A 140568-nucleotide genomic window follows, 5' to 3' on the forward strand; every position below is an offset into this window, starting at 1 on the left:
ACATGGTGGTATAATGTTTTTGTGTTCCTAAGGGTCACTGCGTTCTTTCAGCTTTGCTGACATGAAATTATATGTATAACGTAGAAATGTGAATATTAAAATAGCTAGCTTAGTGTGTTTTTGAAAAATGACTTAGACCACTTTCAAAATAAACGGCTCATGTACATTCAACTTGATTCTCATCGATATTAGCGTACGATTATTGTATTCAGTCAGATGCGTGCGGACAGCCGCACAGTGGGCCGGATCGAAGATTTTAGTGACTTTTTCACAAAAACCTAATTTTCTCATATTGATGTCCAGTCAATTCTTATCGCTTGTTAAATGTCCATTACCCTAGAAAGTGGAAATATTAATAAAAATGATCATAATGATCAGGATTTCATTGTTTAATTTTCTTCTTGTAATATTTTATTCGTATCGTTGAAATATGTGGATCCGCTGCAGATTTATTGAAACAATAACAAAATGGTAAGATTAATTAACGTACTCTACATTTTATCAAAAGTTCGAACTATTGAAACTTACCGACTACATACGATGCATCCAGAGACCTTCCTCTGGGACGCGTATTTTATTGCACTCACACTGGTTACGAGAACCCACTAGTAATTCCAGGTACGTTAGTACCGTAATGTTACAAATAGTTTGTAACATTATATGTAAACAATTTTTTTCACAAAAAACGTCAATGAAAATTAATTAAAAGCTATTGTTTAACCCATTGACTGCCACGCAAATTTAGCGCGTCTTGCCCTGGGTGCCACGGTTTTATTTCAAAGAAAAAAAAAAAAAAAACATGAAGTTTTATAAAATATAATAATATTAAGTTACCGATATAATATTGCAATGGCAATTACAGTATCTTTTTTTATTGATAATCAATATGTTCTCTACACTATATACATTTTTCATTCATCCTTTCTAATAGTTCCTAACTCAAATAGCCATTTATAACCAATCTAAACCCACTACGAGATATCTCGTAGCTGGCAGTTTTGGTACAGACGCTTACTACGAGATATCTCGTAGTTGGCAGTCAATGGGTTAACAAATGCAAAAAAGATTTAATTATCTATAGTTGAAAATGCATATTTTTTAAATATTTTTGGTGAAAATTTCATTGCAATATCTTCGATGGTTCAAAAGTTATAACAGAGAATGTCACTGAATTTCTCGATCCAGCCCACTGTGAGCAGTTAACACATCGTCTCCACAATACGGAAACAATGGAAAGAGCAGGTAGAGTCGAACCGTTGACGCGGTGACAACCAAGCGACGTAATAAAGTCTCCGGTGCGAAACGATTACGTAACAGTGCGAGCCTGGATTCCAGTTAATTGAATTGAATTTGCCTATCCCTTCTGGAGCCTCCTTAAGCCAACATTAGCAAAGACGCTTGCTCTCTTGGTTCTCCGGGACGCACAAGCGCGAGAGATCCTCGCGATAGATCTTAGGCGGCCGCGAGCAGGCCAGATAAGATCTCTGTTTCGCCGCAGCGGGAGCAGAGAACAATGATCCGCGGGGAAAGAATGGCGAGCAAGAACGCGGCGCAATGAAATCAATCGAGCCGTTTAGCCTGTGTGCGGTCGCTCTATAATTTCCGTCTATCTGGGCTCGCATCTGACAAAGAGGTCATCCAATTACGCGGACGCCTGTAAATCAGCCGGTTGTCGACGCCATGAGAGCTCGCCGGCTGCTCAGGCAAGCAGAATTAAAAATTATCTACGAATTAATTAGCGCGCGAGCGAGAAAGCGAGCGAGAAAGCGAGCGAGCGAGCGCGGCGCGGCGCAGCGCCGCGGAGCCACGTTAACGAAGCGTGTCAGCGTTTGTCTATCGGCGCGGCTGCGTGCATCGCGCATCCGTGCATCGCGCATCCTTGCATCGTGCATCGTGCACCGAGCATCGGAGCATCGTGGTTCTACACGCGCGTCGCATCGCGCGAACCAGCGTGCGTGCGTGCACGAGCCGGTCACCGAGATGGAAGATACAAGCTGCGTGGAAGAGGGGCGAACGGCCAGAGGGGTCAAGGAGGGGAGGCACATCGCTTTCGGAATTCCAGCGTAACGTGAAATTAAGAATTACACAAGCAATTACCCTGCTCGGTTAAAAGCCTAACGCGGTGTATCATCTTCCAATTACTGCTCGCACGATAGCCCTCGCGGTAGTGCTGCGCCGCACGGGTAATACCGTTATAGTTTTCGCGACGAGACGCGATCTACGGACTGTCGATTTTCCAGAAAACGATCCGTGGATTGATTATGCCGAGATTCGTTTCTCTCGCGGCGCGGCGCAGCGCCTGGCGGCCAGCGTGTTCGTTATCGACGCGCGAAGAATAGTCCCATTTGGATCGCGCTTTGATTATCAAGATAATTGGCGGTGAAGTCAAGCGAGTGGGCGTGACAAGTCAGTTTTTATCCCCCGCCGGCTAGAAAGCATCCGAGCATTTCAGCAATTCCGGGAGCTATTAGGGACCGAGATTAAGCCATCCGAATGGAGCGATTCGAAAGGCAGGAAATAATTTCGCGAGGGATCGCGAGATTTTTGATGGGACGAGCGTCAGTTGGCTGTCGTGGAACGGTGCCGGAGCGACTTCCGGTGCCGGTCGAGCCGGCCGCGAGAGGATCCGCGGGAGAAGAGGATCCGCGAGAGCCCGGTAATTAAAACGATCGAGAGTAGAGGAGAGATAAAGCGGGGAGTCCGCGGCAATTCCGGCGTTGATGCACAGACGATCCGAGGTAATCAACGAAATACCGTAACGTCTCGCGCCGCCTTTTCTCCGCTTCGGCTTGTTCCCTCGGCGCGTTCTCTCTCCATTAGCGTGTCCTCGGCAGCCCTCATGTAAATTGTCCGCAGCGCGCGGTGCGGCGCGGCGGGTATAATATCATTTTAATGACGAAAAAGCCAGCGTCGGTGGCAATTAATCCCCGGAAAAAATCGGATGCGCCGGGGCTGCTGCGTTGTGTGTGCTCGAGCCCCGTCGATTATTATCCCCGCTGCCTTTCGCCTTCTGCCTTCTGCCTTCTGTCTTCTGCCTTCTGCCTACTGCTTTCTGCTTTCTGCCTTCTGTCTTCTGCCTCCTGCCTTCTGTCTTCGTCCCGCGATCCAATCCGCTCGTCCCCCGATTGCCGGAGCGTGGGTGGACGCGGGGATGCAATCGAGATTAGAAAATGTCATTAGAGGCTCGCGCGAGGTTTCCGGCGCGCGGCGGCGCGGCGCGAAGCGGCCGCGAGCCGTACGGTTTCGTCTCTCGTCCTAGAACCGGGCTAAATTGTTGGAAATGTTCCGTGTACGAGGGCAGCCCGGTCTGATGGACAAGAGACGAGCAACGCTGTGGCGAGAACACGGGACGGCAGACCGCGAGTTATTATCCGCTGGAAACTTTTCGTGCCGGAATAATTATCGCGGCCCGTGTTTCGTCGGGCACGGACGGAGAAATTTCGCACGGCAGGACCGCGACTGTTAGGCTTCCGAGGAATCGGTGTCCACGGAATGCCGCGGAATTATATCCAGCTTTTTCAGAACTGCGAACGTCTTTTCCAAGCGACGACGCACGATTTCTATGCGAGAGAATCGTTGCTACTACAACGCCGTATACACGGTTACGTTCTTTCGAAGCTTTTACTTGTCCACTTCTGCTATAATTGCATAAAATCCGTAGTCCAATAATTTAACAATGTACACTACGACAAAAGACCATGATACATCGTGTATTTCCCCGAATATTCAAGCCTTTGATACGCGATATTATTCTCCGGGGAAGAAGTTCCTGGTACTTTCGCAAATCTTTGTCCGCGAAGGGCTAATTTATAGCGAAATAAGAAGAACAATGAAGTCCGCATCAACATCTTTCTCATACCGTCCGAACGATGCTAATGGCCGTGTGCCTCGGTACGAATAAATGGGTCTATCAAACATTTCTGCCGCACGGAAAGTTTACGGCACCGGCGGATAATGGTATTCGAAACGCGACTAAAACGGAGCAAGTAATAGTTTGAAAGCTGTAATAAAGCTGTCATCGGGCGGCCTATTCCACAAATCCACGTAGAAAGAACGCCGTCGGTTCCAGAATAAGAAACAAGATCCCCTTTCGAGATCGCGATGATTTACCATCCATCGAGCGCGCCGCGGCGCGGCGTGGGTGTTCACGTTGCCTCGAGGAACTCACCAACTCTCGAAATAAAACGTCCAAGTTGGCTCGCCCGCGCGCGATCATTGAATCGGGTTCGATCATTCTGTCTCGTATCTTTGCATTACCATAATTTCACTTGCAGCAATTGCTGAAACGATTTTATGCTCTACTCCCACTGCTAAATCACACTTAACCCGAGCTTTTGTCGCAAGTTTTTAGCGATTCAGCGACATTTGTTTCGGCGAACCGAAAAATTCCGCGCTGCTTGCGAGGTAAAAGCTAAATAAAATGGGAGATCCAGATCCAATATTATGCTCTACTCCCACTGCTAAATCACACTTAACCCGAGCTTTTGTCGCAAGTTTTTAGCGATTCTGCGACATTTGTTTCGGCGAACTGAAAATTTCGCGCTGCTTGCGAGGTAAAAGCTAAATAAAATGGGAGATCCAGAGATGTCGGAACGCAAATTCTTTTCGTGTCATTTCGAATTTTCTTGCGTTTTTATCTGTCTCATTCAGGCGTGACATAATGAAACACTTTTAACCCTTTGCACTCAAGTGGTGACCATAAAAATTTGTTATATCACGTTCTAAAATAATTCTTGTATCAACAAAGTTCAGACTGAAAAAATTGTGTAAAAAGTGTAACTGTCGTGACTCTCAATTTAATCTGCACAAAATGCACTCTGTTGTGTAACATGAAAATGCTATAAGCCAGAACAATTATTTTTTATTTACAGTTAAAGTAGTTTCGAGCGTAAAGGGTTAATGATACATTTTCCACGTTACTGCCGTAGAATGATAAATAAATAAATAAATGATTCAGCCGGTAGAATGCGAAATTCGAAAGCGAAACGCATTTGTAAAGAACGATCGGTGTTCTTCGAAAGTTAATCCTGGAAAATGGCGGAACGAACGAGGATTCCTCGTCGATTCGAGGGAAGGGTGAAACGGAGGAAGCTCGGGTTCGTGTCAGAAGCGAATTCCGTCGATGCAGATGAGTTCCAGCAGCAATCAGCCGTCTAGCATAGACCTCTTTTCGATTCGTCTCGACAACGGTAATCTAGCCGCAACCAATCTCCACCACCTACGAGCCACTATTTGCGCTTCAGATTTTACTGGATCCCGTCACGAGACACCGACGCGACGCCTTCTCATTTCCATCGTTTCCATCGTTTCCACGGCGTTCGTGGAAGAATGCCTAAAACCATGGTTCTTGGCGAAATAAGACGTTCTTAATGTTCAGAGTCTCGCGAGAGACCGAGAAACTCTTCGAAAACTTGAATTCCAAAGTCTGAATTAAGTCGTCGACGCTTACAGAAATGCGTTCGCGCGTTCGGATATTTTCCTGGAGACCAAAGATTATTTATTTACACCGTCGGGAATCGCGCAATTCCAAAGAGCATTCGTCGCGTGATAAAAATCGACCGTTCGCAAGGCTATACGTTTTTTTCCGCGGGCGTTCTCGGTGCCGGAACGTTGGGCTAACGAAAGAGAAAGCGGGAAGAACCGATAGCTCGAGGATACTATCGACGACATGCACGGTGCACTTCCTACGAGCGACGAATCGGTATAGCTGTAATCTCGGCGCGAGCTGAAAACCGTAATCTCATCGTAACGTGGGTGTAGCCAGGTAAATACGTTCGGGAAGTCATCGACGAGGCTCGCAGCCGTGCACAAGCCGCACGGTGGAACAGCACGGCGCGGCGTTTTGCATTATGCGAGCCGGCTTGGTAATGCATCGTTTGTCGCAGTCACGAAAAACGCGGAGGACCGTCGCACGGTCGCGACGCGACGCGCCGGCTGTGTAAGACTGTAAGGCTGCACACAGATAAAGACGCTATCAACCCTTGTTGTTCAATGGTTTGCGGCACGCGAATCGAGACGACTGTCGTCGCAGACTCATCAAATATTCAGGCACCCCTTCCGCCGCCGACCCGTGAGCGAACCGGCAGCCATGGCCGCTGCCATCCTCCAGCGTTTTTAATAAAATGGTTGACGCTCTCGATTAACGATGAAAACCGTATGCATTAACAATCAGCCGCTCAATCGTACCTCGCGTACGTTCTTTGCTTAAGTCGTCCCATCGTCGTATCGAATCGACGAGCAAACGGTGTCCCTCGTTTTTCGTAATTCGCAAATTCAGAAGCTTCTAAAAATCGTTACACCTGTCAACTCTTTTATTTAAAGCGAAGAGTATTGCAACGGAAGAAGATCGCCTTTGTTTTTAGCAACGGATATATTCGCACGGGAAGAATTACGGAATCGAGACATCGGTTAACACTAGATTGCCCAAGAAAGTCATTTTTTGTGACTGTTTCTTAATTTCAATTAGAAAAAAAATTATGTATATAATGATACAATTTCTTAGAATTTTGTGACTTTTTGTACGTTTATTAATAATTGTAGTTACCTCCCCCCTCTTTCATTTCCGATATATATATATATATATATATATATATATATATATATATATATATATATATATATATATATATATATATATGTGTGTGTGTTGTACCTATATTGCCCAAAAGCAGTCGTTTTGACTGCTTGGGAAATTTAAAATAATCAAATGACTCTTATTATTGAATTGAGTAAATTTCTTATGTGACCAGTTCGGCTCTGTATTGAAATAACATTTTTCATTTTTTTCGATTACCGTTACATGATAACATACAAGTACATGATAAATTGTCGATTTGCGCACATACTAGATAAGTTGCAGTAAATTGCAATAAGCTAAAGTAGTACTTGTTATTCGTATCTTTATGTTATTCGTATCTTAAATTCTTTTTATTGTTAATATTTACTAGTAACCTGTTATATAACTGTAAATAATATAAAAAAATATTAAAAATTAAATTGAAACAAATTTCTTTACACATTAGTTATTCTTTCACAATGCAGTCATTTTGACTGCTTTTGGGCAATATAGGTACATACTAAGTTTCAGTCTTTCTAGTGTTAACGAAACAAGAATCATAATTGTTCGCAGACCGAATGCAAACCTTGCATAATCACTCGATACAAACACGTACGACATTTCCTGGCAGATGTCACGATTAGCGTGGTTCTGACATAAAGCTCCAAGAATAGCTTCCTCCGTGAACTAGATTACACATCATCAAAGACTTAAATAATAGGAAAAAAAAACGTACGGTGTACGCTCCAAGCTTTTTACAAATTACATGCTTCCAACGTCTGTAATGTGACGCGATGGTTGTCGATGCGTCGACGTTCGTTTTCAAACGGCAGACACGTAGAATGAAACGTTCGATTTCCGTCGGTTCGAAGACTGAAAAGCGCTCGTTGCGCAATCGTGCGCTAACGCGAAAACGTGTTGCGGAGGAATCGGGAAGGCCCCGGTCCGTTTGCCAGTAGTCCTTTCGCGCGAAGATAGAGAATTCCAGATGTTGGCTGTTCGCTCGCTAGCTAACAGAGGTCCGTTACGAAACCGGAAATTAAGCAGCGTTGGAAACAATAAGCACGCGGCCGGTGGGGGTGCAACGTCTGTCCGCCATCTCGGTGCCGCGCGGCGTCGCTCGCAATGCTGTTATTTCCATCATAATTGGCTTCCTGTTTCGTTTGTGTTCGAATCGACACTTCGTCGCTGCGGACTGACGCTGGTTGGACTGACAGGGCCGAACTTCGTTCGTGTAAAAATGTAAACAAAACGAACGATCGCTAAATGGTGGGCTAGCACGGGGTGTCTTTGAAGCCATTGTGTCGCCGCGCGTAGGGTCCGCGGAACGATAATAAATAGTGTTCCGTTACAATGACCGTTCTTCCGTGCAGCCGCGAACGCGATATCTACATTGTGCACAGCCTCGCATGTTCGCCGCGGATCAAATGACCGGTTGAACGAGCCTGTACGCGAAAATTGCGTGTTCCCGATCTTGATGCGAGCCCCTCCCCGCCGTTCCCGAGAGGAAGACGAGTTATGCTCGCGGAGTGCTTATCGATGGATCGTGATTTCAGCGAACTCCCCGTTTCCACGAAAAGTGAATTAAGATTTCCGCGCGACACCGGGAGGATTTTCCTTATCTCTGCCGCCGCGCGAATTCCGAATTCACAACGCCGGAGAATTCTAACGTCGTCACCGCCGCCGACGACGAATGCCGAAGTATAAACTACGGCGACCGTAAACTACGTCGGCCGTAGAAAAAATTGGGAATTTCAGCGGCGGGGGCTGGCTCGAGACATCAGTCTCGCCGCGATTTTCTTGCGCAATCGGTGGACAAAGCCGCGTTTTTTCCTCGAGGGGGCAGGCCCCTCGTTAAATCCGTGGCTGCCGCGAAACACTTTACCCGGTTCACCGCGCGTAGAATGTTTATGAGCTTACGAGTATTTCGCGTGTGCCCCGGTAATCGCTTCTAGTATCATTAACACCGGACCGTATAAGTCACGTAGATTTCTAGGGCGTCGAACGTGCGCCACTTTCTATATGCACAATGATCGTCGGTGTTGCGAGTAGGTACGCCGGGGTTAACCGAGCAATTTTAGGTTAATCCGCGGCTCGGACGAGCACCGAGATAAACGGCCCGCCGATTTTTCTGGGAAGCCGAAACTTCGTCGGGGAAAATCCGGCGACCGGGAATCGACGAACGATAACAGCCCCGGATCGCGGGAACGATGTCTCGGAAGCGACGCAAACGATAGCAATAGCCTAGCCTGCGGCGATAGCACGGCGGACTATAGATACATCGTGGAAAAATTAATAAGGGAACCCCCGTCGTGTCGCGTCGCGTCGGTGCAATCACGCACCCGGCACTCGCGTACACTTTCGACAAATCGATTTCGTAGGAAATCTTCGACGGTCTCGACCGAGGACGCACGTCGAACAATTGGAAACTCGTAGTTTCGCTAACGGCGGAAACTTTTCGAATTAACGGAGACATTATTGATCGGGGAAACTGTCCCCCTCCGGTGATGGACATACTGTCGCACGAACTAAGCCTGAACCGATTTTATTATGCACGCTGCGCACAGCCGCGGAACGTCGCGATTGACATTTAAAAAGCAGTTGCCGGTACATTGTACCGTGCAACGTTTCTGCGATCCTCGGCGGTGCTCGGCGAGAAGGAAGTTTCCGTGTGCGGCTTTTTAATAAGTAAACGGGGGCCGATTATCGGTCGCCGGTCTGCGCAGGGCCGAGATTACAGGGTGCCGGGGATCATTTGAGTGGAATGGAGGTTCCTAATGACGTTCCCGCGCCGATTCCACGGTCTAGAATTCATAAAACCACCCCCAGAGGATTTCCCGCCATCAGTCAACCGGTGGAACGCCGTGCCGCGCGCCGCTGCGTTAAAGATGGCGCCTAATGTCCCTAAAGAGCCGTACCCGCGAGCCCTTTTGTGGCCCCGGCCACGGCCCCGGCCCCGGCCCCGGCCCCGGGACGTCTTAATACGGTCCAATTTGTCCGGCAGAAACGGCACCAGGACGCTCTCTCGGTTTCGTGACGAGCACGACATTCCACCTCGGAGCCCGTTCAAAGAGACGAAAACAGGCGACGGAAGACGAACGCGGCCGGCCACCGGAAAACTCTCACGGCTCGCAGGTTCGAGCTCCATTTTGCCACTGCTGCGTAATCATACATGCTGTAACATTGAACGACTCGGCTCGCGTTTGTGAGCCACGCGTGCATTCACACGCACGCGAATATATTTCTGTGTCAACGAGACCTCTCGCGACATCGGACCCTCTCCTTCTCCAACGAGCGCTCGTGCACACTCGTTATCTTCGAGGAAGTACGCTCGGTACCCTCCTCTGCAATTTTAATAACCACATCCTTCGGTTCCAGACAAGATGGCGGTCTCGGAGGCGTGTGTACTGGCCGTTCCAGCGAGCTCGATATTTGCGGACGGAGACGATCCTTCGCAGCGTCGGAATAACTTTCGCTCGGACAGCTTTTCAATACGGTGCGGCGTGCTCGCGGCAAAAGTTACGAGCTCCGGAACCATATTGTTCTACTTTCTATGAAAAGGTTCTTCGTTTAGGCCGCGTTGTATGTGTCTACGACACCGCGTGCGGTGTGTCGCTCTGACAGGTGACTTTCTATGTCGGGTATACTTTCAAGACTCTGCGAGAAACTAAGGGAAACAAAGTATCGTAACCTAATAAAAGTTTCTCCGTCGCTGGAATCATTAACTCGGAGGTGTACCGTCGGCTTATCGCAAATCGCGGCGCTACAGAACACATCGTTTGGAGCGTGCATATCGGTTCGTTGAAACATCCTGTGTCCAGCACGTTTCTCTTAACCGAAGCCTAGTATAGCGACGCTGTTACGTCAGCGGGGTGCCGCAGAGTGAATCGACGGAAGTTGTCGTCGGCTGCGAGACGATCACGAACCGGCGAGCCGGTCGTCGCACGAAATCCGGTCCCATCGCCGATGGACGCACACCTTCCAAATACATAATGAACTCGTCGACACTCCATTTGCCACCGAAATGAAAATTACCTACCGTCCTTATGTCCCCACGAATTTCGAACGACGTTGCTTTCCTTATTATCCCTTTGATACTTTCGTATCGATTCGCACGTCCCGTTCACTTTCTACAGCGTTTCCGAAACGATTTCAAATTGGCGACGTCTATGGCATTCCCGAGAGTAGCAAGCATAAATTGCTGCTGCCTTATTTGCACTTTCCCGCTGTGATTCTACGATAGTCTCTCGTCTTTCTATAAACTCGAAGCCAATTTTTCTGCATTCCTTGCAAGGCGCATACTTTACCGTTTCAAGTTGTTGTTGTTGTCTTATTTCTCATCGCGCGCCTAGAGCCCGCAGATTCTGCAATAAGTCTTTCATTTTTCCCAGAGAACCAAAGCCGCAAGTGGACGACAACACTATCCTTCGAGCAACGAGCAGGAGCAGTGCAGGACTCGTTTTGTAGGCAGAGGCCTCGAGATCGCGCACCGCGATCAGTCGCATGGCCCGTGTTAGCAGCCATGTTGGGAGAACCCGACATTAGGTCGTGGTAACTATTATAAAACAATTATTCGCAGGCTAAACGGAACCAGGCATCGAAGAAACGCGGGAAAACCTCGAATCGGCGGGCGCGCTTTATTACACGTTCCCCCGTCGATATCGTTCATTGCTAAGGTAATTGTCCAGCGACGCCGGAATCGATTACCGAGCGTGTTCCACGTTTCCCGAGCAAAGGGTCTGTATCGCGTGTCGACCATTACAGACCGATACCACCAGTTTTTCGAACTTTCCATTCCGCTCGATATTTGTCGGGCGAGCCACGTCTCGCGATCGTCATCGTTAGCGCCTTATCCTTATAGAGAACTAATTACGATTGTTAATGTAATTCAACGTCAATTCCACGTCACGGTGGACAGCGCTACTAATTAATCGCTGCGACGGTATTTCCAGATCGATTGACGCAATTCTTTTCGAAGGTGCACCGGCGTTCGTGACAGACGACGGGAAAAACCGCAAAAGACTGGACGCTCTAGATTCGGAATCGGAGCGTTCGATTCGATCGTAATTGGCGTTTCGAATCGGAGGCGACCGTTCGATTTATGTATCGGCGAATTAACACACCCGTGTCCTGTTTTTCGAGAAAAAGAAGAAGTCTTAGCGACTACCGTCTGTCAGCTTAATAAATGAAGCTGCCCGAACGGCGCGGCGTCGCGTTTTCTGTTTCGCATCCCCTCCTCGGGGCAGCTTCCAATTAAGACATCATTTCTGGCCAGAGTAATTCGCCGCGAAAGCGGACGTCAATAACCGGTAGAAAGACAGCAACAATTGCGTGCCGGCCGGGGCCCGCAGTGCTACAAAGCCGTTCGAGGCGAAACGAGGAAGAAAAAGAGGAGTGGGAGAGAATTAGTTCGGCAGTCCAGTCACCTTGTCTCACCTACGACACCGAGGCCGCGTCGGTGGTGGTAGTGGCCGAGTGCCAGCACCAGCACCAGCAACAACACCGGGCCCTCCAGCCCTGCTGGGACCACCGTGATTCGTCAGAAATTTGAATAGCCCGCCAAGTGGCCCGACTCTGCGTGGCCTCGACCGTGAAATGGATTACCAGGCTCCGGGGAGCTTGTGTTTCAAACGGGTCAGAGAATGAGTGCGCGGGAGACAATTAGTCGCAGTCGCCGCTACGACCAATCGATTCCCCCGTCGTCCCCTGAACTCCCGGTCATCGACGACTCGTCAGCGACGGAATCGATTGAGACACCTGCGCCAGGTTCTGCAACGTCTCTCTGACAAGGAGTGCTCGGGAAAACGCGCCACCCCCATTCCGGTGATCGCTGCCGCGTCCCTAACCAAGGAATGGTCTGAAGAAAGCAGAATGGGTGCCGATCAGTCACAGTGTCTTCGACGAGTGGGTGATAAAAGGGAAAATTGAAAAGGCAGGCTGACGTGCGCAAACACGAGGCGTTTGGTCCAGAGTTGGCATCGGATGGATTGTTGTCCCGTTGAAGGCGCGATAATCGCACACGCGTGTGCGAAGGGAACCACGGTGACTGAAGTTGAGCGAGTCGGATATCGACGGCGTATCGGGGCGAGCAGGTTTTGCGGAGGATGAGCGTGATGGGATAGGAAGTTCCTCGTTCATCAGCGGGGTTTGTCGGATGATCAATTGGATATTGCCGGTGACCGGGCGTCCCACTCTCCTCCTCGTTGGCTCTCGGTCTCTCCGGCTCGGCCCATTAGCCCCGAGACGCGGGGATCGGATAATTAGCGAAGCATTCGCCCGATTCTTGCCTCCTTCTCCCGTCTCTTGGCTCTCTTCTCTCTGCTCTCTTCTCTCGGCTCTGGGCTCTGGACTCAAGCCGGAGAAGAGTCCTTAATAATTGTAACTGGACACGAAGCCAGCAGCCTCACCTCCAGCGTAGCGTGCTCCTCTTTCTCTTTTTCTCGCCGTTTCTCGTCTCTATCTCCTCCACGTGAGCTTCTTCTTCCCCGTTCGTCTCTCCTTTTCCATCTTTCCCTAGATCAACCTTTCCATCTTCTCCTCTCTTTCGTCCTTCTTCTTCTTCTGCTACTTCTCCTCATCCCGAAGCTTATCCTCCTCCTCCTCCTCCTCCTCCTCTTCTTCTTCTACTTCTTCTTCTTCTTCTTCTTCTTCTCCTTCGCTGACTGTCTTCTCGGGCGCGCTGCCCACTTTACAATACACTTTGTCCATCTGCCTTTTAAGGAGTGAAAAAATGAAAAATGGGGGCGTGGCCAGGGAGATCAAAGGGTGCCGCCGCTGGTACCTCCGCCAACGATAGAGCGAGACCGCCGGCTGCGGGGGAGAGAGAGCAAAGCGACCAGACGAGACATACAACCACGGTGGTATGCACGCCACACGCTACGCGTTACTAAACCGCACACTGCGCGCGCTCCTCTAAACTGCAATATCCTATTCTCTATATATCCTCGCTGCATCCTCTTTGACGTCTTCTTCTCTTTTTCCGGCGCGGCGGCCTGGCCAGCGAGCAACAATACCGGCGCGGCGCGGCGAGCTCGTTTCTCGTGGAACCGCGACGAGCGGGCCGAGAAACCTCGAAACAACGCGTCCAGACGCTGGTCCGCGCGACAGATATGGATTCCGCTTCCTGTTCCAACCGTTCCCGAGGGATTCGCTCTTTTACTCGTCGGCGAAAATACTCGACCATCGACTACCGATGCCACCGTGTCCCGCGAGAAGATCTATCGTTCGATCGATCGCGACTTGTAAGCTTGCGGTAAAGACACCTGCAATTCGATGCAAGTTCATGAACTGATCGTAATGCAACGTGACGCGGCACTAAGTAGCTCCGGCACGACTAATCCCTAATCTAGACCCACAAATCATCGGGCCGTAATGAGAGCAATAATTAAGGCGCTGCAACGAAGATCGAAGATCCATTAGACCAGCAACAGGATTTCCATAGGTCTCGCTGTCCAGTGCTCGCGTCCGATTCGAATGTTCCACGGTTTAAGTACCAAGAAGGAATGATTAAGTTGGCACCGGTGGCCCAATGATCCGCTAATGAATTCCCGTCGCTGTTTGCCGGCTATTTATTCGGAGCATCAAATACGCCGCGGCCCGGGTAATTGGTTAATAAAACCCCGGAAGGCAGCCTCTCTTTCCGGCGTGATTAATTGCACCCTCGAGCGGATCTGCTCTTATTTTCGAACTTGGACAACCGACCCACCTACCCTGGCTCCCACTCCCTCGATCGTTCTTGCTCTATCTTACCCTGTTACCCGCTCCCCCGCAATTAGTCCTTGTTTATCGGGTTGCGTCATTCGGCCGCGTCCAAGGGAAAGATACGGTCTGGAAACGCTTATCCTCTAATAGCATCGCCCGGGGAAATTCGTAAAAAATGGCATTGGACGCGAGGCGACCGCATTTAAGTCGTGTATCGAACCCGCGTCGCCATTTTCGAATCGTATCCGGCTCGAATGAAACTGTTTCGCGAAGGTCGAAACGCGGCGTCTAGCGCGTCGTCCGTAGAACGAAGCGTGTAAATCGACTTGATCCGTTTGAGTCCCAGGGATTGTTCAGAAAACACGGTCGAAAAGTGGCGAACAGCGTAATAGCGCTTGTCTTAATTGATCGCGAAGAGAGCCAAGCGGCGCGATAGCGCTCGTCAAGATTGACGAACAAAAGAAAAAGAAAAAAAAATGAAAAAAAGCAGCTATGCGATGTACGTGCGTCACTAAAGTTTGACCGCGATACAAGATCCGAACAGCGCGGTCGCGCTGCTTGGGACTCGAACGGTTAAAGAAACAAACGTTAAAACGCGAAGAGTGTTCGATCCGATCGAATACGTCGATGACGCAGAGCTTCCAGCTGAGAACAGAGAGCGGGGTTTTAATCGAGGCACCAACTAATTCGCCGATGTTCTAAACAAATCTCCGACACCGAAACCGCATCCCAGGTTATTCTAATTGCAGCCGGGGCAGAGGCGAAAGGAAAAAACGACGGTCGCCGCGATGAAATCGTTCGATCGGAACGACTTCGTTAAACGTTTTTGTCTCTCGGCTGCCGAAGACAGCGCGGAAGGACTCCGAGCGAGACAGGATCGATGGTAAAAAGGCAGCCCCCACGAACGCAGGAAATAATTGGCGCTGTGCTGCCTACACGACACTGTGTCTAATAAATAATGATGCAGCACTTCGGCAACAAGTTCGTGTGCAGTCTCGGTCCCGGTCGCCATCTTGGTGTCGTTTAAACGCTGCCCGGCGGGAATTATTGATGGGGACGAAAAGAGAAACGAAAGTCCCGCTCCCCTTTCGACCGATTGCCCGTCGAGTTTCCTCCGGCGAATCTGATTACGCCGACTTTATGGTTCGATGAGATTTTCACGTGGTACAAACGACTTTCAAACTGGACCACCTTAACAATATGCCGCGCTTTATTGGAAAATACGATTTGGAAGTCTCGTATCGTTGACAACATTTTCAACAATTGAGGTATATAGAAACGGAGCAGAGAATGCTTTGAAGCAAGCATTACAGCGTCATTTGCAAATTATACAGTTCAAAGCAGTTGCCGTTTCAAACGATTAAACGTGGACAAAATGACAAACGCTTCGCAATAAGTATTCGCACCGATGAAGACGCGATTTATACAATTCTGTTCGCCATGGTTTTCTCGTCGAACCGAACTTAAGCAAAACTTGAACGAAGCCAGTAATTCCGAAGAGACAATGAAGCCATTAAGCACGTTGCGAGCAACGATAATGCCAAAAAATTAAGGTCACGTCGTGACGTCCAAAGTGTAATCACATATACATGTATTATCCTCGAGATGTTACTGAAATGTATGGAAAGGCGATTGGTGGCAGGAATGAACAGGGACATTCAAATCCGCGAAATCGATTCTGCGCAAGCTGGCCGCGGTACATCAGCGGGACGATGAAGAAGAAAAGGAATAAAAAAAGAAATGCAAGGGAGTGTAGACGATGGTGAGATCCGTTGGTACAGCACCTGAACACTCGGTGGGCGTACGCCAAGGGCGAGGGTTGAGGTGTTATAAGCGTTCAAATTGCAAAATTGCGGCGCCATTGTGCGGCGATCGTACGGCTCCGAACTGTCTCGAAGCGTTTCGACGTTTATGACGTCGGCTTGATTTACGATTTATTTATGCCACTCGGACGCCTCTTTGTAATAATAATAATAATAATAACAATAATAATAATAATAGTAGCAGCTACCCTCCGACACGGCACAGAAAGAACGAGGGAGGTTGCCAGAGAGAGAGAAAGAGAGAGAGAGAGAGAAAGAGAGAGGGGGAGAGGGAGAGGGAGAGGCTGATGCTGCCTCTCTTACGGACAAACGACAGTCATTTTAAGAGGCCCTTAACTCTTTAGTGTTCCCGGGAACAACGGCAATCTCCATATAAAATTCGATTCCTGCCGTTTAGTGGCTCGACGAAGAAAGAGAGAGAGAGAGAGAGAGAGAGAGAGAGAGAGAGAGGAGAAGGAGTAGAGAGAGAAGAGAGTGGTGTGTGCCGATGTATGCGCACCAGGAAGCGGGGGCGTGTCCCCCACTGCGAGCCGGATGCATAAAAGTTACACTAAGTAGAGTTTTAACAATGTGTTTAAACCCTTCGTCGAGGAGACTTTTTGTTCCCGCATGTTTCACCGTTCGCCTAGAAAAACCGAATTCTAATCCGCCGGTTTTTTTCTCCGTCGTAAATGGCGCGCGGCGTCACGGTACGCGTATCTCCTTCGAAGCATGATTTCGCAATGCAGCCCCAAGGTGAACAATTATTCCATTTCATTATCGGCGATGTAAAGGCTCTATCGTTTCACGGTAGCTATTTTACTATCCCGGTTTCCCTACGATTATCGGACAACTATACGCCGGGCCCCGGTATAAACGGGAGAGCGTGTGCGAGATAGACCAAGTATCGAGCTAATAAAACGGATAATAAACTAGCGTTTAGTTTCCGAACTCGATAAATATAATATGCACAATGTTTGTTCCACGATCGGCGTGCAAGCGAATTTTTTTTTTCAAGGGGAACGATATTCGAAGAAAGAGCGGAGGACAGAGAATAGTGTTCCACGAGGTATAGTTTGCTCGGCAACTTCCGAAAGAGCGTCAGTGGCGCGACGCATCAATCTTTTTACTGGCCAATAAACATGCGCATACGAATGGACGAGAAAAATAATGGACGCGTCTCGGGCCGCGTTAAACCCGCACCGCAGGACGACTCAACAAACTATAAAATGAACTGCCGTTTGTATACGATTATTACTGTTCAGGTGTCACTACCGTTCGCGGGTAATGCGCCATTCACGTACCCGCCTCGCCTCTCCACGCCATTCCGCGCCGAAGAATGACGGTGCCAGCGTGTGTCGTAGGTTTCTACGAAACCGTGGATAAACGCTAAACAATTGCAAATGAACACGTCGCCGTTGAACGCTCCGCGCTGCGCCGCGCCGCGCTGTGCCGTGCCGTGTCGGTTCAATTGATTTTTACCGCAAGCAATTTCTCCCGGGACACCGGTTAATGGGAAAATTGAAATTTAGCAGACCGAACGACACAGAGCTTCAACGTCATAAGTCACGGATAAACATTAGAGTCTCCCCCCTCCCCGCCCCCCCCCCCGTTTCGAATGAAAATACGATCTCTAATGTTGAACGTTTATACTTATGGATCGTAACTCTTTGCGTCTAATTTCATTTCACGGCGGCTGAATCGAGACGTTAGAAGATCGAGAGATTCGTATCCGCCAAATACGTGTTTCAAATTGTCCGGTTAATGGTACGAGGTATGTACTTACTTGCTAGCATAAAGAAATCAGTCGGTGGCCATAGGTATAATGGCGGCAGTCATGCGATCTCTTTGTGCAGAAGCATTCGAAAAGAAACGGGAGAGCAACAAGTTAGAACCGATGTTTAGCTGAGTTTCGGGCTGGCCTCCATTAGTTACGACACCAGCGCAGCCAAACCAAATTGAAAACCTCCGGAATTATAAGGGAGGAATTGTGCTAGCGATCCATTGGAGGAAATAAGGACCGGTAATTGATATCCGCTCCTTTGCCGGAACACCTGACAGACGCAGCTGATCACTCTTTAATAAAAAGAAAACCGAAAATGGGAGGAGACGAGTGACCGCAACATTCGGAATTTTCCTCTCGCGATAATGGCGGCTGGCCAGCATGCGAGCACCGAACTCGAAAATAACTCGTAAAGAGGCAAAATTCGAAAATCCAGTGAAATCGAATCACGATTATCTCTCTCGATTATCTAACGATTCCGAAATATCCGAACGAGATCAAATAATTCCAAAACGGCACAAATTCAACAACATTCAAGATTTATCTTTATTGTTTCGTTATCAATTTAATCTTGACTTTTTCTGTGAACATTATTCGGCACAATATTTTCGCATTGTTTCAAATCGTGCTAGATGAACCTGACCAAGCAGGAAACAGTGGGCAACTCGTGCAGTGTTAAGAAAGGCGAACTTGGTATGCTATTCTGGAATTCATGGCTTGAATTCGTGCGATAAATTTCGGCCAAATTTGGATATTCCCATCGGATCTCCCGATACCACCATCTTAGATCCATCAACGCCCCTAGATTCGAACTTGAACCGAGCGCAGCGGCCAATTAAACACGTTCGCAACTCGCGTTCTGGGATCTCGTTGCGAAACGCGAGCCGCCCGATGTCTGGGGTAGATAGCACGAACACGCTCGCGTTTCCCCAGAATGAAGCATTTCGCATAAATTAACGAGCCTCGGACAGTCGTCGTGTGCGGCCGGTAATTTCGATCCGTTTCAAGTTTTGCGGCGTGTTGCCGGTGAGACGATTAATCCCGTTCGGCCAACAATGGCGCAGGCGATTCGCGTAATGGGACGAGGAGCCCTCGGAAAGGTTCCCATAATTTTCGCGCATTCAACGGAGCCCACGGAACGGCAATTACTGGTTCCTTTAAGAACTTATCGGGACACAAAGTGCGCCGGCCATTATGTCCCCGGCAAGAATGAACGCGCCACGAGTTCCTCAAGGAGCTACGCTTCGCTGAGCCCCTTAACAGTACGCTAAATACACTCCGCGACGATACGTAATTTTTATTTTTGTAATTCTTGGGACTGCATCTCGCGAACTACGATCTTCGTGCACTTCGTTCTTCAACTGTACGGATAGCGTCTGAGAAAATTCGTCGCTCGATCTCCGTTTTAAACGGACCGTCCTCTATTTTGGAAAGTCCAAAGCTTTCGCTAATTGCAAAATCGATCCGCGTCGGTCGCCACGAGGAGAGCCGTGCCATTGCACCGATGCGCACACTACATTACTGCAAAGTAGACGCGGGTCTCTTTTATTCATGAAACCTGTCTCGCGCTTCGTTTCAACGAAGGAAGTTCCGCAAGAACTCGACGAAACACAGCCCCCATCGGCCATTCCCCCTTATTTCTTTCCGCCGTTGTTTCTCGGCTCGATACCACATATTATTACAAATGCTGCTGTCAGCTAAACCGTAAACTTGTGGGCATTTACATACTAATTTTCTTTTACGTTCCTCATCGACGGCTCCCGCGACCCCCTATCACAGTGCATCTTCCCTCCGCCGGGAAGCAGCTTGTAATAGTTAACGAGTCTCGTTTAAGCCCGGTGAAAATTTTGCGGTTCGTTCCGCGTTCGTTTCGCGACAGCTTTCGTGGCAATTTGCTTGAAGAAGCGTAACGCGAGACAGTTGGCGCTGCGTCAAACGCTTATTATTAACACATTATACGCGGGTTTATTTCTGATGAAAAATCTCTCGATCTTTTGCAACAGCTCGACGTCTTACCGCACAAAAAAAAAAGTGCATTGTTTTATTCAATTAGGGAGCCGACAATATGCGGGTACGTTCTAGCACGCGTTAAAGACGGTAGCAGTCGGCTGCCAGTGTTTTTCCCTCGCAGGGTCGATGGAAAACGAGCGAGGGTACCCCGCGCCATGGATGCTATCGGGGCACCTGTCGCCTCTAAATCTTGCTACTTAAGACCGCTAAGTGTCACGGTCATTTCTCACCCTTTCGTCTTCAGCATCGCACTTAATTGGCTAGCGCGTGCTCGCGTGTTTCCACTTTGGATGCGCCGCGCGTGTCTACTTCGAATTATTCTTGGCTTAAATCCGCGTCCGCGCGCGCGCACGCTCGCTCGCACTCCGATCTCGTCGAATTTAATTGAATTAAATAGAAGAAGGAATGATTCTGCGGGCCTGGAGAATCGACTCGTTCGCGGTATCCAAAGGTTAGAGACTAGGAAATCGGCGTTGATGGCGCCGGTCTCGCGGGAACGCTGCAAAAAGCTCGTGACCGATAAGGACGCGGCTGTCGCGCGTTCGAATCGCGCCATTTAATGGCTCGATAGGTCGCCATCGCGACTGACGGATGCGGAGGCTCTCGTGATTTGTTCATCGGCACTTAATTGGTTGGCTTGCGCTGACAACCCGCTGTTTCTCGCTTGACGGCCATTACCTCCTGCCCAGTTGCCATAGTCACGTTGATATAAACTCCGATTTTTACTGGGATAAACTTTCTCGATCACGTGGACATATTTCAGTCTGTCAAGCGAGCGCGAACAAACGACAGGAGGATCCATACGGCTAGGCTGTCCAAATAGATCTCCCCGAGCCCGCGACGTTCTTCATGCTGTAATTATCCCGGCGCGGCGGAACAACGGAGCCGTCGTTCACGTTTAATCATCTACCGATCCTAATCCGAAATCCTGGCGGATCGCTGTCAGACGCGATTCCACGGATAAGATAACTAAGCCGAGCAAGTAAGGAGATGTACAATCTAGTGGACGGAGACTTTGTTGGATACAAAGTAGAAAGATCAGCTTGCAAAGGATGCATACGCTCGCTCTCCAAGCAGACTGCTCCGTTATGGGCGTGGTCCGATTGTTCGCAGGTCAATGGCCCTAAGTGGTAATCCAAGCCATGCCTGGATTAGGGAATCTCATGATCACAACGGTATCTGTATTCCGCAATGCGAGAAGTAGCAACAGAAGGCCATCATCCATCTTGCCCCCTCTTTATGCAAATTGCGCCGAGGGGGCGTGGTTTAGTTGCCCCAGCTCCCAACGGAGCAGTGCTCTATGCGCGGAGCAATTCGTTCTCATGCTTAGAGCAGTAGATTCTAGAATTAGGAATTGTAGGTATTTCGAGAGACGGAGTTGCACCTGCCTGCCCAGGATAGATCATAGAGGATCGCTCGAAATTAGCAGGTCCGGCTATTCCGAGCTTGCCGATCGGTGGCCGAGGGCAAACGGTCAGGCCCAAGACTGGGGAGGGCAAGCAACGCTCGGGCAAGAACGGACGTCCAAACGCACATAATTTAATAAGGAACGTAGTTTATGAGGCGGCGCGGGAGCCGCGCAACCGGCAACAGTTACAGCCGAGATTTAACAGCTCTACGACGCAGCATCTCGCCGCGTCTCGTCTTGTGTGCGTCCCGAGCGCGTCGCGTTTCGGTTCCTCCTACCACCGTCGCGCCGCGTCGTCGTCTTCTCTCTGGTGTTTCGCGGTTCGTCTGTTCGCTGCACGCTCGATGAAGAGCGGCGTAAGCCGGTCGGCTTAATGTTGTTTTAATTAAGTAGGCGGTTAGCCGAAAAAGAACTCTGCACTTTCGGTTCTCCCTCTATTTCGAGAGGTGCGGCAGAGGCTAGACCGCATGTGTTCCTCGTATGTTCAGACGTGATGGACGATTTCGCTTGACTAATCGCCGTCTTTTTAACCATCCTCCATTACTCCCCCGTCGCTGCACCGACGCTGCGCCGCCGCCGCCGCTGCTGCACCGTCGCGCTACGTTCTCGTCGGGGAGGATGTCGTGATCCCCTATCTCGGCGAGAATTAACGAAGACGCATCGCGATCTCGTCATCTTTGAATTTAGATTGCGAGCGATCGCCCAGGTGACCTGGCATCAAGATCCGAAGACGGTGGAACCGGTATCGCGTTTTAGGCGGTCTTTCGCTATAGGCCAAGCCGATCGTATGCTCTGACCGAGTTGCATGCCCCGAATAAATTCAGCCGCCTTCGATCTCTCCGCGAACGATAATGGCGACGCCGCCGACACCGCGGAAAGCTAATTTCGCGTGCGCGAGTCGAAATGTCGAAATTGCGGCCGCTAACTTTGTCTGGCATCTCGTAGCATAAACGCTGTCGCTTCTTCTCGTCGATGTACTATGCGAGCGAGATTGCGATTTTGTGATGAGCGATTAAAAGAGATCGGGGCTCCGATTGACGGCTGTTAGCGGCCGGTTTCATGCCGAAACGAGTCAATCAGCGACGGTCCCGAGCAATTATTCGAACCGGAGAGAAATTCACGACTGGCATTTATCGGTGCCATCGGAGTTGCATGTGGCCCAGCCTGATCTGCCTCGGGTCTTCATTACTCCTGTTCGATGTTTCGATAACGATGCTACCTAATTTTACGGTTCGTCGGAGCGACTCCGTTTAATGCGCTCGCGGATATCTACGGTTCCCTTTCTTGAACTCCGCGTTTCCGTGAATTTGTAAGAAACAAGAAGACCAGGCGCTAAGAACGACCGCGTTCCGCGACCGGAACTACGCGTTTTTTCTTCTCGGTTGACGATGGAAAAGCGACGAAGTGTCTGGGAAAGTCAGTGATCACGATGAATCTCGAGAAACGACCGATGTCGTACGTAAACGGTTCGATGAGCGACGAATCGATCTCGGATGGAAGCCTAACGAAGGATAATGTTTCATTCGCGTTGTGTACCGAATTACAGTGCCGAATGACGTTCAACTTCTTCGGTACGTGATTCGCCGTGTAGACGAAGAGACACGCAATCATCAGAAATTACAAATTAGCGAGTAATGAAGCGAGAAATAACGCAGTTGCTATCCTGTCGCGGCCGACACATTCTATTTACGTATCCACCGTAAAAAAAACTTGCGTGATTAATGTTATAGGGAAAACTACAGTTAGGACTTTGCCGCGGCCCGTGAAGCGATAGCCAGCAAAAACGAGATTGCAGCTGGATAGCGTGCTGAAATATTGGTATTTTCTGTAATTAGGATATTAAGTGCGTTATATCGTCGTTATAACGAGCAGGAAAATTGTTTGCGAAGCCGGGATGAGTTCGATTACTTGTCTAATTGAAAAATGGTGATTACGCAGTTCGATCGGGCTGAACAACCATGCGATGGCGCCATCTGGCGATGAAAGATAGTAAATTTGTTACCTCCGTGGAAACGTACAGTGAGAAAGTGAATTTACATGAATTTGCTGAACAATAACCGAGATTAGCAACAATTCTATTGATTTTAACGTTAGTTTTTATATAAATGTCGAACTTTTAATTAAAATTGATATCATGGTAAGAAATCGAGACTGTGAATATTTATAGTGTTCAAGGAGTTTAATGATCTATGATTTAAGTAGTAAAATCGTGTTTAATCGAAAATGAACATAAACGAAAAGCTTAGAGTCGCCTGAGGATTATTCTGTAAGTTCCTTTTCTGTTTTATCTGTGGTACATCATATTGTAATCTACATTATCGACAGTTGCACAGTTTGAACGCTATAAAACTACACTCTAATGCACACATGAAATGATCAAAATAATTTTCTCTCAGAAATTTATCCTAAAATTCTTTAAAATAATTTTCTTTTTAGACAGAAATTTCTATCTTACAATTAATCTAGTACTATGTGAAACAAAAGATTCTTTCAGAATATTTGACGTTTCACTTTTATTGAATAAGTGAAACAGATTTGCAGTACCCAGGCACTTTACTAACTTAATAAACATTCTAAAATATCGTAAAGCAGGAACTGTATCGCTTAAATTGTTCGCGTGCAACTTTCCTGCATATGTTCCTGCGCAACTTACCCGCGCACGGTTGCACGTCAATTCTAAGCTGCAATTAAACTACAGCTTCTACCGTAAATAACAAACGCTAAAAAATATCCTAACGATAACGATTGTACCTTAACATTGTAACGGACTGCTAATAACCTAGAAAGTGAAGCAACAAAGACGTTTGTGACAAGAGAATATTCTGTTCGAATGCTTGTACGTGACATTTCGGAATTGCCGCCATTTTTTAATCTTGTAACCCTCGACATTAATCAGCATTCAAAAATTTCCAACATTCTTACATTATACTCTAATAAATTCAAATGACAACGAGTCGATGAATTCAACGCGACACTTTACATACTACAATATATAATATTAGCAAATTAACTTTATAATGCATACTTACCATTTCAGATCCGCGCCGCAATAGATAACCAGTTTCGTCAACATCGACTTATCGTTTCAACTTCCCACGAATTGTTGCTTCCATTCACGCTGCTTCTCACATTCAAGACTGAGTAATTTACATAAAATCATAATTACACTGCCTGAGACTCGGAAGTAATTAATTCACAAATCCAAAGAAACTCGAAGCAGTCAAAGCTCCCCGCTTCACACTTGGCACGGCTAATGGCGGGGGCCAGGGCCGTCCCGTTGGTGTCTCGCTTGCAACGCCACCGTCGGCGATCGCAGCAATTAATCGATCTGAAAACCTTTTAAAATAAGCAAAGTAAGCCATGCAAATTCTCACGAATACACAGTGTAACCAAAGCGTACAATGTGCACCGATAAAAATCACGAATACGATCGTTGTCACGAAATTCTTTGGTAAGTGGGCTCGGGGCAATTCGAAGAGTTGGCGCGTCAGTGGGCGGACGGTCGCGCATGCGCGTGTGAGCGCTCGCTCGCCACTACAATGTCGGACGTCGAGCGTTCGGTGGTGAGGAGGTCTCTTGCGTTCCCCGTGATTTCCTAAGTGAAACCCTGCGCGCGTGCCGATTTAACTCGTGGCCAGTGCTGTAATATGATCGTGTAACTCATCGTCTGCGACGAACCGTGATCGGGAAGCAGCGTAGCTGGCACACGGCCGTAAAGATGGGTGAGTAAAAGGCGGAAACCAAGTGGCGAATGCCGGCTAGGTTCCCTATCTCTCTCTTCCCATCGGTGGCTTCGTTCTTCATCGCTGCGAGCGTACCGACGTGTACGTGTGCGCGCGTGTGCGTGCGGAGTACGTGTCCGTGCGGACGCGCGCGCGCGCGTGCCCCGTGTGCTTTCTCATTCTCATTCTCATCATCCTCTCGTCAAAGAATCGAAAAGTACGAGAGAGCGTGTCCGTGCGACCGCTGCCGTCGTGTGGGTGTGCGTGGGGTACGCCCCTGTATCGTGCGCGGTTTCCGCCCGATTTTCACGGGATGCCGTTCCCTCTTCCCTCGTGCACGCCGAATGTTTTCCGCGAAGATCGTAACCCGCTAAACCGACTCTGGGGCCTCTATAAATAGATGGATCCATCGGTTTGACGTTTCCTAGCCCCGAGAGAGCCGGACACGTTTAGTATACCTCGGCGCCGGCTGTTTTTCCTCTCGATTTTGTTTTCCGCGCTGCTCGAGCCTGACCTGCATTCTACCGAGCGCTCTGCGTCAACTTCGATCTCCTCCTCGCCCTAGGCTCGCCACCTTTGACAAACCAACGCCGAGGAAAAACCCCTCTGTTGTGCTCCGTGTGCTCGCACCTCTGCTCTACAACCTGTCCCCGCTTCCTTTCTCTCGCCTATACCTCCGCGCCGGGTTACATCGATTCGAAACGCGAAAACGGAAGCAAGTGCATCCTCCTCTCGGCTTTTCAGCGTGTCATACTCGGTTGCGTAACGTTCTACCCGCGTGGCTAGAACGCGAACGTCGATTCCACCTTTTTAGAGACGTTCCACCGGCGTGGAAGTGTTGCTTGGTCACGAGATCTCAGCCCCTCCCCCATAGTCCTATGCATATAGGCCTCCTTGCCTCACTTTTCATTTCTGTCAAATGACCGTTATTGTTTTTTTTTTCTAACCATTTAGCGCTCGTTGAAACGTTCGGAATTCTGTACCAAACAGTTGGGTCACGGGAGTTCGTCTCTTTAGGTCAGAAGGTGAGGGATTTTTCTATGCAGTAAGGTTGGCGAGCATGCCCCCCTGCAGCAACCCCACTGGAATTTTATTTATAATAAATCTGGACCCTTTTTACTCATTTTCAACTTTCATTCCGTTAAATGTCCCGCTATTGGTCGGCCTTCGATCCGAGGTATTGACTCGCAGGACTATTCTGACGCGCTTTGATCCCCCCCCCCCCTCTAGCATACGACTGACCATCGAGACGATTTATTTACATTAAAATATAATGGAACAATCGTGACCGATCGAAAGATTCAGTAAACACAATTTACCGAATTGATGTCCGCCTAATGAAAATCCGCGCAAAGCCGCATAAATAATCACCGGTTCCCAATGAGGCGACACAATATTCTAATCGCCTGAAATATCGGCAATGGCCGAACGCGTCTGCTGCGTGCACCAGCAGTTACAGGACGGTATCTGCGTACGGCACGCTCGTAAATTTGTCCGTGCAATTATGCGTTCTACCCACGCAACCACCGTGCCTTGCACGATGCGTCGAGTGCGCGCTTCAATACGCACGCAGCGTTGCGAGGAGCGGCGACGTAAGCGCTGCTGCATCCTGCCACGAAGATAATCCTACCGAACCGCGCAGGATTTTCTCTCTTCCATAGGGAGAGACAACTGCGCCCGGATTGTGCACCAAGGGCCAGCGAGACAGACCCGTGCTCCGATAGCAATAGATACACGATTGATTCATCCGCAAATACGATTAACATCGTTCGGTGAAAGCGTGCGCAAATACGGCGACACGTTTAATGAACTGTCCTTAATTTCCTGTTGCCGGCAGATGCGTCCATTAGACTCGAGATATTGACTTTGCTCGAGTACGATCAGCGGCTCTCCGTTATCTGTGCCGCGGGAAATTGTGTCGATCCACTCGAGTTTTTTGCCTAATCGTCCGATCGACCTAGCCGGAATTTTCGTAAACTGTGTTTCGAACGGTAGAACGGGGCGCAGCTGTTGCCGCGCGCACAGTCCAATATGAAAGTAGAACGCGAGTGGTTTGGCCACGGTGTGCCACTGTGCGCTTCCCGGAATCGCGGCGTGTTATTTCAGCGGAGCGAGGGTGCATTTCGGCTGCGCTCTAAATAATTCACCGATCGACAAATGCTATTGATTTTCTGTTTCGCGTCCCTTGTATATTGACATACATTTGGCACAAGGGTCTCGCCCTCGGAGTGTCGTCTACTCCATCGCCGGCTTTCAGCGAAACTGCAACCGCTGCAGATCGATATACCACCCTCCCCCGCTCGCGTTCGATTCACGCTGCGCTGCTAACCGGAAGGGAAAATATCTCGTGCGGCGAAATGCACCGGGACTCTCTGTTGCGGCCTTTCTGCGACGCTCGTTAACGAGAGAAGACGAGCCCCGACTGGAAATCTTGCGGCAATTAGCTCGCCCGAGGACGCACGCGTCGCTCGCGCAACCGATGGGGCGTCTGCATCCCCGAAACCGACAAAAGCTTCTGCGAATGCATCCGACAATAATCTGTTCGCGGATATATGCTTTCGCGTCGAGAAACGTTCTTCGCTTCTGGGACGCGATAAAACTTTCACAATTTCCCGCAGACATTGCGGAAAGGCTAGGCGATTAAAAGCGTAACGACCGAAAGATCGCACGCTTTGGGGGAGCTTCGAAAGGACAAAGCGTTATAAAAGGCCACCATTTTCCAGGAGCGGAGGACGCCGAGACCAGTGTCCTTTCGCCAGACTATCCGCGAATCGATATTTCACCTACCTACCTACCTACTGTATTCGGGTTACTGGTCGGCGAAGGTCCTGCCAGGAAGTTTCCGCAGCGGAGGACGTAATGTGACTCCTTGGTTACGTAACTCGCGAAATGCTAGGGAAGCGCTGCTCATTATCTGATAAGCAGATACAATTACCTTGGAATATTCATTTGTCTCGGCGTCGTAGAGCGTTGCCGCGCGCCCGACGGAAAGCAGTTCGAAATTGAATAAAAACCCAAGCACCGAGATTACTGTTCCGAGCGGGGAAAGTACAGGATCAAAGAAAAAGAGAAATCTCGGGCGAACACAAAAACCGGAAGAGACGAGGGTGCTCCAGTCCCGGGAAGCAACCGGCTACGTGTCCAATTAGCTTCCATCAATTACGCTCGCCGCGCTTGTAACAAAATCCGGAAAACGAGCCCACGCGGATTTTCTGCGAGCGGACTAACAAACGTGCTTATCAGCGGGACAAGTTGAAAGCGACAAAATGAGAACGCCGCGCCGGAAGGATTACGGCCATCGGACACCGTAGCAGCTAAACGGATTGATGTCTTATGCAATCATCGCATCCTCTGCCCGGCAAAGCGTCGAATAAGACTGGCGGCAGCGGGGCGAGGTTCGCGAAACCCTCGAATCGAGTATGGTTTTTCATGGTCGGTGATAAGATATCGGCTAATGACGAACTGGAATAATCATTCGATAAAGAACCCGAACGAGGACTGCGGAATATTCGAGGATCGCCGCGTCGATCGACCAGCGATCGATGAAACAAGCATACGACGACATTATACAATGGCGTCCCAAAAATGTCTCGCAATCTCCCGAAATTGGCGGTTTTCTCAGGTCATTTGAAGCAACTTTTTCCTTTACAAAAATGTTCTCCGAGGCACCGTTAACGAGTTATTAACGAAAAACAGCGACCAATGAGAGGCGAGCTCAGCTGGCGCGAGGCGACCGTACCTCGCGTCAGCCGTACTCGATTCTAATTGGTCACTGTTTTTGGATAATATGGTGGCTCGGAGAACATTTTTGTAAAGGAAGAAGTTGCTTCAAATGATCTGAGGAACCTACCATTCCCGGATTACGAGACATTTCTGGGATGTATGTAGATTATGTAGACTAGACTAAACTAGATTATGAAGAGATCGGAGGACGTGTTCCGTTAAATAAAAGCCTGACGAATTAAGAGAGTGTTATGGCTGCGTTCGTGCGCCGATGGAAAGCACAAGCCGGCCGTGGTAGAAACGCAAGCTGTTTCTAATCAGGTATATATTTAGTTGGACGATATCCCTCCAGGCTATTTTCGTGCGGCCGTAGATCTTGCATCGGGTTCACCCGATCCATTCTTCTCCTCCTCCTCCGCGAAACACCCTTGATAACAGCTCGCACGTAAGACTAATTATCTCTTTAGCAACGGCGGCGTTACTTAAGATCCAGGAAAAAACGAGGCAATTGAGCGAGATAACCGGGAACACGAAAACACTCTTCCCGATTCCCGAGACCTCCGCGGATCGGCGGTGTAAGCCGTCGCGGGAACGGCCGCTCCGTGCGACCCGTTATCGGCTAATTAATGCATAACGAGACGAGACCGTGGATGGGCTCGTCCGCGACGGGTCACGTTCGCGAAAGCAGTCGAGATATGTGTATTCCGCGCAGCCGGGGCGATGTCGTCGGGTCGGGAACCAATACGCGACGTCTCCGGGCTCGGGGGGTCGTATAAATTTCATGTCACCAGCAGACGTTTGCCTTGAGGTGCGGATGCCGATACCGGACAGGGTGGCGGATCGCAAACCGTTAGCTCGTTATCGTCGATGGAATTCCGGAGCCGATTCGGAAAGTTCGACTTTGGTCGTAACTTTCTCGGTGCTCGGTTTCTTGCGCAATGCTGCCCGGATCACAGCTCGGCGAGCCCGCGTTCAACAATGAGAGGAACGAATTTTGTCGCGAACTCGATTACAGAGTCGCTAATTACGTTGTGCGGCCGAAAGGAATTGAAAAGTCGGCGGGGGCAGCGATCCCGGGGGGGATCTCGAAGCGGGTCTAACTTCTAAAGGAGTAGTTTCACCCCGACGAACCAAAGGGAGCCCCAAGCTGCTAAACTTCTCGCCGCGAAACGTTGAATTTACAATCGATTCCCTCGTAGACCGAAACTCGGTCTCGTGTGACGTAAACATAATCACAACATATGACCATAGCCGCGGTCCGCTGCATGCAGTTACGAGATCAACATGCATCGAGAAGGGAATCCAACACCATGCAGGCCTTATCTTCTTTCAGATAGCGCTGGTATGCGTTACAGGAGCTTATAGACGCCGCCGAGAAATACCTAGGAATCAAAGACTTTATTTACGCAACCGAAAAGTTCTCGCGTGCTGCCGCTGCGCTGGCCCGAAGGCAATCCAGGCGAAACTTTATCTTGCCGATTTTTCCAGCGCCGATCTTCCACTACGGTGTTCGTACTCCGTAGCGTCGAGTTTCGTGACCCCTTTACCGCCTCGTTTCTGCCCCCGCCAGGAAGGCAACGGCGAGTCGTCGGCCAATCGACGCGCACCCGAATAGCCTCCGCCGCTCCCGAAGGACTCGGCGTCTTCGAAACCGCGCGACCTTATCGAACAGAATTCTACGAGCGGCCATCAAATCTGTAACGGCTTAGCAAATTGCAGAACGCATTGCCGATTTATTTGCAGACCCCTCGGCGATTTGGGACAAAGACTAACCTGACTCGGACCGTTCGTCGGCACGATAAAATGAAATTTATTGGGCTGTTGCAAACGAGGGTGGGAGGGCTCTGATCTTCAAATCTATCTTAGGATCAGTCGCGAAACAATGCAATGTGTTCGCAGACGTTTCGATACGTAACATTTTCAAGGAAGATCGTGCCTCCGTGCCTGCTAGAATACGTGAAAACGTGCGACAAAAGAAGAAGTTTCGAGCTTCGGAAATGAGTTCAGGTTTATTGTATCGCGACTCGTTTTTGCGAAGTCGAACAATTCGAGGAATCGGAGCGGAGAGAAGCAGGTATTTTACCGAGTTTTTTGCGCGGAGAGATAAACAATTGGCCGCCGATCCCGATCGACAGCAGCTGTCACGAAGCTGTCGCTCGCAGGATCTCGACCGCGCGCAATCACATCGACGACGGCCGTGAAAAGTAAACGTCAGAGAAGCCGCGCGGCTTGACAATCGGAACCCGTGCCGTGGCATGGATCCCCGCGCCGCGCCGCGCCGGGCCGGGCCGGGCCGGGCCGCGCCGGTCTCGATTGGCCGGCGCTCCGTCAGTCTGCGATCGGCAGTCGAGCCGATGATATCGCGCGTGCTCGATAGCCGATAGAATCGCGACTAAGTGCTCCAAATCGAACCGAACGAGAATCGCGCGACCATTGGATTTTAAACATCTACGTGGCTCTTTACCCCGATAATTTCTGTTTATCTTATCGGCGGAGAGAAAGGGAAGAGAGGTGTACCCGATTTTACGACGCTGGAGTGTTACGCAACGACGCAACAGCGACCAGCAGGGACAATGAAGTCGAAGACGAGCGAGAGTTTTATAGCGAGTGAAAGTAACGGGGTCAAGAGGGACCAGGAACTCAAGCAGAAAGTGCTGAAGAAGGGTAAGAGTTCGGTCGAGAGCCGACTTCGCTCTTGATTGACATGCATCTAATCGGGATGCATTCGATCGGCCGAGACTTCTCTCGCGGTGTATCGCCGGTCGAATAAGAAGGCTGGCTCGAGTTTCACGCGGCTCGTTTGCTAATGGGCTCGTCAGGCGTGTCGTAACCGATCGTTGACTGTAATTAATGCAGGAATTAATTGTTGCATGTTTGTTTCGAGTAAGAGTTGTCCGGGCGGTAGCAGCGGTGAGTCATTTGTAATCAAGCATCAAGGTCGATTTACGGTGTTCCTCGTTAAGGTGTGCATTAGAAACGTCTTCCAGAAGACGGCGCTCCGAGCATCTGAAATTAAAACAGGCCAGCCTGGATCGTTTTTTCTAATTCGACGAATTCGTCACGGACTCGTTGGGTCCTCGGCCGAACGGCTGAACCACTCTCGATCCGAATAACGAAAACATCGTCTCGACAGCATTCGGCGCCTCGATCGCGAAATTTTTGCATCGGGATCGCAGATTACAGTTACGCGGAACTATCGCCGCGCGAAAGTGGAGCTAGAGTCCATCGTTCGCGGGAACGAGTTGTATCGATAACGTGAAAATGCATGTAACGCGGCGTGACATCATCCGCTCGATGATAGAATGCGTGTTTTTTTTTTTTCAAAGCGATAGGTACCGTATCGCGTTTGAAATCGACGGATCAGATGGCGGGGATCCGATTGGATTGAGTCATTCGCAGAAGGCCAGGTAGTCCGATCGAAGAAGAAGATTACGGCGAGTCCGGATTAGAAGAAGAGAGGCGAATTTCGCGCGGACAGAAAATTGTTGACGATCGGCCCGGCCCCGCTCGAATGCAGCCTCGCGATTCAGCCGGTCGACGAAGCGAGTCAATTAACGGGCCATTAGAGCGATAATGAACGCTTGTTCGCAGGTTTTTCTGCATCGCGGCCTTTGCAATCGTTGCGATATTGTTTCGCTAATCGACAACGCCTTGGCCGGGACGCACGGGTACGCCGTGTACAGAGAAGCTACTTTGTAATTCAATTCTTCGTTCATTTCCCGTGGGCTACCGTTCGCGACGCCCGATACATTATTAAATAGTTGTAACACTATTGTAACGCGGTTAATTACAGACAAAAGCCCCGTTGCATCCTGTCGCATACGCAACAACGCTCGATTATGCGGCGGCCGGGCTTGCGCAAAAACAAATTGCACGGGATACTACGATTCGTCGTCCTCCGCGCAGCTCAGCTATTCTTCGGGTTTCTCGTTTTTCTCGCGCGGAAACTCTTCCTGGACGCGCGACGTCGATCCTCGTGCCGTGTAACGAGCAAGGTGGCGCGCGGAACGGTTCTTATCGCCACGTAATAGCCCATTTATTACACTTTTCTCATGGCATACCGTTGATACTCTCAGATACAGCCTGCAAAAATACTGATAAGCTCGGAATGAGCTATTAGCAGACCGGAGCGCAGATAACGCCGGGCAGCCAGAAACTCGGTCAATTCTTTCGAGAACTCCGTTCGGCGCGGATTTCGCGACAAATATTTTGTTCGGCCCATCGCGAGACGTCTCCGCCGTCGCGATAATTGAATTTACTGCGGCCGAAAAGATTACCGTGAATATCGTGTGTTTTCGGAGGATCGGCTTGCCGAACGGTGTGTACGGGCGGTGTGTTCGAGCGAAATCGTTCATTATCGCGTCGACAACGCGTGCCCCGCGTCCAGACATTTTGGTAAGCAACCAGCGTTTCGCGATAGCTTATCGTCGTCCGGTTGATAAATAGATTTATTTGCACGACGTAATCGAACCGCGCGCGGCATGTGTTCGCGCCGGCCGACTCGCGTCCCGGTGTTAATTCTGTGAATGCTCTTCGCCGAATATTTACTCCGAGGCATTTCGCGGTGGCACGAAACGGAAGACCAAAGAAAAAACTTGACTTGTCAACCGTCCGCGTCGGACACATTCAATCGGGCCTCGATATATCTATGACCCAGAGTGCATCGGGAGAAAGAGCCCGGCCGCTTGGGGGTCGTCGCGTTTGACCCCACTTTGCGACATCCTATTTAGACCACTTATGAATCATATTAACATACCGAGGCGGAGAGGAACGTTATGTGGAGCGAGCGGTTCGATGATGGATCGCTGTTACGGAGACTCGCGCGCGACACCCTCTCAAACCGGTTCACTTTTACGGAACGGAGGAATGCGGACGGTTTTCAGCGGTTTTCCTCTTTAAGCTTCCGCCCTGAACCGCAGCCCAGGAATTACATCCCGTCGCCGCCTCGAAACTTATTTCTGCCCACGTATTCTCGATGCACCGTAACGCGGTCTGCGCTTAATCGTCAACTACTGCTGTCCCAAAACGATACAATTGCGGATTCTAAATGCAGTGGCTCTTGGAAATCTTCGCATACGAAATTTCCGAGTTTCCACGAATCGTCGTCGTTTGAACCGTTGCAGTTTCGTATAAACGAGTCGCTCGACGATGTGCACGTACTCATTTTGAAGCTCGAATCTTCTACTTTTACTGTGGACCGTTAATTTTCGCGCGACACAATGGCGCATGATACAGCTGGCGGTAAACTGGTGTCGATTCTATCGGAATCTGCGCATCCTGACGCAGACATTCGTAAAAGTACACAGGTGTCGAGTCAATTTTTCTTCACCGGGAACCGTTTTCTGCGAACGTAAAGTTACGTCGAGCTTCAAAGACAGTTCTAGTTCTGAGAATTAGGTGAAGATTAGATTAGGCCGCTCGAAACGAGTGCAACGAGGCAAACTGTTAATAAACGATGCAAACGGCGGGTCGCGCGTCCGCTGAACCGGGGAATTAATAACGAGGAATTTCAGCGGGAATTTTAGGTAACCTGGAAACACGGTTTCGCGACATCCCATTTAGACGGACTTACGAATCGTGTTAACGCGCGGCGAGGGTACACGTAGGATGTAGGACAAACTGCGTGTGGGTGAACAAGCCAGTGACGCAACAGTCGCCTTTCTTTTTTTCTCTCCGCGAACGCTACGTACGATTTCCTGGCAAATAAATCGTTCGATAGTTTGGACGGTTGAATCACGTTAGCCGCGGTTCGCGCGGAGGTTGTCAGGAACAAATCAAGACTCGAGGCGTAAGTGGCATCGTAGGTGTTGCGGGTTACCAGATTGTCGACGTTCCCGCCATATCATCGGTCATTAAAAATTCTGAGCGCCTCCTACGATGCCCCGTACCGGTTTACACGCGATTACCGCGTGGTGAATTCTGGGCCAGGAATTTCACGGAGTTTGTTCACCCCGCCCGGCCCCCATTTTGCATCCATCCATGATCTTCGATCTTCGACAAAAGAGACAGCTAATTACAAAGTATCCAATTAACGCTAGATTTACGGAGCACAAAAAACAGCTGTTCTATATTAGTTTATAAAAGTAACGATAAAACATTTATTCTGATTTTTAACAAGTGTTATTGTAACATTTGCCGTAAGTAACATATAAATTGAACAAATAACTCATAAATGTATCTTTACGATATGAATAATCGTAAATTAGAAAATTAGTGGAATCTAGCATTAATTCGCATTAGCAACTAGTTTTTCATTTCTAACTCTTACATATGAGAGTTAGAACATGGCGTTTGCGTGCTCTCGGACGCAACTGTAATCGTCTCTTGGTCAGAATTTGCTGCTCAGAAATTTCCTCGACCTCTTGTCTCACTCTGACGTTAACCGTTTGGTCGAAGACCGCGAGAAAGTATGGAAAACGCACGCTTAAAGCAACAGCTCGCAGACACGATAAAGACGTCTGGAAATTGAACAGACGGTGTCCGCGCGAAGAGATAACTAGTGCAAGTGTTGAAAAATAGAAGTTCCACTTCGCGTGGGGACACAGGCACAAGCGCCGCTTTGTGAGAGGATCGCGGTGGTAATTGAGAAAATGTGTGCACTAAACAACTGCACAGGAACTGTTCGCGCATGGTGCTCGCTCTGAAAATCCGCGGGCCAGTTATGAGCATTGAAAGACTGTTCGCCACGTACGCCGCCGATGTTCGGCTCGATTGTGTACGCGTGTAATGTATACAATAGCAAGCCATTCAGGAGAACGCGTTCGCCATAATACGCCAGAAGAATAACAAACACCGTTCGCGAAATCTGCAACCTCTGATAGCAATGCGGACGCGTACTACAATCGTCATTCATCATAGTCGTGTCAGAAGCGACAGGCGGCGGTTGTACGCGAGCAAATCGCGATGCAAAGCGATTTGGTTAACGACACCGAAGCCGGAAGTTAAAAAGCGATCGCCTGTGCATCCTACTACAACCTTTTATATTCTCATTCTACATCCCAGCTGACACGATCGGAAACTATTGTAAGCATTACCGTGTACGACCGACGTGGCATTCGACGCGTTAAATAAAGACTTCTGGGTACGGTCTGCCAGAATTCGATGCTGTCATCGTTCCGGTCAGTGTTTTAATTGCTCATTTAGCAAACAATTCGTTGACACTGTCCAGCTGTGCAGCGTCTTTTCTTTTTGTCAAGATTAAATGTTGTTCGCGTGATCGATGGGTTCGGCATATCGGTTTAATTTCGAGACCTCGGTGACGCACATTCGATCGAAAGCTGCTATAAATCGAGGGTGTGACGGACAGACGAGGGTGTGTCTCTTCCCGGTTCAATTCAAATAGAACTCGTCCGTCGATACCTCGTCCCTTCTCGATTCCATCTGAAAACGCGAAGAAAAATCCCAACAATTTCGAGCGCGACTAATTCCACGCCTCTTGCAACCCTGTTTCCGGACGATCGGAGAAGTTTCGCCGATTTCCCGCCGTCGATTCGACTAATCGAGAACGCTGGAAACAGTCCTTGTAGACGTGTTTCAGCTCGCGCGACAGCAGAGATGACGTCAAAACACACGAGCCGCTCTCGGCCGAGTGATGTCACCGTATATTTTTAAAGTTCCGCGACGAATCGCGAAACTCCGTTGCCCTCCATTGAACCGCCGTCGTTTCTTCGCATAATCAGCGTGGATCCGTCGCCCTCGAGTGTTCGCACGGGGAGTAGTCGTCTCGAGTGTGTCGGCGATAATCATCGAACCTTGTCCGACGGCTTAGGTTTGGAGAAATCACTGGCCACGGTCTTCTCCTCGAGCGTGGCGTTTAAACGAATTAACGAGGCAGCTCGTGAAAGCTTTCCGAGAAAGTAACGAACGCCTTTTCCGCCCAACTTCCTCCATTCTCAAGACCGCGATTATTTTGCGATCATCGCAGTCATCGACCAGAAGAATGGTCGAACTATGCCCGGCTCGTGCCAAATTTTATTTCGGAATAGCAAATCCTCGAACAAAGGGTGCAAAACCGATTCGGAACAATTCCCGCGCAGTCACGTACTCGGACTAAATTCGGATTAGGGCGTGTCTCTTTCCATCGAGTCGTTTCAATAACCTTCTTAGAAGGGGAGGGAGAGAGGAAGAGAGAGTTTAATCCGCTGACTTTCCCGCGGGTCTTTTTTGAGTCACCGACCATATTTTCGTCCCGATGATGGCATCGCCCCGAGTGTCAGTGGCAGCGCTACCGTGCGTGCCAAAACAGCTCTAATTACTCATCGTCCATTAGAATGCGGATTGCACGATACTAATCGTGTTTTCTTCGGTCGCGAACCGTTTCGAAGATACGCCGGGAATATAACGTTGTTTTGCGTAATGGGGAATCGATCGTCTCGCTCGGGAGATAACCGGCTCTCTTTCTCTTGGCTCGTTTCAATAATGAATAGCCTCTCCCAGCGGCAGCCGGACATCCCCTTTCTTGCGCGGCTAACACCATTGTGACCGGCAGACGGGCTAGAGCAATTTATAGACCGGGAGAGGGACTCCGCGTTCAAAACAACAGATAACTTCATGAAACGGACGCGCTTATCTTCGGCTACCCCACCGACTTCGGGCTGAATCGTTGACTCCGGAGACAGAGGTTGCTCCAAGTTCCAACGCTCTCCGGGGATCTTTGCGTTGGACAGTATTCTTTCTGGTAAAACTTGGTCCAATTGCTGCTCCACCGACTTCGGGCTGAATCGTTGAGCTTTGTCGCCTTAGAGGCTGACATCCTTGTAAATTGCAAACGCTGTTTAACTCTGCCGAAACCTTCGCTTCGACGTGTTTTCAAATGTTTATTTATAACGCTTGGAATACGTCCAAGCGAAGGAACTGCCGTTCGATCGCGGATCAATTGTTCAGCTCGCCAGGAAAAATCGCATTCTTGCTCGCGGCGTGCGAGGAATGTCCATTTCGCAGCGAGGGGACTGGGAATGACTTGAGGAAAAAGTTAGTAGCGTGAATCAGCCGCGACTGGTCAAGCAACGTTGACGGTCATTCCCCGTTTCCTTTAACACTTTGTCCGTCCCGCGGAATGAAGGAAAGACAAATGCTCCCAGCTAATCCCATTTGTCGGCGCGTTACCGAGAATCGGTTGCTAAAAAGAGCGTTTCACAGAAGAGAATCAATAGTTGCGTAGACGAGGATATTTGCATGACGGTGTCGTCCCCCGAACTAACCTTTCGAGCGAGACACGTGTTCATGTGCCTCCGTGTTTATCGATCGGAATTTATTCGGACCGGATGCCGTGGATTCGCAATCCTCGTTCGTGGAAAAAATTGTTTGTGCCGTTGATTTCGACTTCGTAATATCGGAGATGCGAATCTCGTGTGGTAACGCAGTCGCGAGTGTTGACGCAAAATTACTCTTTTTCGCCAAGGCAAAACCGGTTGCCAGCGTCGTAAAACAATAATGTTCCTTCTTTTCTAAGTTCGCATGATTTGCATGTGAAACGATATTTTTACAACTTGCTTCTTTCTCTAGACTCGCTCGCGTTGAAGCTACATTTGCGTTTCAGAGAAGCAAATAGATTGACGCATTCGTTGCTATACTAAATCGTAGCGATAAATCTTCGTTACATACATTAACCTTCGGACGGCGAACCATTTTCGCGATTGTGTAGTACAATTGTCGCCGTTTACGAGCATTCTCGGCTTTGTTCGCCACTTTTTCAAAACATTTTTTAACGTTTTTCGTAGACCTGTTAGTCTTTCCGTTGTTCCTAGAATAACAGCAATTTATTTTGTTCGCTTGCAGATAATTGAGCGGCGACTGATCGATCGGCGATTGAAATTCGCGCGGCACCAAAGATGCGGTAACCGCGGCCCGAGGGTTAATTCGCGTTGAATCTTTCCTAGAATTTTTCAAGGATTTTCTGCACACGTTTCGAGTTAGCACCGGCATCCTAAAAGGATCGATTCGGCCAAGCTTCCTAGCTGCACCGCGACGACCAGATCGAGTCAACGATCGCCACGATGTTAAGCATAATTGCGTTTGCGTAACCGAACGTGTGTCAACTCTCGGCCGCAGCTGTTACACGTGTCGTAAAGCTTGTCGTATCGTTTCGTTCCGATTTACGAGCCGGCCTCGTTTCGCAGGCCCGTCTGAAATCGATCGGGCCCGGTTCTCTCGGGCGATCCTCTGCTTTTCTCCGGAAACTGCGTGTCCGCCCACGCGCGAACACTCGTGAATCGCGACACGAAGGAGCGTTCAATTAACGTAAAAACCGGCTCGCGTTTTTGCTCGGTTGGCTTTTGCTGGCTACGGAAACGCGGAAGGGCCCGCTGAAACGTCCATTAAAAAGCGAACGGCTAACCGTCGAGAATCGTTACAAGAAGCGGCGCGGCGACAATTTAATCGCGGCGACGATTTGCTCGCCTCGCGTCTCCCTTTTTTTTCAAATTGCCCGATTATTTGGAGTCGCGGCGCGGCGCGACAGGTGAAGCAATATGTCAGCCGTGGATTTTTTCCTTGGTGCGACGACGTCTGCGTGTTGAAAACGGTCGACTGGCTGCGCGAGGCTGGTTCGACCGCTTCCAGCGCGGCTGAAAGAGAGAAGACCTTCACCCGGATTCGATACGCGGGCTGGCCCGACCCGGCCCGCGAGCGAAGTGCACTCCGACAAGTGCTCGTGCCACCTTTTTCTCCGTCTCCCTGACACTTTTCTTAGCCGACGGCTAACCAGGCCTTTGACTCACGCTTTAGAACTTCTACACACGATCGGTTTACGCGTGTAACTGGCCGTATTCCCTCGGTGCGTGAACCGTCTGACGATCGAAGCCGAACCGCCGTGCCGATAATTCCGCGGATACGCAACACGAATGCCTGATTAAATTCGTTAGGCGTCCAGTGTTCGTAGCATGCAACCTGTTGGCAGAATTTTAAATAGAAAAGAGAGACCCCTGGGGGCCACGTTCGACACACAGATCGCAGGATTCGATCCATAGTCGTTGCTATATTTGAGTCGTTCAGTGCAGAAACGGTGGAAAACAATTTTATGCCTATTTTGCTTCACACGTTCACTGTCCCGTACAGCACATGCGATGCATGGTCGCAATCAGTATTCGTGAATGTTCAGTATTCGATCTTCGCGACTTGCTCTGCTTTCGACAGTTTGTTTCAGTTGCACAGCTTCTTCTCGGTCGGTCTTGGATTAAGCCAGCTACAACTTTTAGCCACGACTAAGATCGTTTAATTTCTGCCGGCAAGAACGTGTACGTAGCGAACACGAGATCTTGAAGAAGATCGGAATTTTCTTCATCTACTGCGGAGTATTTAGAACTCGTCGTTGATTAAGAATTTACCGCGTTTTTTTCCCCCGCGAAAGCAGTAGAATCCTGTTAGTCGTCTCCATCGCATCGTTGGGCCGGTAGAAAGGCAGGAATCGCGGCAGAGAAATCGCGGCGGATGACTGAAATTCTAGGCTGTTCCGAAAATTTCGAGCGGCATGCCGGGAGGTCCGATTTTCATCGTTCGAGGCTTGCCGCGCGGCTAATTCGCATTATCGCTGGTCGCAGCTTGCCGATCAGGAAGCCGTAGGTGATCGACCGCTTTTTTCCAGCGTGGAAAATCTGGCTCGAGCCGTGTTATCGTTTCCTGGAAGCCGGTTGCCTCGCTCTATTTGCTATTAATTAGCGGGGCCCGGTGGGACGGCGATGTTTTGCGAAACAATCCTCGCAGCGTTCGGCAAAGGGAGCAAGGAAGTCCATTCTAAGCGATCGCGCGGAGAGAGAGAGAGAGAGAGCACCGGTTCCGCGCGGAACTTTTACCTTCGGCGAGTGAAAGACTCGATGATCGGAGATAAAAGATCGCCGGGAGATTTCTTCCTTTCTCCACGCGAAAAGAACGCGTTCCACAAATTGGCTGGATAACAAGAACGTGGCGATCCTTGATCGAGTTCGTCGTTAAGTCGTCCGATGCCTTCTACCGGGGTTGATTGATAAACTGTGAGCCCTCTTGGGAGCAGTCAACGACTCATTAGTCCGTTAAACAGGATCCATTGATCGGTCGACGCGATTGATCACGTATTTACCCGGAGACACGCGCGTATAATGCGATTCAGATTGTTAGAGCAGAGGTGGCAGAGCAGGGAAACCGGGTTCGAAGACCAGCAGTTCCAATATTCAGAGAATTAGGGTTGGAGAGACGAATCTGGAGCACCCGATGGCGATGATACTTGTTGGCTGTTCCATGATCTCCGGTCGGTTACGTCGCTCCCCCACCGTCGCGACTTCCTCCCCCATGTTCCTCCTCGTTGTACATTTCGAATTCGTACAAGCTCGAGGGTTTGAATATTTACGACAACTATTTGGTGTTTCAGGTAAAACGTTCTGCCAGTCTTGCAAGAAGAAGTGCAGCGGGGAGGTGCTACGAGTGCAGGACAAGTATTTCCACATAGGGTGTTTCAAGTGTGCTCAGTGCAACGCGAGCTTGGCGCAGGGCGGCTTTTTCGCACGCGAGGGCTCTTACTACTGCACCAAGGTACTGAAACGTATAAATAAAAGACCGTGGCGGCCGATAGAAAAAAAAATGAAGAACGTGGGGAACGCTATTATTTGGAGCGCGTAATGCACTCGCCGCAAGTACAGCCGCGTTTCCCAGACCAACCCTTCGTTTTCACCTGTTCCGTACTTCGTCCTACATCCTAAGGCGAAGGTCTGTTGAACCCGGAGAACCTCTAGTCACAGCGTTTTAAACTTTGAGTTCAATTAGCGGCATTTCCGTGGTGGTTCTCCGGGATTTCAGCCGTTCGGCATCGCGTCGATTTGCTATAGTTTTCACTGGTTGCGAACGTTATGTTAATTATTTGTGTTTCCAGGACTACAGGGAACGCTGGGGCACCAAGTGCGCCGGCTGCGGCGAGTACGTGGAGGGCGACGTGGTCACCGCTGGCGAGAAACACGCCTTCCACCCGAACTGTTTCCACTGTCAGAGATGCAGGCAGCCTCTGCTGGGTCAGGGCACCAAGGTGTCGCTCGTGCAAGGTGAGTGTTCCAGCGGACCCCTCGATATCGAGGCGCGTTCTCGCCCCGGTTGATTCGGAAGCAACAGGCTCCCGGATTCTAGGTCAGGCCTGGCCCTGAGAGCCATTGCCCTGGCCTATCCGAGGGCGAGACCGCCGAAGCCGCGCCTTCCAAAGCCAGCGAACATGGTTAGCTTAGCAAAGGCCTGCTCTCTCAGCGTCGTGACGCGAATCGGCAGCCGTTGCCCTCGAGGGCGATCCGCAGCTCTCGGGGCAAAGAGAGCTGTCCGTGACCGTTCCCGAATCTGGAAGTTCGTGCGCTGCCTTCCGGGGGAACCTCGAATCGATTCGCAGCGAACGAGGATCTCAAAGCAGAGCGTTCCTAGCCGAGAGGGAGAACTCGCGCTTTATTGGGGCCCGAGAGGCCCATTAGGATTCGTCGAAAGGATCGCAGACGTTTCGCTTAAACGCGTCGCGTTTCGATGCGACCCGCGAAATTGACGTACCGGCGAACCAGTTAAAGCAAATTACCACTTAGGTGTATCGTAGCGGATTAACGAGGCCGTGCTCGCGCGCGGCCTTGTACCGGTTACACCGTTGACGCTCGGAGATACGTCTGCATCCGAGATACTTCGAGTATGACCCCATCCCGCGAGTTGAAACCCCCTTCGATCCGATCGTTACATTGTCCGCGAACAAATATTTATGCGCATCGGCACATGCAACCTCGGCCGCTTTATCGATCGTCCCGCGAGAGAGGACCGTGTATTTTTAGAGATCGAGCTCCAGAAATGCATAGCCGCGTCTCTCCGCTGCTGGTTCTCGTCACGATGCAATTTCCTCGATATTCAGAAAACCGGTTCATTCGCTCTGCGAACCGCCATTTTCGCGCAGTCGAGTCGAACACGGGCAGAGACTGCTCTCTGGAGCACCGCTCCGTCGGAGTCGGGAGCATCGGAACCACGCCTACTGGGAATCGATGCAAACGAACAGCTAGATCGACAGGGTTTCCCCTGGCAGCGTCTCGATTTCATATCTGACGTTCCGCGAAGCTTCCGACAGCGTTCCCCTTCGTCCCCGAAGAATAGATAATGACAGAAATCGCAGTGCGAGACAGCAGCCTTCGGTCATAGATGCTGCATTCGCTAAATAGAATCGTTTGTTCCCGAGATCTGGGCTTGAGATCATCGTTCGTTTCGGGCGAGACTGAAAAAACAGAATCGGATCGAATGGTGCTTCTCTCCGAAGGATTTTAGCCCCAAGGACGTACGCCGAATAACGGCAAGATCTATAGTATGTTTTTCTAAAAAAAGACGCGTTAACCGCGAAAGATCATTGTTCCGAAGGAGAGTCGCGTCTCCGCCGATCGGAAATGCATGTTTCCAGCGACGCGACACGAGAGTCGAGTCTCGCTCGGCTATTTATACGTTAGGATGATTGAATCAGGACCGAGTAAACAATCGGCGAAAGCTGGCTGGCGGCGCCGAGCGCGTACAAACGATGAATCAGTCGGCGAAGATACGCTGGCCGGGATAAAAGACAATGGTCGCGGCGTGCGTCAGCGTCAGCAGATCGACGACCGGATCCGTCCAATCCCAACTAACCGAGCATTGTCTATAGGTCAAGCTCTATGCCATCGATGCGTCGGTATCCCGGTTCGAGAGGCCTCGACGCCGGTCGGCAATAACGCGGCGACCAGAGGAGCCGGAGACGGGCCCTCCGACCCCGGTGCCTGCGCCGGTTGCGGAAACCAATTACGGGAAGGTCAGGCTTTGGTAGCGCTCGATCGACAGTGGCACGTCTGGTGCTTCAAGTGCCACAGCTGCGACACCGTGCTCCACGGCGAGTACATGGGAAAGTGAGTCGAGAAAATCGCCGGTTTTTCCTCCCCTAGCTCGTTCAATCTTGGAGACCCCTATCGCCTGCAATTTTCATTAGACCGCCAGACGAGCGAGCTCTCCGCCTTTGCTCGGCCTCTATGCACCAACAATGAAACTCCATGGTTCCGCGATTTAAAATTCTATCGATTCCAAGCGTGGATTCTATGCTCGGCGCAAGCTCTTTTCACTGTGCCCGGTACAAGGCGCTCTTCTCATTGGTCGACTCGTTCGAGGCCGATCGCACACATTGCTCGCGATGTCATTCTCAGGAGAAGATTGTGCGCAATTAATTAGACTGCGAGTCCTTATGCGAAATGGAGATTGTTTGCCTTAACCCTTTGCACTCGAATGGTGACTCTGAAGCACCACTAAAATTTGTTATATCACGCTTTAAGATAACTTTTAAAAAATGGTTAAGAGTGTAACTGTTGTGCGAGTCCCAAGTGTCAATTTCATGTGCATAAAATGCATTTTGTCGTATAAAATAGAAATACTATAAGTTAGATAAATGATTTTATAAGTTAAAAATGATTTATATATTTTATATTTAGAGTTAAAATAGCTTCGAGTGCAAAGGGTTCATTTCAAAACGCACGAGCTAAACGTTCTAACGAGTTGAAAGTTGCGTATCGATGTTTCTCTCAGTAGCTCAAATTTTTCTCTACCGCTTTAAATTGCTACCTGTGTATTTTTCTTATTGATATACAGGGTGTCCCAAAATTATGGTACTTCCGGGAAATTAGAGATTACTGAGGTGATTGGAAGCAATTTTTTCCTTTACAAAAATTTTCTCCGAGGCATGGTTAATGAGTTATTAACGAAAAACACTGACGAATGAGAGGCGAGCTCGACTGACGCGAGGCGGCCGAGCTAACAGCGCCAGCGGTCGAGCGGTCGAATCCCAGCTCAGCTGGCGCGAGGCGGTCGAGCCAATCAGCGGAACTGGGATTCGACAGCTGGCGCCGTTGGCTCGGCCGCCTCGCGAAGGCCACGGTTGGCGCGAAGACGAGCTCGCTCCTCATTGGTCATCGTTTTTCCTCAATAACTCGTAAACGATGCCTCAGAAAAAAATTATGTAAAGGAAAAAGTTACTTCGAATCACCTGAGGAACTCCTCATTTTCCGGAAATATAGTTCATTTTCCGTACAAGGTGTGGAAATATTTCTAAAAACAGCGGAATTTTCTATATTATTATTTCTTCATTTATACCGATGAAACGGAAGCTAATGCTTTCGTTTTCGTGTAATTATTCGGTTTCGATAAGATTTACTTGTTCTTTACTCGATCCAAACAAAACTGCGCAATGTCTCATCGTTATATAGTAATTAATAACCATCTTCATCTCGTTTTTTGTATATATTTTTTGCCAAAATTCTCATCGCACTTTCTTCATCGTCTTCTCCTTTCAAAAAGTTATTTCATCTTTTTTACACGCACTATTCTATCCGATAGACGCCAATATGTATATACAGGGTGTCCCAAAACGATAGTGTACTTCCGGGAAGTGAGGGATTCCTGAGGTTATTCGAAATAACTTTTTCCTTAGCGAAAGTGTAATCCGCAGCTTTGTTTACGAGTTATCAACGTTGAACACTGACCAATGAGAGTCCAGCTCGGTTGGCGCGAAGCGGCCGAGCCAACGAGCGGACGAAGCCCAGTTCCGTTCATCGGCTCGGCCGCCTCCGCGCCAGCCGATCTCGTCTCTCATTGGTCACTGTTTTTCGTTAATAACTCGCAAACAAAACAGCAGATTGAACATGCGCCCAGGAAAAAGTTATTTCAAATGACCTCGGGAATCCCTCGTTTCCCGGAAGTACCATAATTTTAGGACACAATTCGTATTTTGCTAGTAATAGTAAACCAAACATAGACGTTAACTCTTGAGATAGTCTCGAAAGCGAAGAGGCTCCAAGATCAAACGAACCCAGGCGTCGTTAGAATAAGTTGCGGAAGTGTAAGGACTGTTGCGACCATGTTCGGCAGGGACGGGGTGCCTTACTGCGAGAAGGACTACCAGAAGCAGTTCGGCGTGAAGTGCGCGTACTGCAACCGCTACATCAGCGGCAAGGTGCTGCAGGCCGGCGACAATCACCATTTCCATCCAACCTGCGCGCGCTGCACCAAATGCGGGGATCCTTTTGGTGACGGGGAGGAGATGTACTTGCAGGGCGCGGCGATATGGCACCCGCGCTGCGGCCCCGGCCCCAGCGGGCCGAATGGTATCGTAAATGGCCACGGCGAAGCGCACACTCCCCAGCATCGGGAGTCGGAGCGAATTTCCAGCAGCGCGTCAGAGATGCAGGTAAGCCTGGGACAGGTTTCGATCCGCTCGGCAGTTGCCGAATTTCCGCAGCGAACGTCAGGGAGCGTCACGGTCCCGAAGAGAACCAGTCGGCTAGGACTCGACTGCCGTTTCTCGGTCCTCTGTCCTCGAAGCTTCGCGCCTATCCCGAACTCGAGTTTCGGAACTGGTGTACCGATCTCTGTAACATAATCAATTGCACCGTAGAGCGTGCGACGATCGTTGTCCTTCGTGTTCCATTTCATCGTCACGGTGACTTACGATGGCGTCACTCTCGCAGTCGATCGTTCGTTCGATCGGTTTCGACCGCGTCTCATTTCTCTCTCTCTCTCTCTCTCTCTCTCTCTCTCTCTCTCTCTCTTTCTCTCTCTGTTGTCGTTCGATCGCGAATCTCTGCTAATAACGTTCATTGTTCTCGGCGTAACATGGTTAGTATCCTCTGTCTTGACGATATCGTTCGAGAATATGTGCACGTCGCTCTCTCGTCTCGCCGAATGCATTCTTTTGTTATTTTGTTGTTGTTGTTCCTATTCTCTCTGAAGTTTAGTTGCATCGTACGTTGCCGTCGAACGACCATTGTTGAATTGTTGCGAAACATGTGTATCGGTCGGGACGATATCTTGTCGAACGATCCGAGACGATCACGGATAAAGTCAGCTTGCATCGTGCTTATTCTGGACTTGTGTTGTTACCACGTGTCTCGTGTGAAACATACTACTTGTTGCTCGGTTGGCGTTCTTGTGTTTCAGTATTATACGTACTATACGTATTATTATTATTATTATATATATATATATACAGTTGTCTCGACACCAGACTATAAAGTAGACCAATCTCGTTTAGATACCACCTACAAATCCACCTATTACTATTATAATTATAGTTTCAGTAACAGCTTTGTGTATAGCTTAATTTGATCACCATTCTATTGAACGATAATTATTATTGGCTTTCGATTGTGCATTTACATTCTCCTTTAACGTGACGTTGTACACTTTTTCCGCACGCTTCGATGTACGGTTTTTTCGGTATTATATATATTATATTATATTATATTCTACGTACACACACATATATACATATATATATACATATATATACATACTTGAACTGAGAACTGGTCATATATATCTCGTTTTCTCTATGATTTTCCTCTTCTCAATTTACCTTTTTCTTTTATTTTGATTATTGCTTTCTTAATCGTTGTTTACTTTTTTTTTCGCACGGTCATTGTGTATAGTTTTCATTGCGGTCACGCACGCCAAGCCTGAACGGATCACTCTGCAGCCCTTACAGCAGCCTCAGTCGCAAGGTATGCCATGTATCTCCTAGCACAGACGCTCTTTCGAGAAACCCCGCGCCACGCCGCGCCGTAAGTTCGAAATTCCGTGTCGCCGGATGCGTCCTCCGCGTCGCCGAAATTCCTCCAGCCACCGGTGTGGGTGGCGGCCGAATATTAGATCTCGAGTGGTCGGATGGATCAATTGGTAAAGCGGCCAATCAGCTGATTCCTGTCCTACTTGCGCGCAGTTTCACCTACACTCGTTTCAATTGAAGACCTCGCTTCAACTTCGCCTCGCGTTCCTTTGGCGCAGCGTTTCACCGGATCCGATTGTTACACCTTTGAAACTAGCCGAAAACGTTTCGGAACAATTATCATCCCGATTGCGCCAGGTGGCGCCTAAACTATCGATACGCAACGATGACCGTTTGGAACGCTTCGCGAAAGGGACACGCTGATCTTATCGGGCTTCGATGCCGCAGATTAGCGGGAAAGGTGCGCTTTCTCGAAAGAGCGTAACACGCATCGAGTTGTTATCTTCCTTTGCTCAGTACGAAGCTAAAGTTAGCGGTATGACAAGACGCTTGCGACACACCGCGAGCCCAGCACGAGCTCAACCGCGATAATATGCGTTAATTGCCTCAGTATTACCCCGCGCGAACCGGCAGTCCTGGACTGATGTTGAGAGAGTACGGACGCGGTGCATCCGAGGATGTGTCTAGGATTTACACGTACTCGTACTTGACCGAGACGCCCAGCCAGGGATACTTGAGACGTCCGATACAGCCGTACGACAAACCACCGACGAGCCCACACTTTCACAGACCAAGCTGTAAGTCTGATCTCTGCCTCGGCGCCATAACTTTCGGATCGGCGAGCGTGCCAAAATTTCGCGTGACTCTCGAACGAAACGTGATCGGGAGATCTGTCACGGTTCACCAGGAACTAGATCGCTTGCTTTAACCCTTAGCGCTCCGCGCGTTTCTCGAGTACTGGCTACCAGCAATTCTGGCACATTTTTGGAGCGGAGCGCCTGAGATAAAGGAAGTCTTATTTTGAGCGGAAAAGATTACACGTCCTTGCGAATGCATTTGATATTTTATTTCTTTTATAAATATACATTTTCCTATTGTAAATGAAAGATAAATTTTTAATTTTGTAATTCACCATGGTGCGATATCTTTGGTAACAATCTCCCATGTGCATTCTGGGTTTACTTGGACAAGTGTCACAGTATTCGCTTTGCCAGATAGAGCTACCAGATATTTCTTTCAAGTTTAGAACATTTTCTGCGTAATTGTTGGTTTCCTTTATAATTTCATTTACCAATTCGTCCGTGAAAAATAATTTAAAATATTGTGTCGGCTGTTCAATGTTTGTAGGAACTTGTGGTTCAATGACCTGTAGCAATACACTAAAAGGTATTCTATCTGGAATATCTAATTCTTCCGTAACATCACGCCATTCGTCTAAGTCTTGTAACGAATCTTCGCTTTCACTTTCAATAATTCTCATTCTTCGTCTCTTTGGTAGTATAATTTCGCTACTACTACTTGAAGTGTCAGAATCATAACCAACATTGTGTTCCACAATGTCTATTAACTCTTCAAAATCAAATACGTCTTCGGTATTACTCGGCTCTAAATTCTCATCATAATATTTATTTGTCTCCATGTTGCTAACCATAGAAAAGGTCAAAAAATGGTTTAATCGTAATGCAGCGGAGCCTTTGGAGTTACGGAACAAATGACAAATGTCTCCGTAGCGAAGCCTTCGGAGCGCTAAGGGTTAAATTTTATTCGAGGACAAGGCTGTCAACGAGTCTCTGATTCTAGCATACTTGCTCATCGTATCGCTGTTCCAATCTTCGATTATATCGAAGCGGAATCAAAAAATACACGATGATGACACTCAACGGCGATACGATGCATCGATAGGTATTCTAACGCAATAGTTTCATTACAGGGAAAAAGAGCAGGATTCGCGATTAAAAAGCATAGGGCACAGAGTCTTTTAGTGCCTATTCTCGCGCAGAAGGTCCAATGGTTGCGTCCTTTAGCCGATCCGAATTTTGTCACGATGTTCATCGGCCGAAGGAAACCGTCAATCGTGTTTCTGTTACGACAGCGTCCCGTTCGATAAGAAGCAGCGGCGGACGTAGCAGCCGATCAGGAATGCGAGCCCTGGTCGACGCTCTCAGCGAGCCGAGACCGAAGTCGCCGGCCAGTCAAGTAGATAATGACGAGCCAATAGAGCTGGCGCATTATCCGGACGCCATGAAGCCGCCTCCTGGAGCCAAGCCGCCGATCGAGAGGGACGATTTCCCCGCCCCTCCTTACCCTTACACGGATCCAGAGAGACGCAGACGATGGTCGGACACGTACAAGGTGAGCCCTAGCCACGAGACCGATTAATTTGTTGTTGAACTTCGTAATACATAACACTTGCGCTCGTCTCCGTAGGGTGTGCCTATATCGGATGACGAGGACGAGGTCGATAACAAGACGCATATAAAGGAAGTGGAAGAGAAGTTGAAGAAGGAGCAGGACGAGCTGAGCAAGATCGACACTGGCATAGCGAAGGTGTTCCTGCAGGATCGGGAGAAGGATCGTGAGAACCTGAGACACAAAGCTGCCAACGTGGACCCGAGAAACGCGTCGAGAACACCGTCCGCTGCCAGAGAACCGACGCACAGACTTCGATACGAGAGCCCTGTCGGCGCCTGTGAGTGTAGACTCATTATCGCTGATAGCGATTCGAAGATCGTTCGGAAGATTTCCGAAGCGGTTTATCACTTGCAGTTTTTGTTATCGAAGCTTTCGGGCATGAGCCCCGTCCTTGTGGGATCGTTCCGCCAATGTTTTTTGATAATTGTGTTTCGCTGTTCAGCTGATCGATCGGGAAAGTTTTTGGATCGATAAGCGATGAACAGGCTCCGCTAAGTGAAGCACCACCACCACCTTATGAAGCTGGTTGCAATGCTAGCGGAACGTTGAGAAAACAATTCCACGAGGTGGCGGCTTCCGTCCGAAAGCCTCGGCAGTAAGAACTGTACGACGCCGGGCCGTGAAAGCCAAAAATCTCTGACGCACGACTCGTTTTCTAGCTCCCTCGAGAAATATAGATCACGCCAGACCTTGGGAGGACGACGACGGTCTGAGTTACAGGTCCAGCGGGCCGAGTTACAACGGTAAGTTCTCCCCGCAGTTCTCGAGCCGACTAGTTTTGTCATTATTATCATGATCGTCTCATTAACATTAAGTGATAATCATCTCATACATGTCCACACGTTCGCACATGACACTAACATACCACTCTACCGTTTGAAGTAACATCGGACATTTAGAGATACCGACGTGATAGCTGGGTGGGGAGAGAAAGAGGGAGCATCCCACGTTCGGAAAATATCATTTTGCGACGTGCGAATGCGAATCGTGCGATGGGGGAAGGGTGTCGCCCGTGCTCGATTGACGAACGATAACAAGTGCGTGACTCGAGCAGCGATTGTTTTAAGTTGTATGTGGCCGTGGCATAGCACCGAATACCGCACACTACGGGCGCCCATTAACGTAACCAGGTGATGTATTATCCGCTTCTGCATGTGATCGACATCTATCATCGATGTGCTTGCCTATTCTTACATCTATCATCTTTCCCGAGAACTATACGGCGGACCTCGCGCGAGCCAGCTGGTTCTCATCTCTCGGATCCACGATGGACGTTTCCAGCTTGCCCGCGGAGTCCGCTGTATACTGTGCGTCGAGTAAATCATCCTGCGAAGTAGCATAATCGATACCGAGCTCCCAGTTCTTTTCACCGAGGCGAAACCCAACCGCGGTTTCCATCCCGACCGTTGAATTACCCTAGACTACATCTTGCTACGCTCTTCTCGCATGGTACTCTGATATCTCACCATTCGCAACTATTTCATCATACACGAACACACATCGCTCAGAAGAAAAGTATCATTCTGTCATACCTATTGAATGTCTCGCCACGCTGGAAGATTGTCGCGGAGCCTCGCGCGGATTCAGTTTCGATCTGGTTCGAAGGAACGTTTAGGAGGTCGATCTCCATACCATTTATGGGGAATTAAACTCGTGCTTCGATACTAAGCCTATCGAGCAGCAATAGCGACTGGCGTGCATTCCCTCATCATCGAAATAAAAAGATTAACCCATTGACTGCCACGCAAATTTAGCGCGTCTTGCCCTGGGTGTCACGGTTTTATTTGAAAGAAAACATGAAGTTTTACAAAATATAATAATATTAAGTTACTGATATAATATTGCAATGGCATTTACAGTATATAATATAATATTATTAATATATATAATAATATTAAGTTACTGACATAATATTGCAATGGCATTAACAGTATATAATATAATATTATTAATATATATAATAATATTAAGTTACTGGTATAATATTGCAATGGCATTTACAGTATATAATATAATATTATTAATATATATAATAATATTAAGTTACTGACATAATATTGCAATGGCATTTACAGTATATAATATAATATTATTAATATATATAATAATATTAAGTTACTGATATAATATTGCAATGGCATTTACAGCATTGTTTTATTGATAATCAATATGTTCTCTACACTATATACATTTTTCATTCATTCTTTTTAATAGTTCCTAACTCAAATAGCCATTTGTAGCCAATCTAAACTTGCAGCACCCACTACGAAATATCTCGTAGCTGGCAGTTTTGGTACAAACGCTTACTACGAGATATCTCGTAGTTGGGAGTCAATGGGTTAAATTCATTTCGATTCTGGGACGTTTTCATTGCCAAGTTTATAAAAGTTTGTCTCGCTTATGCGAGAGATTTGTCAAAATCTGCGCGACCATCTTCCAACGTCGGCTCTCATTTATATATCGTTATAGTATACCGCTGTCTATATCGTTAGTCGACACGCCGCTACCTGTATCATCGTGTCTCTATTTGTGTTTTTGTGTTTGTGTTGTGTTTGCGTGGGCGGCAGTTGGGAGGTCATCGGCACGTTCCCCGGCTCCCAGAAACTATCCACCCCTTGGTACTCAACGCGCCTTCACTCTTCCAAACGCCGCTAGGCACTATCATTCGGTGAGTCCGTGAACTTTCCAATCGACCTACCGTTGATCTCAAGTCAAACGATTATAGAGACTCGTAATCACGGGCCCGGAAAGGCGAGCTTCGGCGCCCGAGGAGAAGGGAAAGAAGCTCGCCTTTCCGTAAACAGACACACCAGAAAAAAAGAGTAGAAAGAAAAGACTACCGAAGAGCAGACGTCGTGCGACCGAGGGAAACGTATGATGATTCCGATTTGTTGACTTGTCTTCACGGGAGGCATGCTTCTTTTTGTATCGTTCTTCTTCTGACCTTCTTTTTTTTTGTTCTCTCTTGTATCTTTAGCTTTATAGAAATATTTACTATTACTTACACACAGACGCTCACACACATACGCATACACACACGTACACATACAGGTGCTGGCTTATTCGTTCCCGAGTACAAGTACATATTGATTGCGTATGAATATCTTTTCGTTTCTCGTACACGCGCCGATTATTCTTTGCACCCTGTTTCACGAGGCACACTACGCTTCTGCACCCCGAAAAGAAAAAAAAAACGAACGTTTCGCCCTCTTGCCGCGGGGATGTTCGATTAACAGTAGAGTCTCGGAGGACCTACCGACACGCAGTACTCGAAATTTTGCATTCTTTTACCTTTTTTTCTTTCGTTCCTCCTTGGCAATCTTCTTTTTTCTTTCGCTCGCCGTGCTTGCTGGAGAGCCGCTTCGACGAAAGTCGACGAAACTCTGGAGAAATATCTTTTCTTCGGGGTTTCTGAGGAAGCATGGCAGCGAATACGTCACAGTATCCTCTCGTTCAGAAGTAAAAGAAAGGCTGAAATTTCTCGAATTATATTATCCGGCCAGCGTTTCTCTTCTTAAAATTCGAACGGTCGTATCTTGGCATCGATGAAAGAATTACATGACACTGTCGTGACCCAGGGACGTGTTTCAACTCGTAAGAAGGTATAGTTCGCATTTGGTTGGAGCGACGAATAAGGTAGAACGAACGACCCCTATCGCGAAGCGAACGCAGGAGGATACTGTGAGAAGGAGAGGTTGCAAAGTCTTTGGAAAAAAGGTGAAGCCGGTGACTGTAGTCTCTCGATGCAAAAGGTAGGGTACAAGACAGTCCCCCCGAGTCCGGTGACACAGAGCAAAGTCGATGTAACGAAAAAAAAACCACTCCACGCAATACAAAGAACGCAATGTTTTGTTGGCGAACGTTGGGCATTCGTATGGGAATGAAACGATTCCACTGTCCGGCTGGAACTAATGAGTAATACTGTCGATTGACCATTTGAAACCAGTTGTGAGCTCCCTTCGGCACATCCCGAAGCCAGGGTACGGTCTGGCACCGCGAAGTCACACCTTCTCCTCGACCGGCGGTTCTGTATCTGCTCTCCCTGTAAGTCTTGCACAATCGCGTCACAATCGACGACCAATCTCTTGCACCTGTTGCTGTATTTTATTTAAGAAATGCTCTAGAGACACTTTGTTCTTTACTTGTTTTGACTCTTACGATTTACTCTTGTGATTATTACCATTACTTGTTATTTACATTTTCTCTCTCTACATATATATATATAGAAATATATATATACATCTCTCTCTATATATATATACATATATATTATACACATATAATGATATTACACGGTTTAACGAGAATGTACCACGTGCCACTGCTAAAATGTACGCTTTTCTGTCGTCTAGGGTGATTATTCGTTCAGTGGGATGGGAGACAAGACGCACAGCACTGATTTCTCCTCTGGCAAGTCAGATAGTGAGTAACAAAGCGGAAAGGACCTATACCGATCACGTTATCTTGCCACCTTTTCTCTCGCAGTACTCTCGAATCTTCGACCTTCTTGTACATGCTTCTTTATCATTATTATGTTTTGTTCACGTATCGAGAGTGCTCGCGGAACCAACCGTCAGCTTGGCAATATCTCTCGAACGGTTCCGCGAGCACGCTTTTATACTCTTTCTATTCTTTTTTTGTTCCTTTTTCTTTCTCATTTCACTTCGTTCTCTTTCGATCATTACATATCGGCTTAATAACCTGAGCATGCTTGACTAATGCATCTTCGCTGAATCGTACAAACTACACGACACGTGCTACAATCATGCTCACCCAAACACGCACACTTAACATACATACACGTATACGTGCATACATAGGTACGTACACACACACACACACATATATACACACACACTGATTGTCATTGTCATCGTTTCATCGTACGGATCGTTTCCCTGCTGGGACCCGGCGTACGGTGATCATTTTAGATCGCGGATTGCATAAGAATCGCAGACTGTTATGATCATTAACCGTGCCGGATGGATTTCTAGCTGCTCGTGACGGTCATCCGTAGCGCGATGAACGTCACACTATGATACGTGCCTTGAGGATGCTTGATCGTTGAGAGCTGCCCACGTATCATGTAGCTTTTTTTTAGCGGATTCAGGTCCCATATCTTGTACAAATACGATCATCCGACATTCGCTTATAGTGATTTCTCATCGGGGGCCCGATCGTCTTCCCGGTCGACAAGACAGTTCGCCCAACGTCGGTCAAATCAGAAATGATGTGTCGATGCTGTGTGTGTGTCAGAGAGGAGGACGTTCGGCTGTTGTGTTGGTTGGATACGGAACACGATCGATCGCCGAGCGAAACGATTGTTTCTTAACATAACGAAATGGTTTGTGCAACACGGTTTGACATGGTTTTTTTCTTTCCCATTTTCTCCCGAACTTTAGTATCGACAGGCAGCATCACGGATGTGGATCGACGGGCACTGGTATGTACCACAGCCCCATACTACTCCCGGCGAATTAGCATGGTTTGTAGCTTGTTTTTTGCATTTCTGATTTATACGATTAATCGCATTCTTGCAGTCGGGTTAGATTAATTCGGTGTGAGAGAGAGGGAGAGAGTGAGCGCGTGCGTGAGACAGATTTGGATGATACGAAATGAGAATCGCACGGACGCGGGAGACTAGATCACGAATTCACGGAATCGTTTTTCACAAAGTACAGAATTATCTATGTACATATTCGATATAGTTGGCCCGTCGCTGTCGCAGTTGTAACATATCTACATATATTTTGTACATAGAGCGTTGTATATTGTTTTGCGCATGCCTGCTGTACATTTGCTGCGATTACAGTTCTCCAATATCTTTTTGTTCTCCTTTTTTTTTTTTGCATTTGCAACACATCTATTTTGTTTTCGATTCTTGTCACGTTTTGCCTTGCGACTTGGAGTTGTTGCATATTTGACTCTCGACGAATCAGTTTGCCAGAGATCGATTCGATTAGAGATTGTTTATGCGCTTCGATGATTTGCAACGTTTTAGACCGAAAGGCGATCAGCTTTTTTGCCGTTTGTTCGACAGTGCCAAACGATAAACGCAATACATATACGTATATCTATATATCTTTTCGTTCACGCAAACGATAACACGATGCGAGTTTCTCGTACCGATACCGCCCGAAATCTTTGACAAAAGATTAATCAATCGATCGTCGCCATATATCGCCGCCTTCAATCACTTTTCGTTTTTTCGTCGAGTTAACCGACGCGTACTAAACACAACCTCCATTAACCGCATACGAACGCATCTTCTGTGCACCACGGAACGAAAGAAACCGAAACGGAACTATGGCCTACACTGAACAATTACCGAACAATATCTGTGCATGATGCGCACGTTCGCGCGTGTTTCGTGGCTGTGCTTCATTCTTTCCCCTGCCGTGTCCGATCGAAAACCGACCGATCCGTGCGGCGAGTGTAGAGTCCGATTATCATGTAAGTCTCACAGAAACACACTGCACGAAAAAAAAAAAGAAAACGGTTCACCGACTGCGCGGGGTTCAAGAATGAATCGTAAGATGCCAGTTCCCATCGCATCGTCTCCTTTTCAGTCTAGCTATAGTTCTGTCTCGCGAACGGCACTACGACCACACGCCGATGGTGCACGCCGTTCGCACAAAAAACGCCGCGTTCTCAGTCAACATTCGCTGATTCTCTTTTTATTTTTGCTGCAACGTTCAGTCTTGCTGACGGTCGAGCGATCCGCTGCAACGTGGGAACAAACATCTCGCGCGGGACCATTTACATAGTTCTTCGAAAGCCTGACCGTGACATCCTCTCAATTTCGCGTATTGGCAATCCTACGCGTGCGGCGTTCAATTTGTTCAAATTACTAGAGGATCGAGAGAACCGCGAAACTAACTAGTGTGCAAAATTGAGAGAAAATCGGCAGGAAAATAAATCTGTTCCGCTTGGATTCTCCTAAAAAAATGTCCCGAAAATGTTGATCTTTGGATGATGGAACGAAAATCGATTTTGGAAAATCGAGCAGCGAAAAGAAACACGTTCCGAAGGACGATCATCGGCGTCCGAGGAAACAATAAAGAATTCGTTCCCGCGCGAGACGCTTCGTTCAATTAAATGCACCGCTATTAACTCCGACGGGTACGTCATCGATTTCGGGGACTAATGTACGATTCGTGCTTCAGAATGATGGTGGAATGCTACCATCGTCCACCACGTATACAGGTGGCCTAGGTTCGGTGGTCGGGAGTCATGGGGGACATCACGTGAGGAGATCGCTGCCGGACATGGGTACTGCGCCATCCGAACCACCGAAACTCTATCCATATCACTTACTTGTCATCACTAACTATAGGCTGCCCGCCGACGTGGATCGCTGCAACCTTGAGGTGAGCAACTACTCCGTTAATTGATATTCAACGCATTAATCTCTGCAATTACCCGCACGTTACCCGCGCGAACCGCATTCCCGGCAAAAAATTCTTTTCACCCATTCCCTGTAATCACGCGCGAGTCCACTGTCGCGCGTCAACATGATTTATCTCGTTCCGCGAAGCGCAGCATTGCTACAAATTATTAGGGTATCCCATAAGTTCTTTCCGCGCCGCGCTATGAATGATTTTAACTGGCTGCGTTTATATAAACACGCAGGCTTATCTCTTGGCTGTTTAGGGTATCGGTTTCAGTCGTCCCAGAGCTCTTTTAGAGTACGTTTCGTGGGTGACAAGGTTCCTTATAAAATTTTTTCTGCGCCGTTCAATATGGATAGCCAACAAAAGCATTTGCGGCATGTTATGCTTCATTGCTTTAACAAAAAAGTGATAGGGCAAAGGACACTGCAAACGAGATTTGTACCATTTACGGTGATGGTTCTACGACTATTAGGACAGTCCGTAATTGGTTTAAGAGATTTATAGCTGGAAATTTTGATTTGAAAGATGAAGACCGCAGCGGCCGTCCAGCAACGACGGATGCGGGCCTTATCAATGATATGCTCGCTGAAAATCCGCGATATAGTGTGTGCGAGATCGCGGATGCCACTAACATACCCAGGACAACGGTACATGAGCATTTAATCAAGATGAGATATGTGAATCGATTCCAAGTTCCACACCGTCAGTAGGTGTTGACATCAGTCTTACGAACCACGTTTCTACGTGCGATTTGCTTCTCCAATGACATGGAAGAAATCCTTTCCTAAAGAGGCTTGTCACTGGAGACGAGACTTGGACTTTATACCAAAATGTGCATCGAAAACGAACTTGGTCAAAAGGAAATAGTCCCTCAATTGTTGCAAAGCCAGGACTTCATCCGAAGAAAGTTCTTTCGTGCATTTGGTGGGACTGGAAAGATGTAGTCTACTACGAGCTCCTTCCTCAAGATGAAACGATCAATTCAACTAAATATTGTAATCAACTCGACGAATTGAAAGCCGCCATAGCAGAAAAACGACCAGAATTGGCGAATCGACGCGGCGTCGTTTTTCGTCGCGACAACGCAAAACCGCATGTTGCGTTGGTCGTAAGACAAAAATTATTGCAATTTGATTGGGTCGTTCTACCCCCCCCCCCCCCCAGACATTGCTCTATCCGATTATTACTTGTTCTTCTCGTGAAAAAATTCTCTCCGTGAAAAACGGTTTAAGTTCGTAAGCGAAATAAAAGCCCACATTGATCAATATTTTGCAAATAAGCCTCAACAATCTTGGAAAGATGGAAAAAGGTAATCTTGAAAGATGGGAGAAGGTAATAGAACAGAACGGTTCATATATAACTCAATAAATCGACCTTAAACAACAAATATCGTGTAATCATTTCGCATCAGAAAAAAGGAAAGAACTTATGGGACACCCTAATACATACCGACCAGTTCATTACCTGTCCAAGGCTACGGGATTTCGACCCTTAACCGATTCTCATCGCGAACAGGAATTAAAACGTAACGACCTAATCGTTGATTGTTTTGTACGGCATCATCTACAATGGTCAAGCGATGTCCCTTTTTTTTCTCTCTCGCGACGAATAAACCACCCAACGTCTTCGAGTTTTTCTTGGCGAAGTTGCTAGATCTTCGGAAGAATTTGATGCGAAATCCCTCCAGCGATAGAATTCTCCTTCTCGCGCTTCGTCACGCGGGAAACGCCGACGGATCGGAATCGAGAAATCTGAGAATGTGTTTTTTGACTTTTCCAGCGACACCTTTCAGACGCGGAGTTCGAGGCAGTCCTGCAGTGCGGCCGCGCGGAGTTCTACAGACTGCCGCAGTGGCGCCGCAACGAGATAAAAAGACGCGCCCGACTGTTTTAACCAGCCTTGCTCGCCGTAAGCGTTCGGCATATTATCTCCGCCGTGTCACGACTGTGTCACCTTGGTATCGAGTGTACATTCCTTGGGCTCGCGGCGGCCGGATCAGGACACCGCGGATCGCCCCGGGACGATCCATCGATCGCGGACCGCGCCGCGAACGCGGCCGGAACGGTCCTCGAGGAATCGTGGGCTCGCGGTTGCCACGCGGCCACACGTCGGTACACGTGCACACACGCCCACGCGCAGACAGAAGAAGCACTGCCATTTGTCGTCAATTTCGTTCTCTCGGCAACGAGCCCGCAGGCAGCTCCGACCAATATGCGACGAGATCATTCGCCCTCGTCGCACCTGTGCGATTTCGGTGCTTCTCCCGGGGGAATCGTTGCTGTCGTTGTCTCCGTTTTTCTGTGATTTAGCGGGCTAGCGCTGTTGAAAGTAGCCGAAAACGGGAGAGAAGTCCTTGATTACCGATCGCTGTCGACGCGGAGTGAGAGAGGGAGAGAAAGAGAGAGAGAGAGAGAGAGAGAGCCGAGGTTGATAGAATTTGAACGAGCGACAGTAATATGTTCACAGGTGTGTCGTCTAGGAGAATAAGAGAGAGACGTATCTTTCCTGCATCTAGCTTATAATCCGACCTCCCGCGACCATGATTTTGTTGTCGCGCCGAGGAAACGGTAAATGGGTAGAATATTTTCGGGGAGTTCGGTGAACGCGAGCGTGTTTCTTCTTCTTTCCGTTCCGATGACTCCGGATCAACGTCGAGGATCGTCGTGCACGCGCGCGCGCGCGTACGATCTTGTACGAACCCTGCCAAGCAAAATAGGGAATTAGGGAACGGGACGATGCAAATACTCGCGATCCACCGCGTGCGTTCTTGTACATAAATCACCGCATTGCGGATAGAGGCGAGGGGAGGCAACGGTGTACACCGTTTTCGGAATTCGCTTGAACCACAGACACACTTACTATTTGCAAAAAAAAAGGTTATTACACGAAAGCGCTATTATTATATGAACTGTCATTATTATTATTATTATTATTAATTTTTAACTATTATTATTATTATTATTATTATTATTATTATATTTTACTATAAGCAACATGAGAACTTTATCGTATAAGTAGATAGGAAGCCCAGCTTGCCGGGTGACGTGGATCATATATCGACGATTTTGCATGCTGATTCTCTATTTTATCAAATGTTAATGGGTCGCGCGCTGCGTTTTCTAATTCGTAGTACAAGCTAGGAAGAAATTTGGAGAGCTTCACCGGGAAGTCAACTTCGAAAAACGTTAATCCCGTTCTTCAAAGTCGATGTTCCCTTTATCGATCTCCGGCGCGGAATTCGATCTCCGTTTCCCGCGTTTAACTTATTTTCTCTGTCTGCCAAACAACGTCTACGGAGTAGGAAACGCGTCGCATAACGACGATCCTCTTATCTGTCTCTATATCTGCATATTGACTACACGGAATCGCTCTGCAGTGCGGGCGATGGTTGTTCAAGAGTAATCCTAAAAGTATATCCACCCGTGGATAGATAGAATCGAAGGGAAGCTAGGATATTTAATGAAAAGACGTTGTATACGTCAGGCGGCAAGCTGAGACAGCGAGAAAAGGCGTACGCTGAAGTAGACCGGGTTTTCGAGCGATCTCGAGAAGTCGCGTTGGCTACGCGAGCGTATCGACGCAATCGTCTCGGGAATCCTCGATGATATAAGGGAGGGGGTGGGAAACGAACGTTCGCGATTCGCTGTCAAGCGAACCGGCCCGAGAATAAGCGTATCACTGTACTACACTTCGCCTGTTACCCTAAGTCATGTGCCTATATGTGAATGTCGGCAGACATTCGAAACGCGAGGAAAGTCGTCGGTCCCCCAAAATGGCGTCCATGGAGCTCTCGCGTTCCCGGTCGATTCTTCTAATCAAACATAGATAAAAAGAAAGCCGTTAAAGCACGTTCGATTTATTTTATTTTATTTTATGAAGGCGCTGCCGAAGTTTTTTCTTGTGTCCTACGTAGTTTTGTGGGTGCTAATTGCGCCAAGGATTTTTTTTAAGGAAAAGACGTCCCTGAAAAGGAATCTGGGCCCAGGTTCGAGGATGAGAAAGCGTTTCAATTTAAGTTAGAGAACACTGGGTTACGGAAAATTAAATGTTTCGATCGGTTTCTTTGGTTTCGCGTGATTTCGACCGAATTGCGAGGGCGCGGGAGCTCCGACGTTGCGAGTTTGTGCAATTCCCGGCAAGTATATCTCGTCGCTTGGTTTCATAAGGAGATTCACCGTGCTCCATGATCTTGCGTATGCGACCCTCTGCGAGCAACAAAAAGAAAAACGAGGGAGAGCGAGAGAGAGAGAGTGGGCAAAATACGCGCCGAGGAGATTGGATAGGACTTTTTTTGTACACACTCATAGACACAAACGCACGTACACTATCAGAAGTAATAAACTGCAGTATTTATCTTTGATTTGCAGTGATTCTATAATGGCGAACTGCGCTTGCCGAGACTTCTCCGACAGTCCGTATTCGATTTTCTTCCTCGACGCGTTCTTTTCGTACTCTTTCCGTTCTCCCTCGACACATTTGTTCTCGCCTCTATTCCTTCAAGTTTCGTTGCTTTCGGTACTCTTCTTTTTTTGTTTTTGTTTCTTTTTCTCCATCCACTGTTTCTTTATCGAATGTAAGGCGTTTTATTTACGACGACCGATCGCGAGCAGATTCCAACCGTGACACACTGTTAGATCATGGTGCACCGTTGCGTTCACACCGTGCAATGCGAACCAATGTATGTTTCTGTTGTATAGAGCACATTGCTTCCGCTAGTCCCTGAAGTTCAATAAACGCAAACCTACACGAAACCCATGCGTTCACGCGTCCTTCACCGTTTCTTTCACTCTCCGGTCTCTCATGCTCACACGTCGTTCACTCACAAGTTTTGTGCTACACTTGAGGCGGCGAGTTAAATTGCACTTCGAGCGCGCAGGATGGTCCTCCGAAATCTTTCTAGCCGTAAGATTCATTCGATTTTTAATATACATTGCAAGCACAAACTAGTTCGACTCATGATCAAGGAAATTCGATGGGCGGACCACCCTGTGCTCGACGCTGTCTTCACTTTGTACACCTCGGATCGGAGACCCGATATTGCCATAATCTATAGATTATCCACAGTTTTGTTCCTAGGTTGCATAATACAGTTTTGTCAGACGTGTTTCTTACCATAATCGTGAAATAAAAACTCTACCTGCCGAGCATTACCTACAGAAACCATGCGTCTCGTCTTTTTTTTACTTCACCGTGGCGTCTTAGATTTAAGAGTCAAGAGGAAGCAGCCTTCTTCCGAAGAATCACGAATCCCTCCATCATGCTGGAAACCGCCTCGTACTCGTCGGAAGCTAGCTCCGCCCTTTCGTTTACGTACAGTAACGCCGGAGTAGTGTGGACGTAACCACCTGCGATGGATTTCGGGTTCCCAGCCTTGCCCACTGTGTCCACGGCCTTTCCAACCCTCACCGGTACCGGTAAACTCTAATCATCGATAAGAGAAAATTACAGATGTAACTTGTTACAATACAGATTGTAAAACGCACTTGGAGATCCTCGTCCAAGGTGACCAGCCATCTTGGTTCCATCGCGACGGCCAGGCAGTACATCAGATAATGGGATTTTGTCAGGATTAAATTACGACAGTCTAGGAAGGACACGAGTACCACCATCAGACCAGCAAGTGCTGTGTGATCCAAAATTCTGGAGCCGCAACGCAGGGGGGATATGGACAGGGTGCCCTACAAATTAACATTGCGTTACTATTGCTGTACTTAACAAAATTTTTCGTTTCTTCCAGATGATCTGTACTTTGCCAAGATGGACCAGGCCGAGAGCTATCCTAGCGAGAAACAAGTGCGTCGGGCTCTTCGCGTGATAGCAGATCAACTGCCTTAACAGATTAGCAGCGTGGGCGTGATTGGTCCCTGCACTCACCAGACCGAGAGCAAATATCGCATTGCTCGCGACATCCGGATCGTTGTCGTGGCTGTATTTGTACAGAACGCTCATGAGCGAATAGTCAGGGTTCGACAGAGAGGACAGGCCCAAAGCTAACGGCATTGCTCTCCTCGTGGCTATGGGGCCGTATCTTCCTATCTAAAAATGAGCAACTACCGTTTCGAAGGCTCAAAAATGGCTGGAAAAGTAGCAGACCTGTCCGAAGATCCTAGAGTTCTCGTTGCCGTCTCCTAGGCCAACCATGGCGACGCCTAAAACAGCTATGGCTTGCGTGGGCCCTATTTCTCTGGAACATTTTTATAGTAATTAGTATAGAAGTTTGGGAAGAAGCTGGTCTATTGCAATAACGAAGAGCAATACTTGGGATCCTCCTTCTTCTCCTTTTTCTCTGTCGTCTCCGAGGTCTGAAGTTTCTGGCCTGAACAACAACTACTTGTGAAACTAGTCACCGGAGTAATCGATGCACTGTCGCTGTCGACAGGTTCCGAACAAATTCGTAATAACTCTTGCACTATTAGCACATCGCCTGTGCCAGCGTATGCGCATATCTAGAGACAGTAATTTGTAATTTACTGCGAATTTATAATGCCTAGTTAACTCTATTTCTTGGCATTTACAATTCCTCATAAATCAGCAAGTTATATTTGGTAACATAAATATTTCTATTAGGATTATTTAAATAATAGATATGGTTTAACTATGACATTAAATACAGTAGAAACCAGATTATCCGCAATTCCAGGCAATTTATGCTTGAACAAATATTTGGATGATACAGAAATGAATTTACATTATGTTAAAAAAGTTGTTTTACTATCGTAAATATTTAATTGTTGACAAGAGACAAAGAGTTCCTTGAAAAGTGAATTTTTCTGTGCACTCCACACAGTTTTAACCAAAATTAAGTATTTTAAAAAATAAAAGATGTAGTAGATTTTAGAATCGCAAAACATTTCAAATGCTTTCATTTATTATAGAAAATGGTATGGAATATGTAAATTACGGAAGCGAAAAAGTATTTCGATGGTACAGGAACGTTCAGGAGACTCTCCTGAATCTATATCATGTAACAAACGCTTATTTATTATTGTAAATATCGAGGACGGATGATTCTTGCCGCTTATTCCATAAGATACCGTGTTAAAAACGGCACGAATCATCTGTTGCTTAAAATACCAAACTAGCGCCATTAGATGTAGTGGCAAAACGCTGAAACTGTTCGACGATTTAGTTTCACTGGATGGTAATCGAATAGTCGGTAAATTGTCTACAAGGTTGAATGTCTCGCCACTACGTCTAACGGCGCTACTGTAACATTTTAAGCAACAGATGATTCGTGCCGTTTTTAACACTGCCTCTTATGGTATTGCAGGCAAGAATCATCTGTGCTCGATATTTGCAATAATAAATCAACTTTTTTCACATGATATAGACTCAAAACAGTGTCCTGAATATTTCTGTACCGTCAAATTACTGTTTTAACTCCGTAATTGGCAAATTTCATGCTACTTCTGTTCATGTACTTTTTTAAACTTAGTTACGGCATTTTGTTGTTGATCAACAAATCGTTTCAACAAATACCTGCAACATGGTCTGCGAGGCTAGTTTGTAAGGATTGGGAAGCACCTCCAGAGCCACGGAAGAGAACTCTATCACGTCTCGACAGCCCATGTAGATTAATCCTAGCGCCAGTGGTAGAAATCTGCAAGAATTCATCCCGCATCAATTCTTCAATCTTCTGAAATAAATTCCTTTTAATAACCTGGAGTAGGTGTTGGACAGATCGTGCGGCTCTAGCTCCAGCAGCTTCTGTAGAACAATCGAGGATACTTCGGGATCAGCCGATCCTACGTTGATCAATCCTATGGATATCGCACTTAACGCTACGACCTCCATGTTATCTACAAATCCATGAATTCTGTAAAACTGTTTCTAGAGTCCAAAGAAATCCACTTTCAAGAGTACCCACTTTCTTTGTCAGCCAAGACTTCGATCAGCAATTGGGTGACATCGGATCTCCCCGTGCCAGCATACGCCAAGCCTAGGCCCAGAACAGCTCCTATTCTCAGCGTCGCGCTGCTCGAAGACACATAATCGCTTAGGAGAGCGAGTGCCGGATCGCACTCGTTGCGAACGCCGCAATTAACGAGTCCTATAGCCAGTAGAGCTCCGGATTTCACGTAGTCCTCGCTCGTGTAAAGGTACCTAGACATTAAGCAACATGTCAAGCTTTCATTGACGGCATAAAGAAAGTGAAATTCACTTGTCTATGGGCACCAGGCCGCCGTCCACGTCCCACATGTGAATCAGACCCAAAGAGGCGGTAGCCGACAACATCCCGTGATCCTAGAAACAAATGTTTCGTGCATCGATCCTTGATCGTAAGCCATAAGTCAGTCTCTCGCACCTTGTTCTTGTAAACCCAGCAATCCTCGGCGTTGGTCATCAGCTTATCCTCGCCGAAGCCAGCGTGAACAAAGCCGGAGACGAAGCTGGCTGTCAGATTGGCCCTAGCCGAGTCTGGCTCGTACTTTCCGAGAACTTTACCCTCGTAAGTCTTGTAGATGTCCTCGGGAAGCTTAGGCTCGCAGATGTCCAGCTCGCTGGCCAGCGAGTGAAAGTGAGAGATCACGTGGCTGTTGCTCAGGATCGTCTCGATGTCCTTCGCGTCGTCTCCTTCGTACTCTTTTTTCAGAGGGTTGTCCTGCCGATTAGCGAACCGTAAGCAATTCGTCCGAGATTATTAACCCTTAGCGCTCCGAAGGCTCCGCTACGGAGACATTTGTCATTTGTTCCGTAACTACGAAGGCTCCGCTGCGGAGCCAAATGTTTTTAGCATACGTTATCGTCGGCGTTAGCAATTGTTATCTGTAGTTAAAATGTGCTAAGTCTGTACCATTACGATTAAACCATTTTTTGACCTTTTCTATGGTTAGCAACATGGAGAAAAATAAATATTATGACGAGAATTTAGAGCCGAGTGATACCGAAGACGTATTTGATTTTGAAGAGTTAATAGACATTGTGGAAGACAATGTTGGTTAAGATTCTGACACTTTTAGTAGTAGCGAAATTATACTACCAAAGAGGCGAAGAATGAGAATTATTGAAAGTGAAAGCGAAGATTCGTTACAAGACTTAGACGAATGGCGTGATGTTACGGAAGAATTACATATTCCAGATAGAATACCTTTTTAGTGTATTGCCACAGGTCATTGGACCACAAGTTCCTACGAACATTGAACAGCCGATACAATATTTTAAATTATTTTTCACGGACGAATTGGTAAATGAAATTATAAAGGAAACCAACAATTACGCAGAAAATGTTCTAAACTTGAAAGAAATATCTGGTAGCTCTATTTGGCAAAGCGAATACTGTGACACTTGTCCAAGTAAACCCAAAATGCACATGGGAGATTGTTATCAAAGATATCACAACATGGTGAATTACAAAATTTAAAATTTATCTTTCATTTACAATAGGAAAATGTATATTTATAAAATAAATAAAATCAAATGCATTCACAAGGACGTGTAATCTTTTCCGCTGAAAATAAGACTTCCTTTATCTCAGGCGCTTTGCTCCAAAAATGTGCCGGAGTTGCTGGTAGTGATATTTTTCAGAAAAACGCTGTTCAACTTTATTTTAGAACGTCCGAAGAATATTTACTAATTTTTAATTTAATTTAATTATGAATTGAGCCGATTCCAGTGAAGATTAACAATACAAAAATTCCGGCAAACTCGCGCAACAGCTATTTTTGTTTCAATAATTTCGTATCCAAACGGAATTCAACAGACGATTGGCAATGCTAATTTCACAATAAATCGCGTCAAAGAACATGAGGGATATATTTATTTAAGTATTGTGAAGAATATCATTAATAGTAAATTTACCCATTTCGATGAGGATGCATTTGCTGCTTGGAAATTTCGGTCGCAATTCACGATGTCGATGCACCGACCTTGCACAATGTTAAGTAGATATACCATTAGGATTAAAACATTTTTTGCTCATTTTTATACTTAGCAGCATAAAATGAATAAAATCGAACGCTTTCACAAGGACGTGTAATCTTTTCCGCTCAAAATAAGACTCAGGCGCTTTGCTCCAAAAATGTGCCGGATTTGCTGCTAGGCAATACTCGAGAAACGCGCGGAGCGCTAAGAGTTAAAGAGAGATAGTCCGTTACCCGTTGTCTGGCGAGCATAAATGCTAATTGTTTCCGCGTGACGCTGTCGGGACACGTGGCCAGGCATTTGTAAATCAACTCGGTGTCGAACAACTGCAGAGCCACCAGCATGGCCTTGCAGTACTCCTGGAATCTCAGATACTGATCGACGACCACTCTCAGTATCTGCTTTCTCTCCGTGTCCTCGCTACCAATTCCAACGTAACGGTCTTTGAAGACGCTGTCAAATGCATCGGGAGCCGCGGTTCGCTCACCTGTAGGCCGCGCAGCCTTCCAAATATCGACAGACTCTGCCGAAGTTCCTGTTGTCCAAATAGTCCGCCAGAAAGTTAAGCTGATCGATCTCCAGACATAGATCGCAGCCGGGTATCTCTGCGTTGTGCTTCATGTCGAATTTCACGATGCGCTTGATCAATGCCGCCAGTTGCGTCCTATCGTTCGACAGAGGTCAATATCTGGTTGAGATTTTGGGTCGCACAGGTTACCTTATCTGTTGCTCCTCTCTCACCGGAGCGTTCGTTATCTCGTCGACGATTTCGCACTCCAACTGTCTCACGTACTCGTGGCCCCACTCCCCAGGATTCGTCACGTTGCCTTCGACGCAGTATCGGAGACACTCCTTGGACCCCGGAGCTGCTCCTGCCAGCGACAACACGCTCAGGACCTCCGCGAACTGCCGCTTCACCTCTTTCTGCTGAACCATGCGTTGCGAGTTCTTCAGAGCACGGTAACTATTCCTCAGGTACTTCAGCGGCTTCGGTACCGCCGTCATCGAGGTCGTCGCGGTCTGCATCAGCAGCCTCAGCTGGCTCAAGGACACCAGCATCGCATTTTCGTCCGGGCCCTTCAGTTTTATCGGGAAATATTAGGGTGTCTCATAAGTTCTTTCCGCGCCGCGCTATGAATGATTTTAACTGGCTGTGTTTATATAAACACGCAGGCTTATCTCTTGGCTGTTTAGGATATCGGTTTTAGTCGTCCCAGAGCTCTTTTAGAGTACGTTTCGTGGGTGACAAGGTTCCTTATAAAACTTTTTCTGCGCCGTTCAATATGGATAGCCAACAGAAGCATTTGCGGCATGTTATGCTTCATTGCTTTAACAAAAAAGTGATAGGGCAAAGGACTCTGCAAACGAGATTTGTACCATTTACGGTGATGGTTCTACGACTATTAGGACAGTCCGCAATTGGTTTAAGAGATTTATAGCTGGAAAGTTTGATTTGAAAGATGAAGACCGCAGCGGCCGTCCAACACCGACGGATGCGGGCCTTATCAATGATATGCTCGCTGAAAATCCGCGATATAGTGTGTGCGAGATCGCGGATGCCACTAACATACCCAGGACAACGGTACATGAGCATTTAATCAAGATGAGATACGTGAATCGATTCCAAGTTCCACACCGTCAATAGGTGTTGACATCAGCCTTACGAACCACGTTTCTACGTGCGATTTGCTTCTCCAATGACATGGAAGAAATCCTTTCCTAAAGAGGCTTGTCACTGGAGACGAGACTTGGACTTTATACCAAAATGTGCATCGAAAACGAACTTGGTCAAAAGGAAATAGTCCCTCAATTGTTGCAAAGCCAGGACTTCATCCGAAGAAAGTTCTTTTGTGCATTTGGTGGGACTGGAAAGGTGTAGTCTACTACGAGCTCCTTCCTCAAGATGAAACGATCAATTCAGCTAAATATTGTAATCAACTCGACGAATTGAAAGCCGCCATAGCAGAAAAACGGCCAGAATTGGCGAACCGACGCGGCGTCGTTTTTCGTCACGACAACGCAAAACCGCATGTTGCATTGGTCGTAAGAGAAAAATTATTGCAGTTTGATTGGGACGTTCTACCTCATCCTCCTTACTCCCCAGACATTGCTCTATCCGATTATTACTTGTTCTTCTCGTGAAAAAATTCTCTCCGTGAAAAACGGTTTAAGTTCGTAAGCGAAATAAAAGCGCACATTGATCAATATTTTGCAAATAAGCCTCAACAATCTTGGAAAGACGGCATAATGAGGCTTCCTGAAAGATGGAAGAAGGTAATAGAGCAGAACGGTTCGTATATAACTCAATAAATCAACCTTAAACAACAAATATTATGTAATCATTTCGCATCAGAAAAGAGGAAAGAACTTATGGGACACCCTAATACCAATCGCGAGAATTCTTGCGGTTTGCAGGTGATTCTGGCATTCCGAGGGTGTGAAATAGGAAACGGGCTAGATATAATACTTGCCAATAGGACGTCGGCTAATTGAAGCAGCTCGTCCTGCAGTCTCGTGTCCTCTTCGTCCTAGGAAAGGCAGGATCATGCTCAGAAGGAAAATGAATACGCTCGATTCGATGCATTTCAAGAGTCTGGACACATTACCATCTCCGTCTCTATGTTCTGCAAACGAGTCTCCGCCGCTAACATTTTGTTCCTGATAGCAGAATCGTAGTTATTTATTGATATTTCTTGACGTTTCCCAAGGAACGATAATAACCAAGCAGGCGTCTTGATTTCCTCTCGACGATCGTCGCTTGGGACAACACCTCGATGCAACGCTCAACTGTTTCTTTCGAAATCGAATTCACCGCTGCGAATTTCGCCGAGATTGATTGCATTTGGACGGTGAAGGACTTTTGAAAACTTATTAACGTCCTTCTGATTACAGCATAGTCCTTGAAATGTCTTGTAATCAGCGCGCTGCCGGAACAGTGTCAGGAATGAAATGCGGTAAGTGGATAGGCCAAGGAAATGGCACGATCTATGTAATACTTGAAAGATATAATTTATTTAGCCGTAACAAAAGTTATTATCGTAGTAATATACTATGTAGTAAATAGTGTGTAGTATTATATATATATATATACAGTCGCGTCGGGCGATATGCTCCCGGAATTTTTCGCGGAACGTTTTCCACACAGGTTGCTCCCGTTTTGTACCCTGACACCTACATGACACATCGTTGCCGCCTCTCCCCGCCGCAATATTTCGTCGATCTCGTAAAAAAATAGAACGCCGCGACCCGCCGCGGCGTCTCGTTATCCTAACTAAAATCATCATCACATTCATGGAGCTAGTCTCGAAGGCCTTTCTTCCGCTGTTCACGCTCGCCGATTCGCGCATCGGGCGCGTTAAAAAAAAAGGGAAAGAAAACTCTAGGTAATACGTTCGATGAGCACACCGGGTGTTTATCTACGAAATACAGTAATGTCTCTCTAATTGACGCTCAGATTCTATACAAAAATGAACAATTTAAGAAGAGAAGATGCGATTGATTTGAGTCTCGGCGCCTCGTTTTTATAATTACCAATTCTCAAAAACTATAAAAACGAGGCGCAGACTCGAATAATCGTATCTTCTGCTTCCCAAATTGGCCATTTTTCTGGACAATCTGAGCGTCAATTAGAGAGACATTACTGTAGCCACGATCTCTCGCCGTTGTTCGTGACAGTCCCCCGTCCTCGAACAAATGAAAAGTCTTGTTGCTCGTGAAAAGGAACATGTTCTAGGAATGATTGCGCGACGTCCGGCTCAAATCTGGACAAACTTTGCGTCTAGAAATTTCCGAAAGGGAAGCTCGCTTCCGCCTCGATGGGCCGGCGGCGCGAATCGCGAAGCTAACTTTGCAACAACTTCGACTATTTTTTCGTTCCAGTCCCGCCTCGAACCGGAGCGAACGACGCCTGGAAGGCCGTCGCATGCGAATGCCGACGTAAATCCGAGCAGTCGTTCTAAACGGTGAAGTAAAGGGGATTCATTCCTGTTCCGGATCCGTGAATATGCATGCGACCGACCTCGATAATCGTCAAACACGATACACACACACACGACCGGCGCTGGCGCAGCTGATCATCGTTCGCACGCCTCTAGGCTAAATGATTATTCTTCCCGCGCGAATCTACCTATAGATTGTAATCGAATCGCCTTTTCGCTTCGCGCGTCTCCCACACACACACACACACGCACACACATACAAACCGAACAAAATTGTTGCGCTTCGAAGGATATGTCTCGCGTCCGAGTAAAACGCCCGATTAATCGATTGATATGTAACCGTTCTTCCAGCAATTTTTATAACATTAAAATACGTTTGGCGCACGATCCCGCTTATGCACGCACACTTTCACTCTCTCTCTTTCTCTCTCTCGCGTTCTCTCTCTCTCTCTCTCTCTCTCTCTCTCTCTCTCAAACTGTATAAAATTACGTATGATAAATGCGAAGGAAATACGAATGTTGCACCGCTCGATCAAGAATCGTCGACTATATTAATCGTCGGTTTCGCGGAACCGCTCGGAACTGTATCATTAATCATTATGCAGTTGAAGCGCATCGCAGCTTACGAGGATTTTCGAGCGGCGCGGCTCCGCCGACGTTCGTTCCCGTCGTTGTCCCAGGGGAATACGGTCTTTGGTACGCGACTGAACGATAAGTACAGTCCTTGCCGGGTTGGCCACTCGAATAAAATGAATACGGAAAACCGACAATTCGTCGATCCGCGCTGAAAAACAACTCCGACAGATATCGCGTTGCATGGTAACATTATGCACAATGATGTATGAAAATACATACGGATGACATGTTGGCGGAACGCACGGTTCTCCGAAAATGCTGTCGCTCGAATAGAAATCGTCGAAGTACGCGGCTATGCCCAAACGATGCGCGGCGCTCCGTAGAGATAATAAAATTCCGGAAAATACTACAATCCCAGGAAATTACGTGGTTCGGCGAAGACGCGTATCCTCCGAATTCCCGGCCGTAGTTTCGCGCTCCGAATCGCGCATTCTTCGGGCAACTTCTCGGAGCGTTCGCGGATCACGGTCCCGTGGAAAATCCGATTCCTTGCGACCGCTGACTTCCGCTCCGCTCTCCGTGCTCGCGTTGAAAACGGCCCGAGAACTTGCCGAGGACACAGTGTTTTCGTACGATCGCGCTAAATATAGGAACGCGCGTTGTCCGCCGTGTTTATCTAGAATTTCCGAGCCGATAGCCGCGCTTCTTCGGCGCGTCGACCGCCGAATCGAAACTATTTCCGGAAGCGATGTTACACAACATTATTCGTTGCATTTGAATCGTTATCGCGCCAACGGCTGATACATTTTCAATTTCTCTGGAATATGTATGCGCCGGACGACGCGTCGAATCGGCGAAGCAAATCGGCCACTATTCGCTGGCATACTCGATCACAGACACACGCAGCCACACGCGAACGATGGATCGCCGCGATTCGAAAACATTCCTTCTACGCTGTTAACCCTTTCATTTTCCTCCCCCGTGTCCGCGGAATTTCCGCTCGCCGAGATCGTCCCGCGGAGAACGGTCCAGCGATCTCCGAATCCGGAAACGATCTCGATCTCGTGCAACGATTCCCGCGATCAACGTCTAGTCTCCCGCGTTCCTAGTCTTTCGTCTATCGATTAAAACAATTACAGGAGTCGCGCGAATTTGAAATCGGCTCGACGCAATCGCGATTAACAAATATTAAATATTCCGGGCTCGAGCGACGAACCGCTTCGAACCGTACGCGTATGAACATATGCGCGTGTACGTTGAACGGCTAAGACTTAAACAGGTAATAATAAATATACATACATTTAGAAACTATTATTGCGCAGATGGGAGGGCCGACCGGGACAGATTTGCGAACGAGTCGCCGTGCGATCTTCTATCGTTTAATATTCGCGATCGTAACGCGTCAGCGAATTCGGTCGATCGATCGTAATGTCATGAGCCGACTACGGGAATGTCTCTCTAATTGACGCACAGATTGTCCACAAAAATGGACAATTTTAGAAAAGAAGATACGAGCCTTGTGGCTCGTTTTTTATGGTTCTCGATTGTCAACAACTATAAAAACGAGCTGCAAGCCTCGAATAATCGTATCTCCTCTTCCCAAACTATCCATTTTTGTACGCAATCTGAGCGTCAGTAAGGGAGACATTACCGTACTGCGGATCTTCGTGGATGCGAAACGTATCTTATAGAATATCCGTATCGCGAGAAAGCCTTCGGTGAACGGAACATACCGTGATATTCGTGAAATTTGCGTAAAAACGCGCAGCCTAATCTCGAGTTTGTATTTGATCGTGTAAGAATCTCCCGGACAGTGGAAAACAAAGGATCCACTAAATTGTTACCGTACAAAGGCTTCCCACGAAAAGCCAGCGACACTCGTCTCTGTGCCCCGATTGGTCCTCCGTGGTTCCTATCGCTAACGATAATAATATTGCGTCTAAGATAAGCTCCTTAACATTGTAAGCAATCGTGAGCGTATCCGACCCGATCGTAATCGTCCATTGTTCTCGGGCTCTCCTAGCTGGCTACTAATGTAGAGCCCCGAGGAATCGCGACCTCGGTGGTCTTTGGCAGTATGAAGACGTACTTAATCGAAACGGAACTGAAAAAAGAGCACGGCCGGAACGACGCGTGTCGCGTGTCTCGCGGTGCCGCGTTTTTAATACTGCGTTCACATTTTCTCGCCGGCCACGAACTGGGCGGTACAACTTCCGTCCAGCTCGCTCTGGATCTGCTGCACGCTCTTGCCCTTGGTCTCCGGCAGCACCACCACCGTGAACACCACGCTGACCACGCAGAACACCCCGAACATCCAGTACAGCGTGCATCTGCCGAACGCGTTCTCCAGGTCGCTCGAGAACTTTGTGATGAAGAACGCGAGCAGCCAACAGGTGAACACCGCGATACTAGAGGCCTTCGACTTCACGTTCGCAGGAAGCATCTCGCCCATCACGGTCCACGGAAGCGGGCCCCAGCCCACGCAGTACGTCGCGATGAATATCACCAGCGCGACGACCGGCAGTATGGCGATCCCGCTCACGTCGTTCTTCTGCACCTCCTTCAGGAAGAAGTACGTGCCCAGTGCGCCCTGCAACGTTTAAAACGATCGATTTTAGTCGTCGAGATTTTACGAGTTCGTTCACCCTCCGCCGCGAGAGAACAGGGCGCAGAGCAGCGGAAAGGTGTGACACCGCGCGCTGCAGACGTTTCGGCGATCTCGGCTGCGAAACGTTTATGCTAAATGCGCCGAAAACTAAGACCGATCGACCTGCGTTGTTTCGTAAGAACGCGAACATCGAATTTATTGGGACCAGTCGTAAATAACTTCGGATGCGGCTAAGTGAAAATTTATTGTTCGTAACTGCCCCGCTATGAGTCACTCGGGACAAACGTGTTTTTGCTTTTACCGCATAGATAACGGTTCAAAATAAATAAAATAAAATGGGGAAAAGTAAATAAGGCAAAAACAAAATAAATGTCCGATAAAGAAGTCATTTATGACTCGACCTAATGTACAAGGTGAGTCGCAAATTAGTCTCCGTGACTTTTCAGCCCCTTCCGAGGGGTCCCACGAGAAAATGTTTCCTATCGAAGTTGATTAGTATTTAACCGACAAGAAGTTGCAATTGCTTCGATTTAAGAATAAATTGATTTTCGATAAAAAAGACAAGGTCACCGTTATATTTTTCAATGAAACTAGGCAATTTTCACTTCGTAATGTTGTAGGCAACGTCGAGACGAAATCAACGACCACGATGACCTTCGGATGACATTGAAGGAAAAATCCGCCACGATTCGATTGCCACAATATTTGGTTTTATATAAATTGTTCTTTTGTTTTATGTGTTAAGGTTTGAAATCGAATAAATGGATATTTATAACGTTTACGTTCATTCGTTTAGATTTACATGCGAGGCCTTGATGTTACGTATCGCCAAATTATTTCAGATATCGTGACAATCGATACCACGACAATTTTTTCTTCAATCATCTGAAAGTCATCATGGAACAGTTCGTTGAACTTGTCTCGTCGTCGCATACAATTTTATGAAATTAAAATAACCTAGTTTCATTTAAATATATGACGTTGACCATGTTTTTCAATCGAAAATCGATTTGTTTTAAAATTTAAACAATTGCAATTTCTTGTCGGTTGATTACTAATTAACTTTGACAGGAAACATTTTCTTGTCGGACTACCGAAAGACGCTGAACAATCGTGGGAACAAATTTATGACAGCCTGTATACGAACTTTTTGGTTTTTCTAACAATAGCGGAGACTCGAATTCAGAAATGAATGATTCGATCGTTTTCTGTGAAAGAATCTCTATAATTTCAACAATTTTGAAACTAAAAAAGATGGGGAACCGGTCATTCTGACCGGCTCGGTAAGTTCAGGCGTCAACGACTGCAGAAGGAATGCACTGCGAACTGCACCGTAGTTGTGGCAAAAAGCAAACGATTACAGTAATGTCCCCCTTACTGACGCTCAGATTGTCCACTAAAATGGATAATTTGGGAACAGGAGATTATTATTATTATATTCGATTATTCGAGCCTTGCGGCAGGTTTTTATAATTGTGGACAATTTATAACTATAACAATAAACCGCAAGGCTCGGATAATCGTATCTCCTCTTCCCAAATTGCCCATTTTTGTGGTCAATCTGGGCGTCAATTAGAGAGACATCACTGTACTGCGCTATATTCCCCCAGCTTGGAAACAAAAATGGACAACTTGGGAAGAGGAAATACGATTATTCGTGCCTTGCAGCTCGTTTTTATAGTTGTTGACAATCGATAACCATAAAAAACGAGCTACAAGGCACAAACAATCGTATCTCCTCTTCCGAAATTGTCCATTTTTGTGGTCAATCTGGGCGTCAACTAGAGAGACATTACTGTAATGGTAATGCGGAATCGACCACTCGCGGGACACAATTGCGAACAAAAGGACCTTCGTAAATCAAGAAATCAACACCTGCTTTCTTTTCCTTGTTACATTACTGTATCTCTAATTTTGAAAGTGAGCACGTATCTCTTCGAGTCTCGCGAATTCAATCGAATTTCAAGTACGAACGTTCGATTCGAGCACCCGACACGTACGCGCGAGAATAATTGATCGGCGCGTGCGAAGCGAAACGTCGCCGCGACCGACTCGATCGTGAATTACGAAATTATCAGCGGATGCTAATTAACCGCATTCCAGGCGTTCCCGAAGACGACGTGCCCCGGCAGACAGGCTGTCAGCGTTTTTCTCGCCGTCATCGTTTTCTCATGAAAATTCAGGCCGCGCGCGGCCACGGTCGAGATCCTTCGATAAAGAGTCGCGCAATCCTTCGGATGCGCGTAACGAGGCATTGACATTGAACGCGACCGCCGATCGGTGCAACAATCTGCGACGGACAATTAAACGCGACCTCACAATTCCAGATGCGTGAAGTCACTGTTGGAACCGCCGCGCCGGCGCGGACAGGAGAGCACGCGCGCCTGTTTACGGAAATATTTTTCTCGATTGCGACACGACCGACGCAACAGGACAACCGCACGCGTTTCGTTTTCGGACCGTCATCCTGGAAGCCGCCGGCGTTGCCCGCAATATTTAGCCGCACGAATGCAAAGTCTAATCATTCCGGCGAAGCTAATTCCGCGATTGCAAGGAAGAACGCCGCGCCTGTCACATGTTCTTCAGATATTGTCTGTTCGCGTTCCGATCGTTAATTCTTGGTATCAGAGCGAATTCTATACAATTATTCGAGTCCCGCGGCTCGTTTTTATAGTTGTTGATAATCGGCGACTGTAAAAGAAAACGAGTCGCGAGGCTCGAATAATCGTATCTCTCCTCTTCCCAATTTGTCCATTTTTGTTTCCAAGCTGGGGGAATTTAGCGCAGTACAGTAATGTCTTTCTAATTGATGCTTACATTGTCCACAAAAATAGACAATTTTGGAAGAGGAGATACGATTGCTCGAGCCTTGTGGCTCGTTTTTTTATGGTTATCGATTGCCAACAATTATAAAAACGAGTTGTAAGGCTCGAATAATCGTATCTCCTCTTCCCAAGTTGTCCATTTTTGTTTCTAAGCTGGAAGAATTTAGCGCTATACGATAATGTCTCTCTAATTGACGCTCAGATTGTCCACAAAAATGGACAATTGGAAGAGGAGATATGATTGCTCGAGCCTTGTGACTCGCATTTTTATGGTTATCGATTGTCAACAATTATAAAAACGAGCTGCAAAGCTCGAATAATCGTATCTCCTCTCTTCCCAAGTTGTCCATTTTTGTTTCTAAGCTGGGAGAATTTAGCGCCATACGATAATGTCTCTCTAATTGACGCTCAGATTGTCCACAAAAATGGACAATTGGAAGTGGAGATACGATTGCTCGAGCCTTGTGACTCGCATTTTTATGGTTATCGATTGTCAACAATTATAAAAACGAGCTGCAAAGCTCGAATAATCGTATCTCCTCTTCCCAAATTGTCCATTTTTGTAAACAATCCGAGCGTCAATTAGGGAGACATTACTGTAGCGTTTCTTTGAGCCTATAAGCGTGAGTAATAGGATAACTTTGAACCGGATAAAGCACGAAAGGAGATCCTCGATCCAATATTTCGAAGATTCATCGACCATGATGGTAGAAGGATCGTCCGACAGGATGACCATTTTTGTTTCCAAGCTGGGGGTATTTAGCGCAGTGCAGTAATGTCTCTAATTGATGCTCAGATTGTCCACAAAAATGGACAATTTTGGAAGAGGAGATACGATTGCTCGAGCCTTTTGGCTCGTTTTTTTTATGGTTATCGATTGTCAACAACTATAAAAACGAGCTGCAAGGCTCGAATAATCGGATCTCCTCTTCCCAAGTTGTCCATTTTTGTTTCTAAACTGGGAGAATTTAGCGCAATACGATAATGTCTCTCTAATTGACGCTCAGATTGTCCACAAAAATGGACAATTTTGGAAGAGGAGATACGATTGCTCGAGCCTTGTGACTCGTGTTTTTATGGTTATCGATTGTCAACAATTATAAAAACGAGCTGCAAAGCTCGAATAATCGGATCTCCTCTTCCCAAGTTGTCCATTTTTGTTTCTAAACTGGGAGAATTTAGCGCAATACGATAATGTCTCTCTAATTGACGCTCAGATTGTCCACAAAAATGGACAATTTTGGAAGCGGAGATACGATTGTTCGAGCCTTTTGGCTCGTGTTTTTATGGTTATCGATTGTCAACAATTATAAAAACGAGCTGCAAAGCTCGAATAATCGTATCTCCTCTTCCCAAATTGTCCATTTTTGTGCACAATCCGAGCGTCAATTAGGGAGACATTACTGTAGCGTTTCTTTGAGCCCATAGGCTTGACTGATAGGATAACTTTGAACCGGATGAAGCACGAAAGGAGATCCTCGATCCACTATTTCGAAGATTCATCGACCATGATGGTAGGAGGATCGTCCGGCATGAGGCGAAGGAAAGAGGCGCAGGAACCGCGCGAAAATCAACGAAGGTTGCGAACGAAAGGCTTCGACGTATCCGCGTGCGCGTCGCGTCGGTGGAATGCGGCCGCCTTCGTCGGTGCATCAGGAGTGCATCCGCGCGCGGACGAGCACACACGGGAGGTTACATAAATCGATTTGAATAGTCGCTGCAAGGCCGCGATCGATTTGTTCCCGACCACATACAATTTCGCAACACCCGCGAAACTCGCTCGACGACCAGTGGTCTCGAGGTCGCGGAGACCGCGTTCGCCGGCGATTTCCAAGCAAAAAAACGACAAGTCCTCGAGATCGCTGGATCGTTTTGGACCTCGGGAAATCCGTTGTAGTCGAGCGTGCGCGATATCATGGGATTCCGACGGCTCTTCGGGAGTCAATTGAAATAATTCGCGAACTATTCGGATGCCCCGGGATTGCGCATCAGCATGCAGAGCCGAGGACTATGCTGCTTGGCGAGCGTTAGTGTGCAGCGCGACAATCGACCAGAATCAGAACGCCGCGTCCGTAACCCACTTCATCAACTGGGAGATCGTACGTAGGATATCTATTTGCTCGCGATAAGGAACGTCGGAATTTGCATACGGGTCTACTGTTAATTTTCCGACTGATCCAGTGTACTCTGCGCGGCAGAACGGCGGATCCATTAGCCGCTTTGCCGAATCCCGTATCTTTGATGAACGACACCGGTACCATCGCTGCGACGATATCGCGGTCCTCGATCCTCGAAGCAAAACCGTTTGAAATGACAACAGTCCGACGATCTCGCGGAGATCACGGTTCGCCCATTACTCGGCGCCTCGGACCGTAAAAAGTGTCTTCGCGAAGTCGGCGTTACTGCGATGTTCCTCTGCCCCGTTTAAGGAGACGTAATCGCCGCGTATTTTTTTGCGGTCTTGTATCAGCGATTCGATCCGATCTGCTTGTTACCGCGAACGCGTTATTAAAGTCTTCGCCGACCTTTATCGCCGATCTCGGCTACGATCTCGAGACCGAACTCTACAGATCTACAGGATGTCTCATAATTGTGTTAACAGACGGAAAAATATGATTCCCGGGGTCATTTGAAGCAACTTTTTCCTTAGCGAAAATATTCTACGAGGCTTCGTTCGCGAGTTATTTACGAAAAACAGTGACCAATGAGAGACAAGATCATCTGGCGCGTGGGGGCCGAGCCAATCATCGGGGCTGGGCTTCGACCGCTCGTTGGCTCGGCCACCTCGCGCCTGTCGATCTCGCCGATCTCATTGGTCAGTGTTTTTCGTGAATAACTCGTGAACGATGCCTCGGAGAAAATTTTTGTAAAGAAGAAAGTTGCTTCGAATCTCCTCAGGAATCGCCCCATTCTAGGTGTTAACATGATTATGGAACACCCTGTAGATTTCGATCGGTCGAAGCGAGCCTAACGAGCCCTAGAAGAGCCAAGGGTTTATCGGAATTCGCACTCACCAAGGTGACGATCTCTCCGATACCGGAGAAGATCAGCAGCATCTTCCTGCCCAGTCTGTCGACCACGACGGGGGTGACAGCGGAAGCGAGTACTTGGACGACACCGACGATGATGGTTGCGATCGCTGTTGGCATGGTCGTGCCGGCGCTGATGAAGATCGCCTCCATGTAGAACAATACGACGTTGATGCCACTGAGCTGTTGGAACCCGGCTAGCAGACTGGTGTAGAGCGTGGCCCTGAAGTTCGCCTTCACCCTGTACAGGTCAGCAAAGGTGGCCTTGTTCCTCACGGACTCGTCCACTTCCGCCTAGATCGGACAAAGTCCACCAAGTTAGTGGCTGTGGGTACTGTTTCAAAAATACGACTTTCAAATGGAATTCAAGCACGTTTCCGCTCCATTATCGACACGGACAGGTCTCTCCGGAGGGGTGGGTGGGGAGGCAAAGTCTCGCGTTGCCGCGAATGCATAATTTTCCTTGGACATCGATAGTCCGGTCACGGGACGCCGCGCGTCGGATCGGTATCAGATTTCTCGGCATTATGTAGATTTTTTGAGATTGCATTGAAGTCTTGACACGGTATCTGCCGCAGTCCCCGACCGACTGGAACACGAAGGACGCGTCTCCGAGAGAACCGTGTCAAAGGATTCGAGTACGAGACGGAGAATCGGACACAGGCGGATTACAGTAATGTGTTTCTCTAATCGACGCTCAGATTTTCCACAAAATTGCGTTCACGATCCCATAGAATCGCTAAATAAAAAGTTAATAAGTTGCACGCGAGCGAAATGAGACTAACCGATCCGTTCTCAGCGTGTTAGACTTGCAGAACTATTCTAGAAAGCACGTCGCTGACTTTTACACGTTCCCTGACGCATCGCAACCATCATAAATCCCGCAAACGAATTTAAAGCTGAATTTAAACCGAAGCTGGCAAAGCTAAAACTGATTATAGCGATTGCTTCTAGTATAATTGCTTGTAATAAAATTTACTCCGCTTAACCAATTAGCTGTTGTAATCTCTTTGAAAAGCGTGTAAGTTACTGTAATTGTACTATATACTTGTTCGGTATTTTTCAGATATCGTTCGAACGCAACGCTTACGTGAAATATATAATTTCACGAAGTATATCGAAATATATTATCCTTCTTAACCAGTTAGCTGTTTTCGACGAGTATACTCGTCACGAAGAAACAGTTTGCGTTATCACGAGTATGCTCGTCGAATACGGCTAAGCGGTCGACTTCCTTGGCCCACGGCCTACGATTACTTCTACTTCTACGCTAATTACAACTTGTTGATACAGTAATGTCTCCCTAATTGACGCTCAAATTGTCCACAAAAGTGGACAATTTGGGAAGAGGAGATGCGATTATTCGAGCTTTTATACTTCTCGTTTTTATAGTTCTTAACAATCGGTAACTGTAAAAACGAGCCGCCAGGCTCGAATAATCGTATCTCTCCTCTTCCCAAGTTGTCCATTTTTGTTTATAAGTTGGGAGAATTTAGCGTAATACAGTAATGTCTCTCTAATTGACGCTCAGATTGTCCACAAAAGTGGACAATTTGGGAATAGGAGATGCGATTATTCGAGCTTTTATTCTTCTCGTTTTTATAGTTCTTAACAATCGGTAACTGTAAAAACGAGCCACCAGACTCGAATAATCGTATCTCTCCTCTTCCCAAGTTGTCCATTTTTGTTTATAAGTTGGGAGAATTTAGCGTAATACAGTAATGTCTCTCTAATTGACGCTCAGATTGTCCACAAAAGTGGACAATTTGGGAAGAGGAGATACGATTATTCGAGCCTTGCGGTTCGTTTTTATAGTTACGAATTGTCAACAACTATAAAAACGAGAAGCAAAACACGAATAATCGTATCTCCTTCTCTCCAAATTGTCCATTTTGTGCACAATCTGAGCGTCAGTTAGGGAGACATTACTGTATATCGTCGTTCACAGGAGAAAATGTATGCGCGAAGCATAGAACAAAGTAGAAATGAAGAGAAACTAAAACTGTGAATACGTTAATTGCAACTTATATTCGAATTATTTAGGAGAGAAACAAGATTTCACTTGGTTTCCTACGTTTTGCAATTGATGCGGACAATTTTTATTTTGCATAAATATCGGCAGTTTAGTAACCCTTTGCACTCGAAGCTCCGTCTTAGCTGTACATCTAAAATCATTTTTCTGACTCACAGCATTTTCATTTTATATGACCGAATGTATTTTATGCACACCATGTTGAGCTTTGTGACTTGCGCGACGGTTACGCTTCCAAGAACTTTTTAAATCTAAGTTTCGTTAATATAAAATTTAGTTAATTTAGTACGTGACATAACAAATTTTAGTGGTGCCTCGGAGTTACCACCCGAGTGCAATGGGGTAAATATCGAGCAGCCGATCGGAACGCGTCGGTTCTGTGAAGCAGAAGATCGTGTGCGACGCGTCGACGCGTGTCGATCCTTGTCGGGGCCGGGGAGGGGGGGGGGGCAAGTCTCTCGTCGCTCGCGCGATTCACCGCTGACTTCGAAGGCACGTTGCCGGATCGCCGCTGCCATTGGCGGATCAAGGAACGACCTTACCCCCGGCCTCGTTCAGCGAACGTGACCCGAACGCAGATAAGATCGCTGCAAAGACAAACACTGAATGCGGGACGATGCGTTATCGCGTCGGCCGTCGGCCGGCGCCCCGCGACGTTTTCGGTAAAATTCCGATGTAAGATATTTATACGGGAGGTCGAGGGGCTTATCGCGCGACTCTATCGCCTTTTCTCTCTCAATTGCGGAATGGGAAGCATGTTCTCATCCCGTCCGTGTGTGTGTGCCGATACCAACCGATTTGCGTCTCCTTAGCTTTGAAATAGTATTAATTATTACTATCGTTATTATAATAATAATTACGTAATTAATCATTATTATTTATAATTTATCATTATTATAATAAGAATTATTATTATTATATATATTATATTATTATGTACAGATATTATATATTATAAAATAATACATATATAAAAAATTATTATTATTTAATAATTAATTCATTATTTATTTAAAATATTATTACTATTTAATAAATAATTTATTATTTATTTAAAAAATTATTATTATTTAATATATATATTAAAAATTATATTACTTCTTTTTATCTAAAATTATTGTTATTATTGTAATTATTATTATTATTATTATTATTATTATTATTATCATTATTATTATTACTATTACTATTATAATTATTGTTATAATAATTATTATTATTATTATGAGTTGTGATCTCGCATTTCTATAAGGCAGTCTATCATAGATGATATTGTGAATCGAAAAAATTTGTGTTGCGGTCGCTCGATTAATTTAATGTTAAAGCCAATGGGAATGATCTGACTTATTTCTACCCGACGAGTCTCCTCGGATAGCTGACTTTTTCCGGATGAATCGCGAGTTTGTTATTTTCCTTGATCGCGGTTGCGGACTGTTCGTCCGACAATCTCGTTTCGGCGACTTCGTCCAGAACCTCGACGACGCCACACAGGACACAGGACACAGGACAGACGTCGCCGACCCGGCGACGCGCGACGCCGAGGGCCGCGGCGACACGTGTCTTCGAGGAGCGGCGACCTGTCATTTCGAGCGGACGTTGGCGCGATTGTATCGTGATTATAAAGCAGCCGTCGCGTCGGAGTAGTCGCGTAAATGATGGGGTGATCGATATTAACCCTTTGCCTTACAACCACGTCTGAGAGACGTGGTCAGATAATCGGGCCAGAAATGATTATCACGTCTGAGAGACGTGGTCAAAAAATCGGACCAGAAACGATTATCACGTCTGAGAGACGTGGTCAGATAATCGGGCCAGAAACGATTATCACGTCTGAGAGACGTGGTCAAAATATCGGGCTAAAAATGATTATCACGTCTGAGAGACGTGGTCAAAAAATCGGGCCAGAAACGAATATCACGTCTGAGAGACGTGGTTAAAAGATTGGGCCAGAAACGATTATCACGTCTGAGAGACGTGATCAAATAATCGGATCAGAAACGATTATCACGTCTGAGAGACGTGATAAAAATAACGAACCAGAAATGAGAGGCGTGATGCGTCATTTGGGCCAAATATAAACATAACTAGTTAGGCTCGTGTTAGACTAGGAGATACGTGTTTTGTGTATTTTTTTGTTTTTTGTCATTTAATTGTTTTATTAGTAGCTAAAAGAGGTGGCGCAGGAACCAGCTAGTCGCGTGCTGCAATGTTTGCGATCTTTTATTATTTACAGCTCATAACGAAGATCAATCGATTTCGGTGAAATTTTTAACACGTATATATCTTACCAAGATCTGCAAAACAAATTTTTTAAATTTTCGTTGCAGGCACAGACAGAAAAGTTAAAAAGCAAGAGTTTTTCATTTTCTTTCATCATTCTAGGCAATAGCAACCTTTTAAACAAGCATTCTAGTTACGGTCTAGTAGACTGGTCGCTCTATCGTCTAAAAAGAAAATTCAAGTCGTTTAGTCCAGTTCTAAAAGAGTTATTGCGTTCTGAAAAGTGTCCGAATATTAACGGGATATTAACGGAATGTATAATGTATTTACATTTTCCGTAACAAGTTCGCGATTGGCTCAACTTCAGACGTTTCGCGCAACCGTGAAAGGGCTCGACAGGTGGCCACCGATCTTGTTGTTGCTTGTGGCACGCGTTCTCGAGGCAATATATCGTACGGCAAAAGGTTAAAGGGTTTAAAGACTCTACGCTGCCCGAGAGCGATACCGTTTTCACTTGCAAATTCGCTGGCGTGCTCCGCGTTCCGGTCTAACCCAGACCTAGGCCTGCCGCATTCTACGGAGGTCGATAACGAGAACGCTTATTTCCATTGCAAATGATCATATGCATGTATACCTGTATTTCGTCAGCCTCCTTCTGCACGCTGGCGACGGACTTTCCGCGCAGCCTGGCCAAAGCGGCGACAGCCTGTTCCCTCTTGCCGGCCTTCAGGAGGAAGAACGGGGACTCCGGCATGGTCACGAATGCGGCGAAGAAGATGATCGGATGGATGGCGCACAGGATCCAGAACACCGTGTAAGAGACGTACGGGCCGATCACGTACGAGTATAGCAGGCCGATAGTGATGAACAGCTGCAGGAACGATCCCAGGGCACCTCTGACGGAGATCTAGCGGACGGGAACACCGCGATTAATGCGATTCTATTCTCGATCGAAATCGACCGGTTTCCCCGAGACGCGACAACGATCTTTACCTCGGCGATTTCTCCGCAGTACATGGGAACGACCGTGAAGGTGAAAGACATGGCGAACCCGAAGACAACTCGAGCCGCGTACAACATCGGCACTGCCGAGGCTGCTGCGATTAGGGCCCATCCGATCAGGAACAGCACCGTGGAGCAAAGGAGCGATAGTTTTCTGCCGATTCTAGATTCAACAATCGAGCAAGCCCTGCTGGTTAGCGTCAGAGCTAAGAGTGGAAGGGAAATTTCGTTTCGGAGCAATCAATCTCAATTTCTTCGTGACACGCGAGGCATGAACGCCTCGTCGAGGTTCGCCCAGCTTCGAATTGAACGCGAGCCTTTTGCGGAACGCGTCGTTTGCTTCATTGAACATATACAGGGTGTCCCAAGATTACGGTACTTCCAGCAAATGAGGCGTTCCTCGGGTCATTTGGAGCAACTTTTTCCTTAGCGAAAATGCGATCTGCCGTTTCGTTCACGAGTTATCAACGAAAAACAATGACCAATGAGAGGCGAGAACATCAGGCGCGTGGGGGCCGAGCCAATCAGCGGGACTGGGCTTCGACCGCTCGTTGGCTCGGCCGCCTCGCGCCAGCCGATCTCGCTGATCTCATTGGTCAGTGTTTTTCGTAAATAACTCGCAAACGAAGCCACGGATCGCATTTTCGCCGAGGAAAAAGTTTCTTCGAATGACCTCAGGAATCACCCTATTCCAGGTGTTCACATAATTATGGAATACCCTGTAGATTTCGATAGGTCGAAGCGAGCCTACCGAGCCCTAGAAGAGCCAAGGGTTTATCGGAATTCGCCCTCACCAAGGTGACGATCTCTCCGTTGCCGGAGAAGATCAGCAGCAACCGGACCTCTCATTGGTCAGTGTTTCTCATTAATAACTCGTAAACAAAGCCGCGGATTGCATTTTCGTTGAAGAAAAATTTGCTTCATATGATCTCGGGAGTCTCTCTCCCTTTCTCTTTCCCAGAGATACCATAATTTTGGAACACCCCGCATATTATGATAAAACTCGTTAAAAATCCGAGATTAGATTATTTTCACGAAGCAATCGGAAGCAGCTGCTATTAGTGTTCCGTAAACGTAACGTTAACGAGGTTCCGTTACCTGTCTGCTAGGTATCCAGCCACGAAACAACCAAATAACGCTCCAACGGCCAACAACGATCCAATCCACGAGCTCTCGTCCTGGCTGATCAGCCTTCCGAGAGGATTATCCTTCAATTCCTTCCCCAGCCTCGGAAGCACAGGACTCGTCCATCCCATCATGGCGCCCGTCGCTAAGGTGCACATATTCGCTGGAATCATAATGAAACGTTCGGCTGTGACATGGTCCGACAACAACGCGGCGGAATAATTTCGCGACGCTCAGTAACGAACGCGAAACGATATCGATGGGAGAAGACGAAGCGCAGATAAACCTAATCGTCAATTTTTCCACTACGACCGACTCAAATTGCTTATCGCGCGGGACGCGTATTAAGAGCTCGTCGCCCGCTTCATCGATGCATTACATAATTGGAGACCGATAATGGCGACTAGAGCCACCACGGACTGTCGCTCGTTTTTCCGAGGCGACCGAGAGGATGTTACGGCATTCTGTCCCCCGGCAAGACGAGCCGCGAACACCGGATCCATCTGCTTCGCGCCGCTCGTCATCTTCCGAGACTCTGTTATTATTTTTTTCCTCTCGCCGATCGTGCCGACGCGACACGCCAGGACGAGGTACATAATTGGATTGCTTAAATGTTAACCCTTAGCGCTCCGAAGGCTCCGCTACGGAGACATTTATCATTTGTTCAGTAACTCCGAAGGCTCCGCTGCGGAGCCAAATGTTTTTACCATACGTTATCGTCGGCGTTAGCAATTGTTATCTGTAGTTAAAACGTGCTAAGTCTGTACCGTTACGATTAAACCATTTTTTGACCTTTTCTATGGTTAGCAACATGGAGAAAATTAAATATTACGATGAGAATTTAGTGCCGAGCGATACCGAAGACGTATTTGATTTTGAAGGGTTAAAAGACATTGTGGAAGACAATGTTGATTATGATTCTGACACTTCGAGTAGTAGTAGCGAAATTATACTACAAAAGAGGCGAAGAATGAGAATTATTGAAAGTGAAAGCGAAGATTCGTTACAAGACTTAGACGAATGGCGTGATGTTACGGAAGAATTAGATATTCCAGATAGAATACCTTTTAGTGTATTGCTACATATTTTAAATTATTTTTCACGGACGAATTGGTAAATGAAATTATAAAGGAAACCAACAATTACGCGGAAAATGTTCTAAACTTGAAAGAAATATCTGGTAACTCTATTTGGCAAAGTGATTACTGTCACACTTGTCCAAGTAAACCCAGAATGCACATGGGAGATTGTTACCAAAGATGTCACACCATGGTGAATTGAAAAATTTAAAATTTATCTTTTATTTACAATAGGAAAATGTATATTTATAAAATAAATAAAATATCAAATGCATTCACAAGGACGTGTAATCTTTTCCGCTCAAACTAAGACTTCCTTTATCTCAGGCGCTCCGCTCCAAAAATGTAAGGGTAAGGGTTAAATGTTAAATAACAGTCCGTTCGCCAGACGCGGCGATAAGGATAACGCTGGGCGCAATTTGCGGTTGATTTTACCGGAGGAAGACCAGCTCGGAAAAATGACAACCGCTGCCAAATTGCACGGAAAATAACGTCGCGGAATGGGAAGAGATTGCGGGCCGCGTCGCGGCTCCCTCCTCGCATCCATCATGGACCAGCTGCGGCACGGTTTTCCGACGAGGACACCAACAGCCTCTGGGGGAGCGTTAAAATCTCTCTTTCCGGTTGCCCGACTTGATTCCAGTTATTTCATTTCCGAATTACGCGCGCAAAGACAAAGCGGTCTGCCGCTGGGACTCCTGGTAAAACGATGAAAATTGAAGATGATAAACTGGCGAAGCCGGGGAAACGCGGACGGAGGATTCCGGCGATGGTTGCGATAGATTCGTCCGCGATCTCTTTACGGGCTAGCAACCAGGAAGAGATAAGAGACGGCCGACTCTGTCCGCGGAAGTTTAAATTGGTCCTTACTCGGCCACTTACGGGGCCGTGGTCGTAAAGCAGCGATCGTTCGTTTCGAGCGCTCAAGGATCCCGGCCGAAGGCGGTCCGCGAGATTGCCAATTGCAGAGACAAGGCTCAAGGAGGATCTGTCGTCGCATCCACGACCGATACAAACTAGCGCGATAAAAATTCATTCGAACAGTCACCGGATTACGCGCCTTACGAGGGAACCCCGTTCACCGATACGCGCCGATTTTCAACGGAGAAGCTTCGCACAAGTTTCACGATGTACGAAAATTAGTTTGGTAACTTCTTTGAAACTCAACTAAATTACCTGAATTGTTTTTTAGATGATAGAGGGACTAATCTACTAGATGATGATTAAATGCCTCTTTTTAATTTTGCTATTGTGTATTTGGGATGACGAAAAGAAATATAAAACTCTCGTTTTTTAACTTCTTTATCTGGGACTACAACAAAAATTTAAAAAATGCCTTTCGCAGATCTCGGTAACTTATATGGGTGTCGAAAGTTGCAGCAGGCGTTGAAAGATTTAAAAAACTGCAGATTTCTTACAGTTTTCTTTTTTGGTCAAAATTGTGACAAAACTGCGATTTTTGCTGTCTTTAATTTATTGTAATTCATAACAACGTCAACCAATTTCGATAAAATATATAGTGTGCATATAAATTGCCGAGATCTGTGAGAGGAGTTTTTTAAATTTTCGTTATAGGGTCGAATAAAAAAGTTAGAAAGCGAGAGTTTTTATTTACTTTTTGTCATTCCAAGTGACAGAAAATGTTTAAAAAAGCATTTTGGTGATCATCGTCTGGTAGACTAGTCCCGCTATCATTTAAAAAGAAAATTCGAGACACTTAGTCCAGTTTTAAAAAGATTATTGCGTTTTAAAAGATGTACGAACACTTTTGTGAATGACTGTACCTAGGAATCTGCCCGCATTTTCTTCATGCACATATCTGTTTCATGCTACTTTGCTTTCAGAATCTCGAAAACGAAGTCGAATCGATCTATGACATATCGAACATTTTTTGATCAGTATGGCCACATGAACACGCGGACGGAGTTTCATGATTTCGATCTGGAACACCCCGTATATAGTGTTACGGATCGGTTCGGATATGACTTGTTTCGGACGGTACGACGACCGGCATCCTCTGAAACATTGTTTCGCCTGAAGCGACACGTGACCGAACGTACTCGAACGAACACGTCCGTATGATGTATACTTAGTTCAGGCAAAAAGCCGTAAACGAGACGGCAACGTGTAACGTTACGATCTCGGACAATATGCGTAGCGAAAAACAAAAGGTTTTCGTCATGCGATAATAGCGGTATGCGGCACAGATCTTCTGAAGATAAATGGGAAACGTTTTCAATCGACAGTTACTGCAGGAAAGACTTCTTGCGGCTGGCGATTGCCGAACGTGGTCCGGCGATACAAATACTAGATGCATTTGCCCGAGTCGAATCGTGACGTAAACGTTTCGTGCCTGAACGGATAACATAAATCGACCTTTAGCCAGCCAGCAATCTTTGGCTTCAGGGAACCGTGCAGATTTCTTACTTTTCACGGACATTCGCAAACGATTTTCCTGCGACTTTTGTGGCCCAGGACTTTCAACAATCATTGAGTCATTGAATTCGTTCAAAGAGCGATTCCAGCGATCGCGATGGTCGTGGATCCACAGATGCGATTCGGGAGAAGGCAGATTCGCGTCGGTTCGGTTACATTCGAAAGGGTAAAGAACCGCGATGGATGCGCTCGGAATCTAAAGGTCAACGCAGGATCGTCGGACGGAGAGGCGTGCTGGCCGCGTCACGTTGCATTTAACAAGTAATGCCGGGTTTACGTAATCTCGGCGAGATTGCTCTTATATCATCCGATCGCGTGCGGCACCGGAAAAAAAAGAATAAAAATAATCTGGTACGCTGGCCGCGGCGGATAGATGTGCGCCACGAGGAAAATCTCGGCTAGCGTCGTTCCCGATTGGATCGACAAACAATGCACGCGACCGGGATACATCGAGTCCCATCGTTTGTAATTCGTTCTGAAGAAAACGGACGAGAACCGGGGAATTGGCTAGAAAAATCTGGAACACCGTTTTTCAAATTCTGGAAAGCGTAAAGAATACTTTTGGATTGAAAATTTAAAAGAGTAATTTTGAATTGAAGGTATATAAAGAATACTTTTGAATTGAAAATGTAAAAGAGTACTTTTGAATTGAAAGTATAAAGAATACTTTTGAATTGAAAATGTAAAAGTATAATTTTGAATTGAAAGTATAAAGAATACTTTTGAATTGAAAATGTAAAAGAGTAATTTTGAACTTAAGGTATAAAGAATACTTTTGAATTGAAAATATAAAAGTGTAATTTTAAATTGAAAGTATAAAGAATACTTTTGAATTGAAAATGTAAAAGTGTAATTTTGAATCGAAAGTATGAAGAATACTTTTGAATTAAAAATGTAAAAGTGTAATTTTGAATTAAAAGTATAAAGAATACTTTTGAATTGAAAACGTAAAAGAGTAATTTTGAATCGAAAGTATAAAGAATACTTTTGAATTGAAAGTATAAAGAATACTTTCGAATATAATTTGTAAAAAATATGTACTTTTGAGAGGAAAGTACTATGGGACAGAAAATAATACAAAAACGATAAAGAACATTTTCTGACTGAAATCATGTTACTTCCGCGAGACGTTTTGATTTTTTGAAACAAGTATTATATTTACAGATATATATTTGGTCTTATGAACATGGAATAAATAACAGAAGCTATTTTATAATAACATTTATAAAGAAAAATATAACAATAAAATACACATATTGAATGTGTACAAGTGCCAAACTAATTAACAACTCGTGAACGACTAATTTACAAATAATGCAGAGCAAATGATCAACAAGTGACGAACAAATTGAGAACAACTTGGCAATAAACATTAACTTGAAAATTAACGTTTCAATGTTTCATCCTGTAGACAATATGTACTGTGAATAATAATTTCATATTTCAGTCATTTCAAGGTGTGCTTGAAAGACTGAGAAAAAATTACTCCAAATATTGTGACCCAGATATTCAATTAACTGACAGTAAAAACCTTTTTTCATTTAAATTTTGAGGGCACTTATGAAACGGGACATTTTACGGCTTTTTGATGCCTCTTGACCCACAGGCCGGATGCCGGAAAACTATTTGATGGGATCCGTCCGCGGCAAGCTGGAATTGTCTGGTCGAGGTTGAAATTTCATTTAAATTTAAAGTTTCCATCAAAAGGGACAGAAGGGAGGTATTACCGAGGGGTGGAGGGGAGAGCTCTCCGTATAAACTGCATAATCGAGTTGAAATTACGCGCTGTCTATTCCAGCCTTCTCGGAAAAGAAACTCCAAACAATCCTCGTTCAATTCGGGCGAGTTTCGCTCGGAGAATATTTGTTCGCCGGATCCGAGCTCGCTGCGTCAAAGCGGAGGAGAATTGTTTGAACGCGAATAAAGCCAAACCATTCAAAATGAACTGCGTGCATAAAAAAAGGGAGATGATAAGCTCGCAAATACCGAATAGGGAGACAGAAAGAAAGAAAGAAAGAAAGAAAGAAAGAGAGAGAGAGAGAGAGAGAGAGAGAAAGAGAGAGAGAGAGAGAGAGAGAGAGAGAGAGAGAGAGAGAGAGATCAGTTTGCACGCAAGGCGAAGCAAGCCACGCGCCGCGGTATCACCGCTCGTTTCCTTTCGACCTCGTTTTTTATTTTCCAAAACGCGCCGCGATTTACGCCAATGACTTCTTCGTTGACGCACGACCTGCTCGCAAATCATTTCCGCGGCGCGCAATAAATCTGACGCGACGGGAGCAATATCGATCCAGATTGACGGTCTCCGAGCAAACGGATCGCGCCTCCGTAAACATTTAGTTTACAAACGCACTCCAGATTACTGTAAACCGCGCGAACGTCACTTGAAATGCTTATCGTCGGCTACCGATAGTATTGGCAAATCGACTTGCAGCGCGGCATAAAAATGGCTCGACGTATGACGCGGGAAAACGACGTCTTGATCCCTTAACTTTCCGCCGAGGTTGCGCCGAGCCGGGTTGCGACAAACAGATTCGCCGATGCAGTTTCGCCTCGTTGGCAAAATTACCGAGGCACTATGGTGCAGAGGTCGCGGTTTCTTACTGTCGGGTCCGGGAACGAGAAGTTAAGAGATTTAGGTATTGGATGTTAGAGTGGGGAGAATTGACATAAGACGTCAATGAGGAAAGAACTGCATTTGCCATAGTCAAATTTATCAATTTCTTGTACATTAACACTAGATTTACGGAGCACAAAAAACGCGGCTGTTTTATATTATATTTATATATTTATAAAAGTAACTGTTTTATATTAGTTTATAAAAGTAACGGTAAGACGTTTATTCCGATCTTTAAGTGTTATTGTAACATTTGCCGTAAGTAACATATAAATTGAATAAATAACTCATAAATGTATCGTTACGATACATTTATATATTTATATATTTATTTATATATTTATATATTTATTTATATATTTATATATTTATAAAAGTAACTGTTTTGTATTAATTTATGAAAGTAACGATAAAACGTTTATTCTGATCTTTAACAAGTGTTATTGTAACATTTGCCGTAAGTAACATATAAATTGAATAAATAACTCATAAATGTATCGTTGCGATATAAATAATCGTAAATTAAAAAATCAGTGACCCGCCATTTTGACGGGTTCCGTAAATCTAGTGTTAACCGTTCGAAGCCCAGTCATTGAAAGAACACGATCGAAAAATACCGAACAGTGCGATGATGTTTGTCTTAACATGCGCACGTATTAATTTATGAATATTTCAAGTTTTGTTCAATAAAAATTATCGAGAAGATAACAATGAAATACAAAATGTGATAGCTGCATTATTTTACAATAGAAAGGAGCAGCTGTGCGACGCAAAATCTAAACAGCGCGATGACGCTTGTCTTAACATGCGTACGTATTAATTTATGAATATTTCAAGTTTTGTTCAATAAAAATTATCGAGAAGATAACAATGAAATACAAAATGTGATAGCTGCATTATTTTACAATAAAAAGGAGCAGCTGTGCGACGCAAAATCTAAACAACGCGATCGCTCTGCTTGGAACTCGAACAACCGTTAATGGGTTATTACCGTATAAAAATAAATAAATAAATAAACTATTATTCGGACTAAGTTACAAGTATAAATCGTTTTGGCACACGAGTTCTCTCGGATCGTGTGGACTGCACGTAAAACGTATTTGTACCATAGAGAATTCTAATCTATCCATAAAATCTCTGTTGACTTTCTCTCTCCGTGCTTATCGTGTTTTATTTTCTTTGCTAGACTTTGGTTTGAATTGGCACAGACGAGTTTGCACGTCGTATCTAGTAAACACAATAATATTTACCAGGCAAACACAACAATATTTGCCAGAATTGTTCGTGGTTTTCTGGTGAGAACGGGGCACGCTGTCCAAAGTGCAGAAAACCTTCGAGACAGATTCGTCTACGAGAACGGTGGTGCACACGTTGCGCCGTGCGAGTCGGCGTTATCTCTGCGGCGATTGAAAAGTTCTCGCGACGTCAAATCGGCGAGCGCCGATACGAGATCGAAGACGGGTAGTGGGAAGTTCGGCGAACCGGTTGAATGGAACCCGAGGAAAATAGAACAGAATGCAGGAGTCGGCCGCGGAGATGGAAAATTTCCGTGCCGATAAGAATTAAAATAAGAATCGTCGTGAGCTCGCGAGGCGATTGCGTCGATCGAAATTCTTCGCGAACCAACCATTCGTAATCACTGATAACGATTAACGTAATATTTAACGCTCCAAATAGATGATCTCGGCGGATATTTTTTCCGTCCTTGACGCGATATTTTCCGCACCGAGACGAACGTTTCTTATTAATATTCGATTATTCTGATTATCGGCTCGTCGGAGCGTCGCTGAGAATGCTCGCATTTATACCAAGAGAATAACAGCGAAAGATTAAATCGACGTGTTTGATTGGATCGAAGAGCTCTGCTGCTAGGATCCGCCTATCGAATGAGCTCGAAATCCACGGATCTACTACATCCGACTGTCGCGACATCGCTGATGTTTACAAAACATTTTGCCGTCTGATCGGATTATGGAGACGCATGGCGCGGGCAATTAGAAGATACCGCGTTTCACGATCAGGAAATGCTGTGCATCGAATCGAGTGAATGAGCGACTCCGTGACCTCCGATGTCCAAAGCTCCAACGTTCGATCGCTGACCCGATCGACTATGAACTTGGCTTTTGCTCCGCGAGCAGCGAACTATGTACCGTGCGATCAGCATCGATGTCTCTAAGAGACCGAGGCTCTCCATTTTTTAAAGATCACGAACGTTCGGCCAAGATCAGTCTGCAGCATGGATCCGTTATCTCAGGGGGGACCACAGCTTAATTCCCGCCGCGATTAAATCAGTGGGTGCCCGTGAACGTGTCCGAGACCGGTGATGGCCGATTGAGCCAATGAGCCGAGCGAATTCGGTTTCATTGCGCCCATCGTTCTCGTTATACGGCAGGAAACAAAAAATAATGCGAATCCTTTCGGGCGCAACGACCGCGCTTGTCGGACACGTTGTCGGTGATTCATTCTGTCCGATAGCTTCCTCCGGGGCTGCCGACGAAACTTCCCACTCATTATGGTGAATTCTCTCCAATTGTCCTTCAGCTTGTAAACAAAGATGGTCGATTTGGGAAGGGCAGATGCGATTACAGTATAATTTCTCCCTAATTCGCACTCGGATTGCGCACAGTATTGGACAATTTGGGGATAGGAGATACGATTATTCGAGCCTGGCGGCTCGTTTTTACAGTTACCGATTGTTAAGAACTATAAAATCGAGACATAAGGCTCGAATAATCGTATCTCCTCTTCCCAAAGTATCCATTTTTATGCGCAATCCGATCGCGAATTACGGAGAAATTACTGTATTCGGGCCTGGCGCCACGTTTTTATAGCTGTTGATAATCGGCAACTATAAAAACGAGACATAAGGCTCGAATAATCGTATCTCCTCTTCCCAAATTATTCATTTTTGTGGACAATCTGAGCGTCAATTAGAGAGACATTACTATACTGCGCTAAATTCCCCCAGCTTATAAACAAAAATGGACAACTTGGGAAGAGGAGAGATACGATTATTCGAGCCTGGCGGCTCGTTTTTACAGTTACCGATTGTTAAGAACTATAAAAACGAGAATAATAAAAGCTCGAATAATCGTATCTCTCCTCTTCCCAAATTGTTCATTTTTGTGCGCAATCCGAGCGCGAATTAGGGAGAAATTACTGTATTCCAGCCTCGCGGCACGTTTTTATAGCTATCGACAATCGGCAACTACAAAAACGAGCCTCCTCGTTCAGATAAATTGGGGATAAATTAATAAATTTTCCGTTTATCCAATTCAAATCGTTTTTGGCGAACGCAACACGCTGTCGCAGCGATCTATACGGGAATGAATTCGCCGCGACCAGAGAACGTTGTCCGCGAGTGCAACGCGGCAATTAAATCGCGAGATGCCGGAGAAAGTTTTACCGCCGCAATCGCTCTTTAATCGCGGTAATCCCGGATTGCAAAATTGCATCGGTGCAGTTTATCTTATCCGGACGGCGGGTCGCGTCGCAGCGCGGCGTCGCGATTTTCCAGCGCCGCGGGAATGTTACGTAAACGGCACTGGCTCGTTTCGTAATCGATGACCGAACGAATTTCGTGATACGTAGCGCGCACCGGTAAACAAAGGATAACGCTGCGACTCGAATTCCGCGGAAGGAAGAGTGTCATCGGTGTGTGCACCGGGTTTTGTTCGAGTATCGTTCCGATTGGATCGATGGCACAACTACGATGAGTCGTCGGTTGCCGGTCTCTGGAATCGATGAATTTCCTCGAATTGCAGTGTCGCTGATAACGGGGACGGTTCAACTTTGCCGATCGTCTTTGCGCGATCGACGCCCGCGACCAGCGGCGAAATAATCTGCAGAAATCGCGAAACGCGCGACACGAATTTCTGTCTCGGCCCGAAAAGCTAATGTACCGTTTCCGAAGTGACGCGAAACGCCGAAGGTAGTTCCGCAACAGCGACGCGATCGTCTTTGTCACAATAAAGCCGTCGTTCGCCGACAAATATTTGTCGGTCATGTCGAAACCGTAATTTCGTAATTCGACCGTTGCGTGGACAGCGTTTCTGTACGTCGGCTCATTGTTTACGTAATGCACGCGACTTCGACGGAAACTATCCGCGGACCGCGCATGTAAACTCGGGCTTTCGAGTGGCCGGAGTTTGTTTTCGGGACTTTAAAAAAGGGGCCGCGAATCGGTACAGATCTCGGAAAACAATTCCAGCGAGAAGCAACGTCAGCGATAATCTCTTAAGATTCTATTTCGCCGTAATCTGTTCTCCCTATCGACAGGAGTTTATCGATAAACGCGATAAATCCTTCCGTTGTCTGATCACGTTGTCTACTAGAACATCTATCGCCGCGGTAAACTTCGATAGTGACGATTTGTAATCGCAGCCAAGGCGTTTCTTATCGACCACGCGCGAACCTAATGATCTGTCGATCTTACGAATTTAATTAGCGACGGCCTCCTCTTGGCCGATGCAATTACGTAGAACCGAAATATCCGTTCTCCGTTTAATTTTGCGATCGACGCGGAATGTTGAGAACTCGAAAGAACACAGTTCGCGCAAATAAGCACGGCACCGTGTCGCAGTGTCAACGATGCGGTCGAAGTTCAATTAAACCGAGCGCGGTTGCGTTAATTTATCATCGAACTCTATACCCGGTGAACTCTTTGGCAATTTTCGGCGTTCGCCAGGCGCGCTGTGTAGGGCAAACGGTCGAACGAAGTTACACAAACGACTGATTGCCGGGGTCGCGAATTAATTTGCACACCTAATATTGTCCGGCGTTTCCGCCTGGGATCGATGCCGTCGATCGGCCGACGCGCCGCGTATTCCAATTAACTGTCGGTCTCTATCGAATCATCGTGGAAAACAAATAGTACCGTACTACGCGCGATGTTTATAAACATCGCAAAGTGGAAACAGCCCGGCGATGATCCCGCCGAACGAACACGTATATACGCGGCGCGCGTGCAATCGACGAGTTTTCTGCTCCGCAACAAAGTTGTGTAACCCGGAAAAATCGAGGAAAAAGAATGATCGAGGAAATAAAGCCGAGGGAAGAAAAATAGAGGAGAACGAAACTCGATCGAGAGGCGAGAGCCCGTTAAATCCGCCGATATAAATCCGGCTGTTGTTTACGTTTTAATCGAGCTACCGATAGAGCAGCCTGCAACCGCCCACCGAGCCAGCTTTTCAGCGATCCCGATTATCGTCGCGTTGACGGCCGAAGACGCCCCGAAAGATTATCCGGCAGCCTTGGCTCTTTATCGGGGATGCCAACTAAATCAAGTTAATTGCTCTCGTAGATCGATCGGATCATCGCGCGTACAAAGGCGAAGTGGAACTTTTTTGCTCGGCCAATGGACACGATTACGATGATGATAATAACGGATCAACCCGTCGTGCTCGTCTCAGATAGCGGATCTTTTCTTTACTTTAACGTAATTGGGTAGCCGTAACATCTCACCCAGAAACGCTATACCGCGCGAACTAACAGCGCCGCGAGACACGAGGCGGTAAAGCCGCTTTAACGAGCACTTCGTCTTCGTTCCATTGGCGAAATTTAATGACTTCGCCGGGGTCGAGCCCCGCGTTTCCGAGCCGATTGAGAGATAATCGGTCGATCGTTCGCCAGAGTGAGAAACCCCGCCGCGTCGCAGCGGAAAAAACCTCGGAGAGCCTTGATTTTCAATCTAGAGAGAACGACTTCGCGTCGCGACCGAAATTCCTGCGCGAAAAAGAGACTCCTTCGCGAAAAGGGAGATCGCAAAGTCGCTTTGATCACTCCTGGAGGAAATTATCCGGTGGGAATATCAGGGTTCGGATGGCTCTTTGAGCTATTATTCGTCGTTCGGGTTCCGTGGAAAAAACGGCGAAAATTCTGAGATCTGCGAGCACCGGTACAGTTGTCCCCAGAAAGCATCTCCTTGGTCCGCACACGCCGCGCGATTTTGAAACGAATTTTTCTCGGTCGCGTTCGGATCTTCGTACATTTTTCCACGTTAAAATTCATTTGCCGGAGTGCAGCCGAATTCAAGGATACACACTTTGGTGAGCGACCTATACTCGACGGGCCCGACGAAACGTTGCGTCTCCTTCGGAGTTTCGAAACCACCATCCCGACGATCCCCAGCATCTCGTTTATCACCGGTCCGCTTCCGCTTCTAGACGCGCGCGCGAGCCTCGAATCTCGAAGAAGGATAAATTCGGCGATTCCAAGGATTTACACCGTGTTCTCCATCCCGAGACCGAACGCGAATAACACGCCTACGCTCGAAAATATTCGCTCGATAAACTTGGCATCGCAGGAGAAAAACCAATTTCATTGTCAAGGTCCACGAATCTGTTTGCTGGAGCTGCGATTAGAACCGACGTGTGGAACTAATCGCGGCGAAATGAATTCCGCGCGACCGAGACGAAATAATAATGCGACGTTGATCGGGCAGTTCGCGATTATTATATATAATAATAATGATATTGATGCGAATCACTCCGTTTCTCTCGCGTCGCGGCATTTTATTTACAATATTTAACCCTTTTAGTGCCGGAGGCCGATATATCGGCTCTTGCTGCACTGGCGAGAAGTGCCAAAGCCGATATATCGGCCCGCGCCTTATAGCGCTTTATAATAACAAAATTTTACACATTTACAATATATAAATATAAATATAAATATTTATGTTATTATAATGAAGTATTATACAAAATTATATCACAAACATATTTATGACAACATAATTTTGTTTCGGCAATGTTATATTACCTATAACAATTACATATTTCGGAAGAGATAATCCGTCCGGCGCTTACCATGTACCTTCGAGTTATTTTTTATGTTTGTTATGTAATATTATTTATCTTGTTACAAAATATATCAGAAATGCAAAGTATATACTTTGTAATAAATGATCTATATAAAATTATGATGAAAAGATGACTTTTTGCATGTGCAAATACGTTTTGTATGAGAGAACTGGACTTTTACTTTCTTTACGATCTTTTATACCTTTGTTATTTATATTATTTTCAATGAATATAGAAAATCTAGTGTCATCGTTTTGTTCTCTATTTCGTCCTTAATTTACTGCTTTTCGAATCATGTAAATATTGTTTCTTGTTTGGTTTTTACGAGCATTTTCCCAAACCCTAGTAAAACCGTGAAATTCGGCCGGTTATTCTCGCATAGGCACCTCTTTTTCGCATGACACTAAAAGGGTTAAACTATAACTCAACTCGATACAATTATAATTCAGACCTTTCAATTTGAAATGTTGCTCGTTCGACGGTCCGATCTCGACTCTTCGATTGTCCGTTGGTAACACACTTCCGTGGCAACCCCTATCTTCTATTATTCTTTAAGGAGTTATTCACAACAGGGCAGTTTCACATTACAGCGACTTGATTTGGACAAGTCGCCGTAACAATATTATTATATCGTTATTTGATCGTTTCGCTGGCCGCGTATCGAAACCGATCACTTTTAACGTCCGCGAACGATCGACGGCGAGCAGCTTGTCCGTAATCGACGAACGCGGCGAAACGTGCGGAGGCCGTAAGATTTACGTGCGAGCAATAATCGCGACGAGCTCGTAGATCCGCGTCCTCGAATGCGGCGAATATTAAACGCTTCGCATCCGGCGTGCGTCCGAATTGAATCTTAGCCGGCGAAGATCGCAATCGTGATCAGATCACGTCCTTATTAACCTCGTCGTAATTATGAGAAAGAATCGCGGAGAGAGAATATTGTTTCACTCACGAGCCAGATGCGTCGGAAAATCTCTGCTTTTGCCTCGAGATCTAACAAGAGTTTCCTGCCAATTCTTCTTCTTTTTTTCCATGCTAATCGAATGAATGGAGCGAAGACTTGGAAACTGGTTCAAGAGCGAATCTACCGAGATCTCCGCAAATTAGCGACGTCCGCGAATTCTCGGCAGTTTACGAGTCTCGCACGTGGAACACCCGAATCGACCGAGGCTTGTCTAATCCGCCGTGGTTTGCAGGACCGCGAAGATTGCGTCGCCCCGCAGGTTTTGCATCCGCGAGGGAGCTTCGAAATTTAATCAAAGAAAACGTTCTTTCCGCCGACGAAGATCGGGGCCCGCGCGGTTTCTCTCTTATCCCTGAAATTGCTCGGCGGCAAGTCGAATATCTGGGATTTCGTACAACAAATTTCCATTCCAGACGACAGCGCGCTAAGGGTATCCTGCGCTTTCCGAGAACACGAGACGCGAAGTTTACGCCACACACCCTCGAACCCATTACAGCGGCCACGAACTTCTATTTTATCCTAGACTACGGTTAATACGATTTCGCAGTTGCTAACTACGGTTTCGCGGGCGTAATTAAGCCGAAACTTCGCCAGAACGTTTCCAGAATGTTTCGGCCGGATTTATCACCGGTTGACCTGTTGTCCGCGTTTTCTAATTCCGCGGATTATCGCTGTTAAGCGGCTGGTAATCCTGGCTGGCGAGATAATAAACGGAATTAAGTAATAATCCGTTTGCACGAAGAAGCTGGACGGCGAGGAACGGTGGTCCAATAGCGGGATTGTTTATTTAAATTCTGCGCGCCGGTTTAATCAAGCTGCTTTCATCAGCCAGCTCGTAATCGCGCGGCATGGAATGAGAGATAAAGATACGGTGTTCCAAAACAAACGCGAGGATTCTAATTATAAAATGGAGAAGTTTCAACGGCGTTGCTGCTGCTCCTCTCCGCCGTTCGCGTAATTTTTGCCAAACAAAGATACGGAAGAGAATCAAACGTGTGAACGAAGCGCTGCAGTTTTATTAATCCCGGAATAAATCTCGTGTTTACTCTCTCGTTACGCGATCTCGCGCGAAAGCCGAGCCGGTTTCGCGAACGAAAATATAAATGTGCATTTCCTATTCGGCGTCTATAATTAGAACGAAAAGGTGCGCGTCGCCTTCCAGTCGGCGATAATAAATTTCGAATGTCGCGGCCCGTCCCCGATAAAAGTCCGCTCAGAGCGCGCCGCGATCAAATATTTAGCGACGGGACAGCTGAAATTAAACATTCAACAGAATCCTCGCGTGTATGGATATTTCTCTGATTGACAGCCGATTCGATATCGCCCTTTTTTCCCCCCCGTTGTCACTCTTTCCAGCCCCGCGATTTCCTCGGTTCGACAAGCATCCGAAACACCCTGCAGCCTTTTCGCATCCCAATTCTTTCGCCTTCCGCGGCGATGAAACAAAAAGTTCGCTTTTTCTAAAAGGAAAACCACGTATCGAACATGCCACGATCACCGGTAATTAACCAGTTAGCTGTGTTTGACGAGTTTACTCGTCATGGAGAAGTGGCATTATTTTGTGTCTCGACGAGTATATTCATCGTGCGTAAAAATCAGTGACCATTGGCTATTTAAATCGTAATTTTAGTTAAAACAAAAACATATTCTTTAATTTCAAGACGTTTAGAATACTTTGAGGCCAGGCCTTGAGTAAAACAAACAAGTGAAAAATATGAATAATTATGTGAATAATTTACGATATTGGTGTTCGATGTGCAAAGTGCCATTACATATTATACCTTGCTTCGCTGAATACCACTCTACAACTTTGAATTTTTAACTTTTGTAAGTATCTGACTTTTCCCGTGTTTTTCGTTTATTATGTACGTAGTGTATGCTAATGTTAACATTAGTAATAAAATGGTTAATTTTATAAAATAAAACCGTCTTTTTGATCCAATATTTTAACAGCGACACTTACATTTGTGTTCGACGAGTATACTAGTCATCGCTTGTTTCTCGCGACACGTATAGGTGCGCACATTGAAAAAGAGGCGCCACAGTTAACTGGTTATAAATATTGACAAGGAAAAGAATATAAGAATAATATTTGTACTATTATGTTTGATATATTGACGCTATTCAACGAAGAAATACATTTTTGATCGACGTTTCTTCTAGTCGACGCAGAAACATTTTATTTTGCATAAAAATCCGCGATCTGCCGATTGCTTTGCCATCTCCTCTGCAACGTTTGTTCTAACAAAGATATTTGTTTCCCACCAATTAACAATTGATCTCGCATCGCTTTGAACGGCCGCTCGCGCTGTACTAATTGCGAGGCGGCGTTCGTCGCGGAAGATCGCAACGTTTCTAAGCCACGAACCTTCGCGAAAATGAAAGCATAATGTTACTCGGTGGCAACGGCTAGGCTAAAAAGGGTTGTTTAGAATGCGCCGGACACGTCAGACTTAATCGCGGTGAAAAATCCGACAGACAAAGATAGATCGCGTTATTTTCGGCGCGGCGGCGTGAAGCGTGCGCGAAACGATTTTTCGGCTTAGCCCGTGTCGAGTCGACGACGATTCGTTTCAACCTCTTTGCATCGCGCGAGTCCATTGTGGATCGCGCAGGAGGTTGCAGTCTAAATTCGAGACGCCTTATTTCTATCCTTGCGCGAAAAAAATAGAACGCAACACGGTGCTCCGTCCTCGCGCACGTTTGCGTTTCGTATCTATGCAAATAAGGGAAGATGTTGTTGTTGTTCGCGACATAACATAACGAGCGGAGGATGATGCGGCGAGAAGGCAACACGTGCGCGCATCGATTGCGACGAAAATGCTAAGGTAACGTAAAAACTCGAAGGCTTTCCAACCATCGGGCTGTTTACTCGTTTCGGCAGTCCAATGGCAAGTTCACCGAGTTCGTTAGACGTTGCGAGCAACGCCGGTGCACCTCTCTATTTCTATATATAAATGCAACCTCGGAATAGACTCGGTCTTGCAGCGGGACGAAAGTTGATTAGTCGGGAAATTCGACGAAATCGCGGCGGCTTAATCGACGCCGTTTCCCCGAGGTGCCGAGCGCCTTGTATTCTCCGAGAAATTACGATTGAAAATGCCGATAATTTTCTGAACACGTTATTCCGTAACTCGGATAGCAGTAGTTGGATTATCGGAGAAAATGTCTACCGCTTTCGAACAACTTCTGGGCGCAATTAAACGTACTACGTCGCCAAGTTTAAGCACGACGGCATGCTAAGTGCTGTACAATAATCGGTCATGCGAACGCGAGGCGGCTCGTTCGGCTTCTATTAAAATGCCGGCGCCTCTGCGACCTTTCGGCTTCGTATACATGGAAATCTAGTTTTCGAGAACCCGGAATCCGGAGAAACAGAAACCTCAGCCTCGTGGAATCGGCTGCCGAACGCATAAGAGAACCAGCGGAACGTCGGGTCGTTTGCTATCTCAGATCACCGACGAACGTTCCTCGAAGGAAATTCGTGTCATCGAACTTAATTGAAATTTTACGGAGTCGCGTGCAATATCTCGAATCGCCCGCGACGATTGCAAGTTCCGGCGAGGCGAAGTGCAAGAGATATTAAAATGACGCAGTGACTCAACTCCGAGCGGGACAATGGAGCGGTTATTTTTCTTTTTCGAGAAAAACGCGGCAGAGATCCTTTCCCAGCGATGCGACTTAATCCAGTCTCTCTCTAACAAGGTGAAAATTGAATCGATACCTGCAGTCGGTCTAAGAATACATTATTAAAGCGGATAGCTTCGTCCCCCGAAGGGTTTAATAAATCATCGAAGCTGTCGAGAGTAATTGAAGAATTATCACCGAACAAAACTCGACTCCTCGAGGATAATTAACGCGTACTTGATCGCAGGTAATAGACATTGCCGCGCACACGATATTACAAGAATAGAGATCCGCGAGCATCGAATGTTAAATGCGTGCAAGCTGCATGCACATTTTCGAGTGAAGATTTCCCGAAAAATATCGACTGTTTCGTTCATTTTATTAGACCCGCGACGTTGCTCGGAAGTCAGGGTTCAGATTCAAACGAGTTACAGGTCAGGCGAATTACCAAATCAGCGGTGAACAAGCGAATTTAACAAGTCCGAATAAAGCTCGAATCGGAAGGATGGGGCACGTTCCGGCATGCGTCGTTCGATCGCCGCCAAACGAAAATCCGCGGATTCATTAGTCGAGTCTGATTTATTTCCGAGTCGTTTTCACACGACCGAGTCAAGCGAGGGTCAGGTTTGTTTCCTCTGATCGGCGCTTTGCGCGACATTCGTCGAGGAAAATGGATTTTCCAGCTGGAGGAAGTTCGCGCTTTCTTGCTCCTCCTCGCCGATCAGAGATTCGATTCTATAGATTGTTGTATTTACTAAACGGCTGATCGGCGTAGGGATAACAAAAGATTGAACTTGCTTCACCTGTGACCGAAGCTTCCCAGCCAAAACCGTTTAAGAGGCGATAGCTCGGAAAACAACGGCACAGTTCGACGCGTTGCACGTTTCGCCGTAATGTTTGCGCGCGCGAACGGCGCAACGTCAACAATCGTTGGTTTTTGTTTGCCCGCGTTTGTTAACATTCCGAGGACTTCTTTCGTTCGATTTTGTTTCCGCTGTTTTCGAAGACATCGCGAATCGTACGCGGCAACGGCTACGCGACCGCTTTTTAATTACTTTCATCGAAGAACAATGTTGAAATTTGCGCAGAGGATCTCGAAAGAGAAGCTCATCTATTCGTCGGACGCGCGCAGTAGCCGCGTCGCGCGATAAGCCGCATTTTAGTGTCGCAATTCTATTATTATTTAGTGCGCATGGGCATTTAACGGTATCCCGAACGATTACGTTATTAGCGATAAGAACAATTGAGCTGTTATCAGAATTTTCCCAACCAAAATATAAATGTACTACCCTAGATCATAAACGCGTCTACAGTAATCGCCTAGTACTACTAATTACGAATCGCATTTGCTCGACGTTGCTGTACAAATGCTTATCGCTGCAACGCTCAGTTTCAAATCACCGACCAAACTACGTTGGATACATTGCAACGCGAGCGACGACTATTTTCAGTCGACGCAAACGCTGCGCTTGCGACGTGTTTCACAGACCTCGAAGATTTAGTCTTTGTTAGCCTTATGGTTAAATTATTAATTCGCCGAAATTTCGAAATAAATACTTCGGAAAGAACGTCGCTTGTAATTAAAACCCGCTCGCAATTGACATTTGTTCAAACACAGATCGCACCTTTCAACGATACGCTCGTCAGATATCGCGATTATCGGACTTCCTATCAATAAAAAGATTCGAGCGTTGTTGTTCGTTCTGACACGATCGACGTGAAAATATTTCATTGAGAAACTAGTCTAAAATCGTCCAAAAAAAGAATTAGCGAATCTCATTCACGTGTCGGCTTATTTGAAAGCAGACCAACGAGCAACAGATATTTTTAAACGAATCCATCGATTCTTCACGGAACAGAGTACGAATATCCCGCTAATGAATATTCTGTATTACTGTTACCTTTTTGCAGTTGCACAAAGACTATTTAGAAAGCGTTTAGATTTCGTTCCCCCTTTTTTCTCGGGCGCATAAAATAATTAATTTTCCGCCGCTGGCAGCTAGCAACTGTTATCCACTCCAATTACAGTTTTATAGCTCTTGTTAGAGTTTATCTACACCTCGAATGGCCGAAGAATACATAAATGCCTTTAAAGCACGTTCCGCATAGAAAATTCTCTCGGCAATATTTAACCGTGACCGAGGCCTCTGTCAACTATCATTTGCTACGTCAATCGTGTGCTCCGTATTCTAAAATCTTCTACATAAATTATCAATTGATTGACTAGCTCTCGAATTATCCATTCACAGAATTATCATTCCATTCAGCATCAAATATTTATTTTACCGTCACTATTTCCTCCATTCTCCGTACTCCAAAATGTCCCGAGTAAATGAACAACTCTCATGCCGCGCCTGGATCTCAAATAGTCACAAAAAATCGTCGTCCCATCGATCTCTACCAATTAATTTCCAACTGCATAGCTCGCGTCCCTAGTTACGCGCCGCGCTGACACGCAGCCTTCTACGACCCCACAGCCACCAGAAAACGAAACCCTCGAACCACGTTTCCCACCAAACATCCTCCCGCGGTGCTAGCCGGCCGTTTCACGACCGCATCGAGCCGATGAAAACGCAACCGTGACCGAGGAACGAGCGGCAAGGTTGCCGCAGGTCTCGGCAGAGGCTGGCGCGGCCCGTCAAAGTTCGCGCCACCGTTCGCCGGCGCGATCGAAAGCGGTGCTGCGGTCGCCGGTGTAAACCAACCCCTGCAGAGAGTGCTCGACAGTGCTGGGGGTCGGTTCGCTGAGACCTACCTGCGGCGGCAGCGATGTACTGAAGCCTCGTCGATCCTTTCTCCGTCATCTTGGCGGCGATGCTGAAGCTCACAGGACACTTCTCGTGGACACCTTCCGACCGATTTAATTTGGCTTGCCCGACACCGTTCTCGCTTATCTCTCCGTTCTGCTTCCGAAGGGTAGTTGAATCGCACACTGACGAAGAGCCGCCACTCGCTGGTACAGGGCTGTAGGCATACGCGCGCTCTTTATACGCTTTACGCTCTTTATAGCGCCCCTCTATTTCCTTGTTGCCGTCGTGGGTGGGGGCCATTTCTCCCTCTTGTTCTCTGTCGTTCGCTCGATAAAACGGCCGTCCCTCTCTCTCTATCTCCCTTCCTCGTTCCGTTACGTTCCTCGGCCAACCGATTCACGGCTTCACGGCTGCTCCGTCGCGTCGCGAGCTAGGCTCCGCTGCCGCTGCCGCCGCCGCTGCTGCCTCCTGCTCGCCAGCCAAATCCAAACACCGTGCCGAATCGAATCGAATCGTATCCTCGACCCTGCAACCAATCCGCGGGTCAAGGTCAACCGCGGGTCCTCCGGGGCGAGCGCCGCGCGAGCGCATCCCTAACGAGAGTCCACCGATCCCCGCGGCCGAAAGGTGTTACCCGCGGTTCTGATAACAACGGCGACGGTAACACGGTCTCTGACACGGTTTCGTGTTTTAGTACCCTATTAGTGGATCTTTAACACGTTCGTGCCGCTCGGATCTGGGTGACACGGTTCCCCTATTCCTAGGGGCTAACAGGGCTGCAGAAGCGATCGGTGGAATTCAGCTCTGTCGCGACGCGCCTCCTCGGGTAAATCGCTCGGACTACTTTTGCTCGGTTTTCGGCGCGTCGAGGAAACTCTGCGTAATCTCGCGGGCGAATCAAGTTCGTTTCCTGAGAATTTTAATAGGAAAATGAATCGGTTATCTGGCTATTCTCTTGCGTATTTTAATGCCGTAATTGCGCGAAACCGCAGCCCATTCGACACGGAAATGCGCAGGATTGCGCAGGAACGTTGTCGGTTTTTCACTGAAAATCCCGATTGCTAAATAACGTCTAACTCGTTCTACGGCTATGTACTTCGGAGAGGAAGAATCCCTGACCTGCGCTATCGAGCGGAATCACTTTGGCCACCCTGACGCAGGGTGTCACGCCCTAGAATAGATTGACGGCGTTTAGGGTGCCGCCATGTAAACACACGCCTAAGAGACGTTCGACCGTGTAGATTGTTGTTCTCTCTCTCTCTCTCTCTCTCTCTCTCTCTCTCTCTCTCTCTCTCTCTCTCTCTCTCTCACTTTTCTACGTTCGACCGCGACTTTGTCCACTCCATGAAAATTGGCCAACGTTAAACTTTGTCGTCGGCATTCGACGATGTTTCTAAACGCTCGCTCGCTCTCACTTTATCTCCGCGTCAATAGCCTTTTTATCGTGCACTCGATGCTCACGGAGAATTAGAAAATGGATAAAACAACAACGGGGAAATGCTATCGTCGAGCACGGATCCGTCCTTTCGAACGAGCGACTGCAAACCGCCGGCAATCGCGGTTGAAAAATATAGATCGAAGGCAGAAGCAAAACAAGGATATGTAATACCTCTCTAATTGACGCTCGAATTGTCCAGAAAAATGGTCAATTCGGGGAGAGGAGATACGATTATTCGAGCCTTGCAATTCGTTTTTTTTTGGGGTAGTATAGCTCTGAATAACTTGTACACTCGTTTGTGCGGTGGAATACCTCTTTATTTCTTACGCGGACTTTATCTCTCTCGACGGGTCGCGGTGCAGTGCCGAGTCTTCGTTTTTCACGCGCCGTTTGCCCTGGTAAAATTCTTGAACAACCCTGATTGGCTAACCCCACGCGTTGGGCCTTTCCAATCAGCGTTGTTCATTTTGCCCTTTTTACCGCCTGTCCCTTACGCTCTTCGCGCATTTTCGGGACGGCGTGGTAATCGGAGGGGATAATGAGCTGTTCGTGACAACGTGTGGAACTTTTCTTCCGGGTCACCCGTGTCGGACCACATGGCCCTTGGGTCGCTGGGTCCAGTTCGAATACCCTTCGGAAACTCTCATAATTTATGACGGTCTCCGTTAGCTATTGAGGTATTTCTAAAAAAAACTCTATTGCGAACATGCGTTGTCAAAGTTTGGGACTCATCATCTCAAAAATAGCTTCTTCGAAGGAGAGTCATAAATTACGCTGGTCGTTTGCACGAGGACCGAAGTTTCCATTGTACGCACGACTGGTCGCTACAGTTTTTATAATTACCAATTGTTAACAATTATAAAAAAAAACGAGCTACAAGGCTCGAATAATCGTATCTCCACTTCGCAAATTGTCCGCTTTTGTGGACAATCTGAACGTCAATTAGGGAGACATTACTGTAGTTCCATATTACAGTAATGTTTCTCTAATTGACGCTCAAATTCGGGGAGAGGAGATACGATTATTCGAGCCTTACAATTCGTTTTTGTAGTTACCAATTGTCAACAACTATAAAAAAACGAGCTACAAGGCTCGAATAATCGTATCTCCACTTCGCAAATTGTCCGTTTTTGTGGACAATTTAAGAAGAGACGATACGATTATTCGAGCCTCGGGACTCATTTTCATAGTTACGAATTGTCAATAACTATAAAAACAAGCTTCAAGACTCGAATAACCGTATCTCCTCTTCCCAAATTGTCCAATCTTCTGCAAAATCTGAGCGCCAGTTAGGGAGACATTACTGTACTTGGCAGTCCTAGGGCCAAGGTCGAGTAGTCTGCAGTGACCTAGACAGAAGTTCTGCATCCTCCGCGAGCCGACAGCGATAAAACGAACCCTTCGATTCCCTTCGATCGAACGAATTTGACGACTTGGTATTTTTTATTTGTTTCATCGTGATTCGCTAGAAGAAAACGATCTACATTTATTTCGTAAGGTCATTGCGGCAGCAGGGAGGTCAGATTTCGCTTTGCCTCGAAAGAGGCGAACGCTATCCGACTTTATAATCCTATAAATTCACGGCCAGCTGAAACGTCTCTGTTCCTAGGTCAGAAGAATGCTTGAAATAAAGTTCTACATTCCGGTGAAATAAATCTGGGATCATTTTACGCGGACCCGGCAATTCAGAATTTTATCGGCTAATCGAAATTTTCTGATCCGGCATGCTCTCGTCGCATCGTTTCCAAATGGCCGATGCTACTTGTCCCGAGAAATTCGACGTTACGATGACACGCTGTGACGTCGAATCGAATTTCGGTGGAAATGATCGGATCGTTTAAGTAGGAAGATCGATAAATCGAGCGGAAAGTAGAACGAGAGTAGACAGGCGTTCCCTTCGGGCATTTTCATCGTATGAAAATACTGTCGAAGCGGGTCCAAGAGCATTTCCGATTGTTTCAAGGCTCACTGTTCCCCTTTCCCATCACCCGCAAAGCGCCATGTATTGTAACGTGATAAGTTCGAAAGACCAATTTATCTCGCGATCCCGAACGATAATTTTAAATACGAGCGAGGCTTGTCGAGTAATGGAACACAAATATACAAGATACTTTCAGCGATTTTTATCTTGTCCCGACGATAATACCCGGCGACAAGATAGTTTACAAATGGTACTTAATTAATGGAAACGTTCCCCGACGCTTTAACAAATTCCAACGGATTGTTCCAGTCTTTTATCGACGAAAAATTATCGAAGTCCTATTTAGGTCACGAACAGACTTAATAAATGGTTCTCAGCTTCTTTCTTGCGTAAACTTCGATGCTTCGTCAACAGTGCTATGACTTACTCGCACGTTTCAGCCTTTAAAATGTAAGCCGAATTTCCTTTATTCGAATCCTATAAGGAAAATCGCTACACTAATCGAATGACAGTTGTATCGTAATTGATCCTTTTGGTGTCTTTATTGTTAGACGTCGAATGAATGAAAAATTCGTTATAATCACCGCACTAGTACTTTCCATTAAAATGAACAATATGAGTTTGAATACGAGTTGAATATATGTTTTCCTGCTTACAAATAAATGGATTATAATAAATAAAAATGTGATTTCGCATTCCACGGCGTTTCAGTGTGCTAAAGTAATAAAACTCCGTCATCGATGGAAAAGGAAAAACCAGTAGATGAAATCGATCAAATAATATCCGCGTCACTGCGGATGACGCAGTTGATTTTAAGCTTGTTTCGCTATCGATCCTCGACTACTTACATATTTTCGTTTGTTAAACTAATAGAACGACAACCGTGCATAGAAAAGGAGTGGTCGATCGATGAGTTAATCAATTAATGGACAGTCGATAGACAGAGAAACATCAACATCGATGGTACACAAGCGCGGGAAAATTTTATGCTCCGTTCTCCCCGTTTCATTTCGATTTCAAACGATTTCCATTTGTTGAATTAACAGAACTCCTCTCGCCCGTGGAAATGAGATAATCGATCGACGTATAGTAATTTATTCGGACAATTAGCAGACAGGGAGGATCGCCGACATTGCAAATAACCCGACCGTCGGAAGATTCGACGCTTCCATTTGTTAAACTAATTGAAATTTCGTTCGACGAAGGAAAAGACTGGCCAGTCGATAAATCGATCGATTGAACTGCTGCTAATTGACGGAGAAACTCGACAAGAAAACCGGCGGCGGCGCCGGTAGTTTCCTGTTCGTTCCATTGCATTCCATTCAATTCCATTCCGTTCCTGAAATCCCGTGCCGTCCAATAACGTGACCGGGTATTTCCGACGCGCGCAATCTACTTTCTTTTCTTCCTCTATCATATCTGTATCGAGAGCGCACTTTTTTCGTCGACGCGCGCGGCTTTTATTGTGATTGAGAGTGCGTTTCGCTGCGCCGTGTAGATTAAATCGAGCGGGCCGACGCGACGGCAACCGGTTGCGCGACCCGATCCTCCCTTAACCACCCTTATTCTGCCCTATTCTCTCGTCCCTGTGCCAGCCAGAAAAATCAATACGATGGGCCACGTGCGTGGCCGTTATTAGAATCGCCGGCAACCGTTGCTGAAGGGTTATGCAAAACGGACACCCGGACCGAGGTTGTAGAAGTTTCGCGAGACCCGAATCGCCGGCTCAGTTTCCTCGGGAACCACCGTCTCGAATTTTATGGAACAGTCTGCGGGCTTATTTCAAACCGAACTTAAACGCGCGAGTGTTCTAATAGCTAGTTCGCTGTAGATCTGATCTTTGTAGACTAATTTTAATGGAGGATACGCGCTCGGCATAGCAAACGGTTGAGTACAGATTTATGAAACTTCTACAGTAATGTTCCCTTATTGATGCTCAAATTGTCCAGAAAAATGGACGATTATTATTAATTAATGGACGATTATTATTAATAATTATTATTAATGGACGAGAGGAGATACGATTATTCGAGCCGTGCAATTCTTTTTTATATTAGGTTGGGGAATAAGTTCGTAGCGTTTTTATATTCTATTTTATGTTACAACGAGATCTTTTGCTGTTTCACAAAGTGTATAATATTCATTCGATAGAGCTCTTTCTACTCTATTAAACTGTGCTAATCGTCTTTTTGAGTAATTTAATTTTTTATTACTTTTGAGGCTTAGAAATGGAATATCCACGAGGTAAAAAGCAACATTTTCGACACCTCTTCTTCGCTTTTCATCGAGGCCAAAAAGCTGCCGAAGCAGCCCGGAACATTTGCGACGTATACGGAGAAGGTGTCATAAGCGAGTCTGCAGCACGGAAATGGTTTGCAAAGTTCGAAAATGGCGATTTCGACGTCGACGACACGCCCCGCAGCGGAAGACCTTCTGAATTCGACGAAGAGCGTCTCAAAGCACTTTTGAAGGAGGACGGTCGCCAAACAAGTCGTGAATTGGCCGAAAAAATGAACTGCGATCATAAAACGATTCTCAATCGTCTTCATTCAATGGGATTTGCCGAAAAATTGGGAGCCTGGGTGCCTCACGAGCTTAACAAAAACAACAAAGAAAATCGCCTTCGAATAAAAACGCTACGAACTTATTCCCCAACCCAATAATTACCAATTGTCAACGATTATAAAAAAAAACGAGCTACAAGGCTCGAATAATCGTATCTCCACTTCGCAAATTGTCCATTTTTGTGGACAATCTGAGCGTCAATTAGGGAGACATTACTATACTGTGTTTTGGCACAGCCTTTGAAAACGGGTTCAAAAATGTTCAACTTGAAAAATTCATTTTTATATATATATATAATTTTATATATAATAATAATAATAATAATAATAATTTTATATATAAATTCATTTTAATAATTTCTACGAACGTTTGTGCAATTTTTCATTTTTTTAGAAGTCCACCGCTTTGAGTTTTCGACGCTTAAACGGTTAAAGTGTAGATCTGCGAAAAAATTCGCAGCTTAAATGTCTGTCGGAGATCGGCTGAAATTCTTGTAAATGCCAGTCACGACTGAAGAATGCTAGCGTCGAGTTTGCATCAGAAAGACGCATCGTTCGTTATTAAACGGTTGAGAAAAAGAGCGACGTACGATGATAGATTGAAATCTCAGCTTAGATTTCGACGATCCGAACGGAAGGAGCCAATTGTCGGCGAGCTACGGAATCCGGGGATTACCGCCGGCCGCGTCGAATAGTTCTGCCGCGATCAGCTAATATCCAAAACGGAAGCCTTTTTCTACGAAACCCGTGGCGCGTGGATCTCGAGTACTATGGGAATCCCCGGGTCACCTTCGTGATTGATCATCTACCTAGGACTGCGCTTGGCCCGTCGAAAGCAGAACCGCCAGAAATCCTCTCGCAAGACCACCTTTCGAAAGCAGTTCGGGAGTGAACGTGACGAGGAAAGGACTCGCGAACCTTTCTAAGCAGTTTTTATAGCTGCCGACGAGATCTGCTGGACATTTTAATTTATTTAACCCTTCGCACTCGAAGCTATTTTAACTGTAAATATAACATCATTTTTCTAACTTATAGTATTTCTATTTTATATGACAAAATGCATTTTATGCATATGCGCAACAGTTACACTCTTAATAATCTGTTAAATCTAAGCTTTGTTAATATCAAAATTATCGTAAAAGGTGATATAACAAATTTTAGTGGTGCCTCAGAGTCAACACTCGAGTGCAAAGCGTTAATGAACGGCAAAAGATTGTAATATATTTACTTGACGGAAAAGGTTTTTCCATTTCAAGTGCAATTATAAATATGATAAATGTGCAAGGAGATCTTTACGGCGACGTTAATGAGGCGATGCAAAAAAGATGACAAAGTGGAGTGAACAAGAGTATATAATATAGAGTAATGAAAAAGATATCGCAGGAAAATAAGAAAGAAAAGCCAAAATAACGATTTCGAATATAATATTTAAAGACGTAGTTCAGATTTCGAATTAGCCTTAATAACCAAAATAGCGGAGCGTTTGAACGCGACTGCGGAGGTAGCGAAAAAAGGTAGAAAGTGCGATACAGAATTCGCAAGAGCGAGCAGATTCGAGTAACAGGATCGTACCGTGCAAGATTTGTTCTTGGTATTGCATTGAAGCGAGCGTATTGGAAGAGATGTAAGAAATTTTGTTCGTCCGATAGGCTGATCTAGCGGTAAAAATTCTGTGGAACAAGCATTTGTAAGTGTCACAATTACACTTACGACGGCTATCGGTATCCTGTACTAGAATTTTCCTACTCCGATAATGAGTAGCTAGCCCGGATAATCGATAAGTTGTTTCTAACGGTATTGTTTCTTTGAATTGTAAGGTTGAGCCTGACAGCTCACGAGCCGCGCGCGTTATTGCGGTAGCACTTGTAGATAATGCTCGTCTCGAATTAAAGCGAATCAGAACAAAAGAAAATCTTGTCGATAACGAATGTAGGATAACATTGTGTATCTTGCATCGAAGGATTGCATAAGATTCTTCCCTTCGGAATTTTATATTCAACTGCACGCGCGCTTTCCGTTTATCGGTAAATATCGTTGCAATTGTGCGATCATTGTCAAGGTTATTTTAACCGTTTGCGTACCACGAGCCACTTTTGCGCTTTTCAGATTTTGTGTCGAGAAAAGCCAGGGCATTTGGCCGAAACAGACGACTTACGGCCCACCCGAAATTTGTCGAAACGTGCTCAGTCTTTCAGACGCATGTGTACGTCGCGCGTCGCATCGCTGTCAGTAATCCAATTTGCATTTTGTTGTTACCTATTCTAAATTAATAGTATTAGGTCTACCGGAAAGTTCTGTCCGATAGTGTCACTTCAAGTTTCAATCCATATGCACATGTTGATTTGAGACATATATGACTATCTCTCTTTATCGTTGCATTTACACACATGTACTCTCCTAAATAAACTGAAACAAAGATGTCTCATGTCATTATTAAGTGAGACGCGATCGCGAAAACATGGCTACCGACGATAATGCCAGACCACACGCTGCTTTGGCGACTCGTCAGAAAATCGCAGAGCTAGGCCGGGAAATTCTGTCGCATCCACCATACTCCCCAGACCTAGCACCCTCCGATTATCACTTGTTTCTCTCTTTGCAAAACTTTTTACAGGAAAAAAATTCAAAACTGAAGCTGATGTCAAGCAAGCACTAGTTGAGTTCTTCGCCTCTAAAAATAAATCACTTTTTAAAAATGGCATTTACAAGTTGCCATCACGCTGGCAAGAAGTCATAAGTAACGATGGAAAGTATATTCTACAATAAATATTATTAAATGTATGAAAATTGTGTTCTATTTCAATTCAAAAACGGACAGAACTTTCCGGTGGACCTAATATATATGTTTTCATTCATAACGTTTTATTTTATGTTTTACGGCTCTCTTCGACACATAATCGAAGGAGCGCTATTGCGCTCTTCGGCGCTTTTCGATCCTGTTTTTTCAGAACCATCTGGTACGCAAACGGTTAACGATCATCGTACGAAACCTCCGTTTAGCCCGCAGAAACGTCTGCTAAAAGAATCCCGAAATTCACACTCTACGAGAGACATATATTCGATTAGGATGCTCGTGGTTGGATATATCATGTGTAATTATAGATTATTTGAAGATGCCCGGAGGCCGGCTCGTTACGAAATCGATTACGAATCTCGAAATCTCGTCGGTTTCGAGCGGTTCGACGCATAGTCAAATGGCACGTTCGGATCAGCGTCGAATTAAGTTTCGAAGAACGGCGACCTGTGCGGATGCGCGATATAAATTTAAACGATAGCGACCCGTATGAAAATCACATTCGAATTCAAATTCGAACGACGGAAGCTGCGCATTTAAATTTAAATCGAACACCGGAAGATTTGAATTTAAATTCGAACACATCGGAAGATTCAAATTTATATTCAAATTCGAACAACGGAGGATTCGCGAGCGTCGATGGAACTGTTTTCCCGTACGTTTCCACTGGAATGTAAACAGCGTAAAGAAAAATCGAGATAGTAATCAAGGCCCGAAACACAATCGGGCGTACACGGGATGATCAATTCCGGAGATTAAGCGAACGTCGAACGAAGGAATTTTACCGAACGATCGCATGTCTGTCATTTGTCACCGTGCACGAGATAATCGGTGCGAAATCGCAGTAAAGTCTCACGGGTCTGACAACGTAAGATCGATCATCGATCGCGGAAAGAGTTGTTACGCTCGCGGCGACCGCCAATAGACCGGCGAAACAATTTTGTCGGCGGATACGACGAGAACAGTGCCGCTCGAAAAGAGGATTAGAGAGTAGACTCGTGGGCGAAATATTTGATCAACGATGATGAAATTCGTTCGGTCGTTGCCCGATAAGGTTTCCACGATAGAAATAGACGTCGGCGTAGACAAGGATCGAGCCGCGCGAGACGGTGCTCGTCGACGATCTCGCCGGATTTCAGATGCAATTCCGGGGCTTCCGGTCGTTGACCGGCCGGCAGACCGACTGGCCCCACGATAACAACAACAAAAATAACAATAACACAGCGGCCGTATCGCGAACTTGCTCGTCCGTCGAAAGATAACGTGAATTCGCGCTGGAAAAAATTCCACTGCGATGCACGAAACGTCAGTGTAGGCAGCGTAGATCTCGATAAAAGAAATACTCGAAGGGATTGCAGGCAGCTAATCGTTTCCAAGGCGACTCTTGAAGAGCAGATCCTTAACGTCATTGTAACGTTAACTTTGTTATCGGTGGATTATTCCGAATCGTAGCGATTCATCGGGCAATTATCTCGCCTGTTAAGTAAAGCTGTGACAATGCGAGCTGCTGCTGCTGCTGCAATAACGACAGTTTCAATTAAGGTGAGAAGATCGATCGAAAGAATGATAGAATGACGCGACGGATCAAGAACGCCGATCCTGGATCCTACTCCTTTGGAGAGATCGTCACGCTACCGGGAACTACCTGCACAGGCGACAATTAGTTGCGAGTCATGAGAAGGAAAATTCTCCGGCAATTATCTGTTATTTTGAAGCCGGCGGGAAATTTTCTGTCATTTATCCTCGAATATCGTGTTCTCGTACTTGTTATTAGATCGGCGAACGTCGTGCACGAAGCTAAGGCGAAGAAATAATAACGATCTTCCCGAGGCTGCCGCGGCGACGACCGACTCGAAAACTTTGTATCAAAAAGAGAGAGAGAGAGAGAGAGAGAGAGAGACGAGGAGCAGCTGTTCGATCGTGGAACAATCACCATTGGAATTCTCGAAATTCCGTCGTGCTATTCATCGAATATTTTCGTTGTAGCCGCATCTGCGCTCTTTCGAATTCGAGACGCCTCGGAATCGAACAATCGAGCGCCCAGGACCGCGTGTCTTTTGTCACTCCGACCGTGCATTCGCACAATGCAAATCATTTCGAGGTAATTACGCGTTCGTTAATTTCTTCATTTGAGGCGTTGCTAACGGGGCTCCGAGTCTCACAGCTGCGAATTTCAAGTTCGCGCGGGCCACGCCGATCTCTGTTTCAAACGTGAAGAATTCTCGAGGCGACTCTGCTTGCGGATTACAGCAATGTCTCTCCAATCGACGCTCGGATTGTCCACAAAAATGGATAATTTTGGAAGGGAATACGCGATTATTCGCGATTCATTTTTACAGTTACGAATTGTCGACAACTATAAAAAACGAGCTGCGAGTCACGAATAATCGTATCTCCACTTCCCAAATTGTCCATTTTCTCTGCGCAATCGGAGCGTCGGTTAGGGAGACATTACTGTAGTCAATTTTCCATTCCCGGCCGTAGAAAATGCGAAAGCGTCGATCGTCCGCGTCCTCGATCGGTTATCGACTATTTTCAATTTTTCGTCGAGTGCCAAGGTCTCTGAGAGTTCTCTAGGAATCGATAAAAACATTCCCGCCTGTCACGTGGCTTTCCACCGGGAGGAATTCAATGCTCCGCTGATTGTCACGATCGTAATCGTCGATAGTAGCACCGTGATCCGTTTGATAATCGATTCACACCGGTCGCGCGGGGAAGCGAGGGGACCCCGGTCGGGGACAATACACCAGGAGACGTTCCGGAGACGCGGCGAACGGAGAAAGAACGATGATGCACTTACCGTCGAGTAGCGCGCACTTTGTCAAAATGGCTTTTTTTCACGTAGGAACACCTGTATTATAGGTTCCTGGATAATTCGTTACGCAATGGAAAGAGGAATCGTCTCAGATTGGGTGCAAGAGTGTGTGGGCACAGAGATGCCCCCTCCCCTTCTGCAGCAGAATCGTTCGGCGGAATATCTTCGTCTGGCCAATACGGTCCTTGATAACGCGACGGTCGATCAGCTCCGATTCGACATCGGAAATTGTATCGCGACTTCAAACACGATCCACTGGCCTCGTTCGACGGTGAAACGATTTGCTCGGCGAAAACATCCACGGATTTTAGCAAGATTTCTCTCCCGGCAGTTCGCGCCGACCTATTCCGAAATAATTGCAATTATGGAGCTTTTTTACGATGCGCGAGCATTTGCCTGCGAGCTGCACGCCTGAAAGAATTCCACGAAATTTTAACAGAAATTTTCACACGTCCTGAACAGAGACAAAAATGTCCTCCTTTACAGAGAGAAAAATTGGGACTGCTCGGATGCAGTGTATACTCTTTTATAGAGGTGTAGAGACTTAACAATTAAATCGGTCTCTCAGACGGCTATTTTTCTAATGATTAGAAGTCACTTCTTTCGACCAGAATAAGAATGGTAACCAGATCGTTCGGAACATAATATCAACTTCGTCTCGAAGGGCCGCCACTAACCAGTTAGCTGTGACGACTCCTTTTCAGAGCGCGCACTTATGTGTGTCGCGAGAATCAATCGATGACGAGTATACTCGTCAATCGCAGAGTAAGTGTCGCTGTTAAAATATTGGATCAGAAAGGCGGTTTTATTTTATAAAATTAACTATTCTATTACTGATATTTACTTATCCACTTAACATTAACATGTGCTACATAGATAATAAACGCAGAAACGAATGAGAAACGCAGAAAAAATCCAATACTTGTAAAAGTTAAAAATTCAAATTGCTGCTGCAGAGTGGTATTCAGCAAAACAAGAAACGATACATAGTGGCACTTTGCGCGTCGAACACCGATATCGTGATCTTTTTCTAATCTTATTTCTACAACAATGTAAACACTTTCGTGTAGGATTGGTCTCGAAATATTCTAAACGTCTTGAAATTTGAGATATGTTTTTGTTTTCACTAAAATTACAATTTAAATAGCCAATGGTCACTACCTTTTACGCACGACGAATATACTCGTCGAGACACAAAATAATGCCACTTCTCCATGACGAGTATACTCGTCAAACTGGTAAAAGAGTTAACTGGTTAAAGAGCAGCCCATTGTTAGGACAGCGATGAAGGATGCTGAACGAGATGCAGTTGGAAACTTTTACACGTTGTAACAAACTTCTAGACTCTCTGCGGAGGTTTCTCGAAATAAAATCGTAAAAATGAACCGTTCATTTTGAAAGTGGCATAAATCACTTTACCGTAATGAAAAGTGGTGATTTTTTTAATGTTTATACGAAATTATTTATACTGAGAAAAATATCCGCATCCTGAGATAACAAATACAAATAAGTCTTCTCGAAAGTTAGCATCCATATTTTTAAACGTGTTAAAACGCAAACCCTTAAATATATATATAATATAAAAATATAATATAATATAATATAAAAATATAATATAATATAATATATAAATATATATATAAAAGTGACTTATGCCACTTTCAAAATAAACGGCTTAAAGAATGCCGGGAACGGCGGGAGGGATAATCGATAGAAATCGAGGCCGATACAAATATTGGAGAATCATTCGGGCGGGCGCAAACAAAGAAATCATCGCTCAAAAAGCCCGAACGATCAATCACGGTATCGTGTCCTCAAGTAAGCCTTAGTCGAACCGCGTACTCGAGTGCTCGGCTTAATTCGTATTTAATCGTGGCTCCATACGATCGAAACCGGCTTATGTTTGTCAATTTTTTGAAACTCTCGCGTCTCCTCGATCGCTGGCGGAACAATCTGTGAGCACCACTCGTCGCGATTCCGCCGTTTGCGTAAGGCGAACAAACGAAAAGTTTATCTGATGAGAAAAAAATCCGAGGGAAAACAGGTCAGATCTCGAGGACCGCGTTACGAGTGTTATCATCGTGACGTTTGTAAACAGTATACGTCGTTTCCACGTGAAACGATTTTATTCGCAACCCGGTTGCGCCATTTGAGCAGGGCGCATCGATCGGAAATTAGATCGCGAAAGAATTTATTGACATTCCTGAGCACTCGAGAAAACATCTTGCCAAGCAGACTACGTAGACGCTGTAGACGCGTTCAGTTCGAAAGACCTGGGGACATTCGGATTTCAAAATGAATTCGTTTGTACTAATTACGACACTCGGAAATTCTGCTCCCAGCTAAGAGCTTGGGAATATTTTGAATAGGTTGCTCAACAGAATCGAGTGCCGTTCACGTCATTCAGCCAATATATTCAGCAAACACGGGTCTTCTGTAATTTACATTTGCGACAATCTTGTCACTGAAAGAGCGCTAAATAAATTTGATTCAGTTCCCTCGTTGATCGCGGTATGGACTCAGGTGTTTCATTTCGTCGGGAAGCAACAGAAACGTAACGTCGACCGATGCGGCGACATTTTTGACAGGTCGCATCGATCTCAGACTCACTGATCTACACCAACAGCACCTCCACCCAACCTTGACATAACGCGAAACAGTCCGATTGGCCCGCATCTCATCTCGAGGAACGCGATAACACTGATTAACTTATTCGTTCAATCGTGGTACATTAAAACGGTACATATTTGCAATCGGCTGAGACGAGGTCAGAATGAAATAGGTTATTTCAATTGGATTAGTTTCGAGCAGATATTCTGCTCGTAATTCGTTGTGAATCTGATCGACGATGACGCACGTAAAACCAACAGTCTTGCAACGACAGTATTTGCAACTTTTTGGATAAAAGTAATGTCTCCCTAACTGACGCTCAGATTGTGCACAAAAATGAACAATTTGGGAGGAGCAGATACGATTATTCGAGCCTCGCGGCTCGTTTTTATAATCGTTGACAATTCGTAACTATAAAAACGAGCCGCGAGGCTCGAATAATCGTATCTCCTCTTCCCCAAATTGTCAACTTTTTCTGGACAATCCGAGCGTCAATTAGAGAGACATTGCTGTATTTCGAATTTATCCGTCATCTGGCACGTGTAAAGTTATGATTTTTTGCGCAACGTTTTCACAGTTGTTTAAGAATCGTTCGTTATCTAGAAATGCTAGCAAGATAAAAGTGTCGCACAATCGTCGAGAGCACGAGAGCCGCCACGAGGATTCGCGAAGCACGCGCGAAGAAACGATCACACGGTGCAAACAATGTCGGATCGCGGAGAACCGATGAATCGAACTCCGAAAATTACGACGGTAATTTCTGGGTACACCTGGGAAGTAGGTTCGCTTTCCGAGACGATTGCGAGAGGCCGGGGCGGTCTGATTATGGCGGCACCTACGGTGGAAAATTGTTGCGCGACGCTCTTGGGTCGAGGTCGGGAAGCAGACTAGCCCCCAAAAATCGCCGAAACGCGGAAGAACGAAGAGGGGGACAAAGGTATTTTCGGGCTATTGTCCCAATCAGCGGACTAATTGGCTACTGATGGCCCGGACGGGCCAGAGTTTGTTGGCCTCCCGTCGGTGTGTTTCCAAGTAAACACGAGCGAACTTGTGTGCAAGGGCAAACGAAGGTGTGAGGCTCGCAGTCCGATCAAAATGTTGCACAACGCCACAGTCGTAATCGTCCCTCGGACAATTACTTCTGTAATTGTACTGCGGGGACGATTCTTTCGCTATCGCATTTTTATTCTAACGCTGAACCTGCTGATCTCTATAAGTGACTAACGTTGATTGCTTTATGCTTTAGCAATCTTTATTACTTAATTCGTGTCTCACTGTGATTAATGTTATTATTCTTCTTATTATTGTTATTATACAGTCGTGTCCGTGTAATACGCTCGTGTATTTACACTTTCTGTTTACGCAACGAATAAATTGACAGTTTTATCGTAACGAAAGCTCGAACCGAGAAGTTCGTTCAATCGTTTCCTACTATTGGAAATGGGTAGATAAATAAAAGTAAAACGCAGTGAATTAAACTTATCCCTTTTAGTTTATTAATTTGATGTACGAGGAAGGACCGTCTTTACTCTCCTGATTGCTCCAGGAGACTGAAGACTATTCACAAAGACGAAACCAAAAACGTCACCTAAAGACAAAGAGCACTCTGTTCTATATACATATGAAATCATTGTTTATCTAATGGTACTCTGACGAGACTCTCGGCGTCGATTCGTTTTTGTAACTTATATGCTAGAAGGAAAAACTTCTGAGTATTCAAAAGAGAGAAAATAATCCAATACCTACGAGAGAGACGCCAAAATTGCAATCATTTTTAAGTAAAAAAATGTGGAACCGGCCATTTCGGCCGATACGGTAGGGTTCAGCGTTGATGCTTTCGTATCCAGAAAATTTCTTTCGAAGGTAAACTTGAATCTAATTGATTGTTAAGCCATAAAATCATAGATATGCTTCTTTTATTTGAACAGAGGCGGCGGTAATGCTCCAATTGTATGCAAGCCCATGTACCTGAAAGGAGCTTCCCGGAAAAACTTCCCGGACTCGTCGAACTTCCAGTTTTTAAACCTTCATAACTGTTTACCGAGATAACGAGATCAGCGCCGGGGTTCAGTGCTTTCGGATTTGCATAAGCATCTCCGTCGCAACAGAACTGGTTCGCCGACGACATTTTCTTCTCTGTGACGAGCGGAAATCGGATTTCTCGAAACCGTTCCATTTAATATTTAGCACGCTTTACGCATCAGCGAGGAAGCAATTTCTTTTTCCAATTTTCATGGATCTCGAGCGAGTCCCCTGCGTCGGTAAGATATCAACGTCGGCGTACACGAGCCTATTTTGCAGTTTTTTTTTTCTCGATCAGCCGTGTTTGTAGCCGCAGGTTCGAGGACACCGGTTATCGGCAACGGTTATTTATTACCTGCAGTCTATTTTCGTGCGATTTATAAACTGTGCGTACGATGTGATTTGTCACCGTATGAATATTCGTCGGGCACGGACACGCGATAAGTGGAAGGAAACGGTTGCATCAGCGATCAACTCGAGCGAATGATAACCCAGAATCAATTGATTCTTATTACGCACCCGTTGCTCGGTTTCTTTTTTCAGCCGCAATTATCCTTCTCGACGGCAATTACTCCATTAAGACGCGCCTCGCAGGAGCAGACCGGGAACATTGAAGTGTCTCGCGCGAGGTAAAGGATACCGCGGGCAAATCGATTCAGACATCAATTTGCCGACAATTTCTGCTGATCGAGCGGCTTGTTTGTGCAACGATTAATGAGGCATTTCATGCATTTATTGGGTGTTTTGATTTTGTAATGCCGGATATTTTGACTCGTGCAGCGCGATCCGCATCGCCTCCAAATGATTGTAAACCTTGAAACGCATTGCTTCTTTTTCTACTGAGGAATAGGATGCAATCGATCTAGACACTTTAGCTCTTTGCTCTACGATGTCGTTCCCTTTTAAATAATTATTCCTTTTGAATTCCCCTTCATTATAACACGTCACTCAATAAGTCTCCGGTCTAGCTAAGAAAACAAATTTTTTTTTAGAAATTCGACTTCATTCGTCAACATACTACTGTGATCAAAAAGTAAGGTGAATTTGTTTATAAAATGTAAATTCTTTGTTTATTCTTCCAAATCAATTTCATCCCCTTCAAAGTAATCCCCGTCCGATAAAACGCACTGTTTCCGACGCTTTTTCCAGTCCTCGAAACAGTCGGAATAGTCTTTTTCCGATTTAGCCTTCAAGACCTTCTTCGATTCGGTTTTTATCTCCTCAATCGTGTCAAAACGGCGTCCCCGCATTGGCTTTTTGAGTTTGCTGAATAACCAGAAGTCGCACGGAGCCAAATCAGGCGAATACGGTGGTTGCGGAACGATATGAGTCGAGTTTTTGGCAAAAAAGTAGCGAAGAACCAATGCAGTATGACATGGCACCAATCGAGACTTGACGCGTTTGAGACACAAATCATCCTTCAAAATGGTTTGGACCGAGCCAAATGATATTCCAACACTATCAGCGAGGTCTCTCATTGTCAGTCGACGATATTCAAGCACCAAATCTTCGATTTTTTTGGACGTGGCCCTCGTCGGTAGACGTTGATGGTCGTCCAGAGCGCGGTTCGTCTTCAACGCGTTCTCGGCCCGCTTTGAACTCGTTGTACCACTTATAAACGTTTTTTTGTGCCATAGTTTGATCACCAAAGGCCTTCCGTAACATTTTCAACGTGTCCGCACAAGAATATTCGTTCCGCAAACAAAATTTGATGCAAGTTCTTTGCTCAACAAAATCACCCATTGTAAAAATCGAAAAATTCACTTTTGGTCGTTTACTAAAACACGTGTAACTCGGAGATAATTAAACCTTTTAACAAACAGACGCTTGGCAATTGTTATAGACAGTCCTACCAATCTAGGAAAAAAAAATTACCTGCCTTCCTAATGCCCGGAAGTTTTAAATGACAATTTCACCTTACTTTTTGATCACAGTAGTACTCTTCTTCAAGAGTGATACATTCGTTCCAACGGTCCTCTAACTTTTCGATGCCGTTTTTGTAGAACGATTTGTCTTTGTTCTCAAAATAGGCCTCCGTTTCGGCAATCGCCTCAGCATTTGAGCCAAATTTCTTTCCCTGGCGCATCTTTTTAATGTCTGCAAAAAGCCAGTAGTCGCTGGGGGCTAGATCTGGAGAGTACGGTGGGTGGGGAAGCAATTCGAAGCGTAATTCGTTCAATTTAACCATCGCTTAACCGCGCTCCGAATCGTCGACACGTTGTTGTTTTTGTTCCGGTGTGAGCAAACGCGGCACCCACTACGAAAGCAATTTACACATGCTCAAATTGTTGTGTAAAATTGTAAACACGTTACCTTCTGATATCTTTATGGTCTCTCAAAACTATTTTGTGGACCTTTTTTGTGTTTTTCGGAACAACTGCCGATTTTGGGCGATCAGAGCGTTCAGCATCATCAATGTTTGTATGACCGCGTTTAATTTTGCATACCAGTCAATAACAGTTGATTTCCCTGGTGCAGAGTCTTCGTAACGCTTATTAAGCCACTGTTTGGCTTCAACAGCATTTTTCCCATCAGAAAACAATGTTTAATCGATACACGAAATTCTTCTCCAACCATTGTTTTGAAAATTACAAAACTGGGGTCACTAAAACCACTGTCATCTGTAAACTAATCATCAAAATGTCATACAATTTTGACATGTATCGTTTTAAGGATGCTACTATCCAGAAATCATATAGGTTCGTCAACAGTGTTGCCATATATGTGTCAGACCGAAGACTTATTGAATAACATGTTAATTCCTCTTAAACCGAAATCAAATTCTATTTGTTCGTGATCTCGGTCACGGTTTTCCTACCAGGAAATCTAGGAGTTTAAACCATCTCGTGGAAGAAACGTGTGTGACACAGATTTCACCGATGGATTGCGGAGCGGAGCTTATGGTTGAAATCGGCAGGAAATACCGAGAATCGTAGAGAGCGAATGCGAAGGCGCGTGCGAAGCGACCGAAACCGAAACCTGCGAGCCGGTGAATCCCCTGGATTTCAACTCGTGGACACATAATGCGTGACGAATCCGACGCCGACGCCGACGCCAGCGTCCAGAATTCTCGTCACGAAATTTCCAGATGGTCCGAGGCAGTGAAATTCGATTGTACACGTCGGCTCACGGCCGCGGACGCCGTAGAACCTGTCAAGAGCGACCGGGGTCACGCGGTTGGATGCGATTTGAATGAGAAAATCGCCATTCAATTGGCTGACCTTGTTCACATTGTCGGCTCGTGACAATGATCGAACGGCATCGCGGTTCCGGAACCGATTTTCCTGTACCTAGGTACATATTGAACGATATTCGACGATGTTTTGGAGCGTTGAACTTTACGCATTCGTCGATCGCGTCGGTTGCGCTTACTTTTCTGCCGACACTTGATACAGAAAGGTGAAAGGTTTCGCCACCTAGGATAATCTGTTTAATGAATCATCACCATACTTGTCCAATGAATAAACACCGTTTATCGTGCTCTTTTCACATTACAATGTTTACAACAGCTTTATTATACACCTATGAATGTCTTGCAGATACCACTTCGTATTTGCTTATAATTTGTTTCATTTCCATTCATTTGTTTAATTTCAAGGTAAGTATTACTACTTGGAAGCTATAATTTGTATTTTAAGCAGTGCTCAATGTAAAAGTTAGCTCGTGAAAAAGTTTGTACAATATTATTCTCTGTTATATCGCTGTTAATTCATTCAGAAATTGTTAATTATTTATTGGTCGTTTTTTGACGTATTTTTCACTAATTCTTATTACGCTTTTAAAAAATGCTACAATTATAAAAAAATGTTAAAATCGTATTCAGGAAAGCATGGACTGTGCAGAAAAATAAGCTCTCTTCTGAGAATTTCATCCAACGGATTAAATAACGATTCGTGAATACAATATAATGTCTCCCTAATTGATGCTCAGATTGTCCTCAAGAATGGACAATTTGGGAAGAGTAGATACGATTATTCAAGTCTTACAGCTCGTTTTTATAATTGTTGACAATGGGTAATTATAAAAACAAAGTTGCAAGGCTCGAATAATTGCATCTCCTCTTCCCAAATTGTTCATTTTTGTGCACAATCTGAGCGTCAGTTAGGGAGACATTACTGCATATTCCAACAGACACTCAACTTAAGCGTTCGTTCTCTGCACAGGTTACCTCATCAGCTATGTGTCTGGGAGATTTCGCCGAATTTCACAGCCGAATTCGTTGTCGCGTCTGTGACAATATTAGGCAACGGTTTAAAGCGTTGAACTTCGCCTACCATTTCACTCGCGTTTCCATCTCCGCTGCTGCTCGACACGCAAACTCGGAATGTTTCATCAGCAATTTTTATGGGAACTGTCGTCGACGTATCTAGCCGAATTCGCCGATCGATGAGTTTAATGGAGCCATCATCGTCGGCTAGACGTCGAGGCTGAATAAATGGAGGCCGCGTCGTCGCGCAGCAATTCCGAACCGAGACGAGCCAGAAAGCTAAGAGTACCGGAACTTTGCGTTCCAATTACCGGCTCGATCGAAACCCCCGCCCCTCGATAATAATTCCAACCGAAGTTATCTTTCAATAAAGCCTCGGCGCAGAAGATACGCCGGCGTATGATCCAGGAAGCTTTCGGAGTTGCGTAACTCGCCACAAGACGGCGATTTGACGACCAGCGTCGCGTAAACTTTCACATCGCCGGACGCAAAATTGTCGCAATGATAAAGAGGCTCTCCGAGTGGCCGGCATAGTTCGCGGCACATCGAGCGGAAAGTTTCACGGTTTCGCGGCGACTTTCGGATGAATCTTCCGCTTTATCCTCGCCGGAGCTCGTAAAACGCAGCCAATCGCTCCGCGAGTAACCCCGGCGGCCCCGATGATACACGGTCGTGAGAGAGATTTAGTCGACTTCGATTAAAGTAGTCGGAGCATGGTTGCTCGAACCCTTGTCGTGCCAACAAAAAATTTAATTTCATCGCGCATCCATATTTACTAGAACGCTGAAACATCTCGACGACGAGGAAACAGAATTCCGACTTGAAACATCTCCACAATATCAAAGTCGTTCAATTAACGAAGCCGTAACTAGAAAGTTCAAATTTACCGCGGAGAAGATTGGTTTAACTCTTTCGTACTCTATAAAAAAACCTAGTAGCATTCGGTTCGTTCGATGTATTAGAATAAAAACGAACTTCAAAATCTAGTTAAAAATTGGTCAAAGCACGGGAAGGAATTGAGATGGAAGATCCGTCGACCTGGACTCCTTTAAATATCCCTAAAATATTTAATTTCTGTTTATCGTGTTCTAGACGTCGAGCATAATCGAGTCCAAATGATGAGAGAGAAGAATAAAAACTTTTGCACGTAGAGGTACGATAGTAAAATGATTGCGAAAGCTGTATACGGGATGGGCGGGCGTCGCCGTTTTCATTTACTGACCTACGCGATCGAACGAGAGTTCGAAGTCGATTATCTTCGAAAAGAAGATACGTCGGACTTATTTTTTCACGCCGAATCGCTGTAGATGTACGCACGCTCGGTGCAACGTCGAGAAACAAGAGATACCTTGGCGAAAGCGATTTCGAATGAAAGGATAACATCGCGTAAAATGTTACACGCCTCTGAAAAACGATAAAAACTTTGTTTAGGATTAGCACAGTTAATATCGTTTCTTTCGCAATTGTTGAGACTTTGTTCCTCCAGGTTTTCGTGACGGGGCGAAGGTGATTGGGATCGACAAAATCTGTGGCGTTATCGCGAGACGTCAGCAAAGATTAAGGAAAAGCGAACGATTCTCTCGAATCGATTGCATCAACGGCGTAAGGTAGGTAGAGAGTAACGTAGCCGGTTATCAGGCACTTGTAATTCATTATTTTTTGAATGGTTGTGTTGCGAAGGAACGATATCGAGCGCGCAAACAGAAACACGCCGACGTTAAAAACCAATCGCGCTCGCATAAAAATACAGATAAAAATCGTTCCGTCGAAAATAAAGTCTATCGAGATCAATGTCGCATTGAAAATGACCTTGCTTATCGGTGCTTTTATGTGCTAGAGAGACGAAGAAGCTGTCGTCCTCTTCTCTTACTAGCTCCCGACTTTTTAATTATTTTATTCGAGGGGAATAGGCGGTGCTCCGAACGCGACAAAATGGCGTCGCCGCGGCGGCGGCGGCGGCGACGTTGTTAGGGCATTCGTTGGAAAATTCACAGCGACAGCCTGAATCATTATCTTCGTTATCGTTGCGCTATCGGAGCAAAGGGAAACGGGGAAAATCGTTCGTGCGATACTGCAGTCACGATCGAAACACAGCGATAGATTGATCGCTCGTTGGTGCATTGTACAAATCTTTCCATCGCGATACCGTTTCACTTATCGCGATATCGCCAGAACAGAATTGTCATCGAATCATGATTGGGAGACGGAAAGTCCTTCGTACAATGATGCGGATCACGTACGCCGGCATAATTGATTTCCTGACGTAGAATCACCGACCGACCACTGTCACCGCAAACACACGATTCGACGAATTTCTTTTCTTTTATTTCGTGGTAGGATTTTTAAATAACTTTAGGCAGTACATGGTCGGACGTTCCGCGAACGTCTTGAAATGGTTTTGCTACAAATTGCCTATGGTTCGTAGGACGAATCTTTTGATTTACGTTGACTTAGAATTACCGATGAGAGAATGAGATAGAATTTGAAGCGTCTACGGTGGAAATTACAACTCGGCATGGTAGATCGGAAATTTGACGCACCGATTCCGGCGACCTAATAAATAATGGACGCGAGGAAGAGGAGATGGAACGAACGCGTTTGCTCGTTCGAAAAACAACAGAGCCATTCGTCAGTGCCGTCGGAACCGTAATCGGCGCGATGGCTAATCGGACCCTCGATGTCTCGATGCGCCGAGCGTTGTTCCCTGAAATGTACGCGGTGCGACGATTTCATTTCCAGATTTCCAGGAAAGCCGATTATCCGACTAGATCCTGACTTCGTTCCCCACGATTTCTGGCCTCTTCTGAAATTAACGAGTGCGCTGTGTCGACAATTTGTTTACCACCGAGACCGACATGCGGCGCAGACCTAACGAGAGCGAACCGATCGTTGACCGCGATAACTCCTCCGCGTGTCCTCGAGCATGGGTGAATTTGTATCGCGAGGCAGATCGATTGTTAGACTAATTAAATAAATTGAATTCGTTGGATGAACAAGAGTTTCGCGAGGTTCTTCGATGAGCCAATAGGATGAGATGAGTGTCGAGGGCCCTCTCGAATCGTCGGTCGATCGAGATTAATTTGGGAGCGGGATGGAGAGCGCGAGGATTAAGTTAAAATCGAATGGACAATATTCGATGATGATGATTTAGGGAATAGGTCTCATCGAGTTCCTCTGGCCCTGCAGTACGATCAGAATCTCGGGGTAGGTTTTCCCTTTGGTCTCCGGGACCAGAAATTGCGTGAAGGCTGTCGCGCCGGCCATAACTACGGCGAAGATCCAGAACGTCACGCCTATGCCCAGCTGTTCGTTCATGGTGGGGAACATCTTTGTCACCACGAATACCATGAACCAGTTCAAGGTCACGGCCACGCTTGACGCCACAGCCTTCGTCTCAGCGGAGAAAAGCTCGCCCATCAACATCCACGGTACTGGTCCAAGCCTGAAATAATCAGCATTCACAAAGATGCAGCCGATCGATTCTCGACGCTCGGAAATGCATTGTTGCAACGAATGTCTTCCATCGAAAAATCTGAAAATATTCACCGATGCGTGCTCGGTTCCTTGCATGCTGTTCGATTTTTTTCAGAATTTTCGAACGAGTTTCCACCGAGAGAAAAAGGACTTTTCCGATACAAACCCTACTGAGAAGGCGACCATGAAGACGATCAAGGAAGTCAACGGCAGCCATCCTAACGAGCCGACGTCACTTCCGCTGTCTTTCTGCCTGAAGTAGTAACCCAGTGCGATCAGGCTGACTGACATAACAGCCGTGGAAATCATGAGCAGCGGCTTCCTTCCGGCTCGATCCACAATCAACGCCGCGACACCTGACATTACCAACTGCGACACAGAAACAAGCGTAAACATCGTTTGCAGCCAGCGACCGGCCTGTTAATTTTCCCCGGGCTAACGAGACGCGATTAAGATCGAACAATGGCGAGCATTTTCGTTGACAAGACCGTGTCTTTTTGCCGGTCAAATTATCATTTTCCTTCGTGCGGGCACTACGGCGAACCGCAATTTCGTGTCTTCGAAGCAAAACGCTACCTGGAGAACGCTGATTGCTCGTGAAAAAGAATGCAAATGTTTTCATTGTCGGTAACGCTAACGCGATTCCTTCCTCTTAAGCGGAATAACTATTTCGTTAGAAAACAAAGCATCGCCTTGAAGCTAAAACGCGTTTCATTCGCGACTCGCGGTATTATCGCAGCGAACGTGGCGGAGTTGCAAAAAAATACTAAAAAGCAGACAAGCTGTCATCTGCCGGCTAAATAATTATCTCGTAGGTTTTACTTCCGTGACAGTTTCTATTAAGTATAACAGCCTACCGGCCGCGTATTCTTCGATTAAAACTTTGATGAAGCACCTCGGTGTTATCTATCTGCAAATCAGCTCTGAATGCATTATCCACGAGGAAGTCTGTTGGCAGACTTTTTAATACTTTCTAGGTCTTAAAGATTCATAACGTCCATCCTGACTATTCTCATCTGTGAACGCTGCGAACGATCTCATTTTTTTTTTAACGCTACCACTACTTTTTCTTGTTGCCCTTTTTCATTGTCGAAATGTCTCTCTGTGAAATATTAGAACAATTTACGAATCGAACGTTATACGCTATGTAATAACACGCCGACGTGCATAAAGTAAACTATTATCTGTCGTGTAAGAGGTCGTAAATTTCGCGTGTACGCGCGACGCTGGTAGCGAAGGTGTTAATCATGCGTCGTTTACCAAGAAGATTGGAATCTTAATTGTTTCGCTCGCCAAGCGTTCCGTCAACTTGTCGACGAGGGGCGGATCAACGTTGGGGAAACGTTAGGGAAGGAGCAGTGAATCCGCAATACAAACCGAGGAGAGGACGGAAACGAACCTGGACCAGGGCTACGAGAATGGAGGAGAGTGCCGGCGGCAGAGAGCTGCCGGCCGCCTCGAAGATCATCACCGTGTAGAAGATGACAGCGTTCACGCCGGATGCCTGCTGGAAGAACATCATCCCGAAGGAAGCTATCATCGCCTTCCTCTCGACTGGGGACTTCAGCATGTCGAGGAACGACGTCTGCCTGTCGAGGCTGTCGTCCGCAGCCTTCTGCATCTCTTTCAGCTCCTCTCCGGGATCGTAGTCGTCGCCCCTGAGCACGTGCAGCGCCTCGGTGGCTTCCTGTTTCATCATCTTGCCCTGGGAACATTAATCATATCGGCTCAGTAGCTCGGTCGTTGCCTGAAATTAATTTCCAGCAATTAATTCCGAGACTGTCCGATGGGAGACTGTGCTCGCTACAGAACCAGGCATTCTATCGACCGGCTCCTAGCCTCCTAAGCCGGACACCGTTTTTAGTCGCGCAACTGCTGCAATTAATCCTGATAACTCGTACTTCGAAATAAGTCTACAAATACCCGAGCGAGATGGAGCCTTCCAAAAATGATCGCAACATGTTTAAGCGTTTTCAACGTTGCCGCTGTGCTCGGGAGAGTCAATTTTTACTTCGAAATCAGCTTTCCCGAGGGCCGAGTCTGTTCTAATGGAATTCGACTGGAGAATGCTGAACGATTTAGCTCCAAGGACGCTCACCACCAGCCACACGGGAGATTCAGGCATAAAGAAGAAGGTGCCGCCGAAGGCGACGATGACGAGGGCGCAGATGATGGCGAACCAGGTGTAGCTGAGGAAGCTACCGAGGACGAAGGCGAGGAATATCCCGACGGTGAGGAACAACTGGAACATGGCGCCGAGGGTTCCTCTGATCGAGACCTCGGAGATTTCGGAGATGTAGGTCGGCCCAAGGACGCAGCCAGCGCCCACGCCGAGCCCGACTATGAATCTGGCGATGTAGAGCAGCACGACCGAGCTGCTCACCAGAATTATCAACCAAGACAAGAGGAATGGCGCGGCCAGCAGGAGCAGGGACTTCTTCCGGCCCAATCTGTCCGCCATCGTTCCCGAAGGCAGAGCTCCGGCGATGGCACCCAGGGCCAGCAACGAACTGACCCAGGAACCTTGATCCTGGGTCACTATCATGAACGAGGTCTCTTTCTCGAGCTGAGGAAGCACCGGGGACGTCCATGCCAAGGCTGTGCCGATTCCAACCACGAGAAGACAGGCTGCGAAAGGAGAATGATAGAAAAGTTATTAGTCGTCGGGTTCTTATAACATTAGGTCGAGTTGTAAATCAACTTCCGGTGCAGCTAGATAGAATCTGTTGTCTATCCACTATGAGTCACCGGGACAAACGAGTTTTTGATTTCACTGAACAGATAAGGGTTCAAACTAAATGAGATAAAAGACAGCAAAAAGATTTTTAAAAAAGAAGAAATAAATGTCTGATAAAGAACGGAAGTTATTTGTGACTAATAGAAATAGTAGGGGCATAGCTACAATAAATTATGACAGGTTAGCTTAAAGTAGATTAGGGTAAGATATGTGGAAGGATGAGTGGTTTCGCAGGAAACAGTGGTGTTAGGATAGATTTCGAAATGCATGTCGAGTCCAGCAGGCCGGAATTCAATAAATATAGTGGTGTCTAGGTAGAATCTGTTGTTCGTGTCTATCCACTATGAGTCACCGGGACGAACGAGTTTTTGATTTCACTGAACAGATAATGGTTCAAACTAACTAAGATAAAAGACAGCAAAAATATTTTTAAAAAAGAAGAAATAAATATCTGGTAATGAACGGAAGTTATTTGTGACTAATAGAAATAGTAGGGACATAGCTACAATAAATTATGATAGGTTAGCTTAAAGTAGATTAGGGTAAGATACGTGGAAGGATAAGTGGTTTCGCAGGAAACAGTGGTATTAGGACAGATTTCGAAATGTATGTCGAGTCCAGCAGGCCGAAATTCAATAAATATAATGGTGTCTAGGAATTTCTGAACAATTTCTATTGAAAAGCAACGTTCGGACACTCTATGCGAAGCGATCGAAATTTGCTTTGCAGTGAATGCAAGTGGGAGATTATTGGGAGCCATCTTTTCGATGAAGTCACGATTTCGCTATTCTCTGACCCAGCAAAGTGTGATTTATTATTGGAACTGTGGCGCGATATTGTATCTGCTTCGTAGAAAAGTGTATAGAGTGAGTGTCACGATGTCTATTATCACCTTGAATATCTCTGATACAGTGGTAACGAAAGAAAGATTTGTTTAACCAGGGCCGGTAAAAAATGGTCATCGAGGACAGATAATGATTGCCGCACAGGTGGAGTCGTTTGCGAGATACGAACGACCTCCTATTCCTTTTTTTTTAAGCATTTACCGTCCCATTAACGTGTAATCACGGTTTTGATTAATAACACGAACGGTTGTTTTAAAAAATGGCTGATTTTCAAGTTAGAACGAAATGTTGATGTTATTATCTCGCAGTCGTTCGATTCCCACTCCGTTTCGATTCTCCTCCGACCGAAAAATACTCGTGGGAACTGAAAACATTTCTGTCTTACGTAACAAATCGATTATCTACCGATAACGTAGCTTTTACCGGCAACCGTATCTGTTACACATACAGTTAATTTACTAATTAATTGATTTTCTGTCGGACAAGTACGCGGCCGCGATACGCGAGACAAGCGTTGCGCTAACAAATATATTTCTATCGTGCAAGAATCCCTGTTTCTCGGATCCTTCTTTCGGTCGATTATAGGTAATCTCTCGATAAAATTTGAATAATTCCAATCTTCCTGAAACCTTGAAAACATTGGTATCGATCGAAGAAAGTCTTTAAAATACTTCGGAACCTTCGGCGGGGGACCGTTATTATAAAAATTCCTGTCACTGACATGAAATTAATAGCCCTCGTAAGGTAGGTAGGTGAAGTGTACACGGTTATTGGAAACTTCAAAACCGAATTTCACGCTATTCACGCGTACCCAGAGAAAATTAGGGCACATATCGAATGCATAGAAATTTACAATTTAACGCGTCGACGTCCACGTTGAATTGCTCATGGAACGTCGCGCTCTCTTATTCCATACATGAATAAAAATCCCTGCTCCACCTGAGCGTTTATTAACGACGAGCGCGCTCGTGCCACTAATGATCCGGCCGAGCTTTAAAGTAGCAATTCCACGTCGCCGGAATGAGACAGAAATACTTATTGCAGTAGGTAATTTAAACGAAACACTGCACCGAACCGCGCGCGGTCTAAGCGACTCGGAAAGCACCAGATGTCACGAGGCTCCTCACTTCGGTGGATCAACGGCGGATCCTGGGAGAGGATCTAGTGGACGGGGTTAGGTGGAGACGCGGTTAAATACCGGAAATCGAAGAGAGGTACTGCCACAGCTTCCTGCTCTCCTGGCGGACGGGTGTCCCATTAATCATCCCTGTGCCTTCCATTTCCTCGAGATGATTCTTGAACGGTTCTCGGGTGGTCGTTGAGCGGGATCGTCAGCGTGGATTCTCGGCGAGCTATCGACGGCCGGCCGATCGGTCTTGCACGATCGAGCACGAAAATATCGATCTAGGATTTACGGACACCTCGACCAGTTCCTTTCACACTTTCTGGTAGCACGATGTCGGATCAAGTGCACGACATCTCGGATTAGGCAAAGCCAATCGAAGAAAACCGAATGATCGCCGGTACTTGGGGAGGGTCATCATATATCACGCTCGTCACTATCTACTCATCATTATCGCTCTCCACTACTATCGCTCAAGATCGAGGCGAAAAACTTCGAGAGACGGCGCTTCCGCGTCCCCCGATCCATCGAGGTCCGGGATCATCGGCGTTACACGTGTATGTATAGGCCGCGGTGTCGATAATTGTACTGTTTGGAAAGGTGGAAACGCCTATCGACGACTTGTCCCGAATTCTGGATACTTGACCGTGACTCATTCTCGAGAGGTAGACAAGCAGAAATCTCGATATTTCAACCTGCTCGCCGGTCCCGTCGATCGACGTTACTTTCGAACCGTCGAACCATTGTTTTCTTTGTGTCTTCTCGCTGTCGCAACGCGGCCACTTTCGCCGAATGATCGTATTGGCTGCTGTGCTCCTCGGAAAACCTTTCCCTTTACTGTAATGGTATTCTTGCTATAATGGTATACAGGGTGTCCCGAAAATGTCTCGCAATCCGGAAATGGGAGGATCCTGGGGTCATTTGAAGCAACTTTTTCCTTTGCGAAAATTTTCTCCGAGGCTTCGTTTACGAGTTATTAGCGAAAAACACTGACCAATTAGAGGCGAGCTCGGCTGGCGCGCGGCGGCCCAGCCAACGAGTGCACGGAGCTCAGTTCCGCTCATTGGCTCGGCCGTCTCGCGCCAAATGATCTCGTCTCTGATTGGTCACTGTTTTTCGTTAATAACTCGTAAACAAAGCCGCGGATTGCATTTTCGTTGAGGAAAAAGTTGCTTCAAATGACCTCAGGAATCCCCTACTTTCGGATTGCGAGACATTTTTGGGACACCCTGTATTTACTGTATTTTGATACTAATTTTTGCTATTACACCTTTTAAAGAGCAAAATAGCAAAGATCTTTATGCCAAACGACTTTCCTTCGAAATATGTTTTTATACATCACGTAGATGAACCTTTTAGGTACGGCTGAATTCTGCGCGAGGCTATTTCTCTGGACGGCAGAGTCTAATATGTACTGTACAGAGTGTCTGTATATTCTGACTGTATATTGTTAAGACTGTTGTAAATCGATGTGAAGACAAAAGAAGTGTGAAACAATGCATACGGAGACGATTATTTAATTCAAACGATGACCGAGTGAGCTATTAGAGTAAGCCACTATAGTGGTGCGTGGTTCAGAGAGATGACATCGCGAAAGCCACTATAGTGGCGCGTCGTGCCTAAAAGGTTAAGAAAACTATTGAGATGAAAGAGTTAAATGACACACCCTGTGTATCTCGTGCCACGCCTTTGTGAACGTTCAACTCTCCGACACTCGATGAAAAAATTAATCCTCCATTAAAAATTGAACGCTTCGCGAAACTCCGGCCCGTTTCGAGAGTTCTCGTTCCTCTGTTGGAACGAATATACTTCCGAACAAAAGTATCCGTCCATCTTTCCCGGCAAAGATGGATTATTACGTCCCCCATTGAATTGGAACAGGCTTCCCCCAAAAGACGATTTCATCCCTATCCCGTCGAATCCCCGCAGTTTCCGATGGGAGCGGAAGCACGTCAAAGCTTTCCGAGAGCTCTGCGACCAGGCCAATAGTGAGGGAAAAACAACAAAAAGTTGCCGGTGAATTTTTAATTAAAAAGGATCGTCGTCTTTGGGAGGCGAGGTGGGAGTCGACTTGGCTTGAAACTTGACTGAAAGGATAGACCTTGAGCGAAAAACGCGAGCATCAATTGTGGATAGTGGAACGTCGAAGGAAAAGATATCGATTCCCCGTGAGTGGCACGTTGCATTTTATTTTCCACGATAGCGCCGGCGATATGTTGATGATCGATTTCCATTGGTCATCGTGTTTTCGATGCCGCAGCCTTCGACTTCGCGAAGTACATTCGGAAGTACATTCCCATTGAAAACAAAGATATATTCTTTTCCTGATTCTTTTTTATCTCTCGAAGGCTGGGTCCAAATTCCTATTGTGAATGTAACCTTGCTCTCTCGATCTCGAAATTATCGGTAATCCAATATCGTTCGGTTTCAGATTCTCATCGTTTATTTAATTTCGAGTAGGGCCGATCATTCACGTCCGAGTGGTCCTCTTCAAGCGGTTAATTCGATCTCCCGAAACGGCGTTATCGCGCCGTCAAATTTTCAAGACGCTGTAAACAACGATTGACATATCGATGATATTGATATGTCGCAGATACTCCTATCTGGCGAGAGGGAAATCAGCGCGGCGACGCGATTGATCTTTCGGAATTTTCGTGTAAAATCCCGCCGAACAGTCTGGTATTACGGTTTCGTTCTTCGCAGCGGCAGTAACTGCAAGCGACAATAAAAACCACGCAAATAGGAGCTCGCTAGTTTCAGCTAATACGCGGAACGGCGCACACGGCACGTGGGCCATCGTTTTGATTCGTTATCAGCGATAATCGGGCAAATCGGTGAGCAGTATCCGCCGCGACGCCGCAGAAATCTAATTATTTCAGGGTGCGCTCGCCGTTCCCCGCTAAAACGGTAATCCTCCGCAATTTAAGGGAAAATTCAATTGCTCCGTAGAGAATATTCACAAATTAGAGCCGAAAGGTGCGCCTGTTATCACGCGCCAGCCGTTTCGTGCCATAGACTTCGAGTTTCAGCTTGGATTCGAATTTCTCGGAGGAAAATTGAATTGAAAATATTTCAACGAAGGAAACAAAATTAGTTGGAACGTAGGAAATCGGCAGAGCCGGCCGCGGGACGGGCCGTCAAAGTGAAACGAAAATTCAATTAAATTTTGCACGGACGGCTGCTGCAAATTAGTCGTTTGTACGCGCCGATCCGTCGAAAATCCGGTCAACAATGGTGGTGCCGGCATACAGGGATCTCGTTTTAATTGAACGAAATTTATCAGGCAATTGAGAAAATTCGCGACATTCGATCGCACCGATTGGGCAATTAAATTTCTTCTTATCTCGGAGATTTTAATCCACGGTCTATTAATAACAATGAAACTTTGAATTTGCCCAGACCAAAAAAGACGATTGCTGGCTTCGTGTTAATCCCTAAAATGACACTGTCTGTAAGCTAACGAGGAGATGTTTTTTGTGCAAACAATTATATCGGAACGTGAACGGTCGGTTCCCAATTTAGCCGAAGCTTAAATCGCGAAAAATCCGGGAGCCGGCTCATTAATTTCTTTGTTTGAGAAGCCTACACACAATTTATAGCCGGATTATGATCGTATCGGCGAAAGGATTTTCTCGAGTGTTTGATGCGCGAATGCACACATTGCCTGCCGATAAATCAGTTGGCGACAGAACTTATCTTAATCGCCGCGATGTTTGGCGAGCAATGGCAATGAAACGGTGCCAGTAAATCAATGGCGACCACCTTTGATTCCCGACGATACCGGGACGATGCAATCCTTATCAAGCCTAGGATCCTTATCGAGCTCGTAGGAACTGCTGCTCGCCGAGGAAAATGTTGATCGACATTGACGTGCATCGATCATGGAAAATTTGAAGCCGCATTTGCGGTACTCTAACTGTGCATAATGCAACTTTTGCTAAAGCTTTCTAGCAGAAATTGCAGTCTCGAGCGAATAGCAAAATATGGACTGAATAGATATGGAAAGGAACGTGGGTAAAACTTCTCGAAAGATCCATAAGTCGGTCAGGTAGCAGCGGTGTTTGTAGAAGTACAATACAGGTTAGGCGCTCCGAATGAAAAAGCGAACGCAGGTAGAACTGAATCTAAATTGCAATTTAAGTGCAAAATAGCGCGCAATCATCGCGTTCGGTAATTTTGTAACGGCAGTGTGCTGGCGAAGTTACGTCCTAGGAAGCCACGGAGCGTTATCAGAGATTGATTTCTTGGGCAGATTAGATCCCAAGCCACGATCTTACCTAATCCCGCGGAAATTACATCAGAGTACGAACGCTACGCGACGAGGAAAGTTCGAGCACCGGTTTATTGCTTTCAATATCCCTAGAAATTCTGAATTTCAGAAGTTGGAGAAGAGAGATGGCGGCGGGCCGGCACCGCATCTAGTCACTCTGACGGCAATTTGGTCCATTTATGACGTTCGTTCGATCGAGCACGGGGTGCTGATTGAAATACGGGCTTTCATCTTTAAATCAGCTGTTCGGACGAAGCTGCGAACAATTAGGAAGAACCGTGAATCGGATGGGAGACGATTCTGCAACGGATAAGCTACAAAATGGCCGCGACGCGACGAGGCCATTTTCCATCGCCGAAAGCAATCTTCCGGTGCAGTTTGAGCCGGACTGTACAATGCATATTCTCGCTGCACTTTTACATAATCTATCGATGCAACGCGTATCTATGTCAACCGAGTGATACGATACTAATTTATCGTCGAGATAAACTCTCAAGGAGTCATTCTATCGTTCGTCAAATTGTGGATAAGAAAATCCTACAAAATATAAGTGCGTGATTTTAATTAGACGCAACGTTTTCACGGTCATTTTCGTGCAACGATATTTTATTGAAACCGATTGGATTCTTGATTGCAAATATAGTCGGTACTATATTCGCGATATTTATTATCGCCGTTCGAGATGGACTCTACAGACCACCGACAAAAATAAGGATAGCATTGTTTACAAAACTAGAACGGGAGACTACTGATAATGCGATGTATTTAGACGATAGATATCAGTTTTTCTAAGACCGATGAATCACGAATCGAACGTTTCCAAGTGCGCAATAGTTTCTAGGACATCCTGCTAATCGCGGTCTCTTTTGGGTCACCTGTTACAGATTTCTATATCCGAAACCGAGAAGGAAGGATCGACTGAAGAGGGATTCGTATAACGCGAGCGAAATTCATCAGGAACAAACAGCACGGCTTCGCGAAAAATTGGCATTATTCGTAGATCGACCCAGTTTTCGACGATTGATCGGTATCGCGAGGAGATCGGAACCGCGAGGATTCGCGGCCGATTCCTTTGTCGAGTTAATTAATTTTTCGAATCGAGAATGAGGGACGCACTGGACGCCGGGAATCAACGAAACTCAATCTCCGGCGGATGAGAAAATTCTCTGTCGGATTACGCGACTCGCACTCTCGCTCACGCGCGCACACTCTTTCCGGCGGCTACTCTTTAAAAGGTCCCACCATTTTATAAAACAACGACGGCTTTTCG

At 46.3% G+C, this 140568-nt stretch overlaps 4 protein-coding genes across 16 annotated transcripts; 1 reads left to right on the top strand and 3 right to left on the bottom strand.

Annotated features, from left to right (window-relative positions):
* Window positions 1-24788: 24788 nt before the first annotated feature.
* Unc-115a (actin binding LIM protein Uncoordinated 115a) lies at window positions 24789-62152 on the top strand. 13 transcript variants are annotated; one of them, XM_033473046.2, is made up of 15 exons: window positions 24789-24982; window positions 41046-41206; window positions 41544-41709; window positions 43308-43545; window positions 45551-45869; window positions 47110-47181; window positions 47797-47983; window positions 49279-49538; window positions 49614-49875; window positions 50258-50341; window positions 52166-52266; window positions 53951-54020; window positions 55001-55083; window positions 56765-56968; window positions 58772-62152. In XM_033473046.2, the coding sequence occupies exons 1-15, from the start codon at window positions 24979-24981 to the stop codon at window positions 58883-58885; spliced, it is 2325 nt and encodes a 774-aa protein (XP_033328937.1). In that variant the 5' UTR covers window positions 24789-24978; the 3' UTR covers window positions 58886-62152. The 13 variants fall into 13 exon arrangements, with proteins under 13 accessions (XP_033328937.1, XP_033328931.1, XP_033328934.1 ...); XM_033473040.2 differs by lacking the exon at window positions 24789-24982 and adding an exon at window positions 31025-31369; XM_033473043.2 differs by lacking the exon at window positions 24789-24982 and adding an exon at window positions 31025-31369 and having other exon boundaries at window positions 55001-55041.
* On the bottom strand, window positions 60839-68447 carry LOC117221809 (26S proteasome non-ATPase regulatory subunit 2). The gene is made up of 13 exons (XM_033473054.2): window positions 67572-68447; window positions 67341-67517; window positions 67087-67273; window positions 65298-65594; window positions 65154-65236; window positions 64860-65095; window positions 64653-64791; window positions 64472-64592; window positions 63251-63438; window positions 63086-63176; window positions 62741-63028; window positions 62476-62670; window positions 60839-62413 (listed from the first exon to the last, which is right to left on the bottom strand). The coding sequence occupies exons 1-13, from the start codon at window positions 67910-67912 to the stop codon at window positions 62204-62206; spliced, it is 2553 nt and encodes an 850-aa protein (XP_033328945.2). The 5' UTR covers window positions 67913-68447; the 3' UTR covers window positions 60839-62203.
* Window positions 68448-69843: 1396 nt separating this feature from the next.
* On the bottom strand, window positions 69844-118318 carry LOC117221606 (facilitated trehalose transporter Tret1-2 homolog). Its single transcript, XM_033472692.2, has 7 exons — window positions 117996-118318; window positions 106484-107004; window positions 86182-86371; window positions 85075-85246; window positions 84716-84988; window positions 79815-80123; window positions 69844-73957 (listed from the first exon to the last, which is right to left on the bottom strand). Exons 2-7 carry the CDS (start codon window positions 106776-106778, stop codon window positions 73541-73543), a joined length of 1656 nt encoding a protein of 551 aa, XP_033328583.2. The 5' UTR covers window positions 106779-107004; window positions 117996-118318; the 3' UTR covers window positions 69844-73540.
* A 10162-nt stretch (window positions 118319-128480) lies between these two features.
* LOC117221608 (facilitated trehalose transporter Tret1) lies at window positions 128481-135431 on the bottom strand. Its single transcript, XM_033472694.2, has 5 exons — window positions 135104-135431; window positions 132422-132951; window positions 131723-132028; window positions 130490-130692; window positions 128481-130291 (listed from the first exon to the last, which is right to left on the bottom strand). Exons 1-5 carry the CDS (start codon window positions 135183-135185, stop codon window positions 129997-129999), a joined length of 1416 nt encoding a protein of 471 aa, XP_033328585.2. The 5' UTR covers window positions 135186-135431; the 3' UTR covers window positions 128481-129996.
* Between the last annotated feature and the right edge of the window lie 5137 nt (window positions 135432-140568).

This window comes from Megalopta genalis, chromosome 7, assembly GCF_051020955.1.
Source record: "Megalopta genalis isolate 19385.01 chromosome 7, iyMegGena1_principal, whole genome shotgun sequence".
Taxonomy (NCBI): Eukaryota; Metazoa; Arthropoda; class Insecta; order Hymenoptera; family Halictidae; genus Megalopta; species Megalopta genalis.

What these genes read in the sequence shown, in the direction of transcription:
- LOC117221809 (XM_033473054.2), bottom strand. Translation starts at nt 67,912, where the DNA reads ATGCTGGTGTCCTTGAGCCAGCTGAGGCTGCTGATGCAGACCGCGACG. An exon ending in CTGTCCAACACCTACTCCAG is followed by an intron (nt 64,593 to 64,652) that starts GTTATTAAAAGG and finishes GAATTCTTGCAG; the next exon opens with ATTTCTACCACTGGCGCTAG. An exon ending in CCTTGGACGAGGATCTCCAA is followed by an intron (nt 62,414 to 62,475) that starts GTGCGTTTTACA and finishes ATCGATGATTAG; the next exon opens with AGTTTACCGGTACCGGTGAG.
- LOC117221608 (XM_033472694.2), bottom strand. Translation starts at nt 135,185, where the DNA reads ATGGAAGGCACAGGGATGATTAATGGGACACCCGTCCGCCAGGAGAGC. An exon ending in AATCTCCCGTGTGGCTGGTG is followed by an intron (nt 132,029 to 132,421) that starts GTGAGCGTCCTT and finishes TAATGTTCCCAG; the next exon opens with GGCAAGATGATGAAACAGGA. An exon ending in ATGGTCGCCTTCTCAGTAGG is followed by an intron (nt 130,292 to 130,489) that starts GTTTGTATCGGA and finishes TGATTATTTCAG; the next exon opens with GCTTGGACCAGTACCGTGGA.
- LOC117221606 (XM_033472692.2), bottom strand. Translation starts at nt 106,778, where the DNA reads ATGGCCCCCACCCACGACGGCAACAAGGAAATAGAGGGGCGCTATAAA. An exon ending in GTACATCGCTGCCGCCGCAG is followed by an intron (nt 86,372 to 106,483) that starts GTAGGTCTCAGC and finishes TTATGATTCCAG; the next exon opens with CGAATATGTGCACCTTAGCG. An exon ending in TCGGAGAGATCGTCACCTTG is followed by an intron (nt 73,958 to 79,814) that starts GTGAGTGCGAAT and finishes TAAACGTTGCAG; the next exon opens with GGCGCACTGGGCACGTACTT.
- Unc-115a (XM_033473040.2), top strand. Translation starts at nt 31,279, where the DNA reads ATGAAGTCGAAGACGAGCGAGAGTTTTATAGCGAGTGAAAGTAACGGG. An exon ending in GCTCTTACTACTGCACCAAG is followed by an intron (nt 41,207 to 41,543) that starts GTACTGAAACGT and finishes TTGTGTTTCCAG; the next exon opens with GACTACAGGGAACGCTGGGG. An exon ending in GCAGCGCGTCAGAGATGCAG is followed by an intron (nt 45,870 to 47,109) that starts GTAAGCCTGGGA and finishes CATTGTGTATAG; the next exon opens with TTTTCATTGCGGTCACGCAC.